This window comes from Ochotona curzoniae, unplaced genomic scaffold, assembly GCF_017591425.1.
Source record: "Ochotona curzoniae isolate NIBS_2020 unplaced genomic scaffold, NIBS_Ocur_1.0 contig_4064, whole genome shotgun sequence".
Lineage (NCBI taxonomy): Eukaryota > Metazoa > Chordata > Mammalia > Lagomorpha > Ochotonidae > Ochotona > Ochotona curzoniae.
The window spans coordinates 8,544,655-8,657,720 of NW_024466107.1; the positions used below are offsets into that span (position 1 = coordinate 8,544,655).

A 113,066-nucleotide genomic window follows, 5' to 3' on the forward strand; every position below is an offset into this window, starting at 1 on the left:
AGTCTGCAGCCGGGACCCCTCCGTTCCCTGCCGGCCTCCGGGTCCGGTGTCCCGGCAGACTCAGGGCGCAGGGGCGACACTGCCGGCCCGGGTCGCACGGAGGGTGGCGGCCCTGCAGCCCGCTCGGGATTACCTGCCCGCGCCGGCGGCTCACCTCGTCCGCTCCCTTGTGAAGCTCCGGCGTCTTGTGTGTTTCATCTCCTAGGAAACGGCGGGGGCGCGCCTGCTGCCGCGGGGCAGGCCGGGCTCGCTGACGCCCCACCCGCGGAGGGCGTGGCCGCCGCCGCCCCGCCCACTGGCGCGAAGCCCCGCCTCCTGGGGGTGGAGGCTTCGGAGTACACCTGAGCCAAGTTTACTTTATGTTTTTCAGGATCTGTAAGCTACACTTATTTAATATACTGAGATATTAGGTGCACAATTATCGTAACCTCTGTGTAAATGATACTGAAAGCATCATTTACACAGAGGTTAAGATGTGAAGTAAGAATTTGAAGGAACTTTTTATATAGATCAATTCTAGCTACAAGAGAAGTTTAAACATACCTGATAGTGGAATTTCCATGCCTGTCCAAAGGACAATAATCTATTCATGAATTACAATGAGAATATTTTTAAAATTAAACGTAGCATCATAGAATTTTTCTAAAATAATTTGATAAAATACCAATATGCTGATTCTTTTTTCTTTCAAAGGCTTTTTAAAAAAAGACTTATTTACTTATTTTTAAAGATTTATTTATTTATATTTATTGGAAAGTCAGATATACAGAAAGGAGGAGAGACAGAGAGAAAAATCTTTCATCCACTGGTTCACTCCCAAGTGGCCACAAAAGAGCTGAGCTGATCCGAAGCTAGGAGCTTCTTCCAGGTCTCCCATGTGGGTGCAGGGTTCCATCCACCACTGCTTTCCCAGGCCACAGACAGCGAGCTGGAGGAGAAATGGAGCAATTGGGATACAAAGCAGTCACTATGGGGTCCCAGCAGATGCAAGGTGAGGATTTAGTCGCTAGGGTAAGGCGCCAGTCCCTACAGCTGATTCTTACATGCATATTTCCCTTGAAAGATTGTACAGTACAAGAACTTGAGCCCCTTAGTCCATGACGCTGCATGCAATGCCTGTAAGCAACACTGTCTTCTCCATCAGTGTCCACCTCTTATTTTCAGTAAGTTTTTTTCAGAACCTTTCCTGTGTGTGGATCCTCCTCTGGCCACCAGTGCAAAGGTCCCGCCTCCACAGGGCGTGGCTTAAGGCTCCACTTGCACAATCTATTGAGCTTGTAGTGCCCTCTGCAGTTCAGACTGGATGCTTGGGAGAATCCTGATTACCTTTTCACTTTGTTTCAGGTTGTTATTGGGGTGTGAGTGTGTGTTTAATTGTACTTTTTTTTTCATGATACGGTTCCATAAGCCCTGGGATTTCCCTTATCCCATTCCCAATTCCCTCCCCCCCTTACTGAATTCCCCTATATCAATACTATAGTATAGTTCTTCATAAACAGTTATTGTCCATCATGGACAATGGCAGAGAGTCCAGCATCCTATTGTCAAGATATATCCAACACTTTCAATGGGACTTCATCTTTGTCTGGAAGTAGAGATGCATGCTGCATTGTACCCTTACATCTGGATATGTTAGTCTACATTACACAGTTACTATACATCTGCTTAAATAAAAAGTCACAACACAAAATCAACAACAGGAAGGAAAAAAAAAAAAAAGAAATTAACAACACCGTGAAGTTAAATAACATGCTACTGAATGACTAATGTGTCACTGTAGAAATGAAAAAGAAAATCTAGAATCTTCTTGAAAAAAAATGATGCTACTATATGATCTATGAGTCAGTGAAGAAATTAATGATAAGAAAATGTTTTGAAGAGGTGAAACAAAAAAAATAATAAAAATCTATGAGATATAGTTTCCACTAATCTTTGTTGGTGAAATGTGTATTACGTAGGCAACAAATACATGGGTTTTGCTTTTTTAATCCAGTCTACTAATCTATGATGTTTGATTCATGAGTTTAAGCTGTTTACATTCAGGGTTAATATGAATGGATGGTAATTTGGTCCTATCATTTTAGCAATGGGCTATTCACTGATTTAGTCTTCTGTTATTTTACTGGGATATTCTTCACATTTGCCTTTGGTTTTCATGGGTGCTATTCCTCTTCTCTGTCAAGAGAACATCTTGAAGTGTCCTTTGTAGGGCAGGTTTGGAAGAGGCAAATTCTTTTTACTTTTCTTTGCTCTGGAAGAACTGTATTTCATTTTCAAAGACAACGGAAAGTTTTGTTGGGTACGTTATCCTGAGTTGATAATTTTTTTCTTTTAAAGTCTGGAATATGTCACTCCATTCTCTTCTTGTCTGTAGAGTTTCCTGTGAGAGATCTCCTGTGAGTTTAATTGGCCTTCCTTTATATGTCAATTAAATTTTTCACGTGCACATTTAAGGATCTTTCCCTTATGTTCAATTGAAGAGAGCTTGATGATCATGTGTCTTGGTGAAGATCACTTTCGGTCAAGCCTGTTGGGAGTTCTGTGTCCCTCCTGGATGTTGTTTCCCAATTCTTTCTCTAGATTAGGAAAATTTTCCCTTACTATTTCATTAAATACATTTTTTTTAAAGATTTATTTTTATTATTTTTATTGGAAAGGCAGATATACAGAGAGGAGAGAGAGAGAGGAAGATCTTCTGTCCCATGATTCACTCCCCAAGTGAGCGCAACGGGCCGATACTATGCCAATCCGAAGCCAGGAGCCTCTTCCGGGTCTCCCACGCGGGTGCAGGGTCCCAAAGCTTTGGGCCGTCCTCGACTGCCTTCCCAGGCCACAGGCAGGGAGCTGGATGGGAAGAGGGGCCGCCGGGATTAGAACCAGTGCCCATATGGGATCCCGGGCGTGCAAGGCAAGGACCTAAACCACTGTGCCACCGCAACGGGCCCAATTAAATACATTTTTAAACCCAGCTTCTCTTTCTGCACCTTCTGGGAATGCCATAACTAATATTTGACCTTTTAATAGTGCCTTTCAATTCTTGGATATATTTTTAGCCTGATCCAGCTTTTTATTTGCTTCCCCCTAATGACAGGAAAAATCTTCTAATTTTGAGATTTTTTTTTTCTTCTGCCTCCTTCATTCTATTTTGGAGACTCTCCACTGTACTTGTAACTTGCTCCACTGTATTCTTCATTTCTGATATCAGCTTTCATTTGATTCATTTCCAGTATGATATATTCTTTTTTTTCTTTTTTTTTAAGATTTATGTTTATTATTTTTTTATTGGAAAGGAGGATATACAGAGAGGAGAGACAGAGAGGAAGATCTTCCATCCAATGGTTCACTCCCCAAGTGAGCGCAACAGGCCGATGCTATGCCGATCCGAAGCCAGGAGCCTCTTCTGGGTATCCCACGCGGGTGCAGGGTCCCAAAGCCTTGGGCCGTCCTCGACTGCTTTCCCGGGCCACAGGCAGGGAGTTGGAAGGGAAGCGGGGCTGCCGGGATAGAACCGGCGCCCATATGGGATCCCGGGCGTGCAAAGTGAGGACCTTAACCACTTGCGCCACCGCGCCGGACCCGATATATTCTTTAAATTATTTGAAAGTCTGCTTTATGTGTTTTTCATTGTTGATAAGAAGCTTTATAATAACTGTTTTGAATTCTGTATCCGCCATTTTCTTGATGTCTTCCTTAGTTAACTCTGAGGTTGCCAAAGGCTTTTGCTCCTTTGCAGGGGAGTCTTCAATAATATTCATAGTGCGTTTCTCTCTTCTTTTGCTCTCAGTCATTGTACTTCTGGTTATCAGAATCTTCCCTTGGGGCAGGTTTCTAAGCTGAGTCACCCACAGTTCGATTTTACTTATTGCAGTTAGTACATGGCTCTTTGTTTGCAGTCACTTGTACCACTTTTCCCAGCAAGTTCCAGGTCTGGGTTCTTATGTTAGACATCTGCCATGATCTCCGTAGCCCCAGCTCCTGGCTCACCACTCTCCACCTCCTGTGATACCGTGTTGAGGCTGCACCGTTGTCTGTGCAACCTTTCTCCCACTTCCAGTTGGAGTAGGTACCAGGATTAGGGAGACACCAGGTGTCCTATATAGCTACATTGTTGGTGATGCTGATCTTGCGGGAGCCTGTTGGCCATTGTATCTGAGGACCACATGGACCTGTTTTGACCCGTACGATGCCATAGTCGGTAATATTTTCCTGGTTGCTGGTGGAGTTTCTGCTGCCGGAGGAGTTTTGATCATGGCTTGCTGGATGCCGCTGGCATGTCAGTCACTGTGACACCACACCGTTGTGTCCGCTGCTTTCTTGTGTCTGTCAGTCCCCAGGTGCCCCTCTGCTGTCGTTCTGACCTCTCTTATTTCCTGGAATGTGCTTTTTCTGCTTCACACTCGCTAATATTTTCTCCATTGTTCAAATGTGTCCTTACCCTATCCCACCATCTTGATTCTCCTGTGTGTGTGTTTTAAGGCTTTTTTATTTGAAAGACAGATGACAGAAAATGAGAGACAGAAAGATCTTGCATCCATTCTTTCACTCCCTAAATGGTTACAATGGCTGGACTGAGCTAGGCCAGGGACTCGAGCCTGAACTTCCATCCAGATATCCCATGTGGATGGCAGGGCCTGAGTGTTTGAACCATTTTTGAAAGCTTTCCCAAGCACATTAGCAGGAAGCTGGGTGGGAAGTGAAGCAGCCAGACGTGGGACTCCCATGTGGCATGCTAGGTTGCCAGCGCTGGCATAGCCAACTGAGATTTAGTCAACAACCCATTGTTTAGGTTTTGTTCCAAGTCCTTCTTTTAAAATGTTGGTTTCATTAAATCCAGGTTAAAGGTTTGAAAAAGAAAAATGATCAGGAGTGGGTGCTGTGGCACAGCGGGTTAAGGTTGGGGACTTCTACATCCCTGGGATGAAGTTCTCCCTCTGCTTCCAATCCAGCTCCCTACTAAAGCACTTGGAAGCAGCAGATAGGGGCCCAAATAGGGGGGTTCATGCCACTCACATGAGAGACACGGATCAAGCTCCTAGGTTTGGTCTGGCCCAGCCCTGGCCATTGCAGGTGTTTGAAGAGTGAACCAGTGTGTGGGTAATCTCTCTATCCTTTCCCATTTTGCCTTTCAAGTAAATAAATGATTCCACAATTGAAAGCCTTTCCAAACAGCTCAGTCCAAACCAAAAGAAATGTCTTAGTAAACCTTTACAGAGGTTTTTCACTAATGGACAGAATATGTGTGAGGATGTCTGTTTTTAACAGTCATCTCAGTTTGTGGCTTTTTTCCTTTACATATTTTAAAAAAAAGAGAGATTTGTTTATTTTTGTTGGAAAGACACATTTTCAGAGAGAAGGAGAAACAGTGAGAAAGATTCATCCACTGGTTCACTTCCCGATGGCCACAATGACTGGAGCTGAGCCGATCTGAAGTCAGGAGTCAGGAGCTTCTTCCAGGTCTTCCACGTGGGTACAAGATCACAAGGCTTTGGGCCAAGCCTCACTGCTTTCCTAGGCCACAGCAGGGAGCTGGACAGTAAGTGGAGCAGCTAAGCAATGAACTGGTACTCATAAGGGATGCCAGCACTTGCTGGAGAAGTATTAGCCTGGTGGGCTATGGCACTGTGCCAAGTTTGTGTGTGTGTGTCTGTGTGTGTTTTAATAAGAACACTGGAGGTGGCATGTGGCATTGCCAGCAAAGCTGCTGCCTGCAGTGCCGGCATCCTGTACAGGTGTGGGTTCATGTCCCAACTGCTCCATTCCCCGCTAATGCCTGAGAAGAACAATGGAAGATGGCCCAAGTGCTTGGGTACCTGCAACTAACACCTGATAGAAGCTCCTGACTCCCCTTGACTCTCACAGTCATCTAGGGAATGAACCAGAAAATCTCTCTCTGTCTCTTCCTTTCTTTCTGTGATTCTGGCTTTCAAATAAATAAATCTTCCTTCAAATTAAGAGCATCAGTTCCCTCTAATGTTACAGCACAGGGTCTTAGCTGGGTGCCATCACAGTACCGGGGCCTTCTGCCGCAACCTTATGGAGGTCACACAAGTTGTTAACAGAGGCCAGGGACGAACCATACTTAGAAGGCCAAAGGACAGTGACCTGAGAGCCCTGGGTTACAACTCTGGCTGCAAAGCATCCCTACGTATGACATGGAAGTCTCGAGGGACCATGTGGCAGGTGTGGGAACCTGAGACGGGGGTTGTCTGCCGACCAACAGCTGCTTCCCTGAGCCACTTCCCTTCATGCCTGTCACAGGTGTGTCTTGAGGCTGTCCTGCTCAGGAGGAAGCAATAAATTACAGCACCTCTAGCACCTTGCTTCTGTCATCAGGACTTTGTGGAACAGATTATTATCAGTGTTTCCTAGGCCCAGCAACTTTGTTTATGGGTTTTATGCACCGACTGGGAAGATTTCATCGCAAGGTGATCGGTCACCTTGCTGATTTCGATTTCGCCTGGCTGAAATGGCATCTGAAAGCTCCAAACCGAGCCTGAGGACAACTTAGAGGGGAATAAACAAGACAAGCAATGAAATGGCAATCTTCCTTTACACTCTGCACGAGGTCTCAAAATGTATGACGGTTGATTTTAGTCACAGTGGGAGATCTAGGACTGTATTTGAGCAGAACTCAGGAAATCCATTTAGCTGCTTTCAGCCCAGAAGATAAATTCAGTAGAAATTTTTCACATTTTGAAAGCATAGGTCTTTGAGCAGCAATAACTAGTTTTTAAGTGGCTTTGTATTTAACAGGTATTTCCTGAGATATCTAGTTCTGTTTAAGAGAAGACATTTTGCTCTGTTAAGTTTAACCAGTTCTATAAAGTTATCAGTAGACTGAGGAGTTAAGCGACATCTTGTGTCAGAGTACCTAGTTCAGTACCCAGCTCCAGTTCCTGATTGCCACGTTCACCTGACTCTGTGATATGCCAGCCTCTGGGGGGCAGCACCAGGGCTCAGGTAGCTGGGTCTCTTGCCGCCCACGGGAGAGACCTGGACTGAGTCCTTAGCTCCCAATTTTGTCTCACTCCTTTTTTTGTAAGTTAATCAGTGGAGGGTGTGTGTATGTGTCTTAATTTCTGGGTCTCTCTGTCTCTCAAATGTAAGGAAATATCTATTAGACTTAGCCCCATCTGATGGAGCAGAGAGGGAGCCAGCATGGAGCAACTGGGGGCCCCTGCCTGCAAGCTCACCTGTGCTGAAGTTTTGTCTGCACCAGCTCCTTTCCACGCAGCAGAAAAACACGGCTTCCCATGTCCAACATGGGGACAGGAACTAATTTGAGACACTTAGAAAACTAAAACAAGTGTTTGAAAACAACCCCTATTTCATCCACGTGAGGCTTTAAGATAATTTAGATTTTAAATTTATTTATTTCTACTTGAAAGGCAAATTTACAGAGAGACGAGAGAGAGAGAGATCTTCCATTCCTTGGAACAATGGGAGCCATGGTCTGGGCTAGGCCAGGCTGACTACAGGAGCCATGAATTCCATCTTAAGCAGAAGGGCGTGAGCACTTGACCCACATCCGCTGCTTTCCGAGGTGCGTGAGCAGCGGCCTGGATCAGAAGCAGGGCTGCTGGGACCCAAACCGGCACTCTGATGTACAAGGCTGTCGTCATAGCAACAGCTTAACTCACAGCACACAGGGTCAGCCAATCCCCAAGGGATGAAGTTATCAGACATAAGCTTTAGGAGGACATATTCAAGCGGTGGCCCCTCCTTTGCTTTGTTTTTTTCCTTAGCACTGTGTACCAGACCAATTACTTCCTAGCTGTGATGTTGTGTACTGCACAGTTAAGCTTTGAAACCAGAAGGTGAACCTCTGATGCTTCAGTAGGGTATAGAATAGGGTAGGCTCTCCAAATACACCTGTTGAGTGACTAGTGGAAGTCATTTCCGGACACATTGCTGTATGATAGTATTGTGAGTGGGTCTGCATATTGAATTGTGTGATGAAGAAGTTACCTTGAGGGTGATTATATGACCAAGCCCGAGACACAGAGTCCATTTCAGAGACCATAATCAAACACAAGGCTTACGATACTAGATACAAGAGACATTTCCTTGGTGTCACAGCGCTGCAACCGTAAGTCAAGATGAGTGTGCTCCATGGGTCATTTGAATCTGAAGAATTCAGTGCAGATCCGATCCTTTATTTATAGACAAATAAGATTATGTAAGTTTTAGGACTCTCTATTTCTTCATTATGGGATATTTGCTCTGGGCTGGTAATACAGGTTTATTCTAATTGAGTTGAACAGCTCATGACATTTAATACTTTCCCGTTGTTGTGGGACCACAGCCTCTAGCAGCACAGAATTTAGTGAAACACATTTCTTCTATTACTATTTGGTGTTTGGTTGCTACTGATCATGGAACCTTCTCATAGTTACTCTAGAATGATCTAATCATGTAGTTTATGCTCTCTGCTGTCAGCTAGGATCATTTGATAAAATGTACTCTCACAGAGCTTTTATTTAGTTTTTTCAGTTATTACGTATTATAAAACATATTGGCGTTTTCTGGGTGATTCTTTCTGTATGTTTTTGTTTTACATGTTTTCTTTGTTTTGTGCTGTCACATATTATCTTTAATTTACATTATAGTCAAAAACTTATTGGCTCTACTAAACAAAGAATCCAATAAAGATCGAAGTCTATAGTCCACAGCAGGAAAGGAAGCAAAGGCTTCACACGGTAATCAAAGGCAAAGATGTTCAGCTTTCACTCATATAATGTTAAATTTTAAGAGAGTAAAAAAAAATCATTGTCACTATAGTAGAGCATCATTGCCATTAATTATTTTTTGACATCTACTCAAAACAGAGTTGACAGAACTCTATATTTGCAGCAAAACTAATAAATTCAGGCATAATAATAATAAATTCCTTCCTTCCTTCCTTCCTTCCTTCCTTCCTTCCTTCCTTCCTTCCTTCCTTCCTTCCTTCCTTCCTTCCTTCCTTCCTTTTTAACCATCACATATTAGCAAGAACATGCAATATTTGTCTGGCTTATTTTGCTCCAGCTCCAACCATCTGGCTGCAGTGTGTTTCTTCTTGAGAGTTTGTCATACAGACTGTGCTCTGTGTATCTGTGAACCCTCAGGGATTTTACTTTTTCCGAGCTTCATCTCTGCTCTGTACCTACCGCTTTCTCCGCACAGCCCAAGGCTCAGGTCACGTCTTCAGTGAGATTCTCATCACTTTTTCTGCCCCTTGTGAACTTCCTGTGTTGACCTTCTTGTCTGGACTGCGTGATTTATTGCTTAATTTCACTGTGTCTACCTTACTTATTATCATTTCATCACTAGCTACTCAGACGCCTGCTTGCATTTCTCATAATCAGAGGAAACGAGCCTAGGGGCCTTTTAAGGTGTCTTCCAACTTGAAGAATTCTGGTTATGTGTAATGGTTTGCCTATGCAGACAAATATATAGTTATTTTCAACCCCATAAGGCACTTTGCTCAGCACAAAAACAAGTATTCTTCAAATAATTAATCACCACAGTGTGCATGCCATGTGTCTTTCAAGAAGAGTAGCACATTTCCTAGAAGAGATATTTTAGGTAAAACTAATGCAGTTATAAAAAAACTGGTAGAGCTATATAATTTGGTAGTCCGGCTTTTTGCAGTAATCACAACACCTCTAGGTATTGCATTTCACTCTGACAGGCTCCTGTTAAGAGATACTTCAGTCGGGCCCGGCGGCGTGGCCTAGTGGCTGAAGTCCTCGCCTTAAACGCCCCAGGATCCCATATGGGCGCCGGTTCTAATCCCGGCAGCTCCATTTCCCGTCCAGCTCCCTGCTTGTGGCCTGGGAAAGCAGCCAAGGACGGCTGCTCCGTGTGGGAGACCCGGAAGAAGTTCCTGGATCCCGGATCGGCACAGGATCGGCACAGTACTGGCCCTTGTGCTCACTTGGGGAGTGAATCATCAGACGGAAGACTTTCCTCTCCTCTCTGTATATCTGACCTTCCGATAAAAAATAAATCTTTAAAAAAAAAAAAAGAGAGAGAGAGATACTTCAGTTGTATTCAAACAGGGTAGGATAGATTCTGGAAGCCATTTCAGAGAGGAACTAAAGCCATGTAGCCTTGGCAAAAACAAACAAAAACAATAACGATAACAACAACAGCAAAAACACCCAAACACATAAGTAGGGGACAAGAACATATTGTTTCAATAGGAATATAGAATGAGGAATAGAATTATTTTGTGAACTTGGAAGATAACTTAGGACAAGCCTTGGGCAATTTTAGCTCAGTTAAATTATTTTCATAAGTGTCTTCTCACTTGAGCTATGCTAGCAAGAGCTAAGCTACCGAACTCACTCAGCCTGTTAGTCTATTCAATAAGTAAATGCCTGGAACTGGTTTTGTGTAAAGAAGCGATCGGCGAAATAGTCAAAGATCTCAAATAGAACTTACAAGCCAGTGGGACATAGACACAGTGGGTTAGACACATAGACACAGCTTAGTTTCCACAAAGAAAATTTAATTGTCAGAAAGAATGAAATAGGACTCTGATAGAGAGATTGGAGGTGGAAGGGAACGAGGCAAGAACAATGGGTAGCCAGGGAAAGCCCTTTCAACCTGAGAGGTAAATTCTTCAATCAACAGAACCAACCACAACTCCTCAGACTCCAGTGTCTCAGAGAAAGGCATTCCAAAGGTCTTATTATAAGTGGAAAATTTGGGCCCAGTACAATGACCCAGTGGCTAAATTCTTGCCTTGCAAGTGCTGGGATCCCTTTATAGTGGTGATTCGTGTCCTTTCCATCCAGCTCCCTGCTTGTGGCCTGGGAAAGCAGTCGTGGATGGCCCGAAGCCTTGGGACCCTGCTCTTGCATGGGAGACCCTGAAGAAGCTCCTGGCTCTGGCCATTGTGGCTACTTGTGCACCAGCAGATGGAATATCTTTCTGTATCATTCTCCTCTCTGTGTAAATCTGCTTTTTCAATAAAAGTAAAATAAAAGTGGAGAGTTCATTCTTATACTTCTTCTGCATCTTACAGTGGATGTGTTTCTCCATCTGGACTTGCTTTTGGAGGACATTGAAAGACTATGAGGTAGATGTGGAAATTCACATTTTCTTCAGCCATTCTTTCTTGTATTTTTGAAAACAACTTTTCATTTCTGTTCCTGATGACTATGTGCAGTCTAAGGATTCTTCTAGGTATTCAAGTTCGAGTGCAAGGTGTCACTGCCACACAGCCATTTTTGATTTATGATCTCTTGCAGATACCTGAGAAATCACCTTGAAATGATCTTCCTGGCATTTGCAAAGCTGACACAGGTCAGTGAAAACATTTATTATTCTGTCACCACTTGCTCCCCCGTTCAAATCCAACAAATACCTGGTGTAACATTTCACAGACTCAAGACAAGTGGTCCCCCAGGGCCTCCTGGGCAGAACTGCCAAGCGTGGCTGTCTTCCATCAGTAGTACAGACTGGAGGAGAACGTAGTTAGTTACTGCATAACTAGAAATGGAGTTACAGGCCCTCCCTGCAAAGTTAGCATATCCTTTGCTTAACAAAGTCTTACACATATTTTTGCTTATCGTTTATCCTTGTTTCTTTGCCGTATGAATGTTAATTTTTTTAAATGCGTTATTATCTGATCTTTCATGTTACTTAAAATGTTAGCTAAGTGAAGACTTCAGAGTGTTTAGCATGGGTAAGCTGTATTTTATGGGAAAGTAGTGTGTACATCTGATCTGAGCTTTTGTCCTGAATGAATCATAGGAAGCAGCAAAGCAAATCAACGCTGTAAATCCCAGATCCCGTAAATGCAGTGGTCTCATCCTGGAGCTTCCTTCTACGATGTAGTGAGTCCGTTCTTGGAGAGCTCAGCCTGATCCACGGATTCTAAGGCTCATGGCAAAGGCTTCAAGGGCGCAATGTTGTTGCTCACTGTGACATCTTCCTCCCATCTTCTGTGCCTTAACTGGTCACTGCATTTTCTGCCGAGTGCCAGGAGGGAGCAATAGTACGACCTCTTCTTCATTGTAACCCAGTGTAGCTTTTTTCCTTAGGATGAGATCTTGGGTGTGGAGAGAGCCTGACTTGGGCCCTGGGTGCACAATATTGTAAACAAGCTGAAGAGTTGGGCCCGGCGCGGTGGCGCAAGTGGTTAAAGGTCCTCGCCTTGCACCCCCGGGATCCCATATGGGCGCCGGTTCTAATCCCGGCAGCCCCGCTTCCCTTCCAGCTCCCTGCCTGTGGCCTGGGAAAGCAGTCGAGGACGGCCCAAAGCTTTGGGAACCTGCACCCGCGTGGGAGACCCGGAAGAGGCTCCTGGCTTTGGATCGGCATAGTATCGGCCCGTTGCGCTCACTTGGGGAGTGAATCATCAGATGGAAGATCTTCCTCTCTGTCTCTCCTCTCTGTATATCCGCCTTTCCAATGAAAAAATAATAAAAATAAATCTTTAAAAAAAAACAAGCTGAAGAGTTCATCTGAAGAGTGAACTAATGAATGGAGTGCTCTGTCTGCTTATTTGTCTGTATGCTTCCCGGGTAAACTTCTTTAAAAGATTATCTGCAAAGAGAAATACTGTCCCAGTCATACTTTTTAAGAATATTTATTTTTATTGGAAAGGCAGATTTTATATAGAGAAGAAGAGACAGAGAGAAGGTCTTCCATCCACTGCTTCACTCCGCACATGACCGCACCGTCCAGAGCTGAGCTGATCTGAAGGCAAGAGACAGGAGCCTCTTTGGGTTTCCGACATAGGGGCAGGCGCCCAAAGACTTGGCCATCCTCCACTGCTTTCCCAGGCCATAAGCAGAGAGCTGAATTGGAAGCAGAGCAGCTGGGACACAAACTGGCACCCACTACAAGGTGGAGGTTAGCCAGTTGAGCCATGGCAACAGCCTCTGTCATATTTATTATTAAGTGTATTCTTTTTATGGATATTCATAATCAAGAATATATTCATGAATTCTAGCTGCAGGCAACGGCCTAGGTTGCAGTGTACCTAGACAAGTGTTACACTGCTGGGAGAAAAGCTGCTAATAGCTGGTGGAAATTCTGGGCCTGGTTAATGCCAAATTTGTGTTAACTATACCAGTATGCAGCATAGTTGCCTATTCTGTTTTTTATTTCCCTGAAAAATATGTGGGGTGTACATGCTGGCATGTCAACAGACAGGTTCTGGGGACCCACACACAAGGTGCATGGGCGCTGAGCAGGCAGACAGGGCCCCAGACTACACATCACCAAAGGACTGGGCATGGGGGTCTGTTGGCATGGGTAGGGGGCTCTGGATTGCTCAGGGAAGTGGGTTTTTTGATGTGTGGGAGGCAGGATTGCTGAGGGAGAATGTGAGAGGTGAGGAGTGGCCACTGCACTTGCAGGTAAATGAGGGGCCTGAGACCAGTTGGTTCAGAGGAGGGAAACCAGAGGACCTTTTGGGGCCAAAACAATACACCTGCCCATGTGGGAGACCTGAGCTGGGATTGTTGGTATCAAGCACCACCTACCGTGCACACAAAAGCCATGCCTGGAGGGCCTGCCTGGCAGGGCTTGATCACAATATCCACCAGTGACTACTGGGAAAGGGGGTGGATCATGGTAGGCTGGGCCACGACACTACTCAGCTCTTGAGAGAACTAGGTCTGGGAGCAGATTCTGTGGGGAATCATGGACTCACCCCTGTGGGATTGCCATCCCAGCTGGTTTGCTCAAGGGTTGGGATGGTGGTGAGCTGAGCTAGAAATGTCCATTAGAACTTACCAACACTCGTAGGCACTGGGGTTGAAAACAGGCTGGGCTGGTCCAGGCTGTGTCACTCACAGGTGCACCAAAGAATTGGGTATGGGACAGACCAGGTCACAACACCAGAACACAAAGGCCAGTACTTGGAGACAAATTGTGTTGGGTAAGGGTTTAGCACCTGCTGGCATGTGTCAGATCTGTGTCTGGAAGTAGACCTGGTGGGGCAATTTGGGGAACTCCCTGGACACTGTAGCTCCCATTGGTGAACATGACTGTCAGGGCTGGGTGTTGGTCAGGCCGGCTAGGGCTGCTTCACTTCTTGACTGGTATGTGGGTTGGTTCTGTGGGTATAGGGTCAGACCAAACCATAGTATGCTGGCATGTGCAGGCCAGGCCAAGCTAGGCTAGGCTATCACACAATGGTTTGCATGAAAGCCAGGGGTGGGGGCAAGCTAGGTAGTGCTAGCACCCCCTGTGAGAGTTGGAATTGGGCAGGACCAGGCCAGGTTGCAGCATCTGATGGCAAAGGCAAAGCTGGGTGATGGCTTATGCCAGACTGGGTCGGAACAAACACTGGCATACATAAGATCTATGGGTGTGAACGAGCTTTGTTGGGGAACTAAGGGGTTGCCCCTGCTGGGCTGTGATATCATTAGTGAGCATGAGAACTGGAATGGTGTGGTAAACTGGGCTGGACAGAGCTGCAGCATCCCTTGGCACAGGTGTGCCTAAGATGTATCAGACTGGGCCAGGCTCAAGCACTCATTGGTGCTCGCAAGAGCTAGGGTAGACGTAGGACAGGCTGCTAGGTCTTGGCACTCACTGAACCATATGAGAACTGGGTACGGGAGTGGACCAGGTAGGCCAGAACTGTAGTGCCCCCACTAAGAGGCAGAATGGGTGTGGGCCGGTTGGGCAAGGGCACTGTTCCTGCCAGGGCAAGAGGTGGACCAAGTCAGGCAAGGCCAAGGATCCGCAGGTGTGTGAGATCTTCCACTAGGAGTTGACCTGATAGAGGAGCCTGTGGATCTCCTCTGTCAGAACACAGTCCCGGCAGGTGAGCCCAAGAACCGAGGCTGGGAACAGATCAACCAGGCTAGGTTACAGGACCATCTGACATATGTGTGGGTCAAGTCTGGGGCAGGCCAGGCTGCCAGATGTGAGAACCTGGACCCCTAGTTGGAGAAGCCGGGGTGCTGCCCAACACACAGCGTGGGAGCCCTCTTCAGTCCTGCCTGCAGCATCCAACCCACAGTTCGACTCCTGAACACTGACAGCTATCTAGACCCCTTTTAACACTGTGAAACACGAGCAGAGGCCAATCATCGCACCTGAGCTTGCTGTTGGCATTGGCCCCCCTGCAGGTTTGCCCTTTCCAGGTAAGCCACCCCCTTCTGGCCAGGGCTCCTGTTTCAGGGAGATGGGCCTGGGTCTTCAGTGGTTCTCACTCGGATGGCTTTATTACACATTTCCTTGCAATACCTGAACTGTTGATTGCTCATTGTTTTCCCTTAACTTGGATTTGCTTCTGAACAAAACCAAAACGTCTATTTTACTGTGGGTGAAAATGTGCTGAAATCTTAGGTACCTTTGTAACTATTAAAGTAAAACATTCATCTTTATGGGGTATTCCTCTGGATTTGCCCCAAGGAGACCCCAGGGGACCCTAGTGGTGTTTGGGGGAAATGCCCTGTCTGCCCCCTACTCCCCTCACCATTCCTGCTCCTTCCTACCTGTCCTGCCCATATAATAATAAAGCTGATGACTTTGCATCAAGTTCAACACTCAAGTGTAAGCGGGATTTCACTGATAAGCAATTATAATCAAAACTAACATACAGGAACTACAGAAAGTTCATGGAAATTTGAGTTAAGGGGTATTTGGTACAGTGGTTAAGTTACCACTTGGGACAAGTGCTGGGAGACCTAGTTGTTGCAGCCGGTTTGGGCGTGAATCAGCAGATGGGAGGTTTCTCTTTCCATCTTTATAACTGTACCTTCCAAATTAATGAATATCAAACAAACAAATACGGTCTCTTAAGTTGCTCTGGATTCCAACCCGGTTCTCTCACTAACCTACCAATGGGTCTGATGATAGCTGGGAGGATTAAAGAAATGAATACACATTCAGGACTTAGGCTGCTGTTTACACTAGAAAGTTCCATTCATGGATATATTAGAGCTACGGATTTTGGCAATGGAATCTACAGAAAAAGCAGCCCATGAGTGTACCAGGCTTCTTTTCCTTTGGGAGCCACAGGCAGGTGTGCACCTGCTTGCTGACCACGTGTTAACCAGCCCAGGTGCTCGTTACAGGTGTTAGGCCTTTATTACGGAATGCTAGAGGCCACCCAGTGACTTAACCTAATATCTGTTTAACTGTATTTTAGTTATGTGAATTAGATCCTCTAGGCAAATTTGAAGATGATACCTTTATTTCCACCCCCATTCTCAAAAGCGTATTTTATTATAGAGCTTGTTATGTTTGAAAGCTTTGAGTATATTTCCACTAAGTATTGGGAGCAGTGCAAACACAGGTGTGTGTCTTTTCCAAATGTTGTAACCTGATGACAAAAGTACAATAATAGCAATTCTAAAACAAACCACACATCTATCAAACTAGTTAATAAGCTTTAATATTTCGTAACAACTCTTTCTAGGTCCTAACAAAAATATTTTTGCCAAGTTCTGTTTTGAAATAAACATCTGCTACATTGATTTAAAATGTTTTTTATTTTATTGAACATTATCAATTAAACTTATAGGGAACAGTAAAACCATATGTTAATAAAACATTTAATTCTAATTTTGAATTCTAATCAGGAAAAAGCATTAAATACATTAAGAATTCATTAAATATGTATCTTTGGTAGGTTGTATCTGTAATGAAAACCATCACATGAAGAAAAGGTATTCAGCTAATACTGAAAGCCAAAATTCCTCTAGAATTTTGTATTTTGTCATTGCCAGAGTTCTTTTTTAATTGTTAGTTTATGTTGGAGATAAAATAATCAAAATCACTTCTTAAAGCTATTTTTTAAAGATTTTTTTTCTTTTTATTGGAAAGTCAGATATACAGAGAGAAGGAGAGACAGAGAGGAAGATCTTCCATCTGCTGATTCATGTCCCAAGCAGCCGCAATGGCCAGAACTGAGCCAATCCAAAACCAGGAGTCTGGAGCCTCTTCCAGGTCTCCCACGCTGGTGCAGGGTCTCTTAAAGCTATTTTAACAGGTTCTAAGGCTAAATAAAATTTTATGAGATGACCCAAGGGCTAGGATTATAAAGTTTCTTTCTGAATCTGTTCAGGCAGCCTCCATGTGAGCTAAACATGGATGTGTGAAATGCTCTGATAGCTTCCAATGGAAACCAAGCTTAGAAAGAGGCCAAGGGACTCCAGTTCTGCTGCAGCTGACAAGCTCCGTGAACTTGGGCCAGAGTCAAACCTTCAAGGGCTCCAATTGCCTCTGTGCTCATTTCAGAGACTCACGCTTTCCCAAGCTACTTCTAGGTGGCAAAGCTGGTCTCAAAATGCTGTGCAAAATTTCCTTGTACTGTCAAAACATCACCAACTAGTAATGTTGACAATCAGTATCCTATCAAAAACATAGGTTTGTATGTAAGGGAAATCCCCTCACCCAACATGAGATGTGCACAGGCAGGCAGCGGAACACGCAATGGCATCAAGAAGCAGGATGGTGCGCCTTGGAGTAGCTTTCAAAAGTCCTCTGTGTCATAGCTCAAGAATGGGACAACTCTATCTGGGTAACTTATTGCTGAGCCCAGCCCAGACAGACACACATCCCAAGCATCCGCTCTGTCTGTGCTAGAGCGAGCCTCCTTCGGAGGGAAATCCAGCATGGGGCTCATGGCCTGGCAATCTTCAGTAAGCTTCAAGCCAAAGATCCCTGCGGGTGAGGCTGCCTGGGTGGTACTGGCTACAGGATTCAAGGGTTCAGGATAGACTGGCTGGAGGGCATTTTCAGAAACAGAGTTGCAGCTGGAAAGGCTCCCCTGCTCCAGCACATGGTCACTGTAGGGCCAAGCTGGGGGCTGGAAGGCCTGGTAGGATACTTTGGTGGTGGTGGTGATTACTGTTTGCAGGGCTGGAGCGTTCACTGGGGAGGATGGGAGGTGCCTGCAAGGAAGCTCTGGGTCATAATAGGGTCTGGTGGCCACAGCCTGGAACTCTCCATGGTCAGTCCTCTCCCGCGAGCCAGGTCTACCAGGAGCTGGTCTCCAGCCATGCTGCTGACCTGTGAAATCAAAGCTTTTCTCATGGCTGCTGCAGGAACTGACATCATAGGGAAGTGTGTTCAGATGGACCCAGTCTGTGCTACTAGACACAGAGGTGGAATCTGCATACAGACTAGGATACGGGCTTGGGTATGTGCACCCAGGGCCTGCCAACTCATAGTGGCAAGGTGGCCTGGGCAGATAGAGTCTTGTGGTTGGGTACTTGCGAAAGGATGGCATTATGTCTCCTTGGAAGGTAGCCAGGTCACAGGTGGCTTTGTAAGCCTCACAGTTCGAGAAGGCGGGCCAAGACTGGGTTGGAACAGCAAAGCTGATCTCAGTGCTGGTATCAAGCAATTCTGGATTTTCCAGGGGTGGTAATTCGTTGAAATTTCCACTGCTGTCTTGATTCACTTTTGCCTTAAAAAAATACGCAAATATAAGCAAATAAGCATATGTGATATGCAAATTATGTGCGTACCCTCACCTATAACAACAGCCAAGCATATACATACAAGCCGAACCCCAGTTGGTGGGCTGTGTGCTGTAGAGTCTGTACTGCTCAGAAACTGGATTTGAGCCCAAGTCCTAGAGAAAAGCTTGAGTTGCCTTGGGCACGAATACTACCCAGTGAACAAGCAAGATTCTCCAGCAGCCAAGCATTTGAGTTTGAGCAGCCAATGATCCAGTTCTCACTCGTACGGTGTTCGTAAGAGGGGAGACTCAGGAACCATCCAGTCCTGAGTTCAAGTCCTCCTTCTGCCCCTTACTAATGGAACACATTACCCAACCTCTCTGAGCCTTGGATTCCTCATGGGACTTAATAACAATAACATCCTAGGGATATCATCTTCAATTGAATGTAATCATCAAGCGAATGAAACACAGTGCCTGTTGGAGGAAGGACTAGGCTGGTGACAGTTTCCATTATGCGCACACCAACATGCTGCCCACCTGAAAGGATTTAGCTGAAAGACCAACTGCGTCAAAGTGCCCCAAGAACTGCTGTCTGTTTCCACGTAAAGCAGTGGCCAGTCCTCTGGCAAGGACGCATCTGCTGTAATCTCCCTTACTAATAGTTTGCTTTGTTAAGATTTTAATCACCTACAGCCACCTAATGTCCAAAAAATATTTTAAGTGGAAATTCCTGAAATAAGCAGTGCATGGATTTAAATAAGTTTTATTAGTTTGCTGATATAACTGTTCTATTAAACTTTCTCATAGCTATGAATAGATACTTAAAAAAATGTACAGAGGGGGCTCAGTATGAGTTGTAGTCGGAAGCGTCCACTGGGGGTCTTGGAATCTCTCTCTCATGGTTGAGGGGTTGACTGTATTTCTTTATCACTATTGGATAACTGTGCTTGTATTTTGGATGTCAGTACATACCCTAACTACATTTTTGTCCTTAGAGACTTTATGTAAAGATTTATTTTATTTTTATTGGAAAGGTAGTTACAGAGAAGAGAAACAGAGAGAGAGGTCTTCTATCTGCTGGTTTATTCCCCAAAAAGGTTGGAGCTGAGGAAGCCAGGAACCAGGAGCTTCTTCTGGGTTCTCCCCCATGGGTGCAGGGGCCCAAGTCCTTGGACCATTTTCCACTGCTTTCTAAGGTCATTAGCAAGGAGATGGATGGGAAGTATTGTGGCTGGGATTAGAGTTAGTATCCATATGAGGTGCTAGCCCCACAGGCAGAAGATGAGCCCCCTATGCCACTGTGTCCAAGGGACAGAGGTAGTTTTAAAAAGGAAGGATTAAAATCCTTCTCCAGAGGTGGCTTTGCCACAGCAGTTAAGTTATTGCTGGGGTTGCCTCAAGCACTCTCTGAACACCCTGGTTTTAGCTTCCTGCCAATGTGCCCACTGGGTGGGGGCAGCAAGGTGATGGCTCAAGCAGTTGGGTCCCTGAGAGATGCACATTGAGTTCCCAAGGTCACGGCTTTGCCCTGACCCAACCCTGGCCATTGCAAGTATTCTGTCTCTTCTGCCTTCTAAATAAATAAATGAAAACGTGGAAATTTGATGCCAATGTTGACTTCATGTAATTTTGTCAGAGGTATGTAATTTTCCCCTAAGAGCATAGCTCTTCCGCTAATAGTGAGATTCCCATTTCAGTAATGAGTATATCTTGCCATGGAGATAGACACAGATTTTAGCGCTGTGCCAATTCCCCATTACCTCTGGTTCTCGAATTCTCTTTTTCTGGGGTGGGTAGAAAGCAGCCATGTGTCTTTTGATGGCACTTCTTCTAGCTTCCGTCTCTGACTTACTCTCTGGTCTTGGGTGATCATGGACCCCCTTGGCCTGCATTAAAGAAGAAATGAGACATAGGTTGGTTCTTCTAAAGTGGAGATGGGAGGGCTCGGTTCACAACAGTCATTTAGTGTGGTCCTGCCAAGGGGGCTGCAGGACCTGGAACTCAAACAACCTCCAGCACGCCAGTTTTTAAGTTGATCATTTGTATGGCTCTTGAATGAGGTTATAAATCTCCAAATGGTCCTTGACAGACAACATGGCTCCCTACCCTAGCAGCTCGCCCTCCCAAAGATCCCAAACTGATGTTTCCTAAATCTTAGAAGGGGAAAAAAAAAATTCTTGAAGAAGAAAATGTCATCAATCATAGACATCTCAAAAGATGGCTTGCAGTCCCTCAATCCTGCTTAACAAGGCTATTTCTGGCCCAGAAGCACACAGCCTACAAGCTATTGCCTAACAGGACCCTCGGAGAGGCAGCACCCATTTCTTCCTGCTGGAGCTTCAATGAAAACACCCATCACCAACTGTCTTCTCACTTTATCTACCTGAAAAAATATGGCGTGGCCATCAAGTCGCCAGAAATTGGTCACAGGGTATCCGCTGTGCCCGCGACAAGGAACCAGCTCCAAAGGGGAGTGACAGTTGGGGCATGGTTTCTCTGTAAAACCGAGAGAGAGAGAGAGAGAGAGAGAGAGAGAGAGAGAGAGAGAGATGAGTAATATGCAAGTCCCAGGGACCCTCTAAGGGATCAAAGAGGACAGTGGGTTGGGAAGAGGGGGCCAGCGACTCCCAGGCCGCCCCTGCACCCTCACTCTGCTGTTTTAGCCGCGCCTTGTCACAGATGGCAGGTCGCAGCTGCAGCTGGGAGCCGTCAGGCAGCATGCAGGCCTGTGTGCACACGACCACGCCCAGGCACGACTTCTTGAGGATATTGCCATTGTGGTTGTTGGTGTTGCGCATGGCCCAGCCGCTCTGGTGGCGTTGCGCCTTCTTCTCATCGCAGCGGTAGATGAAGCGCACGTAGCCGTCGGGCCACTCTCGGAAGTGGTCGAAGTGGACTGGCTCCTGGCAAGAGAGGAGGCTCATGTCACCAAGCTCAAGTTGTACGCCCTGGACTTCGAGTTTCAGGTTATTGTTAAATCCAAAAATGTTGCAAAACATTGGACTACATTGTCACAAAATGCTGCACCTCCTGTGTGCATTTTGGACAAATGGGTAGGCACTAATGAGTACATAATGCCCATTTTCTAAGTGCCCCCCTGTCTTACTTCACACAAATTATCGTGCCCATGTAACCCAATAGAATGGAGGCCTGAGAGGTTGGTTGGCCTGTCCAATGCTACACAGCTCACAGCTTCCTCTGGATTTACAACTTGGCCCTTGAACTCCAGAGTCTGGAACTGTTGGTTTCTTACCACTTCTTGATTTGTTCAAATGTTATTTTCAAGTGAACTATGAAAGTGCCAGGGTAAAAAGGAACTGCATTGATCTGTCATGGAAAGGATACATAACCTTAATAATCTTTATTGTAATCCAGTGTCTTTTTCTCCCAAAACTCCTGACTTCCTTCTGTGCTAAACCTGCCAGTCACATCAGCAGTTAACGCCCACAGCACGTCCAAGAGGCAAAGCCCGCTGCCCTCTGGGCTCCTAGTTTAGCTCACCAAGCTCGTGATGGTGCTTCAATGCCGAGCCACAGTGACGAACCTTCTTGAATGTTGGGGAGCGTGTCTGGCACTGGACTTCCCCCAAGAGCAATCTGCAAATCTCTTTTTCCACCACAAAGGAGCATGGCTGGGATAATGAACTCCAGCTAAAACCCTTCCTGTTACTTCCATAGTCACAGTCGGTAGGCTTTGTCTATTTTATGGACTGTTTATGTCACCATAAATATCTTTTTTGCTGAGTGCTGACTATTCATTTACCAAGTACACTTTGGAGCAGTATCAGTGAACAAGGGAAAGAGGATCACTTTGGATCTGCTGCTTCTTTTTATGTAGTCTTGGGCCAAGAATGGCTCTTACATTTTTAAGTGGTTGGGGGAAATCAGAAGAATAGTATCTTGTAATATATGGAGCTTATATAGAATCAAAGCCACAGTATCTGAAAAGTCCGTTGGAACACAGCTACAGTCTTCCACGTATTGTCTATGGACGCTTCTTCGTTGTAATGTGGTGTCTCAGAGTAACAGAAACAGACTTCATAATCTTTGAAATGTTATATTGATGTAAATTAATCTACTGATTTGATCTTAATTCCCAAGTGATATTTCATACTACTAGCTCTATGCAAGCATCTTTGAACATTCAACTTTAGGTCTTAGTTTATTACTAAGCAACAATTGAGGGTCTACATTCAATCCTGTCCTGTAAGGCTACAGGCTGAGCACTAGATCTCATGCTAGGGACACAGCAGGTGCACACATGGAGGACACTATTCGAAAATCAGAACATCAGCAGTGGATTCCACGATTGGGTTCGTTTGCTCTGATGCGTTGGCATATGCGCGTGTGTGTAATGATACACACGGAGAGACCACAACCACAGCACTGAGACACAGTTCAGATCATTATCTAGTTCCTCCACCTGATGACAGCTCAGTCACTTGAGACTAAGACAAACTCAAGGCTTCCCTCAAGGTCATACAGCCTAGTGAGCTGGTTTCTCCTTCAGTTAGCCTCAGCAGGGCTAGCATGCTAAGCTTCCTCCATTCTCATTTCACATCCCGATGAGTCTGTCCCTTTTATGATATTACACGCATTCCCTACGGAAGAAGCAGTCTTCCCAAGGGGCGGGGGAGGGATCTTTGAGCAACGAGCCATTGCTGCATTATCTGGAGGGGACTCTTCTAAAATACAGAGTCAGAAGGTTTTTCCATGAAAATGTATGTGGACGGAAGTCAGGCAGAATGAAAAACAAATCTGTGAATTGTGATCTATTCGCACAAAGACAGCACAGAGACTGAACTTATTCCAAACCTGCACATCCCAAGGAGGCGATGAGCACAAATGAATTCAAGTTCATCGGACACATAATAGAAGGTCTCTGAGGCTGCCACCGCACCGCCTGGCAAGTGTGAGGAAGCCACTGCCATGTTTCTGCCACCTGTACCCACGACCTCAAAGCCGCCCCTCAGTTTTGAGACAAGCCAGCATCAAGTGTAGCTGCCCAGTTTGTCCTCTGCACTTGGACCGCTTCATAGAAAACAAATTCACCCTAAAGGAATGACTATGATGCAGCCTCAAGAGCATCCCTAGGGGCCTTCCGTCAGGCAGGCGGTGGAGGATGGCTGAATCAATGGCTCAGGCTGGACTGCTTCGTTTTAGATCCTGGTCACCTCCATTTCCCATCATAGCTCCTGATTTTGATGCCAGAGAAGCACCATTATTTACATTTCTGTTAGATTTCACATAAGTGGATGAGCGGAGAGGCATTTTGAAGATAACAGGTGCTCCTACTGTCACTGGCCACTGGGGACTTGCAGATGGACGGCTATTTCCAGCTGCCTTCCACGGGTCTTTACACAAGCGTGAGGAGATTGCTGGGACAAGACACTCCCCCAAGCTGAGTCTATCTTTTGTAGACAATACAGGACTTTTTTCTTCTACTTTGGAGGGGTCTCAACATTTTGTGGGGTCTGCTGGCAGGGTTCCTCTCCTCTCCCCTTCTCTGGACAGACTGCTCCAAGTGTCACAGCCACCGGGTTTCACTCACCTGAGGCATATGCGGATCATTAATGTCCCAGGTGAGCTGCATGCCGTGGGGACACGCGCGGTCCGCATCCTGCCCCGAGTCTGCTGGCATCCTCGCGCCTGCCTCGCGATTCTCGGCCCAGGATCCTGCGAGAGAGAGAGAGAGAGAGAGAGAGAGAGAGAGAGAGAGAGAGAGAGAGAGAGAGAGAGAGAGAGAAGGGACAGACGCAAGGTACTTTCCCTCGGAAAAGAAAAGGAGAGGGACAAAAACGAAGAGAGAAAATCGAAAATCCTGAGAGAGCGAGAACGGAGGAGAGAAGAAAGGCGAGAAGAGTTGAAAATCCTGAAGCCGGGCGGTGGGCAGGGGAGCTGGGCGGAGCCCGTCTGATGACCGCATCTGTCGCGTTTCTAGCGCGGGTGCTTGCCTCTGCGCCCTTCCTTGCCCCCTCGGGTCGCCCACGCTCCCGGGTCCGGTCACCCCCGTTTCAGACGGAGCCAGCGAGGTGATGTCGAGGCTCCCAGGCCAGCGAAGCCAACCAAGTCGCAGCGGCAGAGGGGAAGGCGATAAAAGTTAGCATGTCTCAGTCAAGTTGAACACCGCTTTGGATCTGTAACTGGGCTTCCGGATAGGGGCTTAGCCCCAGTCCTTCGAGGCGGAGATTTTCCAGCAAAGTCCCCTGGAAGCCAACAATGAATTTTGCGGGAATGCGAGGGATCCTTGCGCCGGGTTTGGGGGCCGCCCGTTCCAGCTCCTGCGACAGAGGTTGCGGGGGTCCCAGAGGAGTCTCCACTTTTGGAACTAGGTTCATCCACGCCACCGGGGACTGCAAAGAGACCTGGCCCGCACGCACGAGCAGAGCCCTGGGTGGGAACCCCGAAAGAGGGGGAACGAGACGCGCCAGGGGGACGTGGAGGAGGGTGGAGAGGCGAACTCCTAAGTCCCCACCTTGAAGCCACGGCTTTCCTACCTGTTAAACGGTTCCCAACCCCTTCAACACAACTTAAAAAAAAAAAAAATACGTAATTTATCGATATTATGGAAACCTTAGCATGGGAATCTCATTGATTCCATCTCAGTCTAGCGAAACTTTGCGGGACTAGAGATTCCTTGGTGGGGAGAATGTGGCTACGCAGGGCTGGGACCTAGCTGGCTTTTACCTGTGCGGTCGCCCCACCTGCGCCACCGCAACTGAAGTGGCAGAGAAGTACCCTTTGGCTGCGCAGGCCGGCGAGGGACGGTGGGCTTTCCAAAACCAATTGTTTTTGCAGCCCTAGCCAGAGAGAGCCAACCCCTTGCGGTGCGTCACTGCTACAGGAGGCAATTTGGAAAACTAGCACAGCTCCAAACTCAGACACGGCTCTCCCTGAGGGATGCGCTGGGGTTGGGGGCCGCCAGCTAGGAGATGGCCGGGGGCGGGGGTGGGGGAAGCAAATGCGTCTTAGGCGCGCATCAACCTGAGACCGCGAAGGATTATCCGCGGATTATCCGCGCGGTCCAGCCAAGGGCACGGCAAGCCTGCTTAGACGGCTGGCTTCCAGAGCAGCTCTACAGAGGTAGCAGGGTTCTGCTCACCAACGAGGAAAGAAAAAAAAAAAAAAATCCGGGGGTCGGGGGAGGAGGCGGGGGAACAAGGCTTGGTGCATTCTCAACATCTCACGCCCCGGGGACTCTATCGCCCTGTGGCTTTAGTCAGAGTTTCTGCTTAAGGTCTCGCTCAGGTGGTCCAGGCGGCAGTGAAGGCACCCGGTCTCCTCCTTGGGGGGATAGCCCCATCCGCCTTGTCCCTGCTGCCGCACTGTGCCGGGTTCTGCCGCCCCAGCCTTCCCGCCGCTTTCGTGTTGTTTGCCTTCCAAAGTTAGATTAACATTCCTGCCTTGAAATTTTGTAAGGAATCGTTATTTTGGTAAATGTGCTACTTTATATCCACAAGTGGCTTTAAAATAGCTCACAGAAAGTCACTTATAATTACCACTGAAAAAACGTGAAAATTAATTTCTGATCTTGTGCACATCTGGTTAGGTTTGTTGGCTCACCCCTTTCGGAGTGTGTCTAGCGCATACTCACCCTTCAAAAATCAAACTTTAAAAAAAGATTTATTTAATTTTATTGAAAAGTCAGATATACAGAGAGGAAGAGAGAGGAAGATATTCTGTCCTACGATTCACTCCGCAAGTGACCGCAACTGCTTTCCCAGGCCACAAATAGGGAGCTGGATGGGGAGCGGGGCTGCTGGGGTTAGAACCGGCGCCCATATGGAATCCTGGTTCAAGGCCAGGACTTTAGCTGCTAGGCCACCGCGCTGGGCTCCCAAAACGAAACCTTTTAACATAAAGAGAACTCAGTTTCTAAATGCATCTGAGAATCTACTAAAGATACAAAGCCGCTCCTGTGTTTTGTTTGAGAACAGTGAGAGCATCTAATTCTGTGTTGTCATAAAATGTCTGGTTAAAAAAAAAAAGGAAGCTGATCAAAGTAAAAATGTAATTAATAATAGCTACTATTATGTTTTTTACGGCCCCCTGAAGATTTGCATGTATTGCTACTGTAGAGTTCCAAAGAATACATAAAATATATTTTCCCCAAACCGTGCCTCCAACCTCATCTGAAAATAATTGATGCTAGGGCTGGTGACGTGGCCTCAAGGACTAAGCCACCATTGGCATCATCAACATCCCATGCAGGTGCTGCTTTGGGCCCAAGCTGCTGTACTTTCAGTCCCTGTTCCCGTACAAGCACCTGGGAAAGACAGCCCAAGGATCACACTGCAAGTGTGAGGGAAAGCTGTGTTGACTACAGGAGACTCTAGGTGCGTCCCCTCTGGCTTGGATGTGGACGCATGGACATGCCACTACATGAAATCCCACAGCATCTAGTGACAGTGTCTTGATTGTTACCCAAGGGGTACTTTCAATGGAAGCGGCATTTTTAAAAAAAGAAAAATCTTAAAGAAAAAAGAAGGAAGGAAGAAAAGAAAGAGAAAGAAAAAAAGAAGGAAGGAAGGAAGGAAAGAAAGAAAGAAAGAAAGAAAGAAAGAAAGAAAGAAAGAAAGAAAGAAAGAAAGGAAGGAAGAAAGAAAGAAAAGAAAAGAAAGACAGACAGACAACTTTGAGTGTGGGCATGATGGCCCAATTGGCTAATCCTCCAATTGTAAGTGCCAGGATCCCATATGGGCACTACTGATTCCTGTCCTGGCTGTTCAGCTCCCTTCCAGCTCCCTGCTTGTGGCCTGGGAAAGCAATCGAGGACTGCCCCAGTCCTTGGGACCCTGCACCCTTGGGAGATCTGGAAGAAGCTCCTGACTTCGAATCAGCTCAGCTCTGCCCTTTTGGGGAGTGAACAAATGGAAGTTCTTTCTGTCTCTCCTTCTCTCTGTAAATCTGGCTTTCCTATATAAATACATGCTGTTTTTTAAAATCAAACTGCAGTTTTATTTTTTTGCTACCGTATTCACGTATCTTTTTTTTTTTAAACACCACTTTCCGGCTACCCACGCAGAAGGGCATTTAAGCAAAGCAAAATGAAAATATCTCTATGGTCTCAGGAGCGTTGCTGTAATTTTAGGGGCAGGTCTGGTTCTTGGCAGGGAAAGAGCTTAGCTTGGACCCATTCCAATCAACGCACAAAAATCAGCTCTAACGGCTTTGACGTCTAGAGGGAAAGCTTCACCAGGACTTCCGCGTAGGAGGGAAAGCTTTCACCGCCGGGTTCCTGTTCCTGGGATCACCATTTTCTGTGGGTGCAACCGTGAGCGCGCGCCCAGGTGTCCCGACCTGAGTGCGCTGGTTAATCAGGCGCACGTGTGTCTTGATTTCAGGATTGTTATAGGTTTCAGCGGCGTGTTCATCAACTAATACTTCTGGAGAAGCTCTAAATCCAGACACCTGCGACCCAGCGTCCTCCGCCCGCCAGCCTCGCGGGAGGTGGAATGGAGAATAGCGCAGGTGTGCGCGCTCAGGTGAGCGGCGCGCTCGGGGCCGGGGGCTCGGGGGCCGGGAAGGCCAGCGTCGGGCCGGGAGCGGCACAATGCCGCGGGTGAGTGACCCCAGTGGAACCCGGAGCCCACTGAGCCCCGGTCTCTCGGCCTGGTGGTTTGAGGTTTAAGCTGGCGGGGAGGCTCTGGGCTCAGGGGATGGGGCAGCGGGTCCGGTCTGCAGCTTCTAGCTCTTTAGGTTTACTCCGAGTGTTTGGGCGGCGGCGGACCAGTGAGCTAGTTCCTAGTTACTACAGCCCTCGGGAAGGGGGAATTCAAGTTAGAGAGCAGCCGGGCAGATTTTTTCAAGTCGCTCTCTCCGGGTCCAGACCCGTGGTCCCAAACGCTAGGACTCCAGAAAACTTTTGCAACCAAGTGAAGACCTCCCAAGGCAGTCTGCGGTCGCGGTTCTGCCTGAGTCCCTATTGCAGCATTAGTTTAATAATTAGTGTTAATTAGAATACTCCGTTGGTGAAAAAGTCAGTCTGGATTTGGGTCTTTGACTCCATATCCCTTGTTTTCGCGTCTGTAAATAGTGGTGATTAGAATATGACAAAAGTACACCGTTGGGGAATTTTTTGGTCAAGTTCAAGAAGTAGCAGCGTTAGCTCTGTCTAGACATCAAAGTGGATTTTAAAATGCCGTATGTCTCACACTTTGCAATTCCATTGTGAGGGTGAAGTGAGCAGGGAACATGGAGTTAATGTGGTAAGGTGTTTCAAAACCAGGGCTTGTTTCCTGGGGGAAAAAAAAAATTAGGGCTCAGACACTTGTCATAGTTTCTGGACATTTCTCTCGTGGTTTGATTCTTGAAAATTTCAGTATGGGAGCCCTGCGGTGTTGTTTAAATTTGTACAGAAAACAGACTCCTGATCTAGAGAGTCTGACACTTGTGTCTTGATTTCATACAGAGTTTTAGTAGGTTTCAGCAGTGTGTTCATTGATTAGTATTTCTGGAGAAGCTCTAAATCCAGACGCCTACTACCCAGCGTCCTCCGCCCGCCAGCCTCGCGGGAGGCCGAATGGAGAAGAGCAACCTAACATTTGTTTAGTTTGTACTTAGCAGCCTGACATCTGACAATGGTTGGTTCTAAACAGTTGTACTTTACGGTGGCACTATGAAGTTTGGCTTTTTTTGTATGTTAACTTGTTCAAATAGGTTGCACTTTGCTGGTGATCTTCGTGCTGAATTTGTTTTTCAATGCCGTTTCACTCTGACGGAAAGAAGTGGAACGCATAATTAAAATTTTGTGTTGAGGGAAATAATAGAAGACTTTAAAAAAAAACCTTTGAAATGTGATTCTTTGAGTGTTTAAGTCTTTTTGTTGCACACAGAAAAAGAAAGGTCCTCTGAGGTCTGTTAAAGAAGATGATGGGACTGAGAGCCCGCACGCTGCCTTCTTGGTAAAGACTGTTTCTTGTTCCTTGTGTGGGTGAGTTCCAGCCCCTTCCATGCTCCCCAGGGGCCATCAGCACAATGGTCCCTTCCGTTCTCAAATCAGAAGCAGAAAAATCTGTCCTTTCCTGAATCTCCTCCATCCAGTGTATCCACGCTTCTGGTCGGTTTTCACCTTCAGCCACCCTGACAGCGCCCTAGGCTGCAGGATCCTGTGCTGGATATAAGCAACCAAAAATGAACCAAGCTCGAGCAGTGCTTGCCCTCATGATTGAGGCAGAGTCAGGGAGCCAGGTTCCCAGCCGAGAAGAATTAGGAGTCGGAATGGGAAAGCTTTGGAGGTGCAAGGAGGCACTTGGCTTCCTTTGGCACGGGTAGCCCTGGAAGATCCGCTTGACAAGCTGAGATGGGGAGGAACCAGTCACAGGGAAAGGGACAGGGAGTCTGCAGCCTGGCCTTGGAACAGCCAGGTATCAGACCACGCAGAGACCTGCAGATTGCAGCCAAAGGTTTAGGTTGATCCTGAGAGGAGGGACAGCCATGGTAGGGTTTTCAGCAGGCAGGACTGGGGCTGAGGATGCCAGTATGAGGCCCAGCTGGGTGCTCTACAAGGTTTGATCTCAGCTCCAGGCATCTTTTAGAGGAGATAGTTAAGAATGTTACGCAAGTGCATGTACTTAAAACAGGTCTTGGCTAATGTTAGAAAACAAATCAATCTCATAATGGCCAATTTGTGAATTCATCAGCGTCCATGGTTTGTAATGGAATTTTAACTTTTTTCTACTAAGATCATTGGTGCGACTTCATGAGCGTTTTGGGGTTGTAAGATTGCCAGCGTTGCTAAGAATTTTCAGCCGTAGAATCACACGTGTTTCCAGTCAAGTGGGTCTCCAACTTGAGGGTGTGTCAGCATCACGGGACGGGCTCTCTGCTGCATTTGAGTGTCAACAAGCCGAGAAACTTCGATCCCTTGTTACGTGATTGCCTACTATTCAGCGTTGTTCCATGCTGACCTCTATTTCACATTGAATTATTACAGATAATATGATCTAGAAACATTATGAACTGTTCTGGGGTAAGGAGTCATTTGCAAACTGTTGCCTTTCCAGCTTCAGTCACTCATTACCAATGCATTCGATGGCAATGGATTTCAGAAAATCAAGGAATACTTTGAACAGAAAGAGAGCCATTTCCCTCAAAAATACGGTCATCTTCTCTTACAAAAGCTCGACAGATCCATCAATAAGGCAAGTATGTTTTGCTTTACGTTGTGCCCAAAGTCCTGCGTTGCACTGCTGACGTAAGTGGTGACGCAGTGTGGTCTCCTGCCTAGGAGCTGGATCAGCACGCCTTTGGGCACGTCTCCTTGCTGCTCACCTGTGTTCGGCAGTTCTTCATGGATGGTCCTGAAGAGGATGAGCCTTTACTAATTCAGCAGGGACTGATCCCAAAGATGAGTGTCACGTGGCCATTGCTTGAAGTTCTGGGTAACCTGAAGGATTAGGGTAGATGTAGTTGTGTTACACTTTTCTGTCCCATGGAGACCAAATCAGAGGAGAAATCAGTACCCTGCTACATCTGTATATGGTGGGGAGGGAGGTGGAATGGTGACAAAAAATGTTTTTTGAGGAGGAGAGCTGGAGTGGTGACCAAGGTATTTTATTTTAAAAAAAGATTTATTGTTATTTTTTATTGCAAAGATTTGCAGAGAGAAGGAGAGACAGAAAGATCTTTCATCCACTGGTTCACTCCCCAAGTGGCCCTAACGGCCAGAGCTAAGCTGATCTGAAGCCAGGAGCCAGGAACTTCATCCGGGTCTTCCACGCAGGTGCAGGGTCCCAAGGCTTTGGGCTGTCCTCTACTGCTTTCCCAGGCCACAAGCAGGAAGCTAATGGGAAGTGGAGCAGTCAGAATACAACCTGGCACCCTTATGGGATCCTGGCGGTTGCAAGGCAAGGATTTAACCACTGAGCTATCACACTGTGTCCAACCGAGGTATTTTAAAGCATAGCTTCATGGGATGGTGGACAGTGCTTGCCATGTTCTGAAATGCCAAGCCTGGGCTTCAATTTGTTCTACTTCCAATCCAGCTACCTGCTAATGTGTTAGGGGAAAGCAGCAGCACATGGCCCAAGTGCTTGGGCCACTGCACCCTATGTGGGAGACTAGGATGCAGTTCCAGCTGCTGACTCCAGCCTTGCCAGCACAGCAGCTTTTTGCAGGGGAAGAGAAGCAAGGAGAAGGAGCTATTTTCTTAGAGAGTCCGTCCGTGTGTGTCCCTGTTTCTGTACTCTTTCACATCTTTTTTAAAAAAAGAACTGACCAGGGGCCCGGCGCGGTGGCGCAAGTGGTTAAGTCCTCGCCTTGCACGCCCGGGATCCCATATGGGCGCCGGTTCTAATCCCGGCAGCCCCGCTTCCCTTCCAGCTCCCTGCCTGTGGCCTGGGAAAGCAGCAGAGGACGGCCCAAAGCTTTGGGAACCTGCACCCGCGTGGGAGACCCGGAAGAGGCTCCTGGCTTCGGATTGGCATAGTATCGACCCGTTGCGGCTCACTTGGGGAGTGAATCATCGGATGGAAGATCTTCCTCTCTGTATCTCCTCTCTGTATATCCACCTTTCCAATAAAAAATAATAAAAATAAATCTTTAAAAAAAAAAAAAAAAAAAAAAGAACTGACCTCCCTCAGTTGAGGTCACTTCTTGAGGGGAGATCCTGGGGTTCCTGGCGTAAGTTGGATCACATTAACATGAAAGAGCATGGCATTTTAATCATGAATTTAAGGATGGAGAACATATAGTTTCAGAAGACAGATGATTCAATTTTTTTTTTATTTTTGGACATAATTGCACCAAAATTTTTTTCTTGCTCTGAGCTTTGAATTTAACATAACATTTTGTATCCTTTAATGCAATAAAGGACTCAGTAATATTTTTTATAGACAGTGGATGATTTGGGACATAATTATGTTTCTTGCTGTTGGGATTCCATTTGAATTTCTAAATTTTAATATTTATGGCAAAGGTGAGGAGGTTGCAGACCATTGTGGACCTTTGATTAGGATGGAGAGGGTTGGTTTTGGGGGGCAGTGGGGTGGCTGAGAAAAATGTTCCTGTCTTCCCTTGTCTGTCCACAGGGGAGGAGGGTCGAAGGAGTAGAGAGAGAAGGTGTGCCACTCTTTGCCAGACTACAGTGATGCCAAGGGATGGGGATGGTCGTTGGGTGTCTCCTTAGGGACCCTGATGGGGGTGGAGGGGAGAGAGAATGTCCTGAGGGAGTAATTTCTTTTGGCTTCTTGCACCAGAGGTGAGAAATTCTAAGGTCTCTTGGCTGCCCGCATCTACCTCAGTGTGCCCACAGACTTAGGCAAGGTGCCAAACAGAGGGGACACAAACAAAGATGTTTCATCTGCTGATTGATACTACTACAGCCAGCGCTGGACCAGGGCAAAAGCAGGAGCTGGGAATCCCTGCTGGGTCTCCCAAGCAGGGGGCACTTGGTCTATCCTCTGCTGCTTTCCCAAGTGTAGTAACAGGGAGATAGAGGGAAAGCAGAATAGCTGGGATGCCAGCACCGCAGGTAGTGGCTTAACTCAGTGTGCCACAACTCTAGGCCCCAGGTGATTGAATCTAAAGTGAAGAGTTTTCTGATATAAGTACAAGAAAAGTCTCAGACCTTGTGTATGTTGCAGTCACCAGTCACATGGAGAGAGTTAACCATTGCTCTGTCACCAGCAATGTTGATTTCCTGCCAGCTTTTCCCGTTCCCATTGAGGCTTGTTTGTGATGCTCAGCAGGGTGCTTGATTCTGAAATGCAGTGTTCCAGGCTCTGTAAGGAGCTGTTTATCCAAGCTCCTGCTCAGCAAGAGCCGTTTTCTCCTGACCTGTCTCAGCAAAAATGGTCTTCAGATGGCCTTTGCTTTATTGAGTAAATATGTTCTAGGAAGGTGACAGAAGTTTTGTTTGTTTGTTTTTTCTGACTTACTGATTTTTTTGTTGTTGTCGGAAATGCAGATTTATAGAGAGAAGGACAGCTGGAGACCCAGAAGCAGCTCCTGGTTTCCAAATGGCTCAATTTGGGCTGTTGGGGCCATTTGGAGAGTGAACCTGCAGTTGGAAGATGTATCCGTCTCTCCTTCTCTCCGTGTCTGCCTTTCTAATAAAAATAAGTCTTTTAAAAAGTTTGTTATAAATCATTCCCATCCTAGCAACCTTAGTCCTCAATTCCTGCTGAGAACCTGGGAGCTTAGGAGGCTCCTGGAGCTTTCTGGCCCCATCATGAGTCTTCCGAATGGCAGACCTGAGAGCCAGGCCTACCCGGACACGTGCAGGGAAGAGGGCCTTTAGTCCCATTCTGGTTGCCTGAGAAAATCTCCTAGAGAATTTTCATTGATTAGACTGCTATTAGTCCTGTGTGGTTCCATCTGCTTCTTCTGTCTCGGCTACATAGTTTCCTGGTTTGAGAGGATGACAGGGTTTCTCACCATGGAAGACCTGGCCTCAGATGCGTCTCTGATCAGTGCAACAGAAGACTTCCTGGACACTGCCGTGGTAAGGCTCTGGGGGGACTTCACTGCGCATGCCCCCTTGGAAGTGGACAGGAATAGCAAAGCTTCATCCAGGTCTCTCCCATGGGTACAGGGGCCCAAGCACCTGGGCCATCCTTTGCTACTTTCCCAGGCGCATTTGCAGGGAGCTGAAACAGAAGTGGAGCAGCCAGGACTCAGAACAGCTCCCATGTCAGAGGCCACTCTGTAGGTGGTGGGGGAGCATGCTACACTCAATGCTGGCCCCTCAAGGTTATTTTCAAAGTCTGAATTTCTGTAAGATGTGCGTTTCATTAGAAGACTTTATTACCAGAATATCATTTGAAGGCGTAATTGTGCAGCAACACACATGTCCGTGTTAAAAGCAAAGTGGCTTATTTACATCTGTACAAATAGCCACTGGCTTATTGTATTCAGGTGGCTGAGCGTCACATAAGCTTTCTCTGAACTTTAAAGGCACCCTCTGCCTATGAGACGCTATTGACATGAACGTTATAGTTTAGAATGCTGCTTTAGAATAATAGCTGAAACCTTTCTTTTTATTAGGTTATTTCCAGATGCAGTAGAAAAGGTAAGTCTATTATTGGCTACCAATTTGAATTAATATTACAATACAGAGACTATTTAAAGTGGGGTTAAATATATTTGAATTTATTGAGAAAGCATATTATAGTGCTGAAATACATTTGGTTGTGAAAACCTGTTTATTTGCCTGGTTGTGTGTTTAGTTGCTGCTGTCGCTATATGGCTGCTGAGCTTTATTCAGCTCATGAAAAACCAGTTCGGTCATTGCACACCAGCAGCATGGTCAGTGCTGTGCTTCCCACTGAGGCAGCACTGGGGGCTGGTAGGTCCTGAGAGGGTGGATTGGGAAGTTTGGCTGTCTCAGCTCTCCTGTTCTGGGTAATCTCTTTGGCATGTGCAGATGGCATGTGGCCACTGAAGTGCCATCTGCCACAAGGCCCTCCTCATGCTACCACAGACAGTTACTCATACCTAGAAGCAGACCAAGAGGAAAACCAGGCCAGTGTAGCTATTGCTGACTTGACTTGCATTTGCTGTTGGGAGCTTTGGCTGCCCAGCCCTAAAGATGGCGCCTTGGCTGTGTGCCAGGGTCAGGAGGAGGAGCCTAGCAGAACCAGGAACTTCATCCTGATTGGTCCCTAGCGCATGCTCACCGCGTGCGTGGCACGTGATCTGCATTATGATTGGTGCGCTCTGCGCATGCTGGATTGACCTTTACGCTGATTGGGTCGCGAAGTGTGTATATATTGTGAAGCTTGTGCGGATTAGGGGAAGAAGAATAAAAGACACGGAAAAGGACATGTCCTGTGGAGAGTCTTTCTCTGCGGGTCAGGGAGCTCTCCACGTTTGCTTTAGCTGCTTTTCTCCTGTAAGAGTGTAAAGGTAAGGATTCTAGAAAACGGGACTGGGGACTAGGTGGTTGATTTTTTTTTTTTCCAACGTGGCTCACAGAAAAGACAATTTTGATATTTTTGGTTATTATGAACTCCAAGGTATATTTGAAACATTGGACCATTTCAGAAACTGGGGACCTCTTGTAACAGATACATTCTTTTTGTGGGAAACATGTTTTTGATTTTCCTGTTGAAGAGTGGTTAGTGGCGATATCTGATCACGGGAAGTGTCAGGCTTGATACACAGCTGCGCCGTGTTCGTCAGAGGTCTTCACCAACTGTCAGTGGACTCCACGTATCTTCAAGTTAATTTTTTTGTGAGTTTCATAAATGATCATTGTGGTCTTTAAAAATTGGCAGAAAAAGTATTTCCCATTGTGTATTTGGACATTTGTAGCCCCAATATTCATGTAAGAGACTTGGAGTGAGTGGACAGTTGGAGAATGAACCAACCGATGAGGGCAGTTTCACATTGTTGCTATCTGCTTCTCTGTCAGACGAAGCCCTTGTACAATCTTAATGTTTATTGTAATACACAAATGTAAGAAGCATACGGAAATAACAGGAAATTGTGGAGCCAGTGTGGTGGCTCAATGTGCTAACCCCTCACTTGAAAGCACCAAAATCCCACACGGGCACTGTCCCCACTGCTCCATTTTCCATTTAGTTCCCTAGTTATAGCCTGGAAAAGCAGCAGATGATGGCCCAAAGCCTTAGTACCCTGCACCTACCTGGAAGAAGCTCTTAGCATCATATTGGATTAGCTCAGGCTCTTGTGGCCTTTTGGAAGGTAAACCAGTAGATGGAGAGACAGAGTGAAAGATCTTCCTTCTCTCTGTAAATCTGCCTTTCCAATGGAAAAAATATATACGTATATATTTAAAAGCCAGAAGCTAGGAGTTTCTTCTGGGTCTTCCATGTGGGTACAGAGTCCCAAGGCTTGGAGCCATTCTCCACTGCTTTTCCTGGCCACAAGCAGGGAGCTAATTGGGAAGTGGAATAGCCAGCACATGAGCCAATGCCTATGTGGGATGCTGGCAATTGGAGGTAGAGGATTAGCCAGTTGAGTCATTGCACTGGCCACAAAATAAATAAGTCTTTTGGAAAAACAAAAGGAAACTGGGGAGAATAAAGATGGCGGGATAGGGCAAGGACATGTTTAAACAGAAACATTGGCCAGTGTGAAGCAGAGAGGACACATTCCAGGAAATAGCAGAAGACAGAATGACAGCAGAGGAGCACCTGGAGACTAACAGGCGCAGTAGCATATACAACAGTGTGGTGTTGCAGTGACTGATACCCCAGCAGCACTCAGCCAGCGGTGGTCTGAACTACACTGGCTGCTGGAACTCCATCAACAACAAGGTGGGAAGGGGCGTTTCCCCAGAGCTCAGGAGGTGAACCCAAAGAACTGCCTGTCTGCTGCTCTGTTTGATTTGACCAGGAGCAGAGACAGAGCAGCAGGTCCCAGACTTGCAGTGCGAGAACAGGGTGGACTTCAGGGCCTAGTCTGCCCCCTAAAGCCAAATCAGGCACCATTTCATATAGGAAGGCAAAGGCTGTGATTGGACAGCACTGTGCATGCACTGAGCTGGGATGAACTCATTCTGGCTCAGTGAACTGCAACAACGTGGCATCCTACAGGTTCCACCCAAGACAGGTCTGTTAGAACTAAGTCCTGACTGTCAGCAGATCAAGAACTCTAGTAGTGGCACATCAGGCACAAATCTGAAGTGTGGAAAAACTTTATGACTGCAGTGACAACAGTGAGCTGTGCATGTGCTGAGCTAGGCGAGAACTGGAACAGTGCTGAGCAGCTGGAACTCCCTGAGCAACAAGTGCGAAGGGATGTTTATTGGGAGCTTGGGAGGTGAACCCAAAGAACTGCTCATCCTGCTGGTCTGTTTGATTTGATCAGGAGCAGAGACAGAGCAGCAGATCCCAGAAGGGCCGTGTGGGAACAAGGTGGATTTCACAGCCCAGTCAGCCCCATGGAGCTGTTTCAGGCACCATTTTGTGTAAGGAGGCAAGGGCTATGGGGCAGGACTGCGCATACATGGAGCTGGGCGTGAACTCATTTCTGGCTCAGTGAACTGAAACAACACGGCATCCTACAGGTTCCACCCAGGATAGGTCCGGGAAGCCGTCAGACCTGACGGCCAGCAGATCAAACACTCTAGCAGTGGCACATCAGGTGTCATTTTGTACAGTGGGGAAAAGAATGTAAGACTGTAGGGACAACAGTGAACTGCACATGTGCTGAGCTCGGGGAGAACTCACTGAGCTCAGTGCATTGCATGGGTCCCACAGGAAAATAATACTGACTATGGCATCATACGGGTCAAAACAGGTCTGTGTGGCCCTCAGACCTAATGGCCAACAGGTTCTGGCAAGATTAGCACAACTATCAATGTAGCTATATAGGACACCTGGTGCCTCCCTAATCCTGGGACCTGCTCCAACTGGAAGTGAGAGAAAGGTTGTACAGACAAAGGTGCAGCCTCAGCATGGTTTCACAGGAGGTGGAGAGTGGTGAGCCAGGAGCTGGGGCAATGGAGACCATGGTAGATGTCTTAACATAAGAACCCAGACCTGGAACTTGCTGGAAAAAGTGGCACAAGTGACTGTAAAGAGCGATGTGTGCCAACCACAATAAGTAAAATCAAACTGTAGACCTGTGGATGACAGCGTAGAAACCTGCCCCAAGGAGACAGAAGTACAATGACCGAGAGCAAAAGAGGAGCCACAGTCACAATGAATGTTACTGAAGACTTTCCTGCAAAGGAGCAAAAGCCTTAGCCAATCTCAGAGTTCACTGAGGAAGACATCGAGAAAATGGGGAATACAAAATTCAAAACATTTGTTACAAAGCTTAACAACAAGAAACATGTAATACTTTAATAGTTTAAGGAATTTAAGGAATATGTCACACACTGGAAATGAATCAAATGAAAGCTGATATCAGAAACGAAAAATACAGTGGAGCGAATTAAAAGTACAGTGGAGAGTCTCCAAAATAGAATGAAGGAGGCAGAAGAAAAAATCTCAAAATTAGAAGGTTTTTCCTGTCATTAGGGGGAAGCAAGCAAAAAGCTGGAAGCAGAGCTGGGTCAAGCTAAGAAAATATTTAAGAACTGAAAGACACTATTAAAACGTCAAATATAAGAGTTATGGGAGTCCCAGAGAATCTAGGTTTAAAAATGCATTTAATGAAATAATAAGGGAAAATTTCCCTAATCTAGAGAAAGAATTGGGAAACAACATCCAGGAGGGGCACAGAACTCCCAACAGGCTTGACCAAAAGTGATCTTCACCTTGACACATTATAATCAAGCTCTCTTCAAGCAAACATAAGGAAAAGACCCTGAAATGTGCACATGAAAAATTTAATTGACATATAAAGGAAGGCCAATTAAACTCACAGGAGATCTCTCACAGGAAACTCTGCAGGCCAGAAAAGAATGGAGTGACATATTCCAGACTTTAAAAGAAAAAAAATGATCAACTCAGGATAACGTACCCAACAAAACTTTCCGTTGTCTTTGAAAATGAAATACAGTTCTTCCAGAGCAAAGAAAAGTAAAAAGAATTTGCCTCTTCCAAACCTGCCCTACAAAGGACACTTCAAGATGTTCTCTTGACAGAGAAGAGGAATAGCACCCATGAAAACCAAAGGCAAATGTGAAGAACATCCCAGTAAAATAACAGAAGACTAAATCAGTGAATAGCCCATTGCTAAAATGATAGGACCAAATTACCATCCATTCATATTAACCCTGAATGTAAACAGCTTAAACTCATGAATCAAACATCATAGATTAGTAGACTGGATTAAAAAGCAAAACCCATGTATTTGTTGCCTATGTAATACACATTTCACCAACAAAGATTAGTGGAAACTATATCTCATGAATTTTGATTTTTTTTTTTACTTCCATCTCTTCAAAACATTTTTTCCCCTCATTAAATTCTTCACTGACTCATAGATCATACGATAGCATCATTTTCTTAAAGAATATTCTTGATTTTCTTTTTCATTTCTTCAGCAACACATTAGTCATTCAGTAGCATGTTATTTAACTTCATGGCATTGTAAATTTCTATTTTTCTTGCTGTTGATATTGTAGCTTTTCATTTAAGCAGATGTATAGTAACTGTAATGGAGACTGTCATACCCAGATGTGAGGATACAGTGCAGTGTGCATCTCTACTTCCAGACAAAGATGGAATCCCAATGAGGCTGTCAACTATATCTTGACAATAGGAAGCTGCACTCTCTGCTATTGTCCATGCCCACAATGATGGACATATGACTGTTTATGAGGAACTATGCTGTAGTAATAACATAGGGAACTTGTGGGAGGAAGGAATTTGGGGAGGGAGTAAGGGAAATCCCAGGGCCTATGGAACTGTATCAGAAAATGATGATGATAATAATAATAATGATGAAACTGTACAAGGAGCTGCACATTCTTAGTTGGTGCAGAAATCAGTTTTGCTTTAGGTATGATCACAGGAAAGAGTCATATTGCTCATTCCGTTTTCCTTTGTGGATTTCTGCATGATTCATACACATGTGGCCCGGAACTTTTAAATTTGAGTGGTAGAGTTACGCCAGACGGGAGAGAGAGCAATTGATTTTCCATGTCCAGAAATGACTACAACAGCTATGTTTGGGCCAGGCTAAAGCCGGAAGTCTGGGATTTCTTCCTGCTCCCCACACGGGTAGCAGGGTCTCAAGTACTTGGGCCATCCTCTGTTGTCTTCCAAGGTATGTTAGCAGGGAGCTGGATCAGAGGCAAAACAGGACTAGAACTGGCAAGCTGTTATGAATGCTCGTATCACAAGGGACTATGTAACTCACTGTGCCAGTGCTCACCCAAGAGGTTTGTTTATTTGAAAGGCAGAGTGACACCTCTTCCATCTGCTGGTTCGCTCTCCATGGTCTCAGCTGCTGGGGCTGTTAGCATGGAGCTGGATTGGGAGCAGAGTGGCTGGACTCCAACAGGCATCCCAATATGGACCTGAGGTGCCGGGACTTAATTCCTGTACCACAACACCTGCTGGTGGTGTGTGTAACATAAACTTGATCTTGTCTCATGGCCAGACCACATCATTCCATGGCTTTTACAGATATGCCCTTCCGTGTCATTTGGGAGTCATTTCCTTTGTCTTTGTTGGCTTCTTATTTTTCCCCTGCCATTCTTTCCACTGTATCTGTTCTGCTGTTTTGTACTGAGGCTGCACCTGCAGAGTTTGCTGTGGCGTTTCCTGCTTCTCTGTAAGCTGCTGCTGCGTGTGCCGGCTCTGCTGCCGCCATCCTCCTGTTGTTTGTGCTGCGGCTTCTCTTCCTGCTCCTGCTGCAGCTGCTGTGGTGTGCTGTTTCTGTTATTGCTGCTGCCTCACCTGCTTTGGTCTCTGCTGCTTTCCTGGTGCCTCTTCTTCTCCGTGGAGGGCAACAGGAAGGAGTTGAGACCAAGTGCTGTAGGACACCATTAGCTCCCCTAATTCTTTTTGGCACACATTTGATTTTTGTCAAATATGCTTTCAGGGAAATTGCAAATGTTGGATTCCTTCATCCTCAGTTTAGGATTCCTGGTGACAGAAACGAGGATCAGCCATTCGCTTCAGCAGGAGGTGAGTTGCAAATAAGAAACTGGATAACAAGTGCTCCAGCAGGCTTCCAAGAAACTTACGCATGGGTCTCTGTTTTCTTTCTTTCCTGTGAATGCCTTCCCCAATTCTGAGAAGGCCGTGAGGACTTTGAACTTCATTTTGCAAGCTGTACCTCGGGAAGAGAGAAAAAGCCTCCCCTTATCAGAAAGCATATGTCATCTTATGTAAGTGGCCTTAGCCTCGAGTACGTGGTGTTGTTGAGAGTAGATCTCTGATGGTGGTGCTAGTTTAGCCTTTCTCCTCACGGAGGGGTGCAGTCATTCATGGCTTCAGCGAAGGCTTTGTGCACCTGCCATGTGTGCCGGATAACGTGGGAGGACCGAGGAAGGGGCAGACTGGCTGTGTTCTTGTTTTTGTATGGGTTGTTTGGATTGGTCTTAAAAGGCAAAGGTGAAATGCTTTATTAGACCATCCATTATTTTTTTCCTGTTGTGTGTGTGAGCTCATTCAGTGCCTGGGAAGAATGCTGACAGTGCAAGTCTGGGGTCGGACTACTTGCCTTCCAATCCTCCCTTGGCCACTTCCGTGGGTGGAGTGCAGCGTGAACATTGTCTTTCAAGCTGCTTACTGTAGACTGGGGCTGGCAGTAACTTCTCAGCGAAGTTCTTGTAAAGGTCAAGTGAGACGGTCTTGCAGTGGCCAGCATGATGCTTTGCGGAGAGCACGGACTCAGGTTACCAGCTGTTCACCACACCAACAGGCCGTGGAGTTTGCATTGCTGTGCAAGTGGTGGAATTTTGGGTGACCTGGTTATGCCTGCATAGTCATTGCAGCGAGAAATTTGGAAGGAAGGATGTCATGCGTGACTGCAGAAAGAGCAAATTTAGCACAACATTTTGAAATGTGATTTTAAATGGCTGACAGTGGTAGTCCAACATTCATTGGCTGGGCTGCTGTTACTGGTGAGTTTTCCATAGTGTAACGGTGGTGACCAATGATCATCAATGCATTGATATCCTGTTTGATCATATGACTCATTATTTCTATACTGGACTTCTCCTAAAAAACTCAACAAGCAAACAAAAACACCTTTTTTTTTTCATTTGAGACAGTGAAATCACTATCTTTAATGTGTTTAGAGTTAATATTGATGTACTGAGATTTAATGTATTGAGATTGGAAGAGAGGCTGATCCGATGTTTTCTCCTCAATTTTCAAATCACCATCCTATGGTCATGCTGCCTTCTTATCTGTGTGTTCAGGAAAGTCTGGAATGTTCTGGACTTTCAGGCATAAGTGAGATCTGCAAGTGTAAAATGTAGTGGTGCTGTTTTAAGGCTGTTTGTTGAGTAGCAACAGATCAATCCACTTATGAGAGTGGGCAATCACAAGATTTTATAATAAATCTCTTCTTTAAAATGGGAGTTACTGTAGACATGGAAGAAAGATTAGTGTCATATTTATTAAACTTTACTTGAAACTCTTGATTATATACAGGTACTGTAAAAGCGTGTGGAAAAGCATTTAAAAATAGAATGTGTTTTGTTGTGAAAATCTGGAAATTCGATGCATGAATTTTCTTAGAGATTAATTTGCTTATTGGAGAGAGTTACATAGAAAGAAAGAAACACACACACACACACACACACACACACACACACACACCCCTCTTCCTTCCACTGATTTCTCTTCCCACATGGCCACAACAGCTCGGGCTGGGCCAGGCTGAAGCCAAGAACCAGAAGCTTCTTCCAGATCTCCCACATACATAGCAGGGGCCCAGGCATTTGAGTCATCTTCTGCTACTTTCCCCAGACGATCAGTAGGGAGCTGGAGGTGAAGTGGAGCAACTGAGACATGAACGGGTACCCATATGGATGCTACACTGCTGGCAACGGTCTTCACCCACAGTACCACAGCACCGTTTTCACAGATTTTCGTAACAGGCACTTTTTTGCAAACTTTAAAAAAAAATTTTTTTTTTGACAGATTAATCAGTGCTCCATCTGCTGGTTTACTTCTCAAAGTTTGCAATGACCAGGGCTGGAATTTTGCTTTCCTGCTGTGTCACAATGCCAGCCCCGCTTCTGGTGAACTTTTTAAGCAACTTCCCATATGCAAGGATGTCTTTTAGCAGCAAAGTAAACCTATCCTTTAATTCTGTTTTCCACCAACTTTTAGGAGTAACCTCATTCAGTGAGAGACTGTGTCCGCTACAGTTTTAATGTTACAGTCAGTGAGGGATGCTAAATTTGAAGTCATTTCAAATATACAGATTGATTTTAAAAACATTGTCAGCATAATACACTTGCTGTACCTGTCAGTAAATGTGCTTTATTTAAATGTTTCAGGAAAGACTTTGCAAGGACCATCATGACCGTGGGTGGTAAGAATGTAAATATTTACTATATTAAACATTGGGCCCTGGAAGGGATTTTCTAAGCATTTGGGACCCAGGCAGAGGGAAGGATAAATCATGGTCAAACTCTGGAAAGAGGTATTAAGATTTGATTTTTAATTTATTTTGAGATGTACAGACTGAACACTAGAAAGAATAGGAATTGCATATTTATTCACCATGCAACTTTGTTAAATTTTAGTATGTTGGCACATTTACCGTAAATACTCTTTTTGAAAACCAATGGAGTCAGAATGCAGAAGAATGTCCTGCGTCCTTGTTCCCAGTCCTTTTCGTTCCTCCTCGACTCACAGTTTCCATAGTTTCTAAGTTTCCTATTTTCATAAGCGCTGAACATTTTAGTTTCTAAATATAAATTTTAAAAATTAGTTAAAAACATAATTTTAAAAAATGCTTGAGAGACAGAGCTCCCATCCACTAGTTTAGTCCTCAAGTGCCCACCTCTGCCAGAGCTGGGAAACAGAAACCCAGTCCGGGTCTCCATGCGTAGTGGGGGACTGGTTCGGGTCTGCTGTGTGCATGGTGGGGACCTGGTTCGGGTCTCCTGTGTGCATGGTGGGGACCTGGTTCGGGTCTCCTGTGTGCGTGGCGGGGACCTGGTTCGGGTCTCCTGTGTGCGTGGCGGGGACCCGGTCCCTTGAACCGTCACCTCCTGCCTCCCAGGGTTGCGTTAGTAGGAAGTTGGAACGGAAGCAGAGTTGGAATACAAACATAGACATTACAAATCAGATATGGGTATCCCAATGGTGACTTAACCAGGCCAGATGCCTTGGCCCTTAATGTATATAAGTACTGTCCTATGGAAAGTATTTTGCTCTATGTAGTTTTAGAGTTCGTTGTGTCGTAAGTTAGCTTAGAATTTTATTTTTAAAACAAATATTTTTATGGATATTTTGATGAACTTCCTTTGAATTAAAAAATTTATTATTTTTTAATTTAAAAGGCAGATTTTGCACCTGGCACCATGGCCTAGTGGGTAAAGTCCTCGCCTTGAGCGCACCAGGATCCCATATGTACACCGGTTCTAATACCAGCAGCCCTGCTTCCCATCCAGCTCCCTGCTTGTGACCTGGGAAAGCAATCAAGGACATTTTCTTCTGGAGACCCAGAAGAAGTTCCTGGCTCCTGGCTTCAGATTGGCACAGCACCCGCCATTGCTGTCACTTGGGGAGTGAATCATTGGACGGAAGATCCTCTCTGTCTCTCTTCCTCTATTTATCTGACTTTGCAAATAAATAAATAAATAAATAAAGGCAGATTTTCATAGAGAGAAGGAAAGATAGATCTTCCATCCTCTTGTTGCAACAGCTGGAGCTGAGCTGATCTTGAGTCAGGAGCCAGGAAGGACTTCCAGGTCTCCCACATGGGTGCAGGGTCCCAAGGATTGGGCCATCCTTCACTGCTTTCCCAGGCCGTAAACAGGAAGCTGGATGGGAAGTGGAACAGCCAGGAAATGAATCAGTGCCCATGTGGGATGCCAGTGGCAGCAGGCAGAGGATTAACCAGTGTTGCCATTGTGCCAGCCCTTTCCTTGAAAATTTTAAACGTATCTAAAATAAGCCCATAAATATTCATTTATATGTTGTTGACATCTTTTAGATTTCTCTCCCAGGATTTATCAGTTGCAGGGGGACTTGTCAGAGCAAGCCCCGCCTCTGGGACTGCTTTCTGGTGTCTTTTGTCCAGAGTGACCCGCGTCCGCTGTATGTTCATTTCCAGATTACGACCAGCAGGTGGCAGCTTCCGAAACCTTGTGTAGGTTAACAACCAGAACCACAAGGGAGGAGCTTGCCAAGCAGTGGTTTGAGGATAACGCCATTGCAGAAGCTTTCAAAGACATTAAGGATCGAGAATTCGAGACGGTGAGAGTTCTGCCCTAAGAGGAAACAGTTGCGGAGTCTCCCCTCAGTTCCTGGCAATGAGTTGGGCTTAGGGAGGGATTTTTTTTTCTTCCGTTTATACGATTTCACTTGAAATTGTTAAACTCCATGTTTTCCAAGGAAAGGGATCCATCAGTACAAACAGGGATGGTACAGACTACAGACAAGTGAATTTCATGGATCAAGCAAAGAAAGTTTTGTTTTGAATGAGGAGAGCAATTGTAAATGGACATGCAGGACCCAGTGCGGTAACCTAGTAGTTAAATCCTTGCCTTGCATGCCCTGGGGTCCCATATAGGCGCCAGTTCATGTCCCAGCTACTCCACTTCCCATCCAGCTTCCTGCTTGTGGCCTGGGAAAGCAGTGGAGGACGGCCCAAAGCCTTGGGACCCTCCACTAATGTGGGAAACCTGGCGGAAACTCCTAGCTCTTGGCTTTTGATTGACTCAGCTCCGGCCATTGGGGCCACTTGGTGGGTGAATCACTGGATGGAAGATCTTTCTGTAGCTTCTCTCTGTATATCTACCCTTCCAATTAAAATAAATAAATAAATAAAAATAGTAAATGGACTTGCAGGGGGATGGGGAGCTGGAGAAGTAGTGACAGGTTCCCATGGGTGGGGCTAGCTCTGGTGCCTAAGTCATGTGGGGTGGTGGTTGTTGAGCTGTCCACCCACCATCTGTATGTAGAGGAAGCGTTATTTTCAGAGTCTTCCCTATACTTCTGGCTCACCTTGATTTTGCCTTTGAGTGGCACAGAAGTAGCTTATGGCTTTTGTGTGTATCTGTCTTCAGTCTCACATGGCTAAAACATATCCTCTCCTCTTAAACAAACAAAAAACAATAACTCGCAAAGCTGCTGCTTTTAGTATAAGGCAAAACCTTAGTAACAGCACCTAGGCTACAAGCATCCTTCTGGGCAAAAGCTACGCAACCAGAGTTTTCTCTTTTAAGATTTATTTATTTTTAATGGAAATGCTCGTCAGAGTTAACGGAGGAGTGGAGAGACAGAAAGATCTTCCATCTGATGGCTCAGTCCCCAGGTGGCCACAATGGCTGGAGTTGAGCCGATCCGAAGTCAGAAGCCAGGAGCTTCTTCCGGGTCTCCAGTGTGGATGCAGGTCCCAAGGTTTCGGGTCATCCTCCACTGCTTTTCAGGCCACAGGCAGAGAGCTGGATGGGAGGAAAGTGGAATATGTGGCTCATGAACCAGCGCTCCTATCGGATCCCTGTGCTCAGAAGGTCAAGTTTTAGCCCCTGAGCCATCACTCTGGGCCTCGGGATTTTCTAACGTCTAAATGTTTTTATTTTCTCAGGCTCTGAGCCCATTGCCAGGATCCCCTGTGGTCTAGGTGGAGATGTTGACGTCACATCAGGGCAATCCCAAGCTTGCCTTTGAGTTCCAGCTACCCGATTTAGAGAAATAGAAAGCTCCTGCGCTCCCGTGGGCTTCTGGCATGAATTTCTTCTGTTTCACTGGCACGTTTGCTGTGAAAGTGAAGAAAATACGGGATCCGTTAATTATGTAGCTTCCGAAATTGTCTCCCCTGGAGCCACCCAGCTCTTAGTTGGGCTACTCATCCTTGAAAGGCTCGCCCTGTTGGTATGCGGCAGGAAGTGGTGATTCTCTTCTTGCTGCTTCTGGCTCCGTGAAATACAAATGTGCAAATAGCTTCTGGAACTCCCGAGTATTGCTCAGCCGTCACCCTCACAGTCAGGGGAAGGGAGTCTGTGGAGAAAGAGCCTGAGCCTCTTTCTCGTGGCAAAGTTAACATAATCCCAAACCCTTATGCAGCGCCATGATGTTACCCAATGTAGTTGGGCAGGAGCCCATACTGATCTGTATGTGCTCGTCAGGGTAGTATTAAATAAGACATTTGTTTTTTTAAAAAATGAAAGCCTTTGACTTGTTTTGTAGGATATTCGTTGTTTTCTCAATCTCCTAAATGACAGACTTGGTGACCAAAAGAGGTAAGACAGCTTCTTGAGCATGGTTCGCCTGCTTCTTGGGGTCCTGACGATGACTGCTGTGCTTAAAGCTTGTCTGGGATCTGTTTCACAGAGCTGGCATTTGAGCACCACGGAGCTGTCCACTGAGTAGGTTCATTTGAGTGTCTTTGAAAATGAGCTCTGTTAGCCTTTAGCACACTTGTTTGATCTGGAACATTTCTGATACAGAATTCTGCAGCAAGTCCGTAGATTTTTAAGAGGAGTGGTTGTTACACACATGAGGTCATCAGAGATAAGCGTGTTATAAACAGTTGAGTTTCTGGTATGAAAATATTTGCTAGCTTCTTTCTTTGGGAATTCTGCCAAGTGCATTGGTTGAGATACAGAGCATCACAAAATGTGATCCAGAGGCTGCCAGGTGGACATTTAAAAACTGTAGATGCATCCCATGTGTACATTTCAACCCCCCACACTGTACCAAGAAACTCAACAGCGTATCCTAGTTATTAATGTTCTTCTGTGTGTGGCTTGTGGCTGGGATAATCCAAGTCTCGCGTTGTAACCGTGACGTTCTCTTTCAGGGTTTATTCATTTCCATGTATTGCCGCGTTCGCTGATGGACGTGAGGTAGGTTTGTCCTGCCTGGGGGTTGGGAGGGTGCTGGGTGGAGAAACCCAGTTACGTTCAATTTTGCTGTCATTCTCAAGAGCCTTTTTGAAAAGAATACTAACATCTCCAAGTAGCTTCAACTCTGAGACCATGCTTAAAGGCTCCATGGTTACTCCTGACAGAAAGGGGGATTTGTGGGGGAGAGCATAATGCACCCATGAAGCCAGCTGCTTGTTTCATTTTACCCTCCTCAAGGGAAAGATTATACCGGAAGCAAGAGGTGGTTCCCTTGCCTCTTCCAGTTGAGCTTTGCTCTTCTTTCTCCAACAACAGGGGCCACCCTCATTCCTTTCTCTCTGTCTTCGTAGAGTTCAGGCCTTGCAAGTGCAGACACCTGACAAAGGATGCACTTTTATCCTTCCTTTGTAAGATCAGATTCTTTTCACCCTCCTCTTTGGTTTCTGGACAAACACAAGGGTCCTTCCTGTCAGAATGCTCATGAACCCATCATCTCAGTGTCAGGGTGAGACCTGAGGTTTTGGTCCCTTGGCCCAGCCTTTGGGTGTTCGCATGCACCGTGTCCTTGATTTGGGTCCAGCGAGCCTTTCTGGGACCGTAGACCCAGACTTGCTGGCACATTCCTTCTCTCTAGAGCACATTCTTGGAGTCTCAGTCCTGCACCCAAAGTCTGTCTGTCTGTTATTTCCCCTCAGGTTACTGTGAGAATACTGCTCTTTGTGGATTTTCTTTGCAATTTCCAACAGCTTCTATCAGGGCCCTTACACTTCACCTTCTCCTAGGGTCTAGAACATGTATGGTGGGTTAATACCTTCGTCTAACTCTGTGGCTATTAAAAACTAGGCTCCCATGGTGGCACCCATGTTCAGGAAGTACTGTCCGCTGGGAGAGTAGTGAGTCTGTAGTCTGTGTCCCATAGGTGGGCACAAAAGCTGTACGTTGTCAGCCCTCTCTGTCTGCAGGCTCGCAGCCACGGGTTCAGCCTACTGCGGATGGAATGTTAGATTGTTGCTGACATGTCCTATGTAGTTAGACCAATGGCGGTTGCATCTGGGTTGAGTGTGTACTGATTTTTGACTTATCATTGTTTTCTTAAAAATACCGTATTTCCTTAGTGTTTACATGATCATAGGAACTATAAGTAATCTAGAGATGGCTTAAAGTATGATAGAGGGTTATATAAAGATATAGAGGGTTATATAACTATATAGTTATATAGTTTATATATATTATATATATAGCTTATTTATTTTAAAGGTGCATCGAGAAAGGGAGAGACTGAGATAAATCTTCATCAGCAGATTCACTTCCCAGATGGTCGCAGTGGCCTCAGTGGCTAGAGTTGGGCAAGGCTGAAGTCAGGAGAGGAGAGAACTCTCCCATTTGGGTGGGTCACCCACTGCTACTTTCCCCGTGCCATTAGCAGGGAGCTGGGTCAGAAGTGGAGTAGCCGGGACAAACTGATGCCCATGGGGATGGCAGCATCACAGACGGCAGCTTTGCCCACCGTGCCGCAATGACAATTCCAATGCCGTTTTATTTAAGGAACTTCGGTGTCCGCAGATTCCAGTGTCTGAAGGGACATAGGAACCAATCCCTGCGGGCTACCGAAGGGCAGCTGTTAAACGCTTCTTGAGGTTTGTCTGGGGGGCAGTAGAGGCGCTGTGTTGGCGCTGCATATGGAGAAGTACCCGCGGGGCCTTGGGAGGCAGAGGAGATGTTGACTGTTTCCACATCCTCGTACCCTTGGAATCATCATGAGTACCAAGTGGTGGGCATGCAGGCAGCATGGCTCAGCTGAAGTCCCTGGGGCTCAGGAATGAGGTTGTAAAGATGGACGGGCACCTGATGTACTGAATACATCCACTCTTCGACAAAATCTGCAAAAAGCCAAATCCTACCTCAAGTGAAAAGAATTGCCAGACCAGCAGTACATCCTCTTCTAGGCGTGAAGTGATGTGCTGCAGGCTGCTGTCCACGTCTTCTTTTTCGAAAGGAAATTTCCTGTATTTGAAAGGCACGGAGAGGGAGACACCTGCTGTCTCCCTCCACTCCACACACACGCTTTCTGTGTCTCATCTGCTGATTCACCTCCCAAAGGGCCACAACAGCCAGGGCTGGGCTAGGCTGCAGTCGGGAGTCAGCAGTTCCATTCTGGTCTCCCGTGTAGCTAACAGGGGCCCAGGCCCAAGGCTTTTGTCTGCTTTCAACAGCAGGAAGCTGGATTGGAAGTGGAGCAATCAAGCACTCTGAATGGGATGCTGGGGTCCCAACTAGTGATTTAACTTACTCTGCCACAAGTTTTTCCAGGTGCAAGAGAGACTCCAGGATGGGGTCCTAGGGACCCCATTTGTTATCACCTTCATGGCAAGACCCAAAAGCACCAGTAAACTGCCACTTGTCATTGTGGGTGCCTGAGGCAGGGCCCTGGAACTCATGGAGGAGACATGGAGACACTCAGTTGACAAAGAATCCACAGCAGAAAGAGGAGCAAAAGCCATCAGCTGCTGTGACTCCAAAGGGAATATCTACCTGGCCAGAGAGACACCCCGTAGGGGAGAGGGCAACTAGGAGAGCCCCTGAGAGCCCCAGCAGTCCTAGCCAGAGGAGGGATCTGCAGTCACACATGCCAAGTCCTGCCAGCAGAGCCACATGGGAGCTCTGCCCTAGAGAAGGAACTGCGTCTCCCTCTGCTCTCGAGACACAGTTTCGTATTATCTTATAGAAGGACATCACTAACGGAGTTCTTGGCACTCTAGGAGGGTAAAGGCCCTGGCAAATCCTTGAGCCTGGGCTGCACAGACCTCCCAGCAAAATAGCATAAAGGACTGTAACCTCCAAAATGCAGCCAGATCCAGTAGCGCAAACGGTGATCCCCTAGACTCCAGCTCACAAAGTGTGCTATGCTACCAGGGACATGTATCTGAGAACAACAGGGGGATGAACTCCCAAGACCTTCAAGGTAAGACCACCTGCCCAAGCAGAATTGGGGGTCCATTCCACCTGCACACACTCCTTCCCCCTGCGGTGGCACATGGCACTGTGTGGAAGTCTGCTTCCCTATTGAACTTGGGCCACGCACTGCTGTGACTGTTCTCCACCCTCCAGTGCTTTGATTGGTACAAGGAGCCATACAGTCCTTGAGGACTTTTGGCTAACCCTCCTGCAACCCCAGGCCACCACTGGGGCCTACCCACACGCTGGAACTGATGTGAGTACCCCATGGCCCCGTAGCTGTTGATGACAGTGGAAGGAGTTAGGGGAATCCATACCTCAGCATCCAGCTGGAACTGAAAAATCAATCAACTGGTACCCAAGGATGCATCTGCAAGAAACAGATACCTTTTAGTAATCAAAGAGATAGAGAAACAAGAAGGCAGAATAGGGTAAGGACATGTTTAAACAGATGGAGGATCAGTAGCCAGGGTAAAGAAGATAGGCCACAATCCTGGATAATAAGAGAGGCCAATGGCAGAGAGACACCTGGAGACCTGTGGACATGGGGAAGCAGCAGAGACAATGGAGCAGTGGTCGGCACCAGCAATTGGAGCTCCACTGGTGGCCAGTCGGAAGGCAAGTTCACCAGAAACTCAAGAGGAGAACTCAGGCATTGAACTGCCCATCCTGCTGCTTTGCTTGATCTGACCACAAGCAGAAGCAGAGTGGCAGAACCCAGGCAAGAAGGTACAGGAACAGGGTGGATTTCATGGCTCAGACACCAGAGCCACATGGAGTGTGATTTTGTGTTCTGAGGAAAGGGCTGTGGAACTGGAGGAACAACAGCTGTGCACTTGCTGAGCCAAGACTGAACACATCACACTGGTCCCACAGGGAAATGGTACCAACTTGGCATCTTACAGGTTCTACTCAAAATAAGTCAAAAGAAACATCTCACTAACAAAGGCAGAAACAAAGTGAAAGAAAAAGATACTCCAGGCTAATAGAAAAATGAGTTGATGTAGCAATTTTTCTTTTTCTTGATTTTTTTTAAAGATTTATTTTCATTAGAAAGGCATATTTACAGAGAGGAGGAGAAACAGAGAAAGATCTTCCATCTGCTGATTCACTCCCCAAGTGGCCGCAATGGTCAGAGCTGTGAATATCTGAAGACAGGAGCCAGGAGCTTCTTCCCGGTTTCTCAAGCAGGTGCAGGGTCCCCAGGCTTTGGGCCATCCTCAACTACTTTCTAAGGCCACAAGCAGGGAACTGGATGAGAAATGGGGCCGCCTGGATATGAACCAGTGCCATTATGGGATCCCAGTGTGTGCAAGGCAAGGACAATAGATACTAGACTACCAAGCCAGGCCCTGGTGTAGGCATTCTTATAATAGATAATATAAACTTTGACATGAAAAAAATAAAGAGATGAAAAAGGACACCACATAGTGATCAAAAATTCTGTTTTCATCAAGAAGAGATCACCTTACTTGTTGCTTAGCATGTTTTTATTTTCAGCTCTAATTTTATTTGGTTTCTCTCTCTTTCCTTTGCTAGTCTGGCTTAGAATTTGTTTTGATCATCTTCTTAAAAAGTTGCTATTTGTAGCTTTTAGTTTCAATTCCATTATTTTTGCTGTGATTATCATTTTCTCATTTATTAAGTCCCTGAGATGCATTTATTTGAGATACTTTTGTTTTTTGTAAGCACCTGATGTTATATGTATCTTAGTACTGTTTTTGCTGCATCTCCTGGGTTTTGATTTTTTTGTTTTCATTTCTTCAAGTTTTTTTTTTCCTTAGTAAATTCCTCAGTGACACATAGGTCATACAGTAGCGTTATTTTCTTCAAGAAGGTTTTTGCTTTTTGTTTCTTCAGTGACACATTGGACATTCAGTAGCATGTTATTTAACTCCATGTTGTAAATTTTCTATTTTTTTTTCCCTATTGATTTTGTTTTACAACTTTTCATTTAAGGAGATGTATAGTAATTGTGTAATGGAGACTATGGTATGTAGATGTGAAGATGCAATGTGCATTTCTACTTCCAAATCAATCTTAGATGAACTTCCATTGAAACTGTTACGTATATATATATCATATATATTGCATATATATATATGCATTTGGATGCTGGACTCTTTGTCATTGCCCATACCTACAATGTTAGGATATGCTTAAATAGTGGAATGATGGACTTATGACTGTTTATGAAGGACTATACTATTGTAACAATATAGGGGAAATCAGTGGGGCCAAGAGGTTTTAAGGAGAGGGAACAGGAAGTTTCAGAGCCTATGGAACTGCATCATAAAATAATCATTAAAAATATGAAAAAAGCCAAAGGGACAATGGATCCATCAGATATGCAAGCATCAACAGAGGTGAAGGAAGTGTGATAAGAGAAAGAAAAGGAGATTGAGTAAGTAAATACTTGATTCAAAACTTTCAGGAGAGTGACTTTAAGGCTAGTCAGAGGTTCAAGAGCTACAGCTAGTTCACTGAAATGAGGCAGACAATGCAGGATATGAATGAGATTTCACAAAGACATGTTTGAAAAGACCCCAGACTGAAATCTTGGAACTAGAGATCTCAATCAAGTAATGAAAGCCTAAACAACAGACGGGATCAAGCAGAGGAAGAATGCCAAAGGTTAGAGATATGTCTTACTGCAGACAAAATGACTGTAATAAGACAAAACTGCGATTAAGAACTGATTTAGTAGTAGTATTTGAGAAAGGCTAAAACATGTAAAACAACTGCCACAGTTGCTTCATCATTCTTCCTAATCAGCAGACAGGAAAACATGGCAGAATCCTACAAGGTTGTGTTTTGGTGGGAAAATTACGTTTGGCAATAGCCTCGTTTGGTAACCTTGTCCATCTGGACATGTTTGTTGTTTGGGAAAAGTAACGGGGGGTGGGAGAGAGCTGGTGGTGTGGTGCAGCATTAAGCCACTGACTATCCCTAAGCCTGCAGCACCGTCCTTGCGTGTCAGTGCTGGCTTGAGTTCTGGCTGCACTGATTCTGGTCCAGCTCCCTGCAGATGTGTCTGGGAAAGCAGCGGGAGGCAGCCTGCGTGTGTGGGCCCTTGCCATCCGTGTAGGAGGCTCAGAGGGAGTTCGAGGCTCTTGGCTTCTGCTTGCTTTCGCCCTGATCGTGGCAGTCATTTAACCAGCAGATGGAAAATCGTTCAAAGAAATAGAAATAAAGTCTTTAAAAAATTTATTTACATTTGTGTTTGAATCATTTCCTGGATTCGTACAGTATTTTTGTTTTAGTCTTTTTTTTTAACACTCTTGTAGTTACATGTATTTTCATAAATCAGGTACACGTTAAATTGACTTAATAATGTACCCCAGACTGTTTATAAAAGAATTTAAGGATTACAGCAATCTCAAGTTTTTTTTGTTTTTTTTTTGTTGTTGTTGTTTTGTACTTAGTGGAAAGTGTATCTTACTGATTTAGCTATCCTTTGGCCTTGGAACTTATAGTAAAGATATATTGAAAATAATGAAAAATATGAAATAGGTTCCTAATACTAGATAACCTTTGCTGTCAGTAAAACTATAATGATAACTATTGTGTTTATTCAGACAATAAATTAAGTAAATAAGTGTCTTATTATAGATAAAATGACAAGATGGAGTCTTTGGGCACATTTAAATGTCCGTGAGATATGTTAAGGTAGCAACTTTTCTTGGAACTAGGTGCAGAAAATGATTATCTTTGCATTTTGCATAAATGAGTCAAGCAATAAAGGCAAGTTGCATAATGTTAGGATAGTGTTATTTCAGGAAAAACTCAAGTTCTTTAATGGGTTAGGTTTTGCATGACCGTTTAATGTGGATATTCTGTTCAATTCATGCTAGAATTCTCTTCCAGATGAGAAAACCTGCAGATGAAAAATTAGAGAAATTTTGGATTGATTTCAACCTCGGAAGTCAGAGTGTGACGTTTTATATAAACAATGTGGAGGTAAATGATGTTTATTTCCCTGTGCGATCTGAATGCTTCTGGACTGTTCTCTGTATGTGTCACGTGCTTGTGAATTTCACAAATGTGTTTTCCTTCTAAGAGTACTCTGTGGGATCCAGTAAGATTGTTGAAGGAGGCAGTGGTTCACTTCTGCTTAACAGGTAAGACGATAATTGTCCTCCGTGCCACATCTGCTTGTGTTTGCATTTCCTGTGTGTAATTCCGTCAGTAAAAAGCTGGGTTCGTTCTAAAGGAGAGTGTGTGCGTGCCTTGAGACAGAGGCAAGGTGCATAGTACGATGGGGGATTATAGATGTGTGGACCAGCTTTTGGGGCTTCCCTTCTATTTCGTTGGTCTGTGTGTCAGTTGTGTGTCTTGAAGTATGGTATTGTGATGCCTCTGGGTTGGTTTTCATCGTTGAACATTTCTTTAATTGTTTGGGATCTTTTGTGTTTTCATATGAGTTTCTGGACTACCGTATTGTTCCAGATCTGAGAAGAATGGCCTTTGCATTTTTATTGGGATTGCAAATTGTCTTGGGTATTGTGAGCGTTGTGATGATATTCTGACAAATCCCTAAACATGAGGAGGATTTTTCCGTTTTTTTTTTTTTTTTTTTTTTTTAAAGATTTATTTTTATTGGAAAGGCAGATATACAGAGAGGAGAGACAGAGAGGAAGATCTTCCATCCGATGATTCACTCCCCAAGTGAGCGCAACGGGCCGATACTATGCCGATCCGAAGCCAGGAGCCTCTTCCGGGCCTCCCACGCGGGTGCAGGTTCCCAAAGCTTTGGGCTGTCCTCAACTGCTTTCCCAGGCCACATGCAGGGAGCTGGAAGGGAAGCGGGGCTGCCGGGATTAGAACCGGCGCCCATATGGGATCCCGGGCGTGCAAGGTGAGGACTTAACCACTTGCGCCACCGCGCCGGGCCCCCGTTTTTTTTTTGTATGTGTGTTTTTCTATTCCTTTCATTAACATTTAAAAATTTTTAAATTTGCAAGCAGAGACCGAGTGGCAGGTCCCAGATGGGCAATGTGGGAACAGGGTAGATTTCCACAGCCTGATCTGCCCCCTAGAGCCAAATCAGGTGCCATTTTGTATAGGGAGACAAAGGCTATGATAGGACAGCACTGCACATGGCTGGGTCTGGGAGTGAACTCATTTCTGCCTCAGTGAACTGCCTCCTGGCACCTTGTCATGGAACATGGCGATTCTAGCTGTGCCCTAGCCATGCCTACGCAGGTGTCACTAGCGGTGTGCAGGTGTCACTGGTGGTGTGCAGCCAGCAGCTACCTGTTCTTTCTGCTCACTGTGCCAAGGAGTCTGTTCAGTCTACTCTCCAGCAAGAATTTCTCTCAAGCAGTTCACCAGGACCACTATTCTTCCTTTGTTTTGTTGGTATCTAGTAGATTCTGCCTCTTTGTCTTCTATCTCCAAGTATTCATGTCAAATAAAAACTGTTGATAATTTGTTTAACCAGTTCCAGCCAAAATATCATATATATAAAAATGATTGAGCTGGTGTGCCCTTTCTGGTCCTGGTTAATCCCAGTCTGCTGTCTGAGTTACCCTTGCTGCATCCCCACCTGCGTTGGTTGTGTTTTGGTCTTCCACTGCTATGGACAGGGTCGATCTAGATCTGTATGGTGGTTCTGTTGGCTTCCTGTCCAGTTTCCTCAGTTTGTGGCAGCGCAGACTCTCTGTTGCACTTCTCTCGCTTCTTTCTTGTGGGCCACCTCTAACGTTCTTTGTGCTCACTGCAGCTCAGCAAAGAGCTGTCATCTTGTTAGGAGGTTGTTGTCTAACAGCAGGCTTCTCTCGACTCCGGCTCCATTTCTCTTCTGTAAGAGGAGCCTACGAGTAGGCGTCTGTCTTGGTGGTTAGGAAATCCATGTCCTGCACTCGTGTGCTTGGGTGCCCAGCCTAGCTGGTTCCTGCTGATGCGGAGCCTGGAGCACAGTGGTGGTAGTTCGGGTGCTGGTTCCTGGCTCCTGCCCTTGGCCTCAAGCCGGGGCTGTGATGAGTGTTTGGGAGAGAACCTGTGATTGGGAGCGATGTTTCTGTATCTCTCTGTGACTCTGCCTCTTAAATAATTTTTTTTAAAAAGAAGTGTGTTGAAATGGAGGTGAATTATTACTCATTGTATATTGGGAAAGCTGAATTTCTATGTGAATTTTAGCAACAACTAAGATTTCAAAGAGAGACTGAGTGGATTTTGTGTTTGGTGGATTTGAAAGTAAAATACTTGTTGCAGGTGATCACCCTATAAGAACAAAGTGCTCCTTAAAAAGTTGGTTGGCTTGCAGAAGGCAGAACCTGCCTCCATTCCCTTGTTGCTGCACTATGCTGGTTCATGGTTTTCCAAGGTCAGCCCCACAAACGTGTATGACAAGTGTGTGCATAAATATACATGCGTATTTAATAAAACAGTAGCAGAAACCTGTTATAATATGATTTATTTTCATCTTATTGTCATGGAAAGATCTGGTTTACAAATACCCCCATGAGGTCGTTTAAAATGATGACATTTGAAAATAAGACCTGTCTCTGTGTTGACACGCATCCTTGCCCTTTTTCATTGCCAGAAACGGAGACGATGAAGATACTCCTCATCCGCCTGCAGCAGCCTATTGTCATCAGCGGGAAAGAGGCGATGAAGGTAGAAATCCACTTTGATGTACAGCTTGCCATCGCACAGGCAGCCACTCGAGCACTGGGACAGGACAAACAGGTGCAGGTTTAATTCTTGCTGATGATTTGAAACTGTTTTCCCAGCTCTCTCATTTCCCCATCGGCGTTGGAGGATGTGAACGTTGGCTGAAAAAGCTGTGGTCTCCTGAGGGTCCCTTGAAGAGTCAAGCGTCCTAACCCCATTTCTTCCTTTTTATGTTGTCAGTGTCTCCGTGGTGTGGAACACTGACCCTCTCAGCATGCCTCCAAATGCTCTACTCCATTTCCTGTGCACCATGGGAAAGTTGACAGGGATGACATCATCCCTGACCATTTCTTCCTGGGGTCCCACCGACATTCCTGGTGGGTTTCTTGCACTGTTCTCTCTCTCTCTCTCTCCTCACCTTCCTATCTACAGAGTGAATTGGGTAGAATCTGATCTCTTAGGCTTGCAAAGGTCTGGTCCTCCCACACTGGACTTGGAGGAGGGCAGAATTGGAACCAGTTCACTGAACCAATTCACTGAAAAGCCTTTAACAGACTGACCTCTTCTCCCATAACACAGAGCTGTATCCCAAGCTTTGCATGTTCCTGGATGCTTTCTTAAAGGCTGCTACTTTAACACTTGTTACTTATTTATATTTATTTGAAGGAGGCCGAAAGAGACCCTTCACTCACTGGTTTGTTTCTCTGTGATGCCTTCAATACTCAAAGTTGGGGCGTGCTGAAGCTTGTTGCCTGGAAGTCAATTCAGGTCCCCTGTGTGGGTGCCAAGGACCTACGTAGCTGAGCTGTGTGACTGCTCTCCCAGAGGGAGCATTGGCGGGATGCTGGATTGCAAATGGAGCACCTGGGCAGGCTACTGCTTTAAAGTCGCATGGCTTCTGGCTTATGTTTCAGGTGTTGCCTGATCAGATGGAAACTTCCTGGGAACTTTCTACTAACTTTGAGAAGGAAGACACCATGGCTATGGTTCCTAATGGCCATGACAGAGAGACAGGTATTTTGGAAAATGGCAAAATTCTGCCTCTGAAAAGTGATGACAAAATCAAACTTGGAAGAAGTCCCTGAAAACCTAGCATCATGCGAGATTGTTTGAGTATGAGTGTGTCACTGGAGAAGGAAGAGTTGCTCAGAGCTTGTCCCTCGGAGATGGCAAAGGAGAGCAGAAGCTGGGGTGGCAGGGAGCAGGAGATGGGAGCGTTGGTCAGTCTTGTCTTCCCTTGAAGCCAGTGCAGCAATAGACTGGACCAGATGCATTTTTTTAAAAGCTTGTTTATTTTTTAATTCAAAGGTAGATTTTACACAGATGGAGAATATCTTCCATCTGCTGGTCCATTCTCCAAATGGCCATGATGACTGTAGCTGAGCCCTTCAGGAGCTAGGAGCTTCTTCCGGGTCTCTCATGTGCTTGCAGGTTCCCAAAGACTTGGGCCATCCTCTGCTGCTTTTCCAGGCCACAAGCAGAGAGCTGGATGGGAAATGGAGCAGCAAGCTGGACACGAGCTGGCACCAGTTGGGATGCTGGCCCTGCAAAATGGATGATTAGTCAATTGAGCCATCGTGTTGGCCCCTATGTGACTTTTTAAAAATATGTTTGTTTATTTTGGAAGACAGAATTATGGAAAGGGAGAGATAGAGATCTTCCATCTGCCAGTTTGCTTCACAGTTGGCCACAAGGGAATGATGGACCAGACTAAAGCCAGGACCGTCATGTGGGTCTCCCTTGTGGATAGCCGGGACTCAAGCCCTGGGGCCATCAGCTGCTGCTTTTCTCAGGCCATTAGCAGGGAGCTGATGCAGCAGTGGGGCAGTGAGGACAGGAACCAGCACCCACGTGGGATGCCAACATTGTAGGCTGAGGCTTACTTACTATGCCACCAAGCTGGCCCTGTTTTTTTCCTAATGTGTACAGAGCAGACGGAAGAATCCACCAACCTGGCACAAGTCATGAGCCCTGAAGATGACCACTGCCCAACAGTTCTCCCCATCAGTGAGCATGCCCAGCTTCCTGTGAGTACGGGGCCCTGGGCGCCAGACTGGGACCTGGGTCTACCCAGGACATTGGCAGGAGGAAGTTCTGCAAACATTTTTCTGTCCAAACTAGAAATGCTTTGAGCCTTCCTGCCTTTAGATAACTTCACCAGCTTTGTTGATGGCTCCCCGCTTTCCTTCAGTGCGGTTTCCCAGCTAAGGCATCGCGTGGCTGACCTCTGCCTCGGTGCCCAGTTTGGGATTAGGAGACTGATGCTTGGGAACCCAGGTAGGGAAAGAAGGGATATGATGGCAGGCTTTTCTTTTGAACACGTCTGATTTCACATAAATGGGCATCTTTAAAGTCCTCCGGAAGCTGTACACTTCAGCAGCAAAGACCCAGTGGGAGTCATTCTCCCTTGGTCTTTGTGACACTCTGAGACTGTCTTGGATGGCAGAAAATTCTTTCCTGAGAGTGGTTTGGAATGTTTTGAAATATCCTACAGACATTTGGAGCCACTGGTTTCATTTTGTGTAAATGATTTGTTTTTTTGCAAGATAGAGTTGCAGAGAGGTGGGAAAAAGATCTTTCAGCTGTTGGTTCACTGTCCAGATGGCTGCAATGGCTCTGGGCCAGGCTGACGCCAGGAGCCCCAAATGCCACCTGTGGGCGGCAGGGACGTGAACACTGGGCCAGGCTGACACCAGGAGCCCTGAATGCTACCTGTGGGCGGCAGAGACACCAGCACTGGGCCAGGCTGACGCCAGGAGCCCCGAATGCCACCTGTGGGCGGCAGGGATGCCAGCACTGGGCCAGGCCGACGCCAGGAGCCCCGAATGCCACCTGTGGGCGGCAGGGATATGAGCACTGGGCCAGGCTGACACCAGGAGCCCTGAATGCTACCTGTGGGCGGCAGAGACACCAGCACTGGGCCAGGCCGACGCCAGGAGCCCCGAATGCCACCTGTGGGTGGCAGGGATGCCAGCACTGTCCGTCTCATGCTATTTCCCCAGGAGCATCAGTATGGAGCTGAATCAGAAATGGAGCAGCTAGGACTGAACTGGTGCTCATCTGGGGTGCTGGCACTGCAGGCGGTAGCTCTGCATGCTACGCCACTGAGCTGCCTAAGTCAATCCATTTATTAGTAAATCCAGAGCCTAGTGTTTAATTAATAGATGTGTGTGTGTTTAAAGAGATGTATGTGTCTTTATTGGAAAATCAAATTTTACAGAGAGAAGGAGAGACAGGGAAAGATCTTCCACTGCTGGTTCATTCCCCAGTGCATGCAAAGTGAGGGCTTTAGCCACTAGTCTACTGCGCCAGGCCCATAAGTGCGGTTTTCTGATAAGCTGTATAGCAGTTGCGAAAGAGTTTAAAACAGTTTTCAAAGGTACTATAAGAATTTTTTTTTGACAGCAAACTGAAACTGCTGAACATTTACCTGAAAAACTGAAGCCAGATGCATTAAAGAAAGGTGAGATTTTTCTTTTATGTATAAATATATCATATATATATAAATACATACCATCAATATACATGCTATATAGACATAGGTATATCATAGGTAAGACCTGAGTCTCCTTGCGTGTAAATACTACTTAGAGGTTTAGCATTATTTTTCATTTTGTCCGCTAGAAGTTACGTCGGCGCATGAGTATTCTTCAGACTTACCCGAATCACGTGTGAACGCTCAGAGTCCTGAGCTCAGTGTTAAGGCCAGGTAAGTGGCTTTCCCAGCTCCGAAACGCGTTGCTCACTGATGGTGTGGCCAAAGCTGCCTCCCACTGCTGCCTTTGGCGGCCCCCTACTCAGAAGTCAGCGCTGTGTGGGATGAAAAGAATGATTTCTTTTTAAAACTTTGAGATTATTTCTTTGAAAGGCAGAGTGACAGGAGAGAGATCTTCCCCCCCACCTTTTTTTTTTTAAAGATTTGTTTTTATTGGAAAGCTGACTTATACAGGGAGAAAGAGACACAGAGGAAGATGTTCCACTCGCTGGCTCACTCCCCAAGTGGCTGCAACAGCTGGAGCTGAGCCTATTTGAAGCCAGGAGCTTCTGCTGGCTCTCCCACATGGGTGGAGGGGCCCAAGGCTTTGGGCCATCCTCTACTGCTTTCTCAGGCCACAAGCAGGGAGCTGGATGGGAAGCTGGGATGCTTCCAGGATAAGAACTGACACCCATATCGGATCCCGGCACTTGCAAGCCAAGGATTTAGCCACTGAGCCATAACTCTGGGCCTAAGACTGACATTTTTCATCCACTGGTTTACCGCCCGAACGGACACAAGTGTTAGGTCTGGGCCAGGCTGGCAGGAGGAGCTGGGAAAACCATCCAGGTCTCACATGGGGCTCAAGCACTTGGGCCATCTTCTGCTGCTTTCCCAGGCGTGTTAGCAGGGAGCTGGATCAGATAAGAAGTAGGACAATTAGGACTTGAAGCAGCGCTACAATGTGGGATTCTGGCATCAAATCCTGGCTTAGCCCTCTGCCACAGCGTCCCTGGAGAACGCGTGGGGGAGGTGTGGGCTGTTACCCAGGCCGCTTCTCCATGCCTCTAGAGTTAGCTCAGGCAGTGTATGTTTTTTTCAGCAAAACACTGGATTTAAGACCAAAGGACGCAGATCCATATACAAACATCAGTTGCCTTTCTGAATGCTAATAACAAGTAGAATAATTAACAACCAATACCGTTTACAGGTGAGTTAGTGACAGAATAATTTCCGAGCTCCGTAAGACCACACACGTACTTTGGGGTCTCTGATGTTGCTGAGGGTTGTTAAGTATAAGCAGAGACAGATGAGCTCTTGCCATGGAAGACTCGGGAGGAAGATTCCAGAACCTCCAAAATTGACCTATGAATTAAATACAACCCCTGATTTAAATCATTGAAGGTGGGCCCAGGCGCAATAGCATAGTGATTAAAGTCTTCACCTTGCATGCACCAGTATCCCATAATGGGTGCTGGTTTTAATCCCAGCAGCCCAGCTTGCCATCCAGCTCCCTGCTTGTGGCCTGGGAAAGCAGTTGAGGACAGCCCAAAGCCTTGAGACCCTGCACCCGTGTGGGAGACCTGAAAGAAGCTTCTGGCTCCTGGCTTTGGATTGGCTCAGCTCTAGCCATTGCAGCCACTCGGGGAGTGAATCATCAGATGGAAGATCTTCCTCTCTGTCTCTCCTCCTCTCTGTATATCTGAGCTTGCAATAAAAATAAATAAATCTCTTTTTTCCTATTTTTCTGCTTTTTTGTTTTGTTTGGCAACATTGGGTGATTTATTTGAAAGGCAGAGGGAAAGGAAGGGGCAGGGGTGTATGGTGGATGAATAGAGAGAGGAAGGAAGTGAGAGAGAGGTTCACTCTGCAGGGGGCTGGAGTGGCTGGGGCGGAGACAGGCTTAAGGCAGAAGCTTCATCCAGGTCTTCCACGTGGCTGCAAATGTCCAACCACATGGGTCACCTCCTGCCTTGCCAGGTGCCTTAGCAGGGAGCTGGGTCAGAATTGGAGCAGTAGGTACTGGACCTGGTGCCCATGTGGGCTGCTGGCACTGCAGGCGGTGGCTTCACGGGCTATGCCACAGTGCTGCTCCCCAATTTTGTAAGAAACTGGCAAACTGTTTTGAAAATTGCTTGTAGAAAATGAAAAGGTCTTTAATAGTCAAAATGGATTGAAAAAGCGGGAGGGCTCATAGACTCCCTGCTTGCAAACTGCATCAATCTAGGGAATGAGATGTTGGTCTCACGATAGAACTGACTGGGATGGTGTGACGTAGAGCACGGCCTATCTAGAAGGCTGGTCTCTGCCATGAGTGCAAAGACAGTTCAGTGACGACAAGAAGCATTTTCAACATATGATGTTCAAACAGTTGAATATTCATATGTAAGAAAATAAGTGACCTTTGATCTTTTCATCATATAGAAGCATTAAATATGCATCAGAAATCTGTATGTGAAACCTATAAGAAAAATCACTTTTGAAAAGCCTTCGTGTCTATGGGTTAGTGAAGATTGCTTAGCTGTCACATCAGAGCATAATTCATAAAAAAAAGTTGATAAAATTGGACCCCATCAGACTAAGAAAATCCACGTTCTTTACAACCCGTTGTTAGTGGGAGGTCATGGCTCGGTGTCTACAGTTCTTTGGGCACTGGGGACCCACGTCTACGGGCCTGGGTTGGAGACCTGTTTCTGGATCCAGATTCGAGCTTCCTGCCTTGGGAGGCAGTGGTGCTGGCTCAGGTGGTTGGGTCCCTCTGCCCATGCGGGAGCTCCTGTAAGCGTTGGGCATGGACCAGTAAGTAGCAGCTCATTCCTCTGCCTCTCAAATTAAAAAGAGAAATTGTTTTAAAATCACCATTAGATTGCAGAAAACAGTTGATAAAGGACTTGCATCTGAAATATTTAAAACACTCTCAATGTGATCATCAAAATTAAAAACAAATGAAATTATCATCAGAAGGGCCAGTACAATTGTTCAATTGGTTAATTCTCTACCTCGTAGTGTCAGCATCCCATAAGGATGCATCCCAGCTTCTCTACTTCCCATCCAGCTCCCTGCTTGTGGCCGGGGAAAATAGTGGAGGATGGCCCAAGGCCTTGGGACCCTGCACTGTGTAGGAAACCCATTAGTTACTGAGGAAATTTAGGTAAAAAAAAAAAATAAACTATAATGAGATGCACTACACACCCACTAGACTGGCTAAAATTAGATTGTGCCAAGTGCTGGTGAAAATGTAGAGCAGTTTAGATATTTCTAGCAGTTTCTTAAAATGTTAGATTTTTAGCAAGCCTTTGACCCATTGAGCTGTTCTCATACTAGGTGTCTTCCCAAGAGACACATCAGTGAGTGCATACGGAGGCGTGAGTGTTTTATAGCGACTTTATTTGTAATAGCTCTGAACTGGAACAAACCTAAATGTCTGCCAACACGTGACATACTGACACACTTTGACATATCCACACATTGGAATGCCACATAGAAATGGAAAGGAATGGATCCACCAGTGTGGCATAGCTGGTCATGGTGCCGCCTGTGATGCCAGCACCCGACATGGCACATGTTAGTCCTGGCTGCTCCACCGCCAACCCAGTTCCCTGCTGGTGGCCTTGGAGAGTAGTACAGGATGGCACATGTGTTTGGGTCCCTGCTTCATATGGGAGACCCCAGTGAAGCTCCTGACTTCTGCCTGTGGTCGGGCCTCGTCTGCCTGTTGTGGCTAGCTGGGCTGTGAAGTAGTGGTCGAACATCAGTTCATATTCTCTCTCCTTCTCCCTTTTTCTCCCTCTCCGTCTTCACTTCTCTCCCCAGCTTTCCCTGTCCCCCCCATTCCCTGTCCCCCTCTCGCTCCCTCTCTCTACTTCCTCTCTCTTCTGTCTTCTCTCTCTCTAATTCTACCTTTCAAATAAATACATTTTTGAGGCAAAAAATAATGAATTTGGATATATGTAACTTTAATTCATCTCAGAGTAATTATGCTCAGTAGAAGAAGCTGGGCCACAAGAGTACATATTATAATGATTCTATTATGTGAAACGCTAGAAAATGCAGACATAGGTTGGGTCAGTGGCTGCCTAGAAATGGTGGTATATTTGCTTTTATTTTGTGCTAAAGGCACAGTGTGAGGGCTACCTTCTTATTTTTTTTTAACTTTTTTTTTTTTTCTGAAAGCAGAATTTAAAGGAGAGAAAGAGAGAAAAAGAGAGAGAGATCTGTTGGTTAACTTCCCAAATGGTTCTGGGGCTGGGCCAGGCCACAACCAGGAGCCAGGAACTTTACCCTGGTCACGCACGTGGGTAACAGGGGTTCAAGCACTTGGGCCATTTTTGCTGCTTTTCCTGTTAGTAGGAAGTTGGATCAGAGCTGGAGTAGCAACGGTACAGGATATGAACACTGCAGTTGGTACCACAACACTGTGGCACGACACTTGTCCTTTTGGTATATTTTCTAAGTAAATAATATGATATTGTTGCTTACAGGCCCAATGGCGTACAGATGACCTGAATTGGCTCTTGTATAATTGCAACTCTATTCCCATTGAATAACAGTTGCCCAGTTTCCCTTCTCCCCAGTATTTGTCAGTTACCACTCTGTTTCTGCGAGTTTGTTTTAGATGTCACTATAAGCAAAATCATGCAGAACTTGATTTTCTGTGCCTGGCTTTTTCTTAACACAGCATCTGCAAGGTTCCTAGAGAATGGCGTATGTGGCTGAATCTGCTTTGAGCTGGGTGTGTTTCGCTGGATATCCACACCACTTTTGGCATCTGTGTTTATCTGCTTATGGACACCTAGGCAGATTCTGCATACTGACTGTTGCAAATGGTGCTACAGTGAACATTGGGGCACACATACCCCTTCCATGTACAGATGCCAGTTCTTTAGGATACATACCTGTAGTATTTATCCCAACAGCAGGTGTTACTGTGGGAATTCCATTTCTAATTTGAGTCTCCAGACTCTTTTCCATAGCAGCTTTACGATTTTACGTTCCCACCAACCTGTACAAAGTTTCCAATTGTTCTATGTCCTTGCCACCACTTATCTTTTGTTGTCACTTTTGTTTTTATTTTGATGACAGCGGACCCTATGTCTGATAGTTTAATATCTAAAATGTATAAGGGCAACTCAATGGCAAAAAGCAAATTCATCCCAATTAAAAAAAAAGTTGGCAATGAATTTGAAAAGGTCATTTTTAATCAAAGGAAGACAGGTGACGAGCAGGTAAGGGAGAAGCTGACCAACTGGAGTATCTCTGGTGGAAAGCTCTTAGGTGGTTGCAAGGCAGAACAGGCCTGTGACGCTGGGCACTTCGGCTTTGCCACAGCTGCCTGGTTTCCCATTGCTCCACCCCGCCCTTCTCTTCCCTCTGAACCTGACAGACAAAGGACTCCCAAGGCTGTGTTGTTTCTCTTCTCTGTTCTTACCTGCCGGAGAATCTGCAGTCATAGATGCACATGATAGCAAGTTTGCAGGATGGGGCACTACCGGGCACCAGGTTTGTGTCTGGGCAAAGAATACATGAAGGATACAAAAGTTGGGGGCTGTGAGCGAGGGGAAGGGAGAGGGTGCTGGTTGTACCTGTCCCACTCACCAGGCACGTTTTGTTTTAGGGGCGATTCTGCTTTCAACAGTGACAAAAGGCGAGCAAGGAGAAGGACGTTGGTAATGTAATAACTTTTATCCTTTTAAGGCAATGTGCCCTACACTTCAGATGCTTGCCTATCACCTTCACCGCGTGCTGTGGCTCTCTTTGTCATCTGTACTGTTTCTTAATGAAAAGTACCTTAAATTTATTCAAACATTTTAAAATACATATTTTATTGCATTTTTAACTGGAAATGAACATTACTTATTACAAGTAGCAGCAAGCCCCTATATAAAGTGAAAATAACCCTTGAATGCTATTACTTGATTTATTCATTGCATGAAATGTGCTTAATGATTTGCAAACTATGAAAGGGTCAATGTGCCATACTCAGGCCTGTCCAGTTAGATGGACAGGTGGGTCAGCCCTATTGATAGTCTTAGAAGGAATTACCATTTCATGTTCTCATTTGATGGCAAATAGGTCATGGAAAGTGGAAAAAGTCGTTTATTCAGTCTTACGCAACTGCAGCAAGTTCTTACCCCGTCAAGAATTCACTCACCTTGGGTGACAGCTGATGGGTGGGCGTAGTGGTCCCTTCTTTCTCATGAGAAATGGAAGCCTGGAACCAGAGATACTACAAAAGCCTTACATGCTGTTTTCTCCTAATCATGATAGCCACGTTCAGGTGGAACTTACACAGTGGACATAATGAGAGGCGAACAATAATAGCTGGCAATAACACCAAGCGATCAAAGTTTTGTGAATGTGATATCTTTCTCTTGAAATATTTTACTATTTTGATGTCATTCTCGTGAAGGGACACGACACAGTGTTACGTCTCTGTCATTCTACTTTTCAAATAAATCTTTCAGGAAATAATAAAAAAAAAAAGAATCATGCAATAAGACTTTCCCAGTTTCTTTGGTCCTTTATCAAAAAATGCTGAAAGTTTGCAACAGTATGCGTATTTAGAGTAACAGTTCATAAATTTGGCTACACACCAGGATTACAAGAGGGGACTCGGAGAGAGATTCATTACTCAGACACTGTTGCACAAAGGAAGTTGGGCAGTTCCCATCTGCTGTTCCAGCCCATCAAATGACCATGAAAAGCTGGGCTCAAGGCCGGGAGCCAAGAATTCAGTCCCAGGCTGTCTCTTGGGGACAGACACACTAGTTCAGCCCTCACCACTGTCTGCCAGGCTAGAGCTGGAATCTGATGGGGCATGTGGACATCTCAACCGTTGTCTTAACCACTAGCTCAAACCTCTGCTCTTCAATCATTTTTTTTTAAAAAATTATTTAATTTTTTAAATTGGAAAGGCAGACATTCAAAGAAGAGAGAGAGATCTCCTGTCCACTGGTTCACTCCCCAAGTAGCCACAACAGCTGGTGCTGAGCCAATCTGAAGACAGGAGCCAGGAGCCTCCACTGGGTCTCCCATGCTGGTAAAGGGTCCCAAGGCTTTGGGTCATCCTCTACTACTTTCCCAGACAACAGGCAGGGAGCTGGATGGGAAGTGGAGCAGCTGGGACATGAACTGGTACCTATATGTGACCATGGTAGATGCAGGGCAAGGATTTAGCCACTAGACTCGCACGCTGGGCCCTTCTTTTTCAGATCCATCTGCTCAGGAGACACCTAAGGGTTAGTGTTGAGGTATAAAAATGCAGGCTGCTGCGTGCAATACCAGCATCCCACATTGGATCCTGAATGCTCCACTTCCAGTCCTGCTGCCTGCGGGGTGTGTGGGAGAGCAGCAGAGGACAGCTCAAGTGCTTAGACTCACACACCCACGTGGGAGACCTGGAAGAAGCTTCCGGTTCCCAGCTGCTGCCTGGTCCGGCTCTGACTGTTGCAGCCACTGCAGAGCGAACTAGCACATGGAAGATTTCTGTGTCTCCCTCTGTCTCTCTATAACTCTGCCATTCAAATAAACAAATACATAAAATTTTTAGTATTTTAAAGTTGGCAACTCTTACATCTTAGTTGCAAATACCTAATTAGAATTTGGTCATCCTTGAGATCGCATCTTGCTTGATAACTGACACATGAAAAATTACTTTTCTCCTCGGCGTTACTTCTGAATCACTTTTGTGTAAGAGAGCCCAGTCTCCAGGAGTCCCTTCTCTTGTGTGTAACTTTGTAGTAATAGATTGCTCATACATAAATGGGGCCGATCCCCCTTCGAGGGCTTCATTTATCGTTTCATTTGTGTTTGTAACAGGTTAATTACAGGAAACACCTCTTTTCTGACAGCAATGAGGATTCTAGCAGTAGTGCTGGTGAGCATTCTTGGACTGGGGACCAAAAGAAGAAATTGCTAATACCGTATCCCAATAGGAGAAGGAAGACGAAAGTCCGAAAACGTGGCAGCGGTAAGTTTGACGTTTGTCTTCTGAGGAATTTCTGAAATCAAGCAGCAGGGATTAACTTCTTAGTGTGCTACATGAAAGGGTGCCCGAGAAGTGTGCGGCCATTGCACCCTCCTTCCCCATCTCTGTGTCTCACGAACACTGAGCGGAGGTGGGATGAACGGTTCTGAGACAGAGAGCTGAGAATGGACCAGGCGTTGTTCACTGTGAGTTACAGCTGTTTGGAGTAGGTTCAGGGTGGGGGATGTGGCAAGGCTCCGAGGATGGGGAGAGTGGGACTGAAGCCAAGTGGGATTTGAAGGGCAGAGAGGATGGGGCAGCAAGCCCGTGACACCATGAGGACACGGTGAGGGCGTGCTGGTGGTGCTCGGAGACAAAGCCTGGGTGGTGAGAAAAGAGGTGGCGTCTTTCAACGGGAGGTTGCCGTCGCTCCTGGCATGGCCCTGCACATCTGGGGGCTGAGTTTCTGTCTCTTCAGGAAATATAGCCATGGTATATCTGCTGCTTTTTCTTCCAGTTCTGCTGCCTTTTTCCCTCAGCAGTGCTAGCGACAATGAGAAAGACCAGGTAAATAAACCCACTTTGTATTGCTTCTGCGTCCTTATGGTTATGATGAGCCCATTTATTTCTAAGGCTTTCAGGAATATGAGAAAAACAAACCAGTGGTCTAATGGTTTGGAAATCACTCCAGCAGAAATGGCAAGGGCAACTTAGCATTTCCTATGAATTGATGATTTTCCATAAACACTGCTGTTCAAAGTATGATTGACTTGGAGCAAAGATTAGGGGAAATGTTTCTGTCGTGCTAAATAGGAGAAGTCTTAATATGCTTTCGTTGAACTCAAGAGGCAGAGCTGGCAGGAGTGGTGATGGGGTGTACAGGGAAAGAGGGAGGAAGAGACACTTCTACCCGCTGGTTCATGTCCCACATGCCTGTAGCCAGAGCTGGGCCAGGCTGAGGCCAGAGCCTGGAACTATCCAGGAACCTCTGGCTGGGTGGCAGGGGACCAAGCACTTGAGCCAGCATCCTCTGTCTGCTCTGCTGCCACAGCAGGAACAGAAAGTGGAGGGCCTGAGGAGCTTGCCAGCTCTGTGATGTGGGTGGGGTGCAGGCCAAAGGGCAACCTCACCTGCTGCACACTGGTTGGTTTCACTTGAAAGCAAAGCAGCAGAAAGAGAAGAGACGGAGAAAGCGGTAAAAATTTAGGCTCTGCAAGCTTTGCGGCTTCTTTGGCAACACATCATCTCTGCCTTTGTAACCCCAAAGCAATCATAGTGTGAAAATGTGCTCTGTGTTACAATAAAACTTTACTTACAAGAGTCAGCAGTGGGTTGAACCGAGCTGCACCTGTCTAAATCTGGGAGTCATAAGCATCTTCTGTGTCTCCCACATGGGTACAGGGAACCCATGGAGGAACAGCAGGTGCAACAGCAGAGAGCTGGATTTGAAGTGGAGCAGCTGGGATGTGAATCAGTGCCCATTTGAGATGCCAGTACCACAGGTGGAGGCGTAGCCTGACATGTGTCTCTGCTGGCCCCAGCAATTCCTGCTTTAACAAACCATCCTGCTCATTCTGATGGTCGCTGAAGTTTGAGAACCTGTGCTCAAATCCAGCTCTCTGCTCTTGCGCCTGGGGAAACAGCAGAGCATGACCCAGGTCCTTGGTTCCCTGCACCCATGTGGGAGATACAGAAGATGCTCATGACTCCCAGATCCAGACAGGTGCAGCTGTAGTCATGGCAGCCAGCTGCGGGATAAATCAGAAAACATAAGAGTTCTCTTTCGCCTCTCTCGCTCTGTAACTCTGAATTTCAAGAAAAAGAAATAAAACTAAACCATACTTTTTAAAAGATTGCGAATTTGTATTTCTATCAAGCTGTAAGGTGTTGCATTGTCATACTTTGGGAACTGCTAGTTAACAGTGATCAACTGAAACTTAGACAACTCATTTTTAAGCGCCTAAGCATCCAATAATTCCACTTCTTCAGTGTCTTGGAGGATTTTTTTTTTTCTGATGTTTTGAATGTGTCTTGATTGGCTGAACTTCTCACACCACTGCAGGACACATCCAGGCAGGGGAAGGCCACTCGTCCAGAGATGGCTGCACCTGGCTTGCGGGGGAGTCCTGCCACCGTAATTCCTGAAGATTTCTCCCAGACACCAGGTTCGTGACTTCCTGTTGACATGTTTTCCAGTAAAGACACCCTGTGGTAAATAAAGCAATTTTCTTTTGCTGTCTATTGAGGAACGTGTGAAGATGTGATTATCTTCACAAAAACGATGTGGAGGTTTTGTGTTACTTTCTGAAATACTGGAGCATCCCTCCCCCGCCGTGTAGATTCGTGTTTAAGAATATATTAATGCTTCCCTTTTCTTTCTCCCTTGCTCCCTTCCTTTTTTTCAGTCTCAAGATAACATCTTTTCAATTCACATTGTGAGCAAAAGCTCATTATCCCACTAAACAAGGAACTCAAGTGAAAACACGAGTTCAGTGGGAATTCAGACAAGGGTTAGGAACAACAATCAAAAAAAAAAAGTTGCTCATTTCACTTATATATATATAATAAATTTTAAAATATCCACAGATTATTCAAGTGTAGTAATGTGTCATCCTTGACCACTGATTTGACAGAAATATAAAATGGAATTTGATGGGCCTGGCATGATGGCTTAGCTGGGTAGATCCTCGCCTGGTAAGCCCCAGAATCCCATAATGGGCTGGTTCATGTCCCAGCTGTCCCTGCTTTCCTTCTAGCTCCCTCACTGTGGTCTGGGAGAGCAGTAGAGGATGGCCAAAGGCTTTGGGACCCTGCACCCGTGTGGGAGACCTGGAAGGAGCTCCTGGCTCCTGGCTTTAGATTGGCTCAGTTCCAGCCATTGCAGCCACTTGGGAAGTAAACCAGCAGGTAGAAGATCTTTCTCTCTGTTTCTTTTTCTCTCTATAAACTTAGTCTGCCTTTACAAAGAAAATAAATATATAAAAAGGTATTTGACAAATTTCAAAATAATTTTGTGGTGTAAACCCTCAGCAAATTAGGTACTTGTGGATTGTACTTCAACACAATGGAAACTAATAGCATTGGGTCCACAGGTAACATCATATTCAGAGGTGGGAAGTTGAAAACTGTTCTTCTAAGATGAGGAGCAAGACAGGGTTGTCTGTCTCCCCTTTCTAACAGTAATACAAGTCCCAGACAGAGCAAGCAGGCAGGGAATGAAAGCTTCCAAATTGGGAAGAAAGAAGTGAGGTTTCCACTGTTTGGGTGAGATGGTCAGCCTATGGGAACCAGACTCCCCTGACCTTGTGAGAACTAATCACATCAACTCAGTAAAGTTTCAGGGTGGAAAATCAAAATGCAAAAATCTGTGCTTCTACATGATTTCAAAATGAACCATCTGGAAAATCAAGAAAACCATCCCATTAAAATAGAAGTGGGGCCCGGCACAATAGCCTAGCAGCTGAATTCTCACCTTGTGTGCACTGGGATCCCGTAGAGGCACCAGTTTCTATACTGACTGCTTCACTTCCCATCCAGCACCCTTCTTGTGGCCTGGGAAAGCAGTTGAGGACGGCCCAAAGCCTTAGGACCCTGTACCCATGTGGGAGACCCAGAGCAAGAGGCTCCGGGCTCCTGGCTTCAGATCAGCTCAGCTCTAGCCATCACGACCACTTGTGGAGTGAACCAGCAAACTTTCTGGAAGATCTTTCTCTCTGTCTCACCTTCTCTATAAATCACCTTTCCAATGAATATAAATGTATCTTTTAAAAAAATCGAATCCAAAAGAATTAAAAGTAGCAATAAAGCGAGGAGAGAGCTGGATACCAAAGCCATGGACTAGTAATGAAATAAGTTGAATAAGGAGTTAGTATTGTTAATGCTGTTAAGATGACCATGCCTCCCCCAAATTAAAAATAGGACAATGTGACAGTCTCCCTGTGCGTTTCCATCCAAGGGAAATGGTATATCAGAAAGATGTCCATGATCCTACGGGCATTGTAGCATTCTTAACAGGATGTGAAAACAATTACATACCCCTCGCTCAGTGAGCAGGTGAAGAGGGAGGTGTTGGACAAATGCGCACAAAGTCTTTTTTTAATATATTTTTATTTTGAATTTTGAATTATGTGGTACAATTTTGTATAGGCTGGGATTTCCCCCCAAACTTCCCCTCCTCATCAGATTTTTCCCATTTTGTTACAATAGTGTAGTCCTTCATAAGGAATCATAATTCCATCAGTCTCTTATTTGAGTGTACCCCGGCATTGTTGGTACAGACACTGTCAGACAGTCCAGCATCCCATTGTCTACACATGTCCAACAGTTTCGTTGGGAATCCATCTTTCGTTTGGATGCAGGGATGCATGTTCCATTATACCCCCATACCTGGATATGGTGGACCCCGGTACTCCATCAGTATACATTATCACAAGTGAGAAGCCATGAAACCAGGTCAACAACTGGTGTGAAAACAGTCACAACAACAACAACAACAACAAATTACAGCACCATGAAAAAAACACAAAATACGCACAGATTCTAAGGTGACCAAGAGGTAGGGATCTGATGCACAGCGTGGATGTTGACCTTGGCGTTAATATGACAACTCTCACACAACACGCATGTGTGTCAAGTCATGTCACACACACACACACGAGTCAGAGGAAATATGGAGGGGGTCCTCGGGGAGAAGAAAGATTCACGGGGTGACCTTACCCAGGTGGATGGCTACCAACATTGTTGAGTTAGTTCATCGAGGTGATTGGCCGTTTCGTCTACAGAACTACAACCCTAGGAAGCAAACATCTTGAAAATGCAACATTGGGATTTTATTTAGCACTATGTGCAGTTTGAAGGAATCAGGTTTACTATGGAGAGCGGTAGTGGGAGGTAACTGCCTCATTCTTGGCGTGTTTGTTCACTGGAACCCCCTCTTCCTCACGTGTAGAATATGCGAGTCCCCGGCTGCTGAGCGGGTTCTCTTCCAGGGAGTGCTCAGAGGCTGAAGAAAATGCATCCAAGGTATGCACAAATGGCATGTGTTTGAAAAGTGGAGCGTGAGCGAGCTCAGGGTGACAGTGATTCACGCCCCCCAAAATCTCACAATAGCCAGGGCAAAGCCAGGAGCCTGGAACCCCATGCTGGCCTCCCAGTCGGGCAGCAGGAACTGAAGTACTTACCCCATCATCTGCTGCTTCCCAAAAGGCGTATTGCTGGAAACTGGATCGGAAGTGGAGTGGCAAGGACCCCAACAACCAGGCACTGTAATATAGGATGTGGGCGTCTCAGGTGGCAGCCCCACCCAAGACCCCGCAATCGCACTTCTAAGATGCTACTTTGTGGTTGGCTGTTCATCTGTTCTTTCCCCAGAATTAATGTGTTTACATAACATGAGCTTGTTATGTTTAAGGGACTACTAATCTGTCACACAGATATGCATACACACATATGTTATAACAAATGCATGCATAACTACATCTATGTATATGTGTGTGATTATATAATATTTACATATTAGTTACAAAAGTATATGCATGTATTCCTTAGTCAACTATGGTTTGTTTGTCTTGAAGGTTGGGAACCGAGAGTCGCTAACGGACAATCCGAGTGTCAAGCATAAGCTGCAGAACCTGGAAGACAGAGGTAAGAGATGATACTGTTTCTCCCAGAATGAAGTGAAATTCATCCAGACTGGTGCTCAGATCACAGCAGACACACACGCTTTGCAGGCAAACTGCTGCCAGGCCTCGAGGTGAGCAGGGCGAGCTACCTTATCAGCTCCAAATGGTCCAGGAAGTCAAAGGGAGAAATGGGGGGGGCTCCGGCCTGCAGCCAGCCCCACAGGTGCCAAGGAAGGGACAGCCTGGGACCTGGCTCCCATCCAGCCCCCCTCCTGCCCAGCCACTCCTGCTGACCTGCTGCCAGAGGGGTTCTCATCCCCACGTTTGCAGGTCACCTGCAGTTTGTAAGAAATCTCCTAGGCAGTTTTTCTCATTTTTCTCATAGTTACAGGTTTCCAGGCAACATCATCCAACCACATTTATATGATAACATCTAGCTATGATGTTAACATATTAATGTAATGAATGAAAATAACACTGAGCCATCCCTTTGTGTGTGTGTGTCTGTGTATTTAAGATTTGTTATTTGAAAGGCTTAGATGGGGGAGCCATCTTTCATCTGTTATTTTAAATGTCTTTGAAAGTTTTTAAAAATTTTTAACTAATAAAATTATATGTGTGTATATATAGAATAACAAAAATTACACGTATACGTGAAATACTGTGTGATGTCTCATACCACGTAGATAGTTCGAGTTCTAATGTGGCGAGTACCTGGCCTGGTTGTGCCGATGGCTGTGCCGACTCACACCGCCAACCGTAAACCCGAGGTTTCCTTTTCTCGTTCTTCTCACCTGTCCTCGCTGCCTTTTCTCTCTTCGATACTGGCCGTGCTAACTGGATGCAGAGACAGCCCGTGGTATTGAGAGTACGGCCGGTATACCTATTCGCATTTGTACGCCTTTCTTTGAAAAATGTCTCTTTTGATTTGTTTCCTTTTTTAAAAGATTCACTTACTTATTTGCTGTGTTGAAAGAGTTCCGGGGAGATGGGGAGAGTCAGAGAAGAAGCATCTTTTCTGTTTTCTGGTTCACTCATCAAATGATCACACCGGCCAGGACCAGGCCAGGCTGAAGCCAGGAGCCTCATCCAGGACTCCCACCTGGGAGCAGGGGCCCAAGCGTCGGAGCCACTCTTCTGCCTTCCCATGCACAGTCACAGGAAATATTTATCTTACCTCTTTTTTACAAAAAGATTTATTTATTTTTATTGGAAAGTCAGATTCACAGAGAGAAGGAAAGACAGAAAGATCGTCCATCTGGCGATGTACTCCCCAGGTGGCTGCAATGGTTGGAGCTGAGCTGATCTGCAGCCAGGAGCCAGGAGCTTCTTCCAGGTCTCCCGTGTGGGAGCAGGATTCCAAAGTTTTGGGCTGTCCTCGACTGCTTTCCCAGGCCACGAACAGGGAGCTGGATGGGAAGTGGAGCAGCTGGGACATGAACTGGTTCCCATATGGGATCCCGATGCTTACAAGAAGGGGAGTTAGCCACTAGGCTGCCATGCCAACTAGGCTGCTGTGCCAAGCCCCCATTTTTTTTTAAAGAGTTTAGTGGTCCAATAGCTTCCAACTATTTTTAAATCCATTTTGCATTGATTTTGGTTTTGGTGAAAGAGGCTCATTTAAATTTTTGCACACTAATGTCTAGTTTTATGAGTTTTATTTGTCCGCGGTCTCTTAGTAACTTTGCCAATAAAAAAAGACTCTGGTGAGTTTTCTTTTTTTTAATTTAAAATTTTCTTTTTACTATTGTTTATACAGTTGAAAGGGATGCATGCCCAAGTAGGCCTCTGACTAGGGCGGGAGGGTTCAGGTATGGAGGACGGACATGTTTCAATGTTTTGTTTTTTTTTTTTCCTCCTGTGACAGCACGGGAGGAGGGGGGAAGTACCATTCCTTGCTGTCAAATTACATCAGCACCCAGGAATTGGGGATGGTCCTTTGATGATGCCTAAAGACCCCAATATGGGGAAAAGTGTTCCGAGCCGGGGGTGTTACCTGAGTGGTTTCAGTAGTTCTGACATTGGTGACTTCATTGTTCCAGGGTTGAGAAAATCTTTCCAAGGTTTACTGGCTGACTAAGTCCACCTTGGTGCATCCACAGACAGGACCACACTGCAAAGCTTGGCCTGAATTGTCCAGCCAGCTGTTTCCCAATCTCTGAGCTGACTGTTATGTCCCCTGTGTGTACCTGGACATGCTGTCCACTGCACAGGCATCAAGAGCTGAAGAGGTCAAGGCCTAGTACCTGCACTCCAAGGTGAGGTCACGTATCCTGGGATCCTTCCAGATTCCAGGGTCTAAGTCCAGCAGTCTAGTTGGGGAGTCCCCCATGAAACCTCACCTGGGGTGACTCTGCCTTGATTCGTGTGTGCACCAGCCAATGCAGGGTCAGATGTGGCCTGTCTCCTGCACAAGCCAACACACACGCATCTACCTGGTCAGTGCTACACAGCCCCATCTCTAATGCAAACTGATAGATGCTACAGCTCAACCCAGCCCAGCCCAGCCTGCCACAGGCCTAGTCTCCATGTACCCCAGCAGGTGCCTTGGCCTAGTTGGGGCAACCTCCAAAAACCTCACCAGGCCTGTATCCAGTCCAGGTTTTTGTGTGTTGCTGGCTTGTGCTGCAGCCTAGCCTGGTCTGTCCTGCATCCCGTCTGGCTCTTGTGTACATCCATGGGTGCTGCACATTAGCTCAGCCCAACTCACCCCAGACCTAGCCCACACACACATGCCAGTGGGTGCTACCGCCTTGCCCAGATTGGTCTTCCAACAGCCCTGCCATTGTCCTCACCGGTGAGAGCTGCAGCCTAGCAGAAGAGTGCCCACAGTTTCCCTACCAGATCCACTCCCAGCCACGGATCTTGTACTTGCCAGCAGTTACTACAATTGAGCCTGTTATGGCTTGCACCCAGTCCCAGCACTTGTCAGTGGTATGGCAGCCTAGTCTGGCCTGGCCTGGCCCACTCCCATCCCGCCTATGAACTGGAGAGTGTTATGCTTCAACCTGGCCTGGCCTGAGCCCTGTCTTGGCTCTCGTTTGTGCCAGTACATGTTGTGGACTGGTCCAGTCTGGCCTGTCCCTAGCTCTGGCCTTCATACTAACTACCAGGAGCTACACCCTAGCAGAGAAGTTCTCCAATCCCCATCAGACCCATTTTGTATCCCCAGATCTTGATCTCACATGTGTGGGGGCTGCTGTGGCCCCACTTGATATAGCTGGCTCCTGGTCCCAGCACTGAATGGTGGGTATTGTAGCCCAGCACGGACCATCCCACAGCCATTCGGGTTCTTGCAAGTCCCAATGGATGCTGGAGCATACCCCCGTCTGCTCTGCCCCCAAACCCAGACCACATGCATGCCAAAGCATGCTGCAGGCTTGCTCAGCCCAATCCAGTTCCCAGTTCTGGCTCTTGTCACTCCCCTATGGCAGCTACAGCCCAAGAAAGGAGTCCCCAAAGTTTTCCTACCAGACCCTTTCTTAGCCCTGGATCTTATGCATGCTGGCAGGTGCTTCAACCCAACCTGGTGTGGCCCACCTGCAGTTTCAGCTCTTGTTGGTGGGTGTTGCAGTCTAGCCCAGCTGGGTACAGCCCACACCCTGCCCTGGCTCTTGTGCTAGCCAGCAGGTGCTGTGGCCTGACCCAGCCCAGCCTGCCCCCAGATCTGGCTCATGCAAACGCTATGCCAATTCCTGGCCCATCTCCACTCCCAGCTCTTGAATTCTCTAATTGGAGCTGTGACCTAGTAGGGGACTTCCCCAAGTTCTTCCACTGGGCCCATCCCCAGACCAGGATCCCACATGTGCTGGTGGATGCTGCGGCCCTGTTTGCCACGGTTTGCCTTCTGTCCTGGCCCTTGCATGTGCTGGCAGGTTCCTGCCCCCACCTGGCTTTCTTTCAGCCCCAGCTCCTATGAGTGGCAGGTGGCTAACCTTGTCAGTTAAGGTCTGTGGTCCAGCCCGTCTCAACCTATTACTACCCTCAGCTCTCAACAGAAACCAGAGAGTGCTATAGACCCACAGCAGTAAGCCCAGAAGTCCCCTACAGAATCTGGCCCCGGATCCAATTCTCTTACTTTCTGGTGGGTGTTGCGGCCCAGCCCATCTTGGCCCACCCCCTACTCCAAAGGTTGCAGGCAGATATTATAGCATAGCCCAGCCAGACATGCTCCCCAGCCCCAGCTTTCGTATGTACCAGTGGGTGACAGGCGATATTTAGCCTACCTTAGATCTCCTCCATGGGCAGATGCCTTGGCCTGACCCAGACATGCCCTTTGGTTTCCCCTGCTAAACCGCTCTATCTCGGCTCCCTTGCCTACCTGTGAGTGCAGTGGTCTGGTCTCTGGAAGACACCAAAGTCATTCCTCCCCTGTGAAACATGACCTCGGCTGCTGTTACTCCAGTACATCTCAAACCTCTTTCTCTGGGCAGTTGGTAGCCTCCCCTTGCCTGCAGCCCAGGGTGGCATGTCCCAGCCCAGCATTCCCCACTTTACCCACTTACCTTAAAAAGAATAGAATATGCAACCGTTCTGGCACGACTGGTATAGTTAACACAAATTTGGCATTACCCAGGCCCAGAATGCCCAATCTTGGCTGCTTTTCTTCTAGCCGTGTAACGCTTGCCTAGGTACAAGACAAGCTGGACAGTTGCCTGTAGTTGGGCATATAGGATATCTCAAAGCTGTCTTTTTGTTAGTTGTTGCTGGTTTCATTGCAGTGTGGTTGGGGAAATACAGCACAAGCTTGCTTCTTTCGAATTCACTGGGCGAGTACCATGGAGCCGTGTCCTGACTTTGTGCGTAGCCTGTGCGTCCTGTTCCTCTACGCTCTTTGACTTGGCAGACGTGGAGGCTGGTGTGCCTACATGTGTTACAAAGTGATCCTCTTCATTTCTCCTAATGCTTTTCATTGACTTTGATATTGATAAGTACCAGCTTGCACCGGGCTGGGGCTCACCTGTGACTTCCCTCGTCCCCATTCTTTTCCTTTTAACCTTTTTTCCTCCTTGCGGGATTGCTGAATGTCTCAGAATCCACTTCTATCCAGATCCAAAGGAAATCCAATTAGACCATCTTTGTCTTGCAGCAGGCACACTTAACCCCAGTGGTTATCACTAACCGACTTAGGTTTGGTTCTTTATTTTTTATTCTGTCAGTCCCTGTCTTCCTTCAAACTAATTCTTCATCATTCCCTCTCCCCTCTCCTTATTTGAATATTAAACGTTCCCTACTTTTTACTGTTGATTCTAGAAATGTTAATGCTGTCCTTTAGAAGATATTTGAAAAACTTGGTCCTTACTACCTGTTGATTTTTTTATGTACTAATTCATATGCTAATTCACATATGTAGTGTGAGATGGTTGGGTCAAATTGATTGATCTCCTCAAATGTTTATTATTTCTTTGCTCTTCTGTATCAACCATTCTGAAATCTAGTTCATTGTAGTCAAATGGAATTGTCCTACTGTGCTATAAGATATTGGAAATTATTTCTTCTATGACATCCTATTCAGTGTCATTAATCACTGGCAACAAACCAAAATCATAGTGAGATAGTGTTAAACATCAAGCAGCAGGCATTGGAGATCCTGGCATTAGCTTTCTGCTAATTACCAATCCGGGGAGGCAACACTGATGGCTTAAATCCTTGGGTTCCTGCTTCCCATCTGGGACCCTAGGTTGTGTTCTAGGCCACGGCCCCACCCTTTGTAGGGCATTGAAGGAATGAACTGGTGTTTCAAAGACCCCTCCCTCACTTCCTCCATCCCAAAACATAATAATAAAGAAAATTAAAGACAAATGATGGCAAGGATGGCGACAAGAGGAAATACCAGGACTACAGAGTTACACAGCCATTGTGGAGAACAGTGTGGAAATGTCTCAAGAAAACTCAATACAGTGTATATGATCTAGCTAGCCCACCTCTGGCTATATATCCCAAAGAAATAAAATCCTATCAGAGATACCTGCGCTCTGATGCTTATTGCAGCACTTTCACATTAGCCAAGGTACAAAATCAGCTTAGGTGCCCATCAAGGGGAAAACGGGCCATGGGAATGTGTGTAGACACCGTGGAATATTGTTCATAGAATGTACACTCGACCATAAAGAAGAATGATTCCTTTTTATGGTAGCCAAGTAGATAGAGATGGAGCACATTGTGATGAGTGAAGCAGAAAGCCATTGTGCGTTTCCTGTCGTGTGGAAACTAAAGAAGTCAGAAAGAGGTCAGTGGTTGTTAGAGGTTGGGTGGGTGAGGAGGAGAGGGGATGGAGGGAGGTTGGGTGATAGATGGCAAAGCAGAGGGGACGTGTTCTAATGTTTCGCAACACAGCAGTGCCATTGTGTGAGACCTGGGAGAGAGGAATGAATCGGCTCCAAACACAAGGATTAATAAAGACCTGAAAGTGCTGACTGCTGCGGTTTGAAGTACATGCTACGCAGATGTCTTGAAATATCACACTGTATTCCCATAAACGTATGTTATGTGTTGATTGAAAGTTTACAAACCCTTGAGGAATGTGAAAAGAATCATGAAATAATAGGCCTGTGATCTGTTCCTCCCCGCCAACCCCACCCCTGTACCTGTCCACAATGCCCCCTCCCTCCTTCCTCCCCACATATGCATTTTCTTTGCTTTCTTCTTTTTTAAACTAACCTGTAATACTTGTAAATTTGTATGGGTAATACTTGTGTGCAGAGTAAATGGGTCAAATCTGGCAGTTAGAATTTCCATTTTCTTATGTTTTCCTTGTTTGGAAACATTCCTTTCTTCTAGTTCTTTACATTGTCTATGATGGGGTTTTACGAGCTGCCATGGTCGTCTGCTGGGCTGTGAACACAAGAGCTACTTTGACCTAACTGTGTTTTGGAATCCATTCCCCAAACTCCCTCTGCCCATCCTTACTGTCTGGTAATCGCTGTCTAGGGCCAGGTGCAATGGCTCAATTGGCTAATCCTCCCCCGTCAAGTGCCAGCATCCCATATGGGAACTGGTTTGTGTCCCCGCAGCCCCGTTTCCCACCCAGCCCCCTGCCGTGGTCTGGGAAAGCAATGGAGGATGGGACAAAGCCTTGGGACCCTGCACCCACATGGGAGACCCAGAGGAGTCTCCTGGCTTTGGATAAGCTTATCTTAGCTCTGGCCCTTGCAGTCACTTGGGGAGTGAATGAGCAGGCTGAAGATAGTTCTGTCTCTCCTTTTCTTTATAAATTTGCCTTCTCTAGATGTTGGGAGACTGGGAGAATGGTTCTTTCCCACCCTGCTCAGGACACTCACAACTTCATCTGCAGAGTTTTCCGATGAAAGCAGAGTAGGGAACTGTAAGATGTGTTGAACATCTGTAAGATGTTAGGCTGCAGGTTTAGATAGAATCCAGTTCCTTCTTTCAAAGACTTACTTATTTTCACTGGAAAGGCTGATTTACTGGTCTTTATCCATCCATTTGACGGTGGCCACCTTGGTTGATGTCCTATCTTGTCTATGGTGAACATGGTGGGGTGGCTATCTCTTTGTTTCGAGTTCAGGCATTTCGGATCTGTGCACAGTAGTGAGGTTGCTGGGTCGCATGACAGTTCTGCTTCTAGTTTTTAAAGAATTCTCTGTGTTGTTTCGCTGTTGTGGCTGTACTGGTTTGCATTCTGACCAACACTTTCTGGGAGTTTCCATTTCTGCACGTTTTGCACAGCAGCGTCTGCTCCTCTCCTTTTGGTAGTAGCCGTTCTCACAGGAGTGAGGTGTTAGCAGAGGGTGCTTGTGGATTGCATTTTCCTGATGGCTAATGGTGTTGAGAGCATTATATCTGTATTTGCTGGCCATTTGTATTTCCTTTGAGAATGGTCTATTCATGTCAGCTGTTGTTTTGGGGCGAGGTATGGAACTGGATTATTTGTGGTTTTGCTTTCTTTTACTTTGCTTTTTTTTTTTCCTGCTCAGTTTCTAGAGTTGGCTGTGCATCCTGGATTCTTTTTTTAAGATTTATTTTTACTGGAAAGACAGATATACAGAGAGGAGGAGAGACAGAGAGGAAGATCTTCTGTCCGATGATTCACTCTCCAAGTGGCCAGAGTAGCAAAAGCTGAGCTAGTCTGAAGTGTCTTCCAGGTTTCCCGTTTGCGTGCAGGGTCCCAAGGCTTTGGGTCATCCTTGACTGCTTTCCCAGGCCACAAACAGGGAGCTGGATGGGAAGTGGGGTTGCTGGGACATGAACCAGAGCCCACATAGGATCCCAGCACGTACAAGGTGAGGACTTTAGGCGCTGGGATACCATGCAGGCCCTAGTTTTGCTCTTGTTGCCCATGCTTTGATGGGGTCTTATCCAAGGGATCATTGTCTAGCCAAATATTTGTGTATTTCACCTACATTTTTTCCTAGTGCTTCCATAGTTTCAGGGCTTAGATTTAGGATTTTGGTTTTAGTGGATGAAGACAGGCAGGACTCTCATTCTGTGTTCCTTTTGTTAGCACCGTTTATTGGAAAGGCCACCGTTTCTGTAATGTATGTTCTTGGCACTTTGTCAGCAGTCAGTTGACTATATATATGTGAGTTTATTTCTGAGTTCTCTCTTCAGTTGACTTATGTGTTTTTATGTCAGTACCATGCTGATTTAATTACCGTAGCTTTGTAGTACTGTTTGGAATGGGGTATTGTGATACACCTGCTTGATTTGGGGAGGAGGGAGGAGAGGGAGATGCTTTGTATTTCTTTGGTTATTCTGGGGTGTTTCAATTTCATATGAATTCTAGAATTGTTTTTTTCTAATTCTGTATAGAATGTCCTTGGTATATTGATAGGGACTTGCTGAATCAGGATTTCTTTGAGTTGTATGGACATTTTAATGACAGTGATTCTTCCAATACACATTTGTGTGTGTGTGTGTCTTGGTTATTTCTTCCATCAGTGTTTTATAATTTCCATTGTAGAGATCTTTCACATTCCTGGGACTGGCATTGTGGCCTAGCTGATTAAATCACTGCCTGTGACTCCAGGATCCTAGGTGGACACCAGTTCAAGTTCCAGTTGCTTTACTTCTGACCTGGCTCCCTGGGAATAGCCTGGGAAAGCAACAGAAGATGGCCCAAGTCCTTGGGCCTCTGCACCCACGTGATCTGGGAGAAGTGCTTGGCTTCAGCTTGGCCCAGCACTGGCCTCTGCAGCCATGTGAGAAATGACCCTGTGGATGGAAGATTAATCTGTGTGTCTCCCTCTCTCTAACTCTATCTTTCAGGTAAATAAAGAAATCTTTAAAAACATTTACTCCTAGGTATTTAAAGTTTTTAGTCACTGTGAATGGGATTGTTTCTTGATTTTTTTTCTAAAATCACTGTTGGTGTATTAAAACACTATTGATTTTGCACGTTGATTTTCTAACTTATGAATCAATCGAATGGGCTGATCAACTGTTCATGGAGTGTTTAGGCTTTTCTGTGTACAAGGCGTGTCATCGATAAGCATTGATTTCTTCCTTCCCAATTCCAATGTTCTTTTTTCTGTTTTTCTTCCCTAGTTGCTTTAACACTTGTATGAGTGTGGAAAATGGACATCCTGTTATTCTAAATTTGAAGGGAAATGTTTTTGAGTTTTCTCCCATTCGGTGTCATTTTGGCTGTATGTGTAATAGTTTTTGTTATACTTTTGAAGGTTGTTTCTTTGCCTCATTTTTTGGTGAGTTTTTATCATGAAGAGACACTGAATTGCAAGAGCTTTTCCGCTCTGTTGAGATCTCACAGCTTTTGTTCATTTTATTGATGTGGTTATTAACTGATGTGTAAATATTGAGCCACACTGGGATAAATTCCACTCCGTTATGATGTATGATCTTAATACAGTGTTGGGTCCGGTGTCACTGTGGGCTTGAGCAAGCTCATCAAGGATACTGGTCTGCAGTCTCCTGCCGCTGTTGTGGCTTTGTTTGAGTTTGGCATCAGAGTTACTTGGCCCTCACGAAAGGAGTTTGAGTTCTGAACTTCTCAGTATTTTGGAATAGTTTGAGGAGTATGAGAGAGAGAGCTGCTTTAACTAGTCTGCAGAATTCTGTTATGAAACCTTTGGGCCCTGGAACTCTGAAGGGAAATTCCCACTGTCACTTGTGATAGGTCTTTCTGGAAACTCTACATATTGATTTATTTTGTGTGGGTTGTGTTTATCCAGGAATCCACCCATTCCCTCCAGGTTTTCCCATCTAGTAGCCTGTTGTTCACAACAGTTTCTTAGGATCCTTTGTGGGTGTGTGGTATCCGTGGTAACGGTGCCTTTGTCATCTCTCTAGCTGCTTTTCTTCTCTTACAGCTTGTTTTTGCTTTTCTCACCCCTGCATCGTTAATTTAAGCTCGTTCCAGTTATTTCGTGCGTTTACTGTGATCAACTTCCTGCTTCCAAGGAATTTTTGTTTACCTCTTCATGTATTCGATGGCCCATTGGTCGCGCAGGTGCATGCCGACCCATTACCAGTTTTCCGTGTTTCTTGATGCTGATTTCTAGTTTCGTTCCTCTGTCATCTGAGAAGATGCATGGCATGAGTGCAGTTTCTCAGAATGCGCTGAGCCTCTGTGGCCTAGAAAACATCCGTCCCCCTTACGTGAGCTCAACAGAAAACGGTGCCTTCTGCCTGCTAGACGAGAAGCTCTCTGAGCGGCTAGAAGGTCGGTTTGCTTTAAACCTTGTATCAGCGCCTAGGGATCTGGGCAGGGAGTTGAATCTGTTTTTATTTTTAATTTATTTTTTTTAAATGATTTAGCCTACCTGTATGTTTCAACTGGGAAAGTTCACCCATTACATGCAAGGTTACTGCTGAGAGACGAGAACAAATCCCCGTCGTTTTGTCGGCTCCTTTAAATGTTCTTTTCTGCTTCTCCTGCCCTTCACCCCTGTGCCCTGGGCGCTTTCTGTGTGGGAAGCCTCGGCTCTCTGCCACGTTCGTTCAGTGCATCTGTTCTGTTAGCCTGTGTTTTCATGGTGGCTTCATTTTTATTTTTAAAGATTTATTTTTATTGGAAAGGCAGGTTTACAGGGAGGATGAGAGACAGAACAATCTTCCACGCTCTGGTCATTCCCAAAGTAGCTGCAATGGGTAGAGCTGAGCTAATCTGAAGCCAGGAGCCAGGAGCTTCTTGTGGGTCTCCCACACAGGTGCAGGGTCCCAAGGCTTTGGGCCATCCTCAACTGCTTTCCCAGGCCACAGGCAGGGAGCTGGATGGGAAGTGGAGCTGCCGGGATTAGAACCGGCACCCCTATGGGATGATGGTGGATGCACGGTGAGGATTTAGCCTTTGAGCCATCGCGCCAGGCCCCGTGATGGCTCCTTCCAACGTAGACCTCCCCATAGAGTTTGGTAGTAGGACTGCTTCCAGGGTTGATGAAGGCTCTTGGTTTTTCTTTGGGAAATATTTGTTTTTTCTCTTTCACTTCTGAGATAAATTAGAGCCCCTTTCTCAAAGATCACATTTCTTGGGCTGTGCATTTTATATGAGAAAAGTACGTAAGCTCATGGTCTCTTTCAGAAAATTCTTAGCAGTGACCTTGTCTCCCCTGGGTGTGTTTTGGGCATGGCTGTGCAGGTGTGATGGAACAGTGCATTTTTGTGTCCTTGAGCCAGCTCCCGCCGTGCCTCTGTCTCGGGGAATAAGGAAGCTACACTTCTCCCCAAAGGATAAACTTAGGGGATTTTCTTCAGAAAAACAAAACCGCAGCCTTTGAGGTATTTCAAGTGTTTTACAGTCAAAATTCATCGTATGCTTTAGGGGTTAATGTTTATATGCCGTACTCTGAAGACTGCAAGAAAGTAGGGTAATTTTATCATTTAGAACATTTATAGATTTGTTTATTTTTTACGTGAGAGATAGGTTTACAGAGAGAGAAGGAGGAGCAGAGAAAAATCTTCCATCTGCTGTTCATTTCCTAAATGGCTACAATTTCCAGAGATGACGTGATCTGCAGCCAAGAGCCAGGGGCTTCTTTTGGGTCTCCCCCGTGGGTGCAGGGTCCCAGGTACTTGGGCCATCCTCCTCTGCTTCCCCAGGCCGCAGGCAGGACACTGAAGCACCTGGGGCTTGAGCCAGTGCCCATATGGAATGCTGGCACTACAGGTATAGGGTTAGCTTGCTAAGCCACTGTGCTGGGCTCCTGTATCTGCGTGGTTGGAGAGGCCTCTAGAACCGTGCAGCAGTCAGGTGGCTAGCTCCTCGTTCAGCAGGGCTCCGAGTGCCTGCTCCAGAGCCTGTAGGTAGAGGCCTTCACTGACTGTATGCTGAGTAAGGAATAAGAAAAGCAGGGAACCCTAGCAATGGATGAAGACCTCTGGGCTGATTCAAAATGCAGGCCAGCATCTAGACAGAATCACGCAGAAAAGCCGTCGGTCGATTTATAAAGTTTTAGATGTGCTCGTTGCAAAGAGATTTCAGGCTGGGCCTGAAATACCATCTCTAGTTGCACCTGGGGTCAGTACTTCACAGACAAGAGCAGCGCAAACAAAGGGATAAATGATGCTGGGGAATCCTGCTGGGAAGATGTGGTTTAGAGCCCAGCCCTCCGGGACTTTCGTCCTACCACGCTGCGCCACAAGGTGGCACCCCAGAGCAAGGCTCTTCAAGCGCCTTGCTGTGTTGGGAGTTGGCTGGCTTTATTCCAGCCTTTGAAATGTCTATTTTTGTTTTAAGTCAGAAATACGAGTTTAGCAGTGACCCATGGACACCAAATTGTGTTCACCAATACTTGGACCCAAAGTATGTTCAGGAGCTACTCACATTTCAAAAGTTTAAATTCCCACAGGAATGAAGACAGGTGTGTTCTTAGGAAAGCGAGGGCACCCCTGGCTCTGCCAACGCATGGCGCTGGCACCCTTGGAGATGGCTTTAGTTTAGCCAGTGTGCTCAATTTTACCCATGTAGTTCTTAAAAACATTTAAAATTTTTATTGGAAAGGCAAAGTAATGCACAGAGAGACTTATTGATGGGGGATTTGAGTCCCAGATGGCTACAGCAGCTAGGACCAGCAGAGGCTGCCTGCAGAAGCCAGGGCCAAGGAGCCCAGGTGTCCACCTGCAGCGGGGAGCCCCAGGGCCATGCTGCGGTGCCAGTGTTGGCCAGCACGTGGCGCGCTCCGGAGCACCTGCCCTGCAGCCGTGCGGCTTTGAGAATCCCTGTTCCTGCTTCGGTGGGAACACTGCCTGGTGAGTTCGTACCTGGCAAGGCAGCATATCCCTACACATCTTCCCTCCTCAACGGAAGCCCTGTCCCCAAGGGTCCCGCTTCAAGCAGCAGCGGGCTTCAGCTTGGTCCATGGGGAAGACGATCCATACTTAGCAATGACCAGGGCTCAGGTTTCCCTTCCTGCTGTTGTAGGATAGATACTAACCGGGATTTTCAAACACGGGACACGATGCGTTGGGGACCAAAGGAATGTGGGTGTGCGGGGGACGGTCCCTGAGGTGCTGTGCTTCTCTTTAGATGTGTCGCCTGAGAGTTCTGTGAAGTCCAAACAGTCCAGATTAGAAGGCGACGCGCCAGGATCCCCCCGCGTGGCAGCTAACACCCCGCCCCCACTGGCAGGTTCTGGTGAGCATGGGATAAACACGCAGGCGGGAACTGACCCAGATGGGTTACAAGGGAGTTCCAGTTAGAACATCAGAGTAGCTACAGAAGCCTGAAGACCAAGCAATTTACATAAATTACAGATGCATAAATTACATGCATAAATTACAGATAAGAGCGAGCACCATCCCCCTCCTACCATTTTGATAGCTGTGATTTCTCGGGAACTGAGCGTTCTAATGAGGGTGGGAATTTTTTTTTTTTTTTCCTGCTAAGGGCCATTTGGATATTTATAACATCCCTTGTGGGCCGCATGGAATTACCAACTTAAAAATTAACCTGTAATAGATTGGCTTTGAAGATTTTTTTATTATTATTATTTTTTTATTGGAAAGGCGGATATACAGAGAGGAGAGACAGAGAGGAAGATCTTCCGTCCCATGATTCACTCTCCAAGTGAGCGCAACAGCCGATGCTATGCCGATCCGAAGCCAGGAGCCTTTTCTGGGTCTCCCACGCGGGTGCAGGGTCCCAAAGCTTTGGGCCGTCCTCGACTGCTTTCCCGGGGAGCTGGAAGGGAAGCGGGGCTGCCGGGATTAGAACCAGCGCCCATATGGGATCCCGGGCGTGCAAGGCGAGGACCTTAACCACTTGCGCCACTGTGCCAGGCCCTAGATTGGCTTTGAAATCCTGCCTGCAGTTACCTTGGCAGGACCAGGCCAAAGGATCTTGCCGGCCGGTGTTAAGCAGTGGCCGCGGGCTGTGCCTCTCCCACCCCGTTGTTCAGGTCTCTGCCTTCCCTCATGGTTAGTAACCACACTTTTTTTTTTGGCTCTCAAAACAACTGTATGAGGCAGTCTTGAAAAAGCTGACGAAAAATGTGTATTATGGAAAAACTGCAGCTTTCAAAATTGTTTTGTACTCAAATATATCTTCAGATTTCATTTTTTTTTTTTTTGAGCTTTTTCAAAGTCATCTCACAAAACAATCGGGGAGGACAATCTGGCGTGTCCACGTGTGTCAGCTGGACTTTGGGATTAATAGCCCCGTGTATTTGGAAGCCGAGAGCTCCTAAAGATGAGGTTGCCGTCCCCAGACACGGGAAGATGGTGGTTCTGGTCTGGGTTGAGTCCTGGAGTTGCTGGGGGCACATATGCATCAGACAATACCAGCTTCACACAAATTTCAAAAGATTTTTATTTATTTTTATTGCAATGTCAGATGTACAGGGAGGAGGAGAGACAGAGAGGAAGATCTTCTGTGTGTTGATTCACTCCCAAAGTGGTCACAATGGCTGGAGCTGCGCCAATCCAAAGCCAGGAGCCCGGAGCCTGGAGCCTCCTCCGGGTCTTCCACATGGGTGCAGGGTCCCAAGGCTTTGGGTCATCCTTCCCTGCTTTCCCGGGCCACAAGTAAAATGCTGGAAGGGAAGTGGAGCCGCTGGGACAAGAGCGACATCCAGACGGCATGCCGGCACTGCATACAATGCATTTGTTTGCTGTGCCGCCATGCTGGCCTCACGTAATTTTTTTTTTTTTTATGAGAAACGAATGAGTCCATGTGTGCCCATCCGTTATGATCACTCCAGACCTACTGGAGCCCTGTGAGGCCAACAACCTGAGGCCAGATGGCCCACTTGTCCCCCCTAGACACAGCCCTGACCATCTTCTGGGTCTTCCTTGAAAATGTCCTAGCTGGCATTCAGGATATTAGAGCAGTCGCCGTGACGGGTCAGCTCTAGATGTTTAGGGAAAGTTGTCTGAAGGGCCCGTGGGAACTCCACCCACGACGCCACAGCCAGGATCAGCCTAGGGCACCATTGAGCCTTGCTGAGTTCTCTGGGGCATGGATGCGCTGGACACACCTGCTTTGAGCTGTTTGTTTTCTTCAATGTTTGTTTCTGTTGCTCAGAAGGCTTCTCGACTCCTCCATCCCCGGAAGGAGCACCGGAGGGCGCAAAAGGTTCTGCCATCATCACAGCCTTTGAAAGCTTCTCCAGGCGCCTGAGAAGAAAATACGAGGTAACGCAGTCCTTGAACTTCATGGCTACTTTGTTACACATCGAGCCCCGTGATGGGAAAGGCCAAACCCACGTGCCCTGTGGCTGCCCCCGCTGGCTGACAGGTGGAATTGAAATTTCCTTCCTGGGGAGCTGCTGGGCAGTGTCAGCACTTTCAGGTACAATGACTTGTACTTGAAATCTGCTGAGAGTAGAATTTAAATGTTTTTACGACACACAGAGAAGTAGCTGGAGTGATGGGGTATGAATCGGCCTGATGTGTGGTCATCATTTTGCGGTGTATTCCAAAAAGGTGAGGAACATGGCGTGCAAATGTGTTTTTTTTTTTCATGGCACCATTTGGTGACATCCATAGCTTTTCCTACATAATCCATGCGCTATTTGAAGTATAGAATTTCAGAATTTTTGCATTCTGAAACTCAGCTTTGGGTTCTGTTTTCCATCAGCTTTTTAAAGTACTCTTGTATGTAGACTCTGAAGCTAGTGCATGTATGCTTTGAATAAATATATTCATCGATGATGCCTCCACAAATCGAGGGAGAAAAAGGCGGGGACAGACTCGTCATTGTGAGAGGTGTGTGTGAGGTCAGACTGGTCCTCGGGCCCCTCTCCTCCTCGGCGAGGCTGCAGTGACCCTCAGCCAGGGTCGCTGACCTCCGTGCGTTTGTGATGCGAGGTTTGCGTTTTAGGAGATTCTCCCTGCTGTACTGTCCTGGGCCTGAGTGAGTGGTTACTGGATCGGAATCAGGGCTAGACTTTAGTGGCGGCATTCTCAGCCAGCTTGCTGGCCACCACGATGGGAGGGGGGAGAGTAAACAGGTAGTGGTCAGGCGGGGCGGTCAGGCGGGGCGGTCTGGCAGGGTGGCAGGGTGGTCAGGCGGGGTGGTCTGGCCGGGTGGTCCGGCGGGGCGGTCAGGCAGGGTGGTCTGGCCGGGTGGCCCCTGAGAGGTCAGAGACCTCTGGGAGACTGTGCGTTCAGGTGTCCTGCAGCCCGGTCAGGGGGATGGACATGGAAGCCACTGCAAAGACACATCAGCCATCCTGCTCCTTACAGATCCCTAATGACTTAGCCTCAAGCACCTGTGAGAAAAGTGTCTTAGACTAACATAGCATTCAACTCCCTTGGTAAACTCTACTCGTCTAATTTTCCGCAGTCTTAGTAAAAACCAATTTGAAATGGAAACGCATTCACAGTGTGGGTACTGATAGCATGAGTATACGTTTTCCCATTGTAGCTATTGTTTATTTCTGCCTAACCTGAGGTGATTATTGAAAAGTGTGTACCAAGGTGCCTTATCATAGTTCCTAAAGTAGTCAGAAAGTTCATGGGAAATGAGATGAAGACCAAGTTTATTGGGGGAGGGGGCAGAGCTTGATTTTACATCACGTGCATGCTTTTTTTTTGCAAGCTGTAAAGGTTTCTTGAACTTTCTGAAGGCCCCTGATCGGCTGGCAGTCTGTTTTAGCTGTCTAACGTGAGCTCTGCCCTAGGCCAGTTTAACCCAAAGGTGATCCTTTTGCTGTGGTTTAGCTCGGGCACAGACAGAGTCTGCTTCATTCAGACAAAGCGAAGCAAGCACCGGAATGCCTCAAGCTGCTTTTAAACCAGATACACTTGTGCAGGTAAGGGTGCCTTTCAAAGCCAATTCATAGCAGGACGATCATTCCAGTGTTTGTACCCTGGCCGCTGCTAAAGCCGGGAACAACTGAAGCCCTGGGCACATGGGAGGCTCCGTGTATCTCTCCATTCATCAGTTATGTAAGGGATTAACCGAGGTGCCCTACTTAAGCAAATACCATTCTTAAAAACCGACAACCCAGTTGTGGAGAGGAGCAGACCCAGCTATCTGTGTAAACAAACACACAATGCTAGATAAAATGAGATGTGGCTTACCCATCCAGTGGGATCGGCTTCAGCCCTCCGAAGGAATACATTCTGAGAGGTGTCATGACAGGGGTAAGTCTTGCAAACTTTGTAGCAAGGGAGAGGAGCAGATTCTGTGTGCAGCAGCTATGAGCTGCTCAGAGTCGTCAGGTTCAGAGACAAAAGGCCTATACAAGATCACAAGAGGCTGGCTGGAAGAGGGAGTGTTATTTATTGAGACTTTCTCTTTGGACTGGAAACAATGATGTTGCCCACAGAACTCCAAGTGCCCTTAGTACGCTGGCATTAGTGGAAAGGGTAAATTTGATTTTTACCATAATTGCAAAAGCTGTACACTCGTGCACACCCGTATGAACGTATAGCAAGAAACACAAAGGTGCCAAGAACTCAGGGTGCTGGGAAAGGTGGGTGCTGGGTTACTGCAGTGACAGAGCACTTGTAAGGGACGAAATCGTGGCGTGAGAGTCTGGAAACAGAGCTGAGGGTGTGGGAAGGTGGGCGTGGGTGGAGACGATGGCCCCTGAATACAAAGGGAGGAAAGACAGGGCAAGTTGATTTGCTTCGTTAATGGGAGAAGTTGTTAGAGTGGAATGTGATTATTTGAGTCGAATAAAACATCAAATTTTTCAAATCCATGTTTGGAAGCTTGCTGGGTCATTTGATTGTGGAAACAGGCCCAGGATAAACTCGGGGTTGTGGAATTGTCGTTTGTGGTTCGAGCACTCCCTGGGCCTTGCGAGGTCCCACGCGGTGAGACGAGGGGAGCGGTGAGAGCTTCGGCCAATCTTGTCCTGCTGGCGGGTACTGGAAGGCCAGAGCAGGACTGGCCCCATTGGGTCACAACAGAGCGGATGCAAGAGAAGGGAGATGACCATACGTTTTTACAACTGTCCAGAAAAGAATCTGAAATGCTCTTTGTATTGAAGACTGGTTTATTTGAAAAGTAGAATTAACACAGAGAGAGAAATTCTGCATCTGTGGCTTACTCCCTGAATGGCTGCCCCATCGGGTTGCACCTGCCTGGAGACGGCAGCCGGGAGCTCCATGCAGGTCGCCCGCATGGCTGCCAGGGCTCCAGGTGCCTCTGCTGCCTTCTGCTGTTTTCTTAGCTGCAATAGCATGGAGCAGATTTGGAAGCAGAGCAGCTGGGATTCACGGTGGTGCCATGTGGGACACTGGCATCACAAATATTCACATGCCACAATGCTGGCCCCTGAGATGTATATTTGTCAAAGGTTTATGTTTATTGGGAAGGCATATTTACAGAGAAAAGGACAGACAAATAGGAGAGACAGGCAGTGTTGGTTCACTCCCCAAGTGGCTGCAACAGCCAGAACTGGGCTGATCCGAAACCAGGAGTCTCTTCCTGGTCTCCCATGCAGGTGCAGGGTCCCCAGGCTTTTGGCCATCTCTGCTGTCCTTCCAGGACAGAGACAGGGAGCTGGGTGGAAAATGGAGCAGCTGAGACATGAACTGGTTCCCATATGGGACCTTGGCACTTGCAAGGTGAGAATTTAACCATTGAGCCATTGTATCAGGCCCCAAAATACCTTACAGTACAAGGATTAAGAATGTTTTTGACTACATATAATATGGAAAGCATTAAAAACTGCTATCTTTATGTTTATCAGACTCAACAAACTAGAACAGTTTCACAATTTTGTTGTTCAAGAGCTGAGCAGTATTGAAAAGGATATGCAGGCTCTGAGTGAACTGGAGGAGAATGTTCTGGTAAGTTCTTTGGGTTTGGAATGCTCTGTGTGTTTGAAGAGCAGCTTCCCAGGCAGCATGCTCACTCTAAGACCTTGTGTCCAATTTCAGGAATTCTGGGGGAAGCAGTCTGCTGATTTGAAATCCTTCTGCGATCGTCAGGTGCTGAGGTACACACACAAGCATTGCTTCTAGAAGATTCTTAATTGCTGTGCGAGCTGATGTTGTAAGGTAGTCTGGGTGGTCTGGGTGGTTGGTGTTGCTCAAACCCACACAGACAGACATCTGTTTGCTGCCTCTTTCTTACCAGCTGCTTCCCAGGGATTAGAATGTGGCTAATATTCATTGAAAAGTATACATTTTGAAAAACTTAACATGTAGGTATCTTTTTTATAATTTTTTTTTTTGGTCCCTTGAGATTCATTCAGGTTCACCTATTACATCCTTAGCAAAAGAACCCAGAATTTTCCCTCCTATGTGTTTTTGTCTTGCTTATTATGGTCTGTGGTCCCTGCTGAGGTGGTTGATGCAATGAATCCAAGCTGGGGAGAGCATCAGGGTCAGGTTCTTCTGTGCTTCTTCTGGATCTTTCCATCTCATGTCAAAACTGAGGTCTGATCACTCCATCCTCATTTAACCTTCCTGCGAGGTCCGCAGCCCTTTCCCAGCTCTTAGGAACCCACGAGGACCTTGGAGCATGGCTGAGTGAGAACCTGGGCTTTCCTTCTCTGTCCCACGCTGTAGATGCTCTGGAGCACGCAGTTGTGTCCGTGTGGCAAGGTGGCACCAAGGGAGCTGGGCATGGAGCACGCAGTTGTGTCCGTGTGGCAAGGTGGCACCAAGGGAGCTGGGCATGGAGCACGCAGTTGTGTCCGTGTGGCAAGGTGGCACCAAGGGAGCTGGGCATGGAGCACGCAGTTGTGTCCGTGTGGCAAGGTGGCACCAAGGGAGCTGGGCATGGAGCACGCAGTTGTGTCCGTGTGGCAAGGTGGCACCAAGGGAGTTGGGCATGGAGCACGCAGTTGTGTCCGTGTGGCAAGGTGGCACCAAGGGAGTTGGGCATGGAGCACGCAGTTGTGTCCGTGTGGCAAGGTGGCACCAAGGGGGTTGGGCATGGAGCACGCAGTTGTGTCCGTGTGGGAAGGTGGCACCAAGGGAGCTGGATGGGTTTCCATGTGCTTTGTCCAGATGTTCTCTGTGGAAGCAGTATTATAAGATGAATTCTGAGAATAGTATTTAGATTTCAGAGAAAATAGTTGATCTTGGTTACGGACTGAACCATGTTCTTGCCAGGCCCTGTATCTTATGTGTGTGCTGCACATAGTGTGTTACATGGATGCTCATACTTGCTCTTCAAAGGGGGAACTGGCTGCCCTGCTCCTCTCTTTGCACTTGGCGCATGTTCTGGGGCTGTGGCTTCTGTGTGTCTGGAATGTGCTACCCTTTCCTGAAACCTGTGGAGGCTGGGGGGGAGGGGTTCAAATTCCCAAATTCTGCCCTAAGGGACAAACCTCGTGTTCTCTTCCCACTTAAGTGATCAGGGAAAATACCTGCAAGAAATAATGGCTATTTCTTTTTTTGGGGGGTGGGTGTGGAAGGGGCAGGAAGATTGGGTTATTTATCTGAAAGTCTGAGTGCAGGGGGAAAGAAAGGGATGTTTCTGGAACAACCAGTACCTTGCTGAAGCTCCATGCAGATGGCTCACGGGCACAGCACGGAGCTGGACGAGAAGCAGAGTGCACGGGATCAGAACTGGCACCCTGATGCAGGAGGCCAGCTTGACAAGGCTGGCTCTACGCGCTGCCCTGCGCTGCCAGCCCCATGGCCGGAGCTGTACCATTGCCTGCTGCTGTGTGCTGTGTGCGTCTGTCTCCCTTTAGTAACAGGTCCCTGTGGGGATTCAGAATACTTCAGAGCAGCTGTTTCTCTTCTTTTGTAAGATGAGTTTCACTTGAAAGGCAGGGTTAGAAGAGAGAGAGTGCTCAGTCTGTCTACTGTCTACTGGTTTATTCCCCAAATGGCTGCAGTAACCAGGACAGGGCCAGGCCAACAGCAGGAGCCTGGATTTTCATCCAGGTCTCCCCAGCACGTGGCCAGGCCCAGGCCGTCTTCCTCTGCTTTCCCAGGCATGTTAGCAGGGAGATGGATTCAACATAGAGCATGTGAGACTTGAACCAGCGACTTGTAAGGGCTCCAATGGGACACCAGCTCTGCCGGCAGTGGCTTATCTGGCTGAGCCACAGTCACCTCTTCTAAGCGTACATCCCTTGGGACGTTACTCTTCTACCTTCCAAGCACTGCGGAAAAGTGGGCTTGGCTTGCCTGGGGGGCTGCTGGTGAGCCCAGTTCTCACGGAACACTTGCTGGCCCACGCGAGGCGGGTTAGCCGGTTACCGCCCAGGTGGCCAGTGTCTGCAGCCTTTGTTTCTGTGTGATGGGGATTTCAGGGCTTTTGAGGATTCTTTCTTGGAGTAGATGACTGCCTCCTGGGAGTGAGGGATTCCCTGCTGGGAGCCGGGCTCCTGGAACAGCTCCGCGGTGTGGTGATGGAGGCAGTGCGCCAAGCAGAGTCACGTGGAAATACTCTCATCTCTTACGTTGGTGTCCTGGGCTTCTCCCTCCTTGTCCATGATTGAGTCATGTCATGATCAGTACAGTAACCGCTACTGTGGGACACACACACACACACACACGGCCTTACTTTTAAACTGCCTGATGTGATTTCATAATAAAAAAAATGGCTTTGTTTCTTCCAGGCTTAACCCCATGCACCCTTCATAAGCAAAGTGGGACCCCGGAGGGATTGGTACCTCTCAGGTAGGTACAAAGCTATGTTCTGATTGTCACGTGATTGTTGGTGGTGAGAGGTGTCAGCTTTTTAAAAGTTACTCTGGGAGCAAGTGTTGTGGAGGAGCGGGTTAAGATGCCAGCGGTGGTGCTGGCACCCCCCATAAGGGCAGCAGTTCAAGTCCTGGCTGCTCCACTTCCTGTCAGGTCCTTGCTAAAACATGTGAAAAAGATGGCCCCAGTCCTTGGGTCCCTGCATCCACAGAGATGACCTGGAGGAATCTCCAGGCTTTGACCTGGCTAGGCCCTAGATTCTGTGGCCCTTTGGGGAGGGAATCAACGGATCAAAGGTTCTCTGTCACTTCTCCTTTCTCTGTAACTGTCTTTCAAATAAATAAAAAATAAGTCTTTAAAAATGAAAGACTCATGTTTCTGTAGAGGAGCTTTCTTCCATTGCTCTCTCCTGTGTTGTAGAAATTGTCTGATGGGTCACTTATAATTGTGCGTTCGCTTTTCGAGTATGAGACAAACTATACAGAGACAGCAACACCCTGTTCAGCCATCAGTCCCTGGAAGGAAGAGAGAGAAAACAATGCAAGTCAACAGAACAGCCGCAGGTGTCCCAAGTCCTTTGTGGGACCTGGGCAAGGTGCTTGGCAGGGAGCAGTGGTGTGAAGAGGGTCATCAGCTTGGAGAGCTCAGCATAGTGATACGGGGGGGGGGGGGGGCGACAATGATTTGAAACAGAGTTGCAGGCATTGGAGATTCTCCATGGGGATCCAGCTTCCCTGACCAAGTTGAGAAGTTTGAATTTTGTTGGAAGGCAAAATACAGATGGGTTCTGGGTGAAGGCACTGGGAGTGAGGGTACTGTATATGAAATAGAACTGTGGCCACAAGAAAATGTTTTCAGCTGCTGAGTGAAGGATTGTTTGGGGAGTGAGGCATCGGAGAGCCCAACGGGAAGGCTCTTGACCACCAAAGCGGTGGCCCTCGCAGGAGAGTAGCAATGGAGATTATGACAAATGAAGAAATCCCCAGATTAATTTTTGGAGGTGGAATTAAGAAATTACCGATAGATGGAAATAATAGGAAAAGGAAGGAGGGCTCAGGGCATCTCCCGGCATTCTGTCTTCAGCAGTTGGTTACTATTGCCAAATGAGAAATAATGAAGCCTTGGGGCGGACAAGTGGGACTGAGGGTTGCTTATTAACATTTTAACTTTTGGATGCCTGTGCACACCTGAATTTGCTAAGAGCCTGGAATAAAGGCACAGATTTCCAGGAAAATTTAGCAAAAGGGTGGATGGGAAACCTTGAGACTAGATAAAGCAAGCCATCATTAAACAACAACCACACAAACATGACGTGGTCCGCCTCACTTCCCAGAAGGCTTCTACGTGCGCAAGAATCATCATGAGAAAAAGTTACAGATCAGAGTCACAAACTAATTTTACCCTAGCAGCTAAATAACTACAAGCAAGGAGATTTCAGAAAGTCCTGGAAACTGGGATGCAAAGATAAGAATATCTTGGTACGGAAGATGTTGACATCTAGGCATACAGGGAGTCTTCAGAAAGTTCATAGCAAGTACATATTATGAAAAACGGTAGCCATTGGTGTTTTCAAATACTTATTTTACCTAAAGGGGGAAGAGACAGACAGACTGTGAGGTCTTGCACTTGCTGGTTCAATTCCCAAGTGCCCTCCACAGCTGGGGCTGGACCAGGCTGAAGCCAGCATCCTGGAACTCCCTCCGGGTCTCCCCACATGGGTGGCAGCTGCTCGGTAGCTGAACCTGCTGCTTGTCCCATGCACAAAGCAGGAAGCTGAATCAGAAGTGGAGCAGCCAGTGCTTGGACCAGACACCCCGATCCCAGATACCTGGGCCAAACACTCCTGCATAGATTGCACTGACATCAATTTTCCCATCAACTTTTTGAGACACCCCTACGAATAGTCCTGTAAGGATCAGAAAATACATTTTCTGAAAATTCATTGACTTGTGATGAAAACTCAACCAACAAGAAAAAAACTTGTGAAATGAGAGATGGAGAGGTCAGTACGTTTCTGCAGATATCCACGGATAGCACTTAGAGCCGAAGGAGGAAACCGTGATTATCACGAAGAATTTCTATTCTTGCCATTTGGGCATCATGCTCAATTTAATAATTTCTGAGCCTTCTTAGTGCCCCTGTGAGGCTTGTAGTGTCAAATTTAAGTGAACTTGATCCGTTTTTCTATAAGAGCTTTCTTCAGCCAAGTTCTGCCCCCATGCATTGCCACCTGCAGTGCCTGAAACTCCTAACCCAGTCTTGGCTGCTCTGCTTCCGATTCAGCATCAGCTGCATTGCACCTGGGAAAGCAGCAGAGGGCGTCCCAGTGACTGGGATCCCTGCCAGTGTCGTGGGAGACTGGGCTGTGGTCCAGACCCCTAGCCCTGGCCTGGCCCAGCCCTGGCTGCTTTCACGATTTGAGGAGTAGACCAGTGACTGGAAGATGTGTCTGTGTGTCCCTCTGTCTGCCACGTTGGCTTTCAAAGAAATTGACATATAAATCTGAAAAACAGAAAGGTATTGGTAAGCCACATTTAGCAGAATGGTTTAGGCACAGTAAAGATTGTGTTGGCTCAAGATTGGCTAGAAGGGTGCATTGTAGAGGCCAGCAGGCCAGGAGGGACGGACGTCTGTGATGGACTCGTGGTGAAGTGGTGGAGTCTGCAGATCGACGGCTGTGGTGGGATAAGCCTGTACGTGGGTAAGGAGACCATGTGGCTTGGAGAGGCCTGGAAAGGTGATCAGGAAGTCGGTGTGAGGGATGGGGCCTGGGAGCACACAACATGAGAGGCCGAGCTGGAGGCCTGAGAAGGCAACGCACAGAGAAGGAGGCTCGTGCTGGTGTCCTCGTCCCAGGGAAGGCTGAAGGGGACTGGGACCCGCTGAGCTGAGGGGCATGGAGTTGACAGCCCCATAGAGAGAGATGGCAGGGAGGCTTCGTGGGAGATAGAGCCGTGACCATTCTTCAGTCATGGGGGCCGGGGAGAGGGTCTACCCCTCGGCCACAGGCGGGGGGTGGGATGAGGAGCGGAACCTAGCGGCAGCGGCAGCGGGTGACAAGTGGCTGATAGTGGCCGTCTTGGTGGTGAGCGAGGTCAGGAGGGGGTTGACGCTGCGTGGGCCTGCTTCTGGGTGGGACCACTCCCTGAGCTTTCTCACGGGGCCCCTGGGAGTTATCAGAATAACCCCCTAAGGGAGTGTAGGACAATCACCAAGTATTCTGTTGTTGGACACAGTCGCTGAAGACAGCAGCCTCCCACTCCGGTGGATTCTTTGAATGTTATTTTGTTGATTCCCATGACATTTAATAATGGGCCTTTTTACACAGATACCAACATTGTGATGTTTAGTTTGAAATTCTGAACTAGATTTCTGAAGGAGACTGCGTCCAGATTCATTTTTTTACACGAGTGAAATTCCGTGTACCTTGAAATGTGTTGTAATTATGTTTTTTTAAAAAAAGCTTCATCAGAGGGCAAATGAAATTCTTCTCAAACGTTATCTGCTGCAGGATCCAATCTTGTGCTGTATGATTTTGATCCAGCAGTTCCACTTGTAGGAAATTAGCTTAAAGATGAATGTGTGATGTAATGGAAATGTGATGGTTTGTATTACAGAGGCAGCAGAGGGAGACCTGGCAAAGCACCTCTGTGTCCAGCCAGTGTTTGGTTGATTAGATACACGGGCACGCAACACATCTTGTGCCCAGCGAAGGGACCAGGGTAGATCGTATTGACTGGCCTGGGAAGCTGCTTAACAGGGAGTTGAAATGAAAAGCTTATTGTGATCTGTAACAGTCCTGCTGTGTGGAGTGCCCCTGTCCATCCCTGTGCCTCTCCTTCCCTTCCTCTCTCTCTCTCACTTTTCTTTCCCTCTCTTCCTCTCACCCTTAAAGTTTTAGTTTTCTGAAAGAATGTCAGAGATGGGGTAGACAGATAATGGCCACAAGAGCCGTGTTCTCACCGGGCTGAAACCGGGAGCCAAGGAGCAGCACCCAGACCCCCTGCGTGGACGGCAGGGGCCAAGTATTTCAATCTTCAGTCATTGCCTTCCCAGGCACATTAACAGGAAGCAGGATCAGAAGTGGGGCAGCTGAAACTTGAACCAGAGCTCCGATATGGGATGCTAGCTTTACAAACTATGGCTTAGCCCACTGCACTACAATACCAGCCGCTATGCTCTTCTCTTGATAGCCTTAGAGAATTGGTCCCAGGATCTTCATGGGTGCCAAGAATACTTGAGTCCTTACGTAAAATGGCATAGTTGCCTAGCGTCTACACAAATCCTCCTGCGTACTTCAGATCATCTCTAGACTACTTCCAATACCAAATACAATCCAAATGCTATGTAAATAGCTGTTGCACTGTATTCAGAGAATAATGACAGGGGAAAAAATTGTGAGCTCAGTACAAATGCAGTTTTCAGATATTTTGAATCTGCAGCACATTGAAAGCGAGGGTGTGAACACAGCAGGCAGACTGCATTGTCGTCGATGGTGACACAGGGTAACAGTACCTACAGGGTCCCTGACCTATAGACTGTGCACCCAATCGGGCAGGCAGATGATAAAGAAGCAAAGTGTGTAATAGGGGTGAGTGACAAGAAGGAAGAAACTGGGGGAGAGAAAGACTCGGTGCGGAAACAGGAAAGGTCAGATAAAAACTAAGGATGTTCTGTCAGTTGAATTACAACCCAAAAGGTGGCAGAGTGCCAGCGGTGATGAGAGCTGGGGAAGGGTGTTTCCATGGCAACGGCCAGGGCAGGTGCTCTGAGGCAGTGGATGCTTGTACTCTAGGAACTCCGTGAAGGCAGAGTGGTCTGAAGTGAAGCGTAGGTGTGTGTATTGGGAATACTGATGAGAAGGCTCATAGGCCACCGCAAGGAGTTGGGTTTCATTCACACTGCTGTGCAGGGGGTCACGGTCAAGGATTGTTTGCCAGGTCATGTGTGTTAGGGCATGGAACGGAATGATACGGGTGGGGCAGGAGAAGCTGGAAGGATTGCTGATGGGTTGGACCTGACTGGTGGGGAAAAAACAGGTCAAGGACTTGGGACTTGAGCAACTCCATGGGAACTGCTGCCGTATCCAGAGGTGGGGAAGACTGGGAAAGATCTAGTTTTATGGGTAGGAAAAACAGAATAGATATTGAAAGTTTTATTGGAAATGTATGTTATGGAAAACTCACACATGCATTTCTAAAGTGTTCTGCACCCGGACAAGCGTGTCTCCCAATCGCACATTCTGTGTGCTTGCTGAAGTCCTCCTGTGTGCTCTGTGTCGTGTCAGCTCTGAACCGAGTTGTCAAGTGAGTCAGTGGAGTGCTGAGGCTGAGTCATGGCCGGAAGCCAGGGCTGGGATCAGGAGTGCTGAGGCTGAGTCATGGCTGGAAGCCAGGGCTGGGACCAGGAGTGCTGAGGCTGAGTCATGGCTGGAAGCCAGGGCTGGGACCAGGAGTGCTGAGGCTGAGTCATGGCTGGAAGCCAGGGCTGGGACCAGGTGACTTGTCTGAGGGGGCTCTTGTTCAGGGAGAAGACTTCCAAGGACAAAGTGCTTGGAGTTCATCACTGGCCAAAAAAAAGAATTTGTTCCTTTTTGCTTCTTTCTTTAAAGGGTTTTTTTTTTTTTTTTTTTGCATTAGAAAAGCAGATAACACAGAGAAAGACAGAAAGATCTTCTGTCTGTTGGTTTACTCCCCAATGGCCAGAGTTAAGCCATTCTGAAGCCAGGAGCCAGGAGCTTCCTCTGGGTCTCCCACACAGGGGTGCAGGATCTCAAAGCTTTGAGCCATCCTCTGCTGCTTTCCCAGGCCATAAGTAGGGAGCTAAATGGGATGTGGAGCAGCTGGGATATGAACCGGCACCCATATGGGATCCTGATGCTTGCAAGGTGAGGATTTAGCAATTGAGCCACTGTGCCATGCCCAGAATTTGCTCATTTTTTAATGAAGCATTACAGTTGGTTCATGTCATTGTCAGGGAAAAGGTATTTCTCATTTTCAGAGTTGAGTTAACAAAGTGATGGGGGTGGGGGGATGACAAATCCTAGAGAAGCTGCTTTCTGTCCTACTCGGCGAGCAGGTGCCCTTGGTGTGGGTCAGGCGGGGCAGAGGGGGACTCTGTCCCCTTAGTTGAGATTAGATTCTTCTTCCTTCTCAACAAGCATCTAACTGAACTGAATGCTCAGCTGCTTGTTTCACATCCACCTAGGCCCCACCAAGAAAGAGCTGCTTTTCTCCGAATATTAGTGAAAATACCACTTGTTGTTTTAGGCTGCTCAGAGATGATGGGTGTACATGTTCAAGGAGGCACAGGTTGAAAAGACTTTTTTTTTAAGGGATAACTTTTAATTTGAAAGGCAGGATTACAGAGAGAGGGAGAGCCAGAGACCTTGTATCCCCTGGTTTATCCCCCAGATGGCTGGACTGATCAGCTAGGAGCCCAGAGCTTCATCCAGGTTTCCCACAAAAGTGGGTGGCAGAGGTTCAAGTACTTGAACCATCCTCTGCTGCTTTCCCAGGCATGTTAGCAGGGAGCTGGATTGGAAGTGGAGTATCCATATGGGATGCCAACATTGTAGGCTGCTTAACCTACTACATCACAATGCTGACTCCCTGGGAGAAGTTTCTCTGCAGGACCCTGACCTCAGCTCTCAGCAGCCGTTCAAGGTGCAATGTCACTGAGTGATATGGCCAACAGTGGGGGATGACACTTGTACAGGCTTGCTCCATCCTGAGGGCTTGAGGGATGGACAGTTCAGTCTCCACTAACCAGTGTTCGTGCCCTTTCCTTTCCCACCAGGCTCTGGAAGAGGAAGAGAACATGGAGTCACTGTTGGCTCCACCCACGTACAGCCTGCTTGAGTCCTTGATGACGCTGCCCTTTGTTCTACCCCCACCAGGATCCTGGGAACTGCTGAGTGGGACTCGAATATAATGTTGATAGTTGGCATTTAGTTTCAGTATCCATTTGGTCACAAAAAAGTTAAACTTTTTTTTGCATTAAAATGTAGCCAGAATATTCAGCAACTGGAAGTGATAGGGACTTTTTTTTTGTCTTATCTTAAAACAGATACTTTTTTGAGAAATGTCCTCAAGTTTTATGGACACGGGAATTGCAGCAGCCATCTCTATCAATGTGCTTCTGTGTGTCCCTTTGGGGGAGACACTGAAAATGGTGAAAATGGTGGTATGTCTTGAAAATAAAGTTACAGGGACGTCACATCTGATTTGCAAACATTTTGGTTTCTTCGTTTGGAGGAAGCCCTCGTCTGTGGCAGGACAGAAATGCTGTGTGATAATACAGTGCCGTCATGAAGTGTAAGTACATGGAGTTGCAGATATAGCTGAGTGAATTCAGAACAATGAACCCTGCCCAAGTCAAGGCCTTCTACAGAGTAACTTTATTCATGATTGCATGAGTAGAGTTAGATGACAGCCTCAATAGTCCAATTATAACTGGGCTATTGTAGCTTCTCTAAGGTTAACATTTACAACCCACTTGTATTGTCTACTTATTTATTTTTAAGGATTCATTTATTATTGAGATCAAAGGCAGATCTTCCATTTGCTGGTTCATCCCCCACATGGCCACAATGGCTGGAGTCGGACCAGTTGAAAGCCAGGAGCTTCTTCTGGGTCTCCCATGAGGTTGCAGGGACCCAAGGTTGAGCCAACTTCCACTGATTTAGAGAGCTGGATTAGAAGTGGAGCACCTGGGATTTGCATAGGCACCCATATGGAATGCTGGCACCACAGGCAGAGGCTTGGCTGCTATGCCCCGGCCCCTGTTAACCTGTTTTTAGATAAGCTGTTTTAGTACATTGCTACAAACTTTAGAATGTAGGAGCACTTATTTTAAGTAAGTTCAAAATGTGAATAATTTTGGCATGACTGGTTCGAGGCTCATAGTTTCTAGCGTCCTGAGTTTTGTTTGGAATTTGTGCTGTTGCGTTGGTGGGCTTCATTGAAGGCACAACCACAAAGTGCACATAACCTTCAGGAGCTCATGAGCATATGCAAAAGCTTCAAGGCGAGGACCTTAACCACTGCGCCATCACGCCAGGCTCTCTGCTGTCTTTTCACTCTGTTGTTTGCCTGTGATTTTGAAATCCCATCTCCCTCTGCTGCAGAAAATCCTGTTGCCTGTTGCCTTAAAGTTTTTCCATGATATTTTCTTCCAGTCATTTCGTAATTTCAGTTCTTACGTTTAGATCTTTGAGTCAAAGAGGTGGAGAGTACATTTCAGTCTTACGCAAACGGATAGTCAGTTTTCCCATTAAAATGATGCATTTGTTTAAATTACTTCAGAAGTGCAGAAACAGATGCCTGTCAATACTCCTCCCTACCAACCTGTTCCACTGGCCTGATGCCTACAGGGGAGGATGGCTACAGGGCTGGACTTGGCCAGGCTCAAGCTGGGAGCTGGGAACTCAATCCAGGTCTCCCACATGAGTGCAGCAAACACTTGGCCCATCACCTGTTGACCCCTGCGTGTGCATCAGCAGGAATCTGGCATTGGAAATAGCGCAGGTGCTTGAACCCAGGGCAGCCTATGTGATTCCCTGATTGCTATGCCAAGAGTCTGCCCAGCCTCTGCCCCCAGCACCAGTTGGGAAGAGGTTGTTAATTTTTTCAGTGAAATGGTAGCTAGGTCAAGAATCCACCAGTTGGCCATAGATGCATTCATCCATTTCTGAGATCTTTATCCTGTTGCATTGATAGGTTTGTTTCTATGCTAGTACTGTGCTGTTGGGGCTCACAACAGCTCTATAGTATGTTTTGAAATCATTTATTGTTATGCCTCTGGCTTTGATATTTTCTTTCAAGTGTGTTGGCTATTCAGGGTCTTTTATCTTTCCATATGGATTTGATGATTGTTTCCCAATTCTGTGACAAATATAATTGGTATTTTAATAGAGACTGAATCAGATATGTAAACCATTTTGTAAATCATGGATTAAAAAATATATATTTATTTTTATGGGAAAGGCAGATTACAGAGAGAAGTAGATATAAAGACCTTCCACCCACTCTCTGATTGACTTCCCAAGTGGCTGCAATGGCTGGAGCAAAACCAGTCTGAAGCCAGGAGCTTCTTCGGGTCTTCTCCCCCGTGGGTGCAGGATCCCAAAGCTTTGGGCCGTCCTTGACTGCTTTCCTAGGCCACAAGCAGGGAGCTGGATGGGAGTGGGGCCGCCAGGACTTGAACCAGCACCCATATGGGATCCCAGTGTATGAAGGCAATGGATTTATTCACTAGGCTACTGTGCTGGGCCCAATCATAGATATTTTATTTTTATTTTTTATTTTATTGTTTTATGGTACAGTTTAATAGGCGCTGGGGTTTCCCTCCCCCCCCCCCCAGGGTCTCTCCCCTGTCCCCTCTGTTCTCCCCTCCAGTCTTACAATGGGTATCTTTCAGGAATTTTCACAAGTCCACCATGCTGCCACTGAGGTGTCTCCCAACAATGTAGATTATCAGTCATTTCATTGTGAGTCTGTCCTTGCAGTGCATACCTGGGGATGTACTTCTCTCTGTCTTTCCCTATGAACATATTCATCTCTGCTACTTTTCCGTAATTCATCCAAGGAGAGAAAAAAAATTAGTGACCGTTCATCCACATGAAGTTCGCGAACATATAGTGAAGGCATCAGTGTGACGCGAGTGCAGTCAAAAGGAGTGTCCATCCTTTTCACGTGTCCTGAGGCCGAGTGACGGTACAATGAGGACGAGATCTCGTTCCTTATTGGCCGTAACAGGGAGACTGACAAAAGGGACGTGGACAATCTCAGGTGATTGAAAGCAATCAGTCTCACGGGTGATTGATTAATGGGTTACATCGCAAGGTCTTACTTTGAAGGGCACAAATAATTAGTGTACAATAAGGTAGAATTCACAGGTAAAATCCTCACATTTGACATCATATTACCTGATATTAGAGCAAACATATGCTATCTGGCCTTTTGGGATCGACTCATTTCGCTGAGCATAATGGTCTCCAGTTTGGCCCATTTGGCCACAAAAACTGTATTTCATTTTTTTTTTTAAAAATAGCTGAGTTGTATTTCATAGAGTAATTGAAGCAGTTTCATTATTTAGTCCTCTGTTAATGGGCATTTAGGTTGCTTCCATGTTTTTTGTAATTACCAGTCATGGATATTTTAATTTTGTTTTTCTTATCCATAAACATGGAATGTCTTTCCATCTTTTTTGTAATATTTTCATCTGTATTTTTGTTATTTTCATTGTACATCTCTTTCACATCCTTGGCTAAATTTAGTCCAAGGTGCTTGCATTTCTTTTTTTCTAAAGAAAAAACTTCATGTCTGCTTCATGACTGCAGGTCACTTAAGACCACCCGGTGGTTGGTCCTACCCGTTCAGTGGCCTGAGCCGTGGGGGCCGCAGCCCAGTGTTCAGTGGCAGGCTGGGCGCTCCAGTCTTCAGTGGGGAACTGCTGGGTGGGCACCGAAGGCACCTGCACACCCTCAGACCAGTCTGCAACCTCGGGCTGGGTGGCCGTGAACTCAGAGCGGGGCGGTCCATTCACCCTGGAACTCCTCCTTGGTCACAGCGTTTTCAGCTGCAGCCTGCTCTTCGTTTTCAATCTCTTCAGGATCGCGGTAGAAGTAGAGGCATGACCTCCCACGCGTGTTTACGGGAGATGGTGCCACGCATGCGCAGAACCTCCCGGGCCAGCATCCACCACATTAAACCCACAGAGCGGGCTCCCTTGTTGCACGGGATGGCAATGTCCACGTAGCAGAGGAAAGTCTGTGTTGCACAGAGCGATGGGTGGGCAGGTTCACGTACGACGCCTCCGTGAGGGGCTGGTAGTCGGCCCTGGGATCTGTCACCACCAGGAGCCGCGGCTCCCGGAAGGCGGTCTGGATCTGGTTAGTCAAAGTGCCAGGAGTGAAGTGGCCAGTGATGGGAGTAGCTCCAATGGCAGCATCAAACTTCAGCACAGCCACCTGGGCAGTGTTCCGGGAGGAGATCACGCTGATGTCTGCAGGGTTCTCGATGGCCACGATGGCCCGCGTAGCCAGCAGGAGCTTCTCCCAGGTCTCCTTGAGATGGATGATGCAGGTGCCATCGCTTTTCCTTTTGCAGATGTACTGCTCCATCTGCAAGTCGAGGTTGGTGCCTCCCAGGTGGGTTCCTGCAGCCAGCAATTTGAGGACATCCTCCTCCTCCAATGGTGGAATCTTTAGGTACGTACGATTAGGTCATTTGCAGATGGGGAATTGGGCTTTCTCCTCTTCTGTTTGTATGCCTTTTGTTTATTTCCATTGTTCTATTGCTCTGGCCTAAACTCCTAGTACTATATAGAGCAGGAGCAGTGAAAGTGGACATTTTTGTCTAGCTCTTCATTTTAGACATAAACAGCTAGCTAGCTTTTCATGTTCAATGACATTAGCTGTGCTTTATGTCACAGATAGTATGGAGTGTTGAGATATGTTCCTTCTAAATCTAATTGATTCAGGTTTTCAGAAAGTCACGAATACAGAATTTTATCAAATGCTACTTGCATCTATTGAAATGCTCATGTGACTTTTATCCTTCGTTCTGTGGCTGTGGTAAATTACATGTATTGGTTTGCATCATACAGAACCATCCGTCTCCTGGAGCAAATCCCATCTAAAATGGCAAGTGGTCTATTTGATGTGTTGTGTTAGTTTTTATGTACTAGTATTTTATTGAGAATATTTGTATCTGTGTTCATGGATATTAACCCATACTTTTATTGTTATATCCCTCTCTGGTTTTGAATCAATGCAAAACTGAGATTATGGAATGAATCCAGAAGAATTCTCCTCCTTCAGTTTTTTGCACCAAAGTTTCCAAAGCTTTGGTTTAAGTTCTTAAACGTTGGGTAGAATTCAGCAGTGATTCTGTTGAGTCTAGAATTTTCTTAGTTGGGAGGTGTTTTATCACCAACCTCATCTAATTATTCTTTATTGGTTGGTTTACGTTTTCCATGCCTTCACGGTTCATTTTGGTACACGGCATCTCCAGAAATGTATCCGCTTCACCCAGGTTTTCCAGTTTGTTGAGGCTTATTGTGCACGGTAGTGTCTAAGGAGATTTTGATTCCTACAGTAGCAGGTGTAATCGAGCCTTTTCCATCCGATTTGTGTTTTCTCCTTGTTCTTGGGTAGCCTAGCTAAAGGTTTATTGATTTTGTTAATTGTTTTGAAAAACCCAAAGCATGTCATTGGTCTTCTGCACTGATGTTAGCGTCCCTCTCACTTATTCCTTCTCTGATGTGGAGTCCATTACTCTGCCTTTGAGTTTGGTTGGGTTGTGCTTGTCTAGATCTTTGAGACGCATGGTTTGCTTGCTTATTGGATATATCTGAATTTAATTTATTCAGTGTTTTGGTAATTGCTGTGGACTTCCTTACGGGTAATGCTTTTGCTGTTATAGTTTCAATTTTGTCTGCTTGAAGAAAACTGTTTTATTTCTTCAATGACTTGCTCATTTAGAAACTGGTTACTCTTTCTGTGTTTGCCTAATTCTCAATTTATTTTTGTTATTTCTAGATGTCTATACAATTTTAATTTAAAAAAAAGTTTTGAGGCTGGTATTGTAGCCTTTTGTATGTCCTCAAGAATGCCCATGTGCTAATGAAAAAAAGTCTATCTATAGCTGTAGAATGAAAATCTGTAAATGTTAGCTACATGTGACCTAAAGAATGGTTTATCTTTTTGTTGACTTTGTTCTGAGTGGTTTATACGTTGATGAAAGCAGAGTATTGAAATCCTCTTCTAGCACTGAACTGACATTCACCATTTCAATTTCATGTTTGTTTTATAAAATCAAGTGTTCTGATAGTAGATGCATATAAATTTACACTTGTCCTGTTGTTGATGCACTCCCTTGATCATTATCTCAAGACCTTCTGTGTCATTTATTTTTCCCTTAAATTCCCTTTTATCTATGTAGGTATAGCTACTCCTGGGCACTCTGGGTTGGTTTCCATGGAATATTTTTCCATATTTTCAGTCTGTATGTGTCTTTACTGGAAAGGTGAGTTCTTTCTAGGTTGCATATTGTTTGGTCTGATTTTCCCCCTACATATTCAGCCAGTTCATATTTAACTGGGGGAATTTAGTTCATTTGCATTCAAGGTTATCTTCAGTAATTAATCACTTACCCAGTCATTTAAAAAATTATTTGCTATGAATATGTTTTCCTGATGGTGCTCATCTTTCTTCTAGGTCATTGCCAAGAGCAGTGTAGCACAGGGGTAGCTACAAGGTCCCTGTGGCCATGGGTTGTCTGCCGTGGAGCTGGACTCACAGCCAGCCACAGGTCATGCTGGCTGGCATAGGAGTCCAGTCGATCAGGGCCACACAGCCCCACTTGGCAGCAGAATAGGTGTAGAGACTGCACTGGTAGGCACTGCTTTGGGGACACGGGGCCATTAGGATTTTTGCAGTGTTGGGTGTTAACAGCCCAGCACTGAGTGTCAAGGTGCAATCCTTGGCTGACTTCTGTGCCCCATTTCCCAGTGGTGGTATTCCTCGCTGGCTGCCCAAGGTTGTCTGGGAAGGATGAAGGTCCTACATTGGCTGCTCAGGCCAACAGTTGAACTTCACCTTGGGCCACTGTGCCCTGTGCTGTCTTGGGGATGTCCACCACACTTCCTACAAAAGGCAGTGGTGATGCAAGCTGGAGCAGAGTCCACCTCACCAGGATTCATGACTAAAGCAGAGGTCTATAGGGTTCATGTGTGGATACTGGCCTCTGGGCTTTAGCTTGTGCTGGGGCTCACCACAGCACAACTGGCACTGAACATAAAGCCGTGAACTCACCTTCCTGTTCCTATTCCACTGCTTGGAGTCCAACCCCTGCAGTCTGCACCAGCCTGGTGGATGGTCGTCTTTGGGCTTAATATTCTGAAACTGAGTCACCCTTGGATCTCATGGTCACCAAGCCTTATGCGGTGTTAGGGGTGAATACTAGGCCTACAGAGCCTGGTGGTGATTTAGGCCAATAGAAGCTCACCTCATTGAGATGCAGGTCTGTACTTGTAATCAACTCAGGTCTGGGCGGCTGCATGAGAGCACCGGCTGGGGACAGAGGCCTTTGGGTATTTTCTGGGGCAGTTTCACTGTAGCAGGTGCTGCACTGAGCTTCCAAGCCAAGTCCTGAGTTCACTTTCCATCCCTACGTCTCAGTGGTCAGCCTTGCTCTGCTGCCTGCGTGGGGGTTAGGGTGAAAAGACAAGTCCTCTTGTGCCACTTGGCTGAGGAGTCCAAAGGCCCCTTCTTGGGGTGGGAGGAGCTGCAGGGCCCGGACTGGGTTTCTAAGCTGTTCTGAAAGTGAATCCCCTCTCTGTAAGGGCTATCTCTGTGCCCTGGGGAAGGCAATGTTGGCATGGCCGTCCTGTGCCACCTTTTGTAGTCACTGTCCTAACCCAGGCACTGCTTCCAGCTGGCTTCGTGACGGTGGCCAGGGGCATGAAGACCTTGTCTGAGTGCATGGCCCTTGGAGCGTCCTGCTCTGCCCTCAGCAGGCTCTGGAAGACCCCCTGGAGCTCCCACTAAGACCAGGGATGCACTTCCTTCCCTCTCCCACTCTTTCCTTGACACATCTGCTCCAAGTGACTTCCTGATCAGGTGCTCCAGCGAGTTCTCCTGTGCATCTCTAGCATGTTATCCTTGATAAAATATTCGAAACTTTCCTCCCTACTTTGACAGAGTGCCCGGGCGCCATCCTGCCCTCTGCCCTTGAGTCTCCCCCAGTTGGAGGCTGTCTCAGCCCCCTCTAGCCCCACTCCCCAGCTGTGGGAGCTGCCACTCTGCTTGGGAGAATCCTGGGTCTCAGACACTGCCCAGTGTTACCTCTGCCTGATTCCTTCTCAGATCAAGCTGCTCCACGCTCTGCTCTGCATGCAGGGCTTGCATCTGTCTTCTGGATCAGCATCTTCTGAAACAGCTTAACTTGGGTTTATGCATACTATGTAATGTTCATTGCTCCTTGAAACGAAGGATTAGACATTGAAAACCGCTAAGACACTGGTTTATTGTTCATGAAAATCCCCGACAGGTCACTTAGAGTATCATGTAGCTTACTTGAACTAAATAAGGAAAATGGAGACATGTTTTTGCTTTTTTGTGTAAAAATCAATTTATTATACAATTATACAGAATGCTTTTTATCTACAAAGGAAAAAATGGCTTCTTCTGTCTCCCTGTCATGATATTATGTTCTTAAGTGCTTTCAAAGGAAAACCAAAGAACAATACATCCACATTTCCCAAAGAAGGAAGCCCCAGAAACATTCAGATGACATTAGGGCGTCTGAGAGCTGGCATGGTCTTGGCTCAGGAGTGCCGCGCTGCCCACCCCAGCTCCTGTGGCAGCTCTCGGATCACGGCCACCTTTTCAGCTGACTCGCTAGCTTCAGTGTGTGATTTAGATGGGCTGAAAATTGCTGTTTAATTCCATTCTGTAAATATGACCTTCTGTTGGCTTAGAAATTGGGGACATTATTAATAGATATGCTCTACAGTGTTAGTGTTTGCACTCAGGAAATTTGAGAAAATAGTTTCAAATTTTTTTCAATAACAGCTTATAAGGATCTCAATTTTTAATGGTTTTGTTGTCTTAAAGTTCTGACACGTAATAACAGGTTGAAATGATTTTATTTGCTGTCATTTGTGGCTAGGACATCCTAGCTCAGTGTACTTTTTATCAGCCCTTGGCTAATTTAAGGCTCTTACTAAACTTTACTAGAATTAAAGACCAAATTGGAAACAGCACTGTGAAATTCCTGCTGGCATCTCTGGCATTAGCTTGACTTTGACCTGGGAAATTGCATGCCATCCCAGGGTCTCTGTCAGGCAGCTAGCCAGACATGGACGAAGCCCAAAGAAGCACCGAGTGATGGGTAAGGCTGTGGGGCCTCCCTGGAAACCAGTGATGCCTGCCTTCTGAGTCTCCCATTGGCCTGGAGCACATGCATGCTGGGGACAGATCAGAGCCCTGAACTCCTCCCAGTGTCTTTCTCTGTAGTCTGATTTGTGTTTTGTCAGCTGGGAGTGGTCGCCGTCACACCTGAAGGTAGCCTTTGTTTTAAAACTAATTCCTGGGCAAGACTAAGGCATCAGCACAGTGCAGAGGCGGTGGGCTGGTGACTGAGCACCGCAGGCCAAGGCAGGTTCAGGCCAGGCTCAGCGGGTGTCAGGCAGGTTGCTGTGTGTCCCCCAAGGCTGGGTCAGCCAGCACCCAAGGGCAGCTCACAGTACGCCATGCATTCGCCCCAGACTCAACTCCGCATTACTCACCTTCCCAAACAGGCCAGAATCCTGAGCGTTTACATGACATAGAAGTTTAAAAAAATAAGGTTGGCTTGTTAGGTTTTTTTAAACAGGTAAAAGAATTTTAAAAATTTAAAAAGAGAGAGGACTTTCTATGTGTAATACATTATGGCGATGGTGAATGCCTTCCTGGTGCTTAGGAACCCAGTGCCAGTGCCAGGCCCCGTGTGTTAGCAAGGGCAAGCTTGGTTTTGTCAGGGTATAGTCACTCTCCCTCAAGGCTTCAGAACACACTGTTTCCTGTCTGGGTGCAGCTCCTCTCTCGGGAGACGGATGCTGTCCGCTCTTGCGCTGGCTGCTCGGGGTGCACAGGTGTGACGGGAAGGGCGGGCTGCTGCCCTCAGCGCTGGCTGGGAAGCTTTCTGAAGGCCCCACTGCAGACACTGAGTCTGTGGGATG

General features: G+C 46.6%; 2 protein-coding genes and 1 pseudogene across 2 annotated transcripts; 1 reads left to right on the plus strand and 2 right to left on the minus strand.

The window, feature by feature from the left end:
* Positions 1-17,434: 17,434 nt before the first annotated feature.
* On the minus strand, positions 17,435-24,042 carry GCM2 (glial cells missing transcription factor 2). Its single transcript, XM_040983997.1, has 5 exons — positions 23,921-24,042; positions 21,021-21,273; positions 20,754-20,866; positions 20,131-20,256; positions 17,435-18,373 (listed from the first exon to the last, which is right to left on the minus strand). Exons 1-5 carry the CDS (start codon positions 24,008-24,010, stop codon positions 17,435-17,437), a joined length of 1,521 nt encoding a protein of 506 aa, XP_040839931.1. The 5' UTR covers positions 24,011-24,042.
* A 3,880-nt stretch (positions 24,043-27,922) lies between these two features.
* SYCP2L (synaptonemal complex protein 2 like) lies at positions 27,923-96,314 on the plus strand. The gene is made up of 31 exons (XM_040983968.1): positions 27,923-27,931; positions 29,205-29,273; positions 30,375-30,512; positions 30,599-30,722; positions 33,714-33,814; positions 34,357-34,381; positions 40,780-40,865; positions 40,980-41,068; positions 43,196-43,230; positions 44,983-45,125; positions 47,061-47,113; positions 47,674-47,719; positions 54,542-54,634; positions 54,735-54,795; positions 57,222-57,367; positions 58,207-58,306; positions 59,222-59,319; positions 60,698-60,755; positions 60,917-61,001; positions 66,382-66,433; positions 68,586-68,736; positions 69,251-69,339; positions 70,796-70,898; positions 73,682-73,755; positions 74,307-74,376; positions 87,799-87,906; positions 89,794-89,903; positions 91,434-91,525; positions 93,419-93,518; positions 93,609-93,667; positions 96,254-96,314. Exons 1-31 carry the CDS (start codon positions 27,923-27,925, stop codon positions 96,276-96,278), a joined length of 2,592 nt encoding a protein of 863 aa, XP_040839902.1. The 3' UTR covers positions 96,279-96,314.
* A 10,371-nt stretch (positions 96,315-106,685) lies between these two features.
* On the minus strand, positions 106,686-110,828 carry LOC121158985 (annotated as a pseudogene).
* Between the last annotated feature and the right edge of the window lie 2,238 nt (positions 110,829-113,066).

Coding starts and splice junctions, on each gene's coding strand:
- GCM2 (XM_040983997.1), bottom strand. CDS start 24,010: ATGCCAGCAGACTCGGGGCAGGATGCGGACCGCGCGTGTCCCCACGGC. Junction 20,257..20,753: donor GCCACGCCATATTTTTTCAG/GTAGATAAAGTG, acceptor TCTTTAATGCAG/GCCAAGGGGGTCCATGATCA. Junction 18,374..20,130: donor AGAGAATTCGAGAACCAGAG/GTAATGGGGAAT, acceptor TATTTTTTTAAG/GCAAAAGTGAATCAAGACAG.
- SYCP2L (XM_040983968.1), top strand. Junction 54,796..57,221: donor GGTTCACTTCTGCTTAACAG/GTAAGACGATAA, acceptor TTTCATTGCCAG/AAACGGAGACGATGAAGATA. Junction 66,434..68,585: donor GAGCAAGGAGAAGGACGTTG/GTAATGTAATAA, acceptor TGTTTGTAACAG/GTTAATTACAGGAAACACCT.